The sequence below is a fragment of the Leopardus geoffroyi genome, chromosome D4, assembly GCF_018350155.1.
Source record: "Leopardus geoffroyi isolate Oge1 chromosome D4, O.geoffroyi_Oge1_pat1.0, whole genome shotgun sequence".
Taxonomy (NCBI): Eukaryota; Metazoa; Chordata; class Mammalia; order Carnivora; family Felidae; genus Leopardus; species Leopardus geoffroyi.
This window is the reverse complement of record NC_059342.1, coordinates 48,378,932-48,523,110: the sequence shown is the minus strand read 5'-3', so window position 1 is coordinate 48,523,110 and position 144,179 is coordinate 48,378,932. Positions and strand designations below refer to the sequence as shown.

Sequence of the window (144,179 nt, the reverse complement as noted above, 5' to 3'; positions counted from 1 at the left end):
GAACAGTATCAAACTGTTTAACCATGAAAAAGAGTTTGGCACATGTTGGGTAGATCAAATAGATAGACCATAAGATTGTTTGCATGTATTTATATGTATTCATATGTATTCAGGTTTTAAATTCATAACCATAATCTTATATTCATGTATATAGCATAAATACATGACTATGTTTGCAGAGATATATATGAACCTAAGAGTATGCATGTGCATGTATGATGAACAATTTCAGTGACAGTCATAACTACTACTAAAGTGAGAAATTCGCCAAAGTACCCTGTAAATTGCAATCCAAGACAAATTATAGGCCTATTCCTCTTACTAAAGATGTGTACATTTGAAGTTAAGAAGTAAGTAACAATGGGTACAATGAGTAATTGTGCCCTTATGCATTCCTTCTAATTTATTTTGAATTGGGCATCAGTCATGTAGCTCCGCAAAGTTAGAAATAACCACTTTAGTTTATAGTCAACAAATTTATTCTCAGCAATTTCTATATCCTAGGCATTTGATTACTGAACATTATCACTGACATTAATTAGGGAAACATACAGAGAACTACAGTGTCTTCCCTGCTCCAAAATTATAGCTTGTTCCAGTTCCCATAGAGTTGTAAAATAAGTCACTCAGGTTACATGTGTTCTACACAAATATTAATATTGTGTCTTTGTGAAAACAAATGATAAAGTGAGAAACTTTCACCAATAGATGAAATAAAGATATAGATGATGAACTTCAGTTATTCTAATGAAAAATTTCCAAGATGGCCACTAGGATCATATGTAATTGCTTCCCACTTTTTAAAATTTGTTTTTCTTGGGGCGCCTGGGTGGCGCAGTCGGTTAAGCGTCCGACTTCACCCAGGTCACGATCTCGCGGTCCGTGAGTTCGAGCCCCGTGTTGGGCTCTGGGCTGATGGCTCAGAGCCTGGAGCCTGTTTCCGATTCTGTGTCTCCCTCTCTCGCTGCCCCTCCCCCGTTCATGCTCTGTCTCTCTCTGTCCCAAAAATAAATAAACGTTGAAAAAAAAATAATAAACAAAAAAAATAAAATAAAATAAAATTTGTTTTTCTCTTTTTTCTCATCCTTAACATACACAAATTAGAGAAGGAGAAAAAACACAAATGGACAAAACCCTTTGAAAGAGGACAAATAAAAATGTTAATATCTTTACTATTTTCTTGATTTTTGTTCAAATCCGTATGGAAGCAGGGATGGAAGAAAGCATAGACCAGAAAGAGAAGTCTAGCAAAATCAAATGATATTACTGTACAACAGACACACAAAAAAATGAAGGGTCAGGGCTCAGTGAATACAGGGAGGAGCAAATAGAGCTCAGGTGGAAAGCAGAACCCTGAAACTAGATGACTGGTCATTTCTAGAAGGTGTGTGTTACTACTAGAAATAGTAAAAAAATAGGAAAATGTATTTTTTTTCCAACTATGGAAGATTTCTTTATATTTTTGCTGGGTTTTATGACATCTGCTAGTGGTGGGGAGGTCTTCTAGACCCTTAAGTGTTGAAAGACGTAAGATGCCAAGGTAGCAATCCTAGTGAAAACATCATCATCTTATTATCACTACCACCATTTATAAATTTATTTCACAGATGCTGTCCTAAGGACCTCAATTCTTTCAATTATTCACTGAAGATATTGTTCAATTCTCACATACTATTGTCTTCATTTGATAGCTAAAAAAAAAAAAAATAGGTTCAACAACTCAATGTAGTTCATATACCTAACAAATGGAAGAACCGGTCTGTTAAGGTCTGAATTCAAAAGCTCAGCTCTTCAACTTTACGATAGCATCCTTTTACTTGACATTTTTAGGAGTATGGCCAGGTAACATCTGTACGCATATACATAAAATGTGTTCCTCCATCAGGTCAAAATAGTAAGGTTATATTTGGTGCTATCTCCATGACCATGGCCCTTAAAACAGAGGTCCAACCTAAGGGTTCACATTGGTAAGGTTCCACTAAAGTACACTGGTTTTTGGAAGAAATGTGCTACATTTTTCAAAGCTTTAAGCAAAACAAGCAAAGCATACTTTAGGCAAAGCATACTTTTATCCAAATTAGAGTTGCCCAGACTAAAACACCAAATTTTTGTTTTCAGATACAGTTTAATCAACTAGATATAATAATATTGTTGGACTCATGGTGATGAAAAATAATAAGGGACTAAGACATTACGGTGCCTACAGTTCTTTGATTAATAAAAATTGGAAGCAACCTTGCCTTAATCCTTTCGTTTTTTAGATATTAAGCACCCAGCCTCCAACCTGACCAAGCTTATAGAAGAAAAATTCATAAAATTTGATCTCTAGGGAAATAATCAAAAGACATCATGTTTTAAACTGACTCATTCACTTATTCTTTCCACGAAAATGTACTGAGTGTCATTCACACATTATGAACTGATTTCATCTCTGAAAAAATAAAGCAGTGAATGAGACAAAGTCTGTGTTTTCATGGAGCTTGTAATACACAAATACTAAACACCATATAATGTCAGGTAGATATAAGTGTTACAGGAAAAAAAATAGAGTAGAACAAGTTATAGAGAGTAACAGAGCTTGTGATTTGGATACAATGGTCAGTGAAGGATTTGTGGAAGAGGGGGTCTTTGAACAGAGACACAAAGAAAGTGGCAAGCAAGCCCTCTACATATCCTAGATAAGAGTGTTTTAGACAGAGGGAATACCAACTTCAAAGTCATTGAGGCAGGAGTATTTTTGGCTTTCCAGAGTTAAAGTCAAAGTCTAATGAAAGAGATAACTAATAAAAGAGATAAAGGGACAGCAAGAGCAGAGACACTCATGTTAGGCCTTATGTGGTGATAGAAACCCAAGGGATGATCTTAAGCAAGAAGTGACATGATTAGCTCTACATTTTGCAGAATCACTATGTCTCTTGGGTTGAGCACTGAGTGTGGAAACAGGAAGGCCACTGCAATACTATTGCAGTAGTTCAACAGAGAGACCACAGTGCGTGGACAAACTGTGGGGAAGGTAACTGTCATAATGGTGAGAAGTGTGCAGATTTGTCACTTTTTTTTTTTTTTTGAGAGAGAGAGAGAGACAGTGTGAGTTGAGGAGGGCCAGAGGGAGAGAGGGGAGGGAGAGAGTCAGAGAGAGAGAGGATTTTAAGCAGGCTTCACACTCAGAGCAGAGCCCAATGTTGGGTTCAATCCCATGACCCTCGGCTCATGACCTAAGCCAAAATCAAGAGTTGGACATTCAACCCACTGAGCCACCCAAGTGTCCCCTCAACATATTTTAAAGACATAGCCTGAGGGGCGCCTGGGTGGCGTAGTCGGTTAAGCGTCCGACTTCAGCCAGGTCACGATCTCGCAGTCCGTGAGTTCGAGCCCCGCATCAGGCTCTGGGCTGATGGCTCAGAGCCTGGAGCCTGTTTCCGATTCTGTGTCTCCCTCTCTCTCTGCCCCTCCCCCGTTCATGCTCTGTCTCTCTCTGTCCCAAAAATAAATAAACGTTGAAAAAAAAAAAAAAAAAAAAAAAAAAAGACATAGCCTGAGAAATGGGATATAACATATGCGAGAAAGAAGAGAAATGATAATGCCAAAGTTTTTGACAGTAGCAACTGGAAGAATGGAGCTACCTTTTACTGAAGTACAAGAGAGAGAGGAGGAGCAGGTGTTGACAAGTTTGGAGACCACAAACTTAAAATGGCGCTCTTCTGACATGTCACATAAGTAAAACAATTCCTCAGAAAGATGATGTTATTGAGCAACTTATCTAACTATAAAACAAGGGAATAATTGTAATAGTAATAGCAATAAAATATTTGTTGACTGCTTAATAGTTCTAATAATACTAATAACAAAAATAAGTTTCTAACATTCATATCCATAATAATTAATTAGCATTAATAATGACCTACATGTACACAGGCCTTCACTATTGAGTCAGAGATTATACATATACTATTTTGCTACTTGCTTTCATCACAATTTGCTGAGGTGGACACATATTATTATTGTCCCTATTTTCCAAATGACCCGATGAGATCAATTCACTTCATAAAAATAATACAAAATGATTTTTCTAATTTCTAGACGAAGCTCTTTTCACCCTATCATGTTGCCCCCTATATACAAGCAGTTGAATCTTCCTTATTTTATGCCATGGAGTAGATCCTCTATGTTCCTATAAGCTTCCATTACAATGACCACATTAACACTCTTCAGTATTGGCTGGTTAAGTTTTTAAGCTGTTCAAAGTTAAAGAATTAAATTTCTATATTACAAATATCTCTCAGAGCATCCCACATTATACTGGTGAGATCAATTGTGTTGAAGAAATATTTGTTTCAAAGCAAAGACTGGAAGAGGGATGAAGGCGAAAAATACAATACTGGGGAATATTATAATAATATATAATAAATAACCTCATAAGGAATAAGAAGATGCCATGTTAAAGAAGTACATTTGTATCCTTATTTTTACATCTACACATGAATCGATAAAACACTAAATTCACATTTTTGGCAGATCTTCTATATCCTCAGTTATGCTGAATGTAGTGGTCCCAGTTGTTTTAGTCACATTTAAAGTTTTAATTAGTTTTCATCGTTTATTCTGGCATAGCATATTCTTTTGAGGACAGGCTATGGTATGTGGAACTGTTGTTACTTTTCCAGGCAATGTAACGATGAATTCACAGTGACGATAGTGACAATGGAGTGCCAAAGAGGAGTAAATAAAACTCTTCTTAGTGGCATAAAAGAAATGTCATCCAGCATGAAAATGTTCAAAATGTATCCAGAAAAACATTATAGAGCAGTCAGTGTGCTTCACTGCAAGCAAAGGAAAAATAAATTCTAGTTAACTAAGCAGCAAGACTATTTTTGCCCAAATACTGGAGAGTTCCAGTAAATCAAAGACAAACCAGTAAACCAGGCTCGTAATTCAGACAGGAACCAAGATAATCTAAGAAGCTATGAATATAACCATAGGGAGAGTCTGGCTATGGGAAAGATGTTTTGGGGTCTGCCACTATTAAATATCATGTCTAATATGTTGCTGGAATCTCAACTCCAACATCACCTTCACCATTCCCAGTGGGCACTGGACTGTGCATATTAAAACCTGGGTAAATGCCAAAGGTCCCAAGAGGAGCCATCCAATTGACCAAGTCTTAATCATCTGCCTTCTGACCAAGCAGCCTTAACATTCCCCTCAGTATGACTCAAACTTTAGACAGGTTTCTTCCAGACTGTAGTCCTCTGACATCCCTTTTCTTAGAGCATTTACTTAAGAAAACTTGCAATTGTAAATTCTTTCTCCATCCCTTTGAGATGTAAATCTCCTTTCAGCCTCTTGCCAGTTCCACAACTCAGAAATGTCTTTTTCAAGGACCTGAGAGCCATCCCTTTGAAATGTAATCATCAAAGAAGATAGCACCCCCATCTCCCAGTCTCTGTGGAAAGGTAGAAATTTAATTTTGATGAGATAAGTGCCAATTAGCAAACACAAATGGTCTAATTATGTTTGCTAATTGGCCCACCTCCCCTGTAACATTCTCCAGTACTTTTCCACTGGCTCATTCCAGCATTTAAAAACATCTCTACCTTTCATTTCAAGAAACTTGAATTTAATCTTTTTCCTTTATTTTAATAGTTTTGAATAAAATCATCCTTGTCTATTTAACTTGTCTGGTCCAATTTTTCTTTGATGCACTCAAACTTCTCTAAGTCTGAAAGAACAAATATCTGACCTTATACAATTTGTATCGGTAGAGACAGAATCCCACCTCTCAAGATGAAGACTACAAATAATTTCCCAAACACAAGAAGATGTTTATGCTGGACTAATGTCCACTATTTCCCTACAGTATAATGTCTAAAAAAGATTCTTCTCTATTACACATATTGAATACTCTTAGGCTCATAAAAAATTATCTTTAAGATTATTTCACCGTTAGAGTAAATTTCTTTTTTTTTAATGTTTATTTATTTTTGAAAGAAAGAGAGAATGCGCTGCCATGACGGGGAGGGGCAGAGAGAAAGAGGGACAGAGGATCCAAAGAGAGCTCAGTGATAACAGCAGCGAGCCCAATGCAGGGCTTCTCTAATTCAGGAACCATGACATCAAATGACCTGAGTTGAAGTTGGGTGGTCAACTGACTGAGACACCCAGGCACCCCAGTAGATTTCTTGAAGATCCTTGTCATTAGCTAGACTCCAAGACCTGAACTTTACTGCTCGCCTGCTTGTACCAACAAATCTATGTCTCACATTTTTCCTTAAGCTCTTCTTTCCAGTTCATCTCTTAAATCAGGCAAAAGACCCAAGGGGCATAGCATCTGTGATGAAAACTGAAACTAGTCCTCAAACAATGACAACTGCGCAAAGAGTTCCTGCCAGCCTAAACAAACCAGTTTGAACTTAACCCCTGACTCACACCTGTGCAGATGAACCACAGAGGGATTTAAGCCGTGACAGTTACCTTTACCTCATTATAATACTAAAATCCTGGCCCAAGGAGGAACACAAGCTTCATTTACATAACACATTGTAAGCATGCAGCACCTTAGGCCAGCCTCTACCTAAACCTACAAGACTCCTCTATCTAAATATTCATCCTAATTCTAAATAAAAGAAACTATCCACTCTTCTGTAGGTAGTCAGGGCTTTGGAAGTTATCCCCCATGATCTCCTTATTTACTGCAAATAAAGTTTACTCTGTGGTACAATTTTACCTGGTGTTTCTCTCTTTGACTTATCAACATGCAAATTCAAGTTTAAGTTCCTTGATTCAGTTACAGGTTCTGTGACAGCACACAGCTTCTAAAACTATGTTGGCTAGCTTGAGTTCATTTGTATGGTTGGGAGGGGTGTCTCCTATCACAATCATAATTAACATTTGCTAAGTGTTTGTCAGGCACTCAGAATTTTTTAAAATGAACAGTTTTAAAGTTTAAAACTTATTAAAATGTTATTTCCTCAAGCCTAAAAATCAACCATGAAAGGAAAACCCATCAATTACCAGCACCTCACAGGTTGCAAATTGACTCCACATCTACACTTGTAGTCTGCATTCTAATGCAGAAATAATTCAAACATCTAAACTAAAATTACAATGTACATCAAAACAGTGTATGGATTTGAACTGGGGTCTGTGTAACTCCCAAACCCTCACTTTGGCTACAGTACTAAAACTTCTCTTGAAAACAATAACAAGTAAACAGCCACCTATTAGGACTGCAGTGTTTTCCCTTCCTAGGGAGTTTTAGTGGTTATCTTTCTTACTCTAAAGAAAGGAACACAGATAATATTCCTGGCTGAATACGTTTCTTAGCCCAAATTTAGTTCAATGCATACAGCTCACGTATAAGAAGGCTTTGAATGAGAAATATACTGCAAGCAATCTTTTCTCCAAGAAATATAGCTTTTCGTGACCCAACAACTCTACCTTTTTACAGCCAGACCCTTTAATATAGCTGTCTATGCTGCCTGTCTCTTCTGTTTTGAAATCCTTTGAGCCATCCCCTTTTGAACTCACTCCAATTACAATTTGTTAATACCACTCCAACCAAAATCACTATTCACAACACCAAATTTTAATCATTCATTTGATCTTTTGAGGATATTTACTAAACTTCCATTTTTCTTGATTTGTGGACAGTTTTTCCTCAACTGGTTCTCATCTCTCTGACTTCCACCTTTTGGGGTTCTTTTGCTGGTTACTTCTCACTTTCCTGAATTCTAAATTAAGTGAATATCTCAGGGTTTAGTTTTTTGTTATCTTCTAACCTTTATTTACATTACTTTAATTCCATCCCACCCAAGTCCTCTGAATATTATCTAAATTCTGATAACCCTTCCATTGGCTTGTAGTCCAGCCCTCTTCACTAAACTCTCGATTTATATATTCAAATGCCTACCCAACATCTCCATGTCAAGGCAGATGAAGTTGGATACAATTAAAAATAGACACTATTTTCAAAAAGATATAAAAATGTGTATTACTTCAATATTTATGCATGAATTAGCTCTTACCCAATCTGCCAATGATCGTGCCTAATCTCAATTAGTCTTAGTGTCTTCTTTCTCATTGTGCTAAACAGTTACATGCACTATGGTGTAAAGAGGTTAAAGTCAAAGCCTTTCCATTCATCCCCATGTTATGAGCCACCAAGTGGCTAATTTATGTGTTTTTTTTTTTTCATTTTCATATCTTTGTTAAGGAGGATTCTGAGAAGTATTTCATAGTGTTAAAATAATGACCTGTGAAACACAACAGTGGATGTAATTGTAGTAAAAAAAAAAAAAAGTATAGAAATGTACTTATCCATTTAAGAAATTGATCTTGAAGTGATTTGTGGCTAGATTTGAAGTAAATTTGATTTATCTACTTCATGTATTTTTCTTTCAGATTGCACAACCAGGCAGCATTTGAAATAATTCCTCATACCATGGTTGTCTTCCATTTTCTGGTCCCTCGAGAAATACCAGTAGTCAAGTCATATATTGGTTTGATGAGGGTTTTTATCTTTATTAAAAACTACATGAAAGAGCCTGAATTCTTAATATGCTGCATAACAATTCTAGTGTACCTATTTCCATTCTTGTCATAATTTTTTTTTTTTTTTTAATTTGGAACTCTACTCCTGTCTTTAAAAAAAACAAAAACAAAAGGCATAGCAGAGCTAACTTGTGGATGATTATTTGGAAAACTATTAGAAAATAAATATAGCAAAAAAAAAACAAGTGTTTTTGGTAATTAATTTTTCAGTTCTGGCATAACAATAGAATTTATTAGCTATCAGGATATCTGGGTCACTTAGTCAATTAAGTGTCTGACTCACAGTTTCGGCTCACGTCATAATCTCGTGTTCTCATGAGTTGGAGCCCCACATTGGGCTCTGTGCTGACAGTGTGGAGACTGCTTGGGATTCTCTCTCTCTCTCTCTCTCTCTCTCTCTCTCTCTCTCTCTCTTTCTCTCTCTCTCTCTCTCTTCCCCTCTCCCTCCCTCTCTCTCTCTCTTTTCTCTCTCTCTCTGCCCCTCCCCTACTCATGTTGTCTATCTCTCAAAATAAATAAACTTAAAAATTAAAAAAAAAGAATTTATTAGCTAGCAAATCATTACAGAAAGCATTATACAACTTTGATTTTGTGAATTAAAAGAATCTTACCCAATGATCATTCATAGCTCTCAAAATCTTCCAGATACCCAGTCTCCAAATCCCTCATTTCCTAGGGTTAGAATGCTAGACTCTGACCTTTGGACTAAGTCTGACCCCAGAATGTGGAACCCACTTGTCAGGGGGGACTCAAGGAACTTCATTTCAATACACAGGAGATTTGGGATCAACATTGTTTTCTGATAATCCCATAGGGAACCAGAATTTTAGACCTAAGGGCAAAATATTTTTCTCCCATATTCCTGTGACCAAAATTCTGATTTTGCTTAAATTCTGGTAACCGGATTTCTATTTTGTTCCCTTATGTTTGAGCTCAGTCTTAATAATCTGTTTGCTAAGTTCTGCTTTCTATTACTGAAGTTCCTCAGTGCCTTTCCCAATCCCTCTCTTTTCACCAAGGTATTGAGCTTTAAGCCCCAATTCAGGCAAAAACTTATTATCTGCAGATTTCCCAGACCGTAAGTACCTTTTTGCCTACCTAACTGGGTCATAATCAATTTATCTGATTAAAAACGATGACTGTTTTTACAATGACTGTGCCAGGGTTTTGTGTGATTTAGGCAGCTTGATCCTGTGCTCCAAGAACCTTCATGAAAGTAATTCAATATTGGGTCAGAGTTCTTTAAAGAGGTTAACAGTGCTCACTTCGTGCCATAATAAGTGATTAGCAGAAAGTGCCATAGCATAATGAATAGACCGTGAACATAGTATAAGAATCCAAACCTAGCTGTCAGGTCAAGTACTTCACAGCCTTTGTGAGAGGTGATACTGGAAGAGATTTTTTTCCCCATGCTTGTTTACTGAAGAGTGCCAGGTCATGATACAGCTGAGTATTTTAAATACCTTCATAGAGACTCCCAACTAAAGTTTTCAGGTAACAACTGTCCTAGAATCCATAGCATTTTTGAACACACACCAAAAAAACAATACATAATTTAAATTTAAAAGCATTTTTATTACGTCCACAGTGCAAACAGTTCAACTTTTGTGGAGGCCAGTTTTCTCAATATTCTGTCTCAAAAAACTGTTCATAATAAAAACAAAATTTTAAGTGGAGCCAATGACAGGGACGCCTGGGTGGCTCAGTCAGTTAAGCTTCCAACTTTGGCCCAGGTCATGATCTTGCAGTCATGATCTTGCAGTCCATGAGTTCGAGCCTCATGTTGGGCTCTGTGTTGATAACTCAGAGCCTGGAGCCTACTTTGGATTCTGTGTCTCCCTCTCTCTCTGTCCCTTCCCTGCTCATTATCTCTCTCTCTCTCTCTCTCTCTCTCAAAATAAATAAAGATTAAAAAAAATTTTAAAGAGGAGCCAATGAGAGAGGACCCAAATAGGCAAAATTACAAATCAAAGAGGAAAAATAACAACCAACACCACACAGATACAAATAATTCTAAGAGAGTATTATGAAAAATTATATGATAACAATATGGACAGCCTAGAAGAAATGGATAAGTTCCTAGAAACATATAATCTACCAAACCTAAAGCAGGCAAAAATAGAAAATTTGAACTGACCAATTACCGGTGATGAAATTGAATAAGTAATTAAAAAAAAAAACCTCCCAACAAAAAAAAAGTCCAAGACCAGATGGTTTCACAGGTGAATTCTATAAAATATTTAAAGAAGACTTAATACCTAGTCTTCTCAAACTATTCCAAAAATTAGAAGAGAAAGTAAAGCTTCCAAATTCATTCTATGAGGCCAGTATCACCCTGACACCAAGACCAGATAAAGAAACCACATACACAAAAAGAACTACAAGCCATTATCTCTGATGAGCATAGTTTGAAATATCCTCAACAAAACACTAGCAAACTGAATCCAACAATACATTTAAGTAATCATTGACCAAAATCAAGTGATATTGATTCCCAGGATGTAAGGGTGATTCCATATTCACAAATCATTCAACATGACACAACACATTCATAAGAAAAAGGATAAAAACCCTATGATCATTTCAATAGATGCAGAAAAAGGATTTGACAAATTACCACATCCTTTCATGATGAAAACCTTCAACCAGGTAGATCTAGAGGGAACATATTTCAACATAATAAAGGCCGTATATGAAAAACCCACAGTGAACATCATATATAATAAAGGAAAAATTTTCCCCTCAGCTCAAGAATAGGACATGGATGTCCACTCTCACTACTTTTATTAAAATTTGTACTCGAAGTCCTCATCACAGCAATCAGACAACAAAAAGAAATAAAAGATATCCAAATTGGTAAGGAAGAAATAAACCATTCACTATTTGCAGATGACATGATACTAAGTATAGAAAACCCAAAAGACTCCACCAAAAACTACAAGAACTGATAAATGAATTTAATAAAGTCGCAGGATACAAAATCGATGTGCAGAAATTGATTGCATTCCTATACGCTATTAATGAAGCAGCAGAAGGAGAAATTAGGAGAAGAGTCCCATTTACGATTACATCAAAAATAATGAAACACCTAGGAATAAACTTCTTAACCAAAAAGGTGAAAGAAACATCTCTGAAAACTGCAGAACATTGATGAAAGAAACTGAAGATGACACAAAGAAATGGGAATATAGCCCATGATCATTGATTGGAAAAACAAATACTGTCAAAATGTCCATCCTACCAAAACAATCCATATGTTTAAAGTAATCCCTATCAAAATACCAATAGCATTTTTCACAGAACTACAAGAAACAATCCTAAAATTTGTATGGAACCACAAAAGAACCCAAATAGCCAAAGAAATCTTGAGAAAGAAAAACAAAACTGGAGGTATCACAATTCCAGAATTCAAGGTCTATTACAAATCTCTAGTAATCAGAATAGTATGGTACTAGGACAAAATCAGATACATAGATCAATGCAACAGAATAGAGAACCCAGAAATAAACCTATGATTACATGGTCAATTAATCTTCCAAAAAGGAGGAAAACATATGCAATAATAAAAATATAGTCTTTTTAACAAACGATGATGGGAAAATGAGACAGTTAGATGCAAAAGAATGAAACTCGACCACTTTCTTCCACCATACACAAACTCAAATGGATTAAAGATCTAAATGTGAGACCTGAAACCATAAAACTTTTAGAGGAGAACACAAGCAGTAATTTCTCTGATACTGGCCATAGAAACATTTTTCTAGGTATGTCTCCTGAGGCAAGGGAAATGAAAGCAAATATAAACTATTGGGACTACATCAAAATAAAAAGCTTCTGCAGAGCATAGGAAATCATCAACAAAACTTAAGGCAACTGATGGAATGGGAGAAGATATTCACAAACGACATATTTGATAAAGAGTTAGTATCCAAAATATATAAAGAACTTATGTGACAACACCAAAAACTCAAAATAATCCAATTTTAAAATGGGCAGAAGACATGAACAGACATTTCTTCAAAGAAGACATACAAATGGCCAACAGACACATGAAAAGGAGCTCAACATCACTCATCATCAGGGAAATGCAAATTAGAACCACTATGAAAGATCATCTTTTAGCTGTCAGAAAGGGTAAAATCAAAAATACAGGAAAAAATAAGAGCTGGCAAGGATGTGGAAAGAAACGAACTTTGGTGCACTGTTGGTGGGAATGTAAATTGGTGCAGCCACTGTGGAAATCCTTATGGAGGTTCCTCAAAGGTAGAACTACCTATGATCCAGTATTGCACTATTGGATATTTACCCAAAAAGTACAAAAACACTAATTTGAAGGAATACATGTACCCCTAAGTTTAATGCAGTATTATTTACAATAGCCTAATTATGGATAGATGTCCATCAATGGATGGATAAAGATGTGGTATACATACACAACAGAATATTATTCAGTCATGAAAAAAGAATGAAGTCTTGCCATTTGCAACAACATGTACGGAGCTAAAGAGTATGATGCTAAGCAAAATAAGTCAGAGAAAGACAAATATCTTTTGATTTAACTCACATGTGGAATTTAAAAAACAAAACATTAGCAAAGAAAAAAAGAGAGAGAGAGAGACAAACTAAGAAACAGAATCTTAACTATTAGAACAAACAGATAGTGACCAGAGGGGAGGGGAGTGGGAGGATGGGTGAGGTAGGTGAAGGGGATTAGAGAGGAAACTTACCATGATGAGCTCTGTGTAATGTACGGCATTGGAAAAACAAACAAACAAAATTTTGGATAATGTTATGGCAATAAAAGAGACACTCTTCCAAGAAAGGAATGAGAAGTACTTTATATTTGGAGCATTTCTATCATTAAAATTTTACTTACAAATGAAAGAGCTAGAAGGTCCTTTAAGAGACTGTGCTATCAAGACCATCTTCATGGCATGGTTACAATACTTCAACTAGCTGTAATTGGTACTCATTCCCCCCCAAATTTGTTAATAACAGTATGTGAAAATCTAGATTCCTGCCCTCAAAAAATCTTTCTCTTTCAGTTTTCTTTCATTTTCAAATCTCTCCATGATCTACCAAGTCACCTTTTACTTCTTCCTTTCCCTCATTTTCCCACCTCTTTCAAGTTTTCTCCATTGCACCCTTCAATGTACTGCAGAGAGAATTCATCTCTGACACAAGAGTAAAACACTCTCCAAATGATTCTAAAAATGTATTAATATATGACCTTCCAAGGTGCTAGAAAGACACTGGTTTCCAGAAATATCTGGCCATACTTCATGGATATAATTCATGAGAAACAACTCGAGACTCAAATAAGAGAATGTGAACTAATGGTTCATTGTTACAGATCTGAACACACGTAAATCAATAATCTCGAGATGAACAGAGTATGGAAAAATAGGCAGGTAAAGGCACTTTGGAAAACACATAAATGCAAAGTCAGTAAGATGTACTACAGTTGAGATCAAACTCAAAGAGATGAGAAGAGCCACAGGTGAGAAGCTAGATTCTGAGATCTCTCCTCTTTACATGCCATATTGTAATGTGTCTACTGTGCATAGAGTGAAGCCAATTGTACAAACTCAAATCAGAATTTTCTAAAACTAAAAGCCCTAACTTTCCAAACAAGTCATTTATTTGTTAATCCAAATTAAATACCAACATTTCTTTGCCATCATTTTATGGAAGGTAGCCAAAGGTCTATCATTATCTATCTTCCACCTTAAACACTCCTCTAAATTCCCATAGTTCCACGTATAAGAGGTTAAAATAGGTATGAAGAAGTTAAACTGCATATAAGCTGAGCCTGTTATGCTGTGAAAGAAATACAATTTTATTAAATCTCTACATATATTCTCCTGTAAGGTAATGATTGACTAATTTCTAATCAGTGAAATTTGACCTCAGTGTATCTTTGATCACACTTGTTGACCTCCAAATGTCAACATGAGATTTTCTTCTTCCTGACCCAAACTAAGAGGATTTGGTCTTCTTGACCTACATTCAGGTCTGATACTGGTCTAATAATTAGACTCAGAGTTCTTTTATTTTACCTATTAATCTTGAATTTTCCTCAATTGTGATTAATCCTATGACAGTTCTTCAGTATAAATTATATACTGACATATATAAATTATATATATATATTCCAGTCAGAACAATGAACATAAATGTTTTTACTGATTTAAACCAAAGGAGTATTTGCAAATATTTTGATAGAATGAAATATTTCATTTCTCACCAATGTACCAGAGCTAAAATAAAAAGTGTAGGACATGGGTGATGCTTTCATGAATATAGAGAGATTACATATAAAACTACATAACTTTTCTATAGTTTAATGTCTTACCATAGCCAATTACTTTATAATGCATATGATATAAAAGAGAAAACACTGCAACCTGAGATTCAACGCAATCTCTTTTCACATGAGAGTTGAAGAAATATTTGCAAAGACAACTCACAGTTTAGGCAAAAAGCTGCATTTTTCTCAAAAGGTTCATTTCCTCATTCAAAAAGATTTTCATGGAAAGAGAGCTATGATGGTGAGACTTTCCCACTTTAATTACATTTTAGTCTTTATCACACTGTATTTTCATTAAAAAGTGGCATTTACTGATTTTGAGATATTTCTTTTTTTTTTTTTTTTTTTTTTTTTTGCACTATGACTTGAACTTTTAGAAATTATGAGGGCTTCTAACTTATCTAGGATATTCTGCACCAGTGAAGGCAACGGATATGTGTTTCCTTAGGAACCATTCCCATTATAAAATCTATTACTAAATACTTCTGTATTTGCTTCTTTATTTGATCAAATTATTGAATCTTTTCCTTTTAATCACTTGGAACAATTTCCCATTGTAGGATTTTTCTATCAGTCTCCATTGAAAGTGCTACATCTGCTGGCTTTATATTTGCTATTCCACAAGAGTGTCAAAAGCAATCCAAAGGCCAGCGAATGATGAAGTCCACTGTGTGTAGTTATGAGCTCTTCATTTTCCATCCTGCCAAGTCTCTGCTTAGTTGTTTTGCATTCTCTTACTGTCTTCCTAGTATTTTCAGTTTTATTTCAGTTTATTCCTCTATGGATCTTTTTTAAAGAGTTAGGTATTAAATTAAATGTTTTATATTTCATTCCACATATAGTTCATCTCATTTTTTAGCTGTCCTTTCACATTTTAAGCTTCATTTTAAATATATATACGTACATATATGTACGTATATATATTTAACCAGATCTAACTAGAGCTAGATCAGCAATTCGAAATGTTTTATTTTTGTAAAGTACTTTTAAATGTTTTAATTATTGTTTGTATTTTTTAACTTTTTTTCTCAGAATAAAGTCCTACTTTAAGCTCTCCTTTTATAAAATGTGAAAATTGAGTTGGTAGTTTGTGAGACTTTTGCACTAGGTAACCTCACCTCTATGGAGATAACATTAAAGCCATGATAATGCCCTGTTCATTTCATTCCATTCCTACTTGCTCTTTAAAAGCGTCAAACTCTCTAATAAATCTTCCAAAAAATTCTAGTCCTCTCAAGTGAATTACTTTAGGTTGATTTGTGAAGAGGTCTTTTTGGCTACCATGTGTCATCTCACACAAATAGTCCAGAACACTGCTGACCTATTGGCTGATATTTCATAAATAACCCAATACTAATTTAGATTCAGCTTAAAATTTCAAGTTGAGGTCACTTGGAAATAATAAATAAGTGAAATAATCTGTGTGTTTTTCAAAGAGAGTGTGGTAATTTCAGATCCATTTCCAGAATTATGTTTAACATTGCCTCTTTTAGACTGGTGGGAAAATATCTACACAAAGAGGCAATAAATTTCTTAAGGTCCTGTCTCTAAAAGATAAATATTTTATAAAATCACTTCCACTGATTTGCCTGGGAAGATTCCCATTAGCGCAAACATCAAGCTGTGTTGTGATAGTTTGCTCCTTCATTTAATAGCGCTAAATATACATTCTACCCCCAATGACTACTGAGCCAAAGCACAGACCAGTCAAAATCAGCAAGGCATTCAAAATAAGATCATGTAAGCAGATTCATCCTAAATTGGGCATAAAATTATTACATTTTAGGAATATTAGATACTGCTAAAGCATCCTTTGGGAATGAGAGTGGACACCAAAGACCAAAACATATATGTTGATGGTTATTTTGTTTTTAGAATCTTGATTTTCAGCTCAATTTATTCCTTCACATCATATAAAGCTTGATTTCCTAGGGGAGTTGGCAATCACTAGACTGCCAAATAATATTCCTTAATAAGCCTTGGCATTTGTGTTTCTAAATATAGCATGTATAAATAAATGTTCACCCTTTCAAGGAAAATCTAAGATTTTTTTTTTAATTCAGACTGTCTATAAAACTGTCCAGAGAATGTGTGAATTTTATTGTTTTGTATTTTTCTTACCTTTTCAAGTTTTTATTTAAACGTCAGTTAACATACAGTGTAATATTAGTTTCAGGTGTATAATATAGTGATTCAACACTTCCATACAATACCCGGTACTCATCACAACAAGTGTACTCCTTAGTCCCCAACACCTATTTAACTCATCCACCCACCCATTTAGCCTCTTGTAACCATCAGTTTGTTCTCTACAGTTAGTAAGCTCAATTTCATTGTTCTGGATGAAAGTCCTCTGAAGATTTAATAAATTACACCAAACAAACAAAAAAGAGTTCAGACTCTCATTTTTTTTCAGACTCTCATTTTTAAGTGTGGAACATTCTTTGTTTCCTATGGAAAGTAAGAGGATGAGATATTATCCTAATTGTACAGTGGCCTTCACTTTCTTATAATAGTCTGAATCTGTATTGAAAATCCAGAAAGACTGATTGTCTCTCTTTTTCAAACCTTCCTAAAAAAAAAATTCAAATTTGTTTTTGTAGGCTGGGCTTAGAGTTGAAGCTAAATGGCCTATAAATATTGCTGTCTTGGTTTTATGGGAGTATAGGCTGTCCAGAAACAATGGTTTTCTAGCCATCAATTTATAGGCTCTTGAATTGGAAGGGATAGCCTACATTCTTTTGATATATGATGAACCTGAGGTCCTAAAACAACAGGTACTTCTGCTAGGACCTTGGCAGGGCAATATGGAAAAGTGAGTTTAAGTTCTGTCTTCACTCAATTCTGTTAGATTTTGGGAGGCTGTCATATCTATTGGCATTAGTTTTCCTTCATTTATAAAATGATTAAAAAATGAAGGAAAACTGAGGCTAATAAATATTAAGTAGCCTCCTTCTTTAGTGTTATTTTAATAAAATGTAAGTTAAAACTTATATAAGCAACTCATTATACAATATATTTTAAAACGCTATTATTGATTTCTGTGTTCCAAGCATGGATATTATGAGAATTGAGTGATGAATTATTTTCTCCCTATGCCCTCAAAACTAAATATCCAACAATATACTCACCATCTCTATGCAAATTCCCTGAAAGAAGCTCTTCTACAATGCGAGCCAAAAAGAGCATAGAGATTTCCCTTTAGGGGGAAAATACAGATCCTACCCAGTAACCCAAATTTCAATAGAAGATAATTCAAGCTTTTAATTTCTCAAGCCAGAAACTACAGCAGAGATCTGTTGGGTTGACCTCTTGAATATCTCTATAATTGGTACCATTTCTCTCTTTACAGCCATGATCCTATGTACATCAACTGCATTTATTACTTGAATTACTATCCCAATCACTAATAGGTATTCCTATCCCCAGTTTTGCCCATTTTAACCCATTCTATAAAATGTGGCCTGTATGTGCTTTTTAAAATGCAAATCTGATGGCTTCACTCACCTGCTTGAAATGGTAAAATGGGTCATTTTCTTTAAATAAAATCCAATAGATAATAGTTACATAATGGTATGGACTTAATGTTTGTGTGCCTCCCTCACCAAATTCACATGTTGAAGCCCTAACCCCTAATGTGATAGTATTAGAAGGCAGGGTCTTTTGGAGGGAAAGGGAATTAGATTCAAATGAGGTCATTAGTGTAGAGCCCCCATTATAACATTAGTATCCTTAGAAGAAGACTAAGAACATTAGAGCTTCCTCTGTCTGCCTTGCGAGGACACAGAGAGAAGACAGCAGTCCACAAACCACAAAGAGGGCTCTGACCAGGATCTCAATCTGCAAATCTTGATAATGGATCTCCTCACTCCAGAATTGTGACAAATAAATGTCTACTGCTTAAGCCATGTAGTGTGTGGTCTATTGTTAAAGCAGCCCTTGATAACCAAGACAGTAAACGGCACCACGACGTGGACCTGTTGTAATGAATACCTAAAAATGTCAATGTGGTTTTGGAGCTAGGTAATGGGTAGAGGCTGGAAGAGTGCTGTCTGAACATCCCCTCACCCCAAGCCATGAGTGCAAAGAAGCATTCCAACATCAAGTAAATTGACATGTAAGAGATCAAATTAGCCCTGAAGTCACAAGTAAACTGCATACATCAATGAATCAGATTTCATAGCATCTACCCCTCCTAAAGTACTTCTCAAATTCCATCCATGGCCTCATGGGGAGTACCTTATGTCCAGTTGACTAAGAAAGAAATATTTTGGGCTCAGTTTTGTGGACAAACTGCATGATATGTGGGAACTCTGCACAGCTACAGCACCATAATCTCAGTCTTGGGTGACCTAGGAGGACAATGGAGAAAGGAAATGCTCCCATAGAATAGAACTTCAAGCAGAGTACTTGGTTTTTCATTTTTTACCTGAAAAGAGAGAAGACCAAAGGCACAGATCTTCATTGATTTATAGGTGGTGGCTAAAGTTAAGCTGGATGTTTGGGGATTGGGAATGAACATGATTGGAAGTTGGTGACAAAAAGGCCATACGTTGCCCACACAGATTACTAACACCTCCTTCTAAGTGGTCTTCCTATTTCCAGTTTCATCGTGCTCTAATCCAGTGTCTAAAAATTAGCCTGAAAAGGCTTTTAAAATCTTTATCTGATTCTTTCACTGCACTGCTTGAAATACTAAAAAACACTTCCCATTTCTTTTAAATTCCAAACTGTTTAACATATTGTAACCACTTACTATCTGACTCCAGTTTCTCTCTCCAGTCTTACGTATTATTACTTTCCATGGGGCAGAGCAGGGGGGCTGGGGAACCATAGTCTCCACTTATTCATGATTTTCCTTTCTTCCTGGAATTCCCTTTATACATACCATCTTTAAATCATTTAAATACAAGTTTAGACGTGATTTCTTCTGGGAAGATCTTTTGACCCATCTTCCCATCTTCAGATAGTTACCCTTTTTACATGTATTTATAGTATAGACTATGTTTCTATATAAATCTTCCAGGGGCAGCTCAACACTGTACCCAGAACCATTCAAGTCTGATTCATACTTCAGATTCTAGGCTCAGTTCTGCAAGCAATAAAAAAAGGACAGAGATATTTATCCCTATAGTCACTTCTCCCTGTTTCTTCTGCCTACAATTAACTTTTTTCCAGAACAACTCAGAATAGTAGTGACAATTTTTTTCCAGAGTAGACTGCTACAAAGTAAGCCTCATTATTTGGTTCTAACAAGGTAATCATTAAACAGTCCAACATCAGAACATTTCGCAAAAGTGAGTAAATTATGGGAATCTACCGTCACCTTATTGCAGATACATACTCCATTTATAAGCGCATGTGTGCATGTGAGTATATATTATAGATATCATAAAATTCTAAAGCTGAAATAGACCTCAAAATACACTTAGATCTATTCTTAACTTCAACAAAATGCCTTCCAAGTGATTGTGCATTTATGCCTTAACACCCCCAATCACTGAAAGCTCAATACCTCACCAGGACAATTCATTCCTATATTAATTATTTCTGACACAGAAGAATCAATTGCATATCAAGACAAAATTTCTCTCCCTATAGTTTTAACCTAGTTTTATTCAGTAAAGCCTGTATTTCCCAAGTTTAATCCCTCTTACAAGAGTACTTTCAATATTTAAGGGCAATAATACAAGTTCCCAAAATATCAGCTCTCTCTTTTAAATATGTGTCTTCATATTGCACATAAAAAACAATATTGTTGCTTTGTATAAGTAAAGGAAGGGGGGAAGGGAGAAGGAGAGGCTGTAGGGAGGAAGAAAGAGAGATATGAAATAAGAGAGATGGATATTTATTTGAAAGAGGAGGTTAGACTATGTATGAAAAAAAAGTCTAAGGTATTCTTTGTTTAAATCATCCCAATAAAAAGACATTATGGCCTATACAATTAATGATGCAGAAATTTTCCTTGAGAAGTTTGTTAAATAAATAGCTACATATAAACTGGAAATCATTTACTTTTCTCAGAAATAAAAAAAAAAAAACATTTTCAGATGAACAAATCTCTTTATATAAGTAATTTTTTTTTACCATTGGTTTTGGTTTTCTTCTATAATTTCCTTTACAAGCAACTGCTATTAAATCTCCTTGACATGCAACACTGGCAAAATTTAGAAAAGTAAAATCCAACAGCTTTTGGATATGTTCACCTTTCATTTTTGGAATTTGTTTGGGTGACTAAGGCAGGCAGATGCTTCTTTACATCATGTAAAGACTGAAGCAGATTTCAAGCTCAGTGCAAATGGCCCTGCATATTCATCATACTCCCTATTTATAAATGGCAAAGGCAACAGTGATCATGTTGATTAGCAATAGGCATCTGGTACTCAGGATCATTAAGAGGTTGTGAGAATGTTCTAGGTGTCCTTGAGTCAAGAAAAGTAAGAGATGGTTAAAACAGACATAAACTGTCTATCAACAAAAAAATTCAGCATTCACTTTCATCTTACTCTCCTCCCATATACATTTATCAGAGGTGATATAAATCAGTGCATTCACTATGAAGTAACCAATGGTTGTTAACCTATTTTGGCAATATTATCATGAAACAAATGCTCCCCTGTTGTCAGATCAGCCAATGAAAGCTTAGCATGATTCATATAGATTACTGTGCTATGATGTCAAATGGTGATGTCCAAAGAGCAAGCCATGGAAGTAATCACCATCAAAACACATATTTCTGGCATCCCAATCAGACAGTGGGTCTACATAGATACTCTCCGTAACTTTCATACTACAACTAGATAAGGAACCAAGAATGGATACCATTACTGCTTACTCCAGAAGTCTTGGTTTATCATCAAGAAACCTTTCCAAGATTATTTAAATGGAGGGAGATCTCAAGGAAAACTAAAGTGTTCTTTTATTTGAGAAAAACAAGAAATGCCGTGCATAAAAGTGACCAAATCCACCATGGAATATAGACACGTAAATGGAGGGGATTTGTGATGGAACCGGTATCCAGATACGAGACTTCGCTCTTATGCATCCACTTTTGAAAGTTAGTAACTAAGACCAGAGCTGAATCAGTTTTGAATGTTTTTACAGTTGTTGGTCATAGAGAAAACACAATCAGGTTAATTAGGTACCCTGAGAAGAGTGAATACTCCTCTTACAGCCACTACTCCAAACACTGACCATTTATGATGCAGTCTTTTAAAGAGAAAGATATATATGCCTCCACTTTATCAAAAAATTATAAATTATAACTTTCCCTGCTTCTAATTTGATGAAATAGAGAGAAGATGTTTCTCCACTTATTAATGAAACTAAAAGTAGTATAAATACATAGAATGGGTGAAAAAGATCTGTAGGCCAAAGTCAGCTCTTTTCAGAGAATCTCAGGCTAGAGCATAATTTCAGGGGTCTGGCAGCTCTGTTTCTCTCCGCCCATATTAAATTTTGGTGACCCACTTAAACAGTTACCTAATTCTGATATTGACTCCAAACTCCATTTCATCTCTCATGTTCTCAATACCCTGAAGATATTCATTTCCTTTACATTCCATGAAAATGTGAAGAATTATGTTATTGCATATGCCAAGCACTGTGCATACATGGTTTTATATCATCTTCACAACATCCCTGTGAGACAGGTATCATCAACCCTTTTTCCATAGTAAGAACAAAAACTCAGAGATATTAAATAACTTATTATCTTACAAATTGTAAACAGTAGGGCCTGGATCCAAACATGGTACAGTAACATGTTTGTTTGTGTTTTCAACACAAAGATGAAAATATTTGCTCTATGTCCCTTTATGGGAAAATTTTGCTTACTCTTGATATAAGATATATACCTTGGACCCGGTAAAAAAAAAAAAAAAAAAGTAGGTCTTTGGTACTTTCAACTTTGTGGGGCAGATGATCTTTGTGACCATTACCAAAATTGTTGTTACAGCATAAAAGCAGCCATAAACAAATGAATATGGCTATGTTTCTTTAAAACAGAATTTATAAGAATTATCAGTGGGCCAGAGTTGGCCTATGGGATGTAGTTTCATGAATCTTGTCTCATACTATTTCATAAAATGTTCAACTTGATAAACAATCAGCCAAAAATTATTTCATACAATAGAGTTTTCGTACAGAACACTATGTGTGTTTTATTCAGAACATACTCTACATAACTGATATAAGAGTTTTCATTCATAATATCATATAAGCATGGTCAACATCTGGAGTCAGCCTGAAGGTCTCAATGCCTTTTGTAGAACCAAGTCTCAAACGTAAGTCAGAAACCCACACTCTTAGTATAGATGGGATCATATGGCAGAAGCCATCCTGAGTGTATCTGAGAATAGTCTGGGAAGCATTAACAGGCTTTCTCTTTAATGGTATATCCACGCCTCCTTATCTATTACAGCATGCTCTCTTAAAATTAAACTTCTATATATTAAAAAGTCAAAATAGGATAAGTAACATGATAGCATTTGGTCTATGCTAAGAGAGAAAGAGAAATGCATGGATTATATATATAGATATTTTGAAGAAAGAAAATATGTGGCTACTAACAGTTGAATAAAAAAATTCATTTAAGAATTTTTTTTAATGTTTTTAATGTTTTTAAATTTATTTTTGAGACAGAGAGAGACAGAGTATGAGCAGGGGAGGGGTAGAAAAGAGAGTGAGACACAGAATCCGAAGCAGGCTCCAGGCTCTGAGCTGTCAGCACAGAGCCCGATGCGGGGCTCAAACCCATGGACTGTGAGATCATGACCTGAGCCACAGTCGGACGCTCAACCGACTGAGCCACCCAGGCGCCCCAAGAATTTAAGAATTCTTAGGATACATTCCTCATGATTGTGTAAAGTCTTATATATGTGTGCGTGTGTGTGTGTGTGTGTCTATGTGTATGCATGTGCGTGTCTGTATGCAATCCCACAGAAAGTTTCCATTGTTCTTCTCTTTCTTTCATGTTTTTACACCATTCTGTTAAGATTTTTGACACACTGTTACCTAATGAAACATGACATGTTTAATTAACTGTTTAATATTATTCTTCCATGATAGATTAGAAAATCCACGAAGGTAGGACCCGTATTTTTCTTGTTCCTGTTATGTTCTAAGACACAAGTACAATGTCTGAGGCATAGTATCCACTTAATAAATAATTGCTGACATAATAAATTGAATGATCTGTTTTTATTTAGATGAAGCATAAATAAGAAAAACTATGCCCCAAACACCTTTTTACACAAATAATCTGCAATGAGTAACATCTGCAACAAATTTATGATCTCATTTCATTTTTGAGACTAATTTTTTACATTTTTTTTTCCTGGAGGGGCTGATAATCCATCCTTACAGGCATGCAGCAGAGAAGAAAGAATGCATTCATCTGGATCCTGCACTTTGTCAAATTGGAGAATCAGTCTTCAGCTGCTGTCAGCTTAGATGGTTGAACCGAAACTGCTCAATTAAGCCTCTGATGGAGTATCAAGTAGATTGCCACTTTGGGCTACTGGATCGATAATAATAATTCCTTGTATTTGTATAGCAAGCACTTACACTTCCAAAAAGTACTTTCACATTTATTGTCTAACTTTATCCTTACAAGAACGGGGTCAAATGTAAGAGTCAGATTACCTTTTCCGTTTTACAAATGAGGACAGTTCACAACCAGCAACGGTAACTGGCACCGTCAGCAGAGAAAGAACCAAGTACAAGACCCTAGGTTTCTTACATCTGAGGTAACTGCTTTGTTCACTAGATAATCCTGCCCCATGACATAATCACCTTCTATGATGGACATGTAGCTTTATTCAAGTGTAGTAACAGAACCACATTAACCATTTATCTACCAGTTCTAAGAAGACAAAAATGATGAGGATCAAGCACAGTTCTTTAATGACCTGCTAATGATCAGAGAAAGCATTGCAGGGGAGACAGTGTGGTGCAGTGCAACGATTATAGGCCCTGAGGCCAGACAAATGTGGTTTCTATTCCCAGCATTGGGACATATCAAGTTCCCAGACACATCTGAAAAGAAGCCTATAAGGTATGGCTACTAGGTTTGTTTTGTTTAGATTGGAGGATTAAATGTGATCATGTGTGAGGGAGTAGGCATGTCAGCAGAATTTTTATTTATCTTGTCTAAGATTACTAGATGCCTTCCCAATGTCCACTGGTCTCTTCCATATCATCCATCTCAATAAAAAAATCCAATTTGATATTGGTGGCATTTTATTCAATAAAACTCTTGTTTCCCAGAATCCAGATAAATAAGGAGTAAGTGACCTGGCTTTGACCAATGACAAGTAAAAGCAAGTTGTCTGGTAGGATTTATATGGCTGAGAGACACAGCATATGCCTTTTTTCTGTGCCCTGCCACTTCCTGACCAGCATCTGAACATAAAGGTGGAGCAGACACCTGTGACCACAAGGGGGCATAACTACATCCTAAGGATGGCTGACGGGATTTTACAAAGACTCTGAGACCCTGATTGCATCATGGAGCCACAGCTACCCCTAAACACCCTACGTTCAAATCTTCATCCTGTGACAGAAAATAAAGATACTAATTGTTTAAGTCACTCTTTGGGGGAATATCTGTCACAGCCACACAAAATGTTCATGTGATATAACTAATTTCCTTTTAGTCAATTTTTAAAGGATTTCATAATCCAAATGGCATGGCACTAACTGGTATAAATTTTTTTAAATAAAAATAAATAGATAATATGTTGATGTGCTCTGGGTCAGCTACTATACTAAGAACATGACTTAGTAACAAAATTCATTACAGATGAAGTCAGAGATCAAATTCAGGTAGCTGTATCAGACCCAGAGCATGAGCTTTCCCCATGATTTAGGGTTCAGTATAGTATAAGTTGTGTTTTTTTTTACTTGCCAGCTACATACATCATCAGACACATATCTGAGTGCTTGATGTGATGCTCCATAACTAAATCCTTACAACACCTCTATGAGATATGGGTGACTATTATTACATTTTTCAGATGAGGAAAGCAAATTTTAGAGATGATGAGAATTTTATGAAGAGATGAAGAGAAGAATTTCAGAGATGATGAACTTCCCAGGAGAGCACATCTAGGGAGGAACCGAGTTATAGAGACTCAAATGCAGCAGAATTTGATTCTAAATCCACATTTCTAATGACTATAATATGCTGCCTATCCACCTACAGAATGTCAATGTCCCAATTTCTGCTAAGAGAAATTTGAGTACCCAAAGCAGAAAACTTTTTCGAGAAAGTCTAGAAGTTTGTTTGTACTAGTTGGAGAAGAGACCACGCCACATCAAGTTTTCACTTTTATTCAAAGCTGTGTTTTAGGGGGTTCCATGCTGACTAAATCCATAAAATACAATATATTCTTCCATTAAGTCACTAATAATGTGACAGATTTCATACAGCTTAAGGAGTCAAAGACATTCCTCAGCATATTCTGAGTAGTGTTCTTGGAGGCTGATATCTACATTTGTCGAAAAATCCCATTGTTAACCTTTCAACCCCTAGGGATAGAGATAAATCAGTCTCCACTGCCTAGTAGAAAATTATCAGATTTCTTGTTTCATTTTCAAAAAGTTCTGTCATGTAAAGCCAGACAGCAGCATTTCTGTTTTCTTCCCCCTAGCATCTGGAATACCCATGATCTAGGATATATTTCTGTGGATTTGGAGCCTAAAATGTCACCACATGCTGCTGCTAATAATAACACATAATAATAACTGCTGTGAAAGTTCTTTAGCTGTCAGCTCTATTTTTATTTCATTTAAAAAATAATAATTTCAATGTCCATTGCTGTACTTGAGTTCATTTACAAATCAAAAACATATTTCGCATTAAAAAAAAAAAAAGAAAAAAAAAACAACATCCAGTTCATTCAAATCTTAAGCCGCAGGCAAAGGAATTGCCTAGGCTGCTAGCAAAGAAAGGTGGTGATTTTATAAGTGGCTAGGAATTGAACTAGAGCACCAAAATAGTTAAACAGGTTCCATTTATAGAATCAAAGAAGTGGATTATCTTTGAATTTTTCTGGTTCAACTTACATCTATTGTATTAATATTTCCTACTTCATGACCCCACACAAAATGCACAAAATATGCCCCATGAAATGATTCTTTACCCTGGTATTTCCTTTTATGGGATATTTATTCTGAGCCACTCAATTCCATTTTAAGAGTCTGAACGTCAATGGCAAGGTGTTCCTGTCTGTTTTGTTCCTGTTTATGTTCAGAGTAAGCTGTCCTCCCTGAAGCTTTTACTCAGTAGCTCTGATTCTGAGCTCTACGACCAAGAGATTCTTGAACACATCATGTTCCAATCATTTAAGATGGCAAGCATTTAAGTCCCAAGACTTTTTGTGACGTGAAACATCTAGATATAAAATTTTATTTTCTCTTTTAGGTTAAAAATTCCTTAATTTTTTATTCCTGGTACAGCTACCACAATTTACAGGACAATGAGATGTCATGAAAAGATGTAACAAAAAGAAAAAGGAAAAGCTACATCAGGAACGCACATCTAATTGACACCACACTGCACTAGTTCATAGTTGCACTTTTTGCAGAATGTGGCTAGGACAGCCCTGGACAAGAAGGGATTCCTGGTTAAGGTACAGCCACTTCTCTGAGTATGTGGATCATTGTTTCTCCTGTGGCAGATTTCTACAGTTCCTCTAATGCACTGGGGACGACTATCTCCAAGTCACCAGCAGCTTTCCTGACAACTCTTAACTCTTTCTCCTGCTGAGAACTGTAACACTTTTCTTCTGAGTTTTTTTTTTGCTGGTTTGTTTGTATGTTTGAAGAACCTTCTGCAACCATAGCCACCATTTCCACCACCAGACCCCTAACCACCACCACAGGGACTGCGGGAGCTTCTTCTCCGCAACTGCCCCCCCTTCACAAGTCCATAATTGGACTGCTGTTGTCTACTATAATTCCCCAAAGCATTATAGTTCCCACCACCACCGTAGTTACCTCCAAATTCTCCTCCTTCGTTGCCATCGCTATATCCTCTGCCCACCGCCACCATATCTGCCACCTTGGTTTCCATATCCTGGTCCACCCCCATCATAGCCTTCTCTACTACTGTAACCAAGACCACTGCCATAGTTGCCACCACCACCTCCTCCGTAACTACCTCTCCTGCCACCACCTCCACCACCATAGTCTCCTCTTCCACCAAAGTCACCACCACCTCCAAAGTGGTCTCCATGACCCCTAAAGTTGCCAGATCCACGTCCTCGACCTCTTTGCGATTCAGCCGACTACATTTCTTATTTAGAAAGGGCCTTTTTTACTTCACGATGATGCTCATTAACAGGGTGGTATTTCTAAATGACAATTTTATCCATGGTATCATGATCATCAAACATTACAACAGCAAATTCTCTCTTTTTTCCACTCTGCCTGGCTTCTGTAACTTCTACAGTTTCACTACTTGCTATATGTTTTCAAAGTAGTCTCTCAAAATATATTGTTCTGTATCTTCTTTAATCCCACCAACAAAAATTTTCTTCACTGTTAGATAGATACCAGGTTTTACAGAGTCCTCTCTAGAAACAGTTATCTTTGGTTCCACTACATGTCCAACAACCTTGTGTGGCCCAGCACACATTGCTGTGTCCACCTCCTCCACACAAGAGTAAATCACAAAACCAAAATCCCTAGGGTGTCTGGGTTGTTCAGTTGGGTAAGCATCTGACTCTTGATTTTGGCTCAGGTCATGAGGTCGAGCTCCTCATTAGGCTCTGCACTGGCAGCACAGAGCCTGTTTGGAATTCTCTCTCCCTCTCTCTCACAAAATAAATAAATAAACATTTTTTTAAAAATGGAGTATCCTCCTCTTTATAAAAAATAAGAAACAAAAAAAGCAAAAAAAAAAGTCTGGAACATTTTTGGGGGGTGGGGGGTCTCATCACCACACAATCTCTAAGTGTGTCCCATTTTCAAAATATTCTCTCCAGCTATCATGTGTAGCTCAAGTCACCAGCAAAGAGTTTTTCAACTGCTCCCGTTTCTTTGGATCATGGCCCTCCCTTCCCCACCTACAGCAGTGATGCCTAAAGTTGGGCTGGGGTGACCTTACCTCCATTTTGAGATCACCTATATATAAAGTTTTAAATAACTCTACAACATCTAAGATAGAACTTACTCAGTTGACTTTATAGAAAAGAACCCATGTTCAAAACTAGCAGAATCCTAGATGTGGTCTAAGGACATACATAACACTAAAGTGAAAGGGACAATAATCTTTCCCATGAAACCTTTCCATAAAAATGATGTGAGGATGGTCCAGATTCCTTCAACACCCTTGTTTTCAACAGCAATCATCACATAAATGCTCCATCTAATCTGACAGTATAGTAGGTGTCCTCCACCCCTGTGCCACACCCACCCCCACTTTAACCCTATCCCTCTTCCTTACTTCTTGTCTCTTCCCTGGAGTTGCAATCAGTAGACCACTACTACCCACCTTTGGCATCAGCCCTTTCCTTTATGGAATACTCTTAACTAACCTTCCTTCAAATAACAGCTCATTCACTACTTCCCTAACCACCCAAGTCAAATATCATGTTATAAAACCTCAAAAGGCCATAGATCTCTGCATCCACAACTTGTAAAAGGCATCAAGCAGTGTGATTTTACATTTATTCAATAACCATCTGCCTATCCTTTTAGATTATAACTGCCAAGGGGAAGACAGACTGGTTCTGGTTTTGCTTATGTGTATCTTCAGCACTGGGCTCAAATCTTGGTTCACAGTGGATGATCAGTAAATGTTTGTTGAATTAAAGACTGGATGAGTAAAAGAAAAAAGAAATAAATATAATTTTTGGAGAGAGAAAGCAGATAGATTAGTGGCAATAGTTTTAGTACAATAAATGGACTGAACCCTAACTGCCTGTGTATGTATGTGCACATATACACCTGTATGTCTGCATATGTTCATGAATTAAAAGGAGGTGGCAGAATGAGAATGTAGATAAGCAATAAGAAATAGGCTGAATCTCAGTGCATCAGCCAGTATCTGGAGTGGAGAGATCAGTAGAATCTCTGAATTAGATGCTCTTAGGTTCTTGATCTCCTCCATGGTACAAGCAGTGAGGCTACTGTCCTTCCTCCATCCCTGGAGAAAGTGGAGGTTTTATTCTCTGAAGAGTTGAACCAAAGTCCAAATTTAGAGACATGAGGCAGTATTGGTAGTGACAATTAGGATGGATGTAACATGAAATGAAGAGAGAGAGATAAAATGAATATCTGTGACACTGCCAGCACCTCTTGTAGAGTATATGCTATTAGGATTTTGCCACTTGGGTTGGAAATTAGAATATTCCTGTGTTCAGTCCTCGGAGAAGAAATTAGGTGGGATTGTATGTGTAGGTGATTGAATGGGCAAAGGACTATAGAGACTAGAGGGGAGAAAGGAAGAGGAAGCAAGGGAGCCTTTAGGCCACTTGTAGGTGAGGGAGAGAGAAGGGGATGGAGAGGAGGAGGAGGAGGAGGAGGAGGAGGAGGAGAACAAGGAAGAGAAGGAGAAAGAACAGGAAGAGGGGAAGAGGAGAAGGAACATGAAAAGGAGGAGGAGTATGAAGAAGAAAAGGATGGAGGAGGAGGAAAAGGAAGAGGAAGAAGAGGAGGGAGAAGGAGGAGGAGGGGGGAGGAAAAAGGGAGGAAGGGAAGAAAAAGGTGATGATTATCTGGCACCCAGAATTAAATCAAATACCACTTACATATTTTTATTGATACAAAGAGTGCCTTCCAAGAGCTTGCACAAAACTCAACATACATCTTTTGTTCCATCTCTTTATACTGAACTGTGGGAACATCCGTGTATTTTAAAATTAAATATTATTTTTCATTTCCATTTTCTGAAATCAGATACTGAGTCCTCCATGTTTTGTTCACCCCTTATTGGGTCTTCTACACATACATTTACCAAATCCCTGACATTCAGGTAACTCTGAACAGCTTGTAAGAAAAAAAAAAAAAAAACAAAGACTGGTTTTGAGAAGAGCTATTTTATTTTTAAATGTCTATTTATTTATTTATTTATTTATCTATTTAATTTAGAGAGAGAAGGAAACAAGCAGAGAGAGAAAGGGAGACAGAGAATCCCAAGCAGGCTTCTCATTGCCAGCACAGAGCCTGATGTGGGGCTTGAACCCATAAACTGTGAAACCATGACCTGAGCCGAAATCAAGAGTTGGACGCTTAACTGCTTAACTGAGCCACCCAGGCGCCCCTAGAGAAGTGCTATTTTAGGTGATGGCTGAAAGAGCTATGCTTCAAATGTGTAAGTGCCTGCAGAGTAAAGTGAATAACCTTTCTGTCAGTCTGCTCTTAAGCAAGAGAGAGAAAGATGCCATTTATGTAGAGGATGTGAATATATATTTTTTAAATCTAAATTTATTCCTACAGCATCCTCCCAGGGTAACACTAGTTATTAAATCTCTGGTTACATTTGCAATTGAGCAAGCCTTGAAATGAATGAGCCCAAGGATCAGGAATTATAACTCCTTTCATTCTGAAAATGTAATTGCCTCCAGTGTGCCATGCTCTTCACACTTGAACTGTACGTGGAGCATCTACTGGGTGTGTGTCAAACTTTTAGCTTAATATTGTTGCATTCATTTTTACTATCGATACATGTTTCTATTCGTAGCCGTTTGCCAAAGTTTAAATTATAGCTGAATCAATCTTTCACATCACATATTTCACAAAATATTTCTATCATAAAGTCATCAAGGTGATGCTAAATGTGTCTGGGAGGAGGGATGGGTGGACTGGGAGGAGGTGTGTGTGTGAGAAAATCCTATCTTCTACATTCTCTGTCCAGAAGTTTCTATCACAGCAATATTAAAGGTAACAAAATATTTCAAAACTTGTTTTGGATTCTTCACTGTTGCCTCTCTGTTTGACTAACACTAGAATATAAGCCCTGAACACCAAAATCAATGCCCCACATGTAAGAAAACTTGTTTAATAAAATATTTCAAAAATAGTATCTCTTAAGAATGTATCACTTCTCAACATGGGAACCCTTGTTCCTTATGAATTTTAGACAATGTTTTATTTTTGTTGTTTAATAGAAATTTAGAGCTTCCCATATTGGAAAGTCTGATAGCAATTCTTACTTCCCTACTCTCTGTCCTCTGTCTTCCTCCATGGTCCAGTCCAGAGTTGGTTATATTTTTTTTATTTCTTCATCATTTTTCCACATGCCACTTTGTTATCTTCTTAACCACTGACTAGAAAGGGAAAGCTGTTGCCATCTCACTCTTTTTCTGAGACACCTAGAAATATGAAAATCCTATCATATGCACCTTTTCTTTTTTGATGAAAATTTTCAGTAGACTCTATTAGGATGACAGGAGTCCTTAATAGGTTTCAAAGAAAAAAAATGTTATGTGTCATCAGCTAAGGAGTATGACTGCGTAGTGTGCATGCTACTGGAGAGAAAGCATATTGGGTGGCTCACTTAATACTGCTAATTTCTAAGTTTACCAACTCCTCTCTCCATGCCTCAAAAAATGGTGTGAAGGAAAAACATCTAAATACATGTTCCAAATTAAATCCATAGTTTGTATGTGAAGAAACAAAAAAGCAAAATATGTGAATTTTCTCAAGGTTTTACCAGAAAAAAAAATATTTGTTAACATCAGTGGAGACAGAAATCTTGATTATTTCCAACATTGACATTGGGTAGCATACATCAATACAGAAGATGAGAAATTTTTTTAACTTTCCACAATCCATACATGATAAATACTTTGAATAGCTACATAAATATCTATTAAGCAAATGCATAATATTTAACTATTATGTACTTTTCTCATTGTTAAATTTGCTTTCCTCATAGCTCAGAAATTTTGGTGAAATTCTAAAGGACACTAAGGGTATTATATTCCAATATGGTAGCAGCCAGTAGAAGAGGGGGGAAAAATGAAGAAAAAAAAAAAAGCAAAACCAAATATAATTCTAAACAATGTAGTTGATAAGTTTTTCTTTGAAAATAAGAAAAGGTATTATGTTATAGTTTTTTGGCTTTTATTAGCATTAAATTTCAACAAATATTTTAAAGCTCCTATTGTGTTACCAAGAAACAAGAGCAAAACATTTCTATTTAGAAAAATATGTATGTAAGTCCTGGCTAGCCAGTTTGAAATAAATTTTAAAAACGACCTTTTCTTTGGTTGGTTCAGTATACATTCTAATCAAAAGAGCTATTCATTTATCTTCAAAATCTCAATTTGGAATCCTTATTCTGAATTTATTTCTTCAATTAGTTTGATGCTGAGGGTCATGAGGATTTCATCCCCCACACACACCCAAAGTTGGTTCCTTTTAGTTTTTGTGAGCCTACATTAAAAAAACCAAAAAAACAAAACAAAAAACTAAAACAAAAGACTCAAAATTCAGTCAAGTTGTTTCCCATCTTAGTCATGTGCCTCCAAGTTTTGGTTGGAGAAAGGTCCCCTGTCACCCTGGGTAGAAGAGAAATGTTCTTATCTAAGTTAACTCTGAGTTTACATTTTATAGACGGGCACCACTGTAGACCATAGGCCAGTTATCATAAAATGGCAAAACAGGAAAAAAAAAAAAAAAGTCTGACCTTCATTAGACAGGAGAATCCTTACTATATTTATAGAGAATTTGTCATGACATCCATGTTTCTAGACAATGGAGGATATATTCAGCCATATTTCACCCTGACAAACTCATCATGAAAATTTATCCAGAACTTGGAAACAGGAAAAGAGATTAATGGGAATATTTTGAATATAGTATTGGGAGTAGCTCACCCTTTCTGAGGACTATCTGATTTTCTAGGGGGTATAGCTTTGTTTGATCACAAATGTAATAATCAGAATATTTCACAACTGTAAAGTATTAGGGATGAATTTTTACAAAACTGATAGTCATGCATATGATTCTTGTCTAAGAGAGTTGCAAATGATTCTTCAACAATAGCAATTCAAATGGTTTCTGGTCAGGAGGAAAAGTAATCCAAAGGTTACTGTTTTTTTCATCTAGTAGACATAAACCAATTTTCAGTCATGGACTAATTAGCAAATTTATCTCTACATTTCTTTAACTGAAAAACTATAAAAATCCCAATTTCTCAAATTTTTCTTCAAACCAGGTTTATTATCTTGCTGGTTCTTTCATTAGAGTTGAGTAAAAATTGACATATTCAGTTTATATTGTTATGAGAGTCATGTTTTTAAGTTTTTGAAAATTATACTTTAATACTCTAGCAAAAGTCTTCAGCTAATAAAATAGCCCTCCAGTGATGAGAGCAGAACAAAAGGCAGATCACAGGAACACAGAATAAGCTGGCAGGCAAATAGAAAATACTCAAATTAGAAAGCAAGTTAAAAAAAGGTACAGAATTCAATAGGACGTGAGGGAATCCAGTGTCTTAGGGCAATGCAAGAGTCCTGGAGCACCATGTCACCAAAATGGTGAGTAAGACAGGCTTCTCACAGAGGACACTGACCAAGAGCAGCAAGGTAGCTTACTATCTACCTGCAAGTGATGTTTCAAAAACAGACATAAAAAAAGAAGAGCATGACGAGGAACGTAAAAGAATTATTTGAAAGTAAATGTGAATTATTCCCAGGAAATAGCATATTAAGAGTTGGAAAGCACTGGCTGCTGTGTTGTAAAGAACTGAGTTCTAATCCTAGGCTCATTTACCAGATTGTTTTACAAAATTTAGGCAATATATTTAAATCCTCTATGCCTGCATTTATTCCCAAAGAGAGGATAATGACACTGCCTGCTTCTTAGATTTGAGATATGAAATTTGAAAGTGCACATAGCATTTAGCACAGTGTCATGCACATACTAAAATAACTTGATAAATGCTAGCCCTTATTATTTTTCATGACTTGGGAAAATTTTGGACAGCAATAATCTACAGGGCATTGAAGAAGCCATCACACTTCCATTATTAATTGTACATAGAGTCTGGTGGATCCTGGAGATAATTGTGTTGCTTGAATGCTAAGATAGATATAAATGCTGGATACTTAGTCTGCCCTGAATAAGGGTATTCAATAAAGAGTAATTATGATCCAGATACGAGACTGCAATGCTCTAATGCAATCCAGGCTGGACAAGAATCGTGTGAGACATATATTAAAGCAGATCTAGAAAAATCTAGCCAGGTCAAAAGAAGTAAAATTGAGTAAGACCAAAAGTGAAGTATTCAGGTTGATTAAGGATACCTCCTCTACCCTTCATAAATTGTAACCTTATATCTCAATCTTTTTAAATATTAAACTTTATGACCTACAGGTGTCAGGTTCACTGTACAAGAAGAAATGTGTCTTGTTATCATGCCACTATATGTTCATGCTTTTAAAATTTTTTTAAAGATTTTCAAGTAATCTCTATACCCCACATGGGGCTCACACTCATGACCCTGAGATCAAGAGTCACACACTCCACCTAGTGAGTCAGCCAGGTGCCTCGCATTCGTTTATTTCTAATTGTTAATACTGTCCTTCAAAGATACCATTCTCCATATAACCTGCTCTTGCAGTGGGAAGGTCCATGAAAAGAACCCATTTCAGAGAGGTGTGAGATCAACTGGGGGTGGGGGTCACATAACTGCCAATCTTGTTATCATTGCAATAGGGCTGCAGAATCGAGCTGCCTGTTCTCACCATACATTCCCTCATTTTATAGATCATAAAATGGCAATGTTGGAAGGGCCACATCTATCCCTCTCATCTCAGCCAAAATCTAAGCTCAGGAACAACAGAAGATCAACTGTTTCTTTGTAACAGAATGAGATTTAGGATAAAAGAAACGGTAAAATCCTCTGAAGATTCTTCCTCTTGGCCTGACATCATTAGAATGCTCTAAGTCCGTATTGTGCCAAAAACTCAGCTCCACAAAATATACATATTTGAGAACAGCGCACCAAAGAAATACAACACACAACTCACTGTTGCTCTTTAGTCCTCTCTCTGTTCATAACCAGAGGAAACACCCAGAATCTTAGCTTGGATCCTCTTCCTAATCTCTTCCTTATTCTGCTTCAGAGAAAGCAGGAAAAAAAAAAAACAAACAAAAAAAAACACAACATGTTAATCTTGGAGTTACATGGGTTTTAGGCTGAGCAAAGAATTGCCCTCCATTGTAGCCAATGCACTGAGTCTATAATAATCAACATTCCTGTAAACCAAGTGGCATGACAGGATCTGCATGAAACAAAAGGAGAATTTCTATGGAATAATCTAAGGGATATCCTTCCACAGTCTTTTAGCTTACTTAGAGGAATATAAAACATTCCCCTGTCTTTCTCATTTTTGAATATTTCTAAGTGTCTTTAATATTTTAGATACATCCTATTTTCCAATATTCTCTTCTTTAGGTATTTTAAATATTTGTATGTTAAGAGGAGAGCAAAAAGGTTACTGAGTATGTGTGTGGAAAAATAAAGAGATGTATAACGATTATGAAACAAACTCATTTCACCCTTAATAGTAGAAACTCTCAAAGGATATAATAAAAGTCATAGGTTGTAATCCACACTGAATAACACATTTGGAAAACCAGCAATTGTGATATCAGTAACATTTAAAGGATATACATAAGCAAATCAAACTTTCACAAGAAAGAAAATTAATAACCATAAAATTAAACTGGTAGGAGAAATTACCCTGAATTTGGTGACTATTTTTAAAAAGATTCTCCACTTTATTTAAATATGTTCCTTCCCTTCCTGACAGTAAAGGGAGGAAGGACTAAAATAATCTAATTTAAAAAATGTTCCTATTCTCAAAGGGTTGACTTTGGAGTAACTTTCAGAATACACTTTTTAATAGATAAATAAATCCCCCAAATATAACTGACCAGGAAAAGAGACATAATATGCTTTCTTGCCATTTAACTACATCATATTTTTGACTATCAGTTCTGAAAGTATTACAATTGAGTAAAAATATTTGAGTATATTGTTCACACAAAGCCATCCTTGCACACCGCTTAAACAGCAACATTCTCTGATGTTAGCAAGTAGATAAGGTTTTCTTTTGCTCTCTTAATGTACCTATTGAGTTTCCTTTACAGGGTAAAAAGAAAAAAAAAAAACAAACACGGATTCAAGGGGGTGGGGAGACTAATATCCAGACAGCAGCTGCAGAAGATAATGGATGGGCTAACTTTTTTCATTTTTAATCACATGGACTAGATAAATAATTTAAAAACCTTAAATATATAATGCTCTCAAAGAAGGGAAATGGACCAGGTTCCCAAAGATATTGACTTCCAAAGTGCTATATGGAGTGGCAAAGTATTAAATTTTTAAATATTCTGATCCTAATCTTTACATTACGGACTATCTGTGTATTGATTGGAGCAGTGTGTTTTCTTTCTTCTACCGAAGGCCATTTACAGATATCACTGGCTGTCATTCTGGGAAATGCATTATTGCACCATTATTATCTCCTCACATAATCAGAGTAAGTTTTTTTTTTTTTTTTAATACATAAAGCTTGCTATATGGTTCTAATTTTCATAAAGCAAAGTTTCCTGTATACTCATTTTTCATTAGAGTTCATTAAGTATTTGGAGGTCGGTTCAACTCTGAATCTGAAGAGTGAAACTGGAAATCTGTTATTTATAAAACTTCTTTAAGAGTATAATGCAATATCTGTTAACTTTTATAAGGACAGAGCAATGACTCTAAATCATTAGATCAGCTCCTAAATGAAAAAGAGATGAGCAAATTTGTCACAAGCACTCTCTCTCTGCGGTGCTATTAGAAAGTGAGGATTTACTGTGAAAGCATTTATTGATTCACATGATAAACAGTGCATACACATATGCCTTCAATTACCCAGAAACTTCATTCTTTAAGAAAGATTCCAATTAATGTACCTCTGACTGTTTATAGTGTTGATGACCACATCAGGTGTAAGCCTCCTCTGCCAGGCCTACCAAGAGCAAAGTCAATTGATCCACTCCTGTTTTTACCTTTGCAGCAAATACAGGCACCATGGAAAATGTCACGAAAAGGCTGATCACATAATCATCAATGTAAAATAGTAGCATTACTTCATCCTTGGCTAGTACTAAAATAAGTGGTGTTTCAGGGATTATCAACCTTTCAACATGCTAAAAAATAGTAATAATTCAAGGAAAAGAAACAAAAGGGAGAAGAGCAACTTTTGGACTATTAGGCACATTGAAATACATCCATAAACTGTGTTTAGGGCTAGAAAGATCACAAGATTCTATTTTTGAAACAGATTGGTCTTTTATTAAACCATATCATTATCAACCAAGATATTCCTCTTCCCTGTGCCAGTCCTGACTCTAGCCTCCTCCTATCTTTAATTCTGCCTCTTAGCTCTCAGCATTATTATTATCCTTGTTCTTTACTAGGTAATATGCAGCCCCCCAGCTCCATGTAATTGTTCATGATGGTATTCACCGTAGTTTCAAGGTCATGTTTACTTCTGTCATTCTTTTATTATTGTCTGCCTCACTCACTAGACCGTAAGCTCAATGAGGTCACCTCCCCCACCTCCTCCTACCTCACCCTCCCTTGTCATTGAGTCTCAGGAACTAAGCACAGCACTTGACAAGAGTCAAATAAATCTTGTTGGGGAAATCAACAAATGAAGGAATTAGTAAAGAAATGAAACCGTGAATCTCAAAGACAGATAATGAACAATTAAATTTTTCTGCAGGTCTTATCAAGATAGAATAACATGGGGCGCCTGGGTGGCGCAGTCGGTTAAGCGTCCGACTTCAGCCAGGTCACGATCTCGCGATCCGTGAGTTCGAGCCCCGCGTCAGGCTCTGGGTTGATGGCTTAGAGCCTGGAGCCTGTTTCCGATTCTGTGTCTCCCTCTCGCTCTGACCCTCCCCTGTTCATGCTCTGTCTCTCTCTGTCCCAAAAATAAATAAACATTGAAAAAAAAAATTAAAAAAAAAATAAATAAAAAGATAGAATAACATAACAGCTCAGATGAACCTCAACTCTTGGCTAGTCTGTAATTTTACACATTGGGAAACTGAGACCTAGAAGTCTTAAACAAACGGACAGTGGCAAAAATTCCTTCCACATCTCCCTAAGCATTGCTACCAGTTTATTATTTAAGAAATTCACATTTTACAACAAAAGGATTTATTAATTATTGCCATAAACATTATGTGCACAGTGTCCTCAATTACTCAAAAGGACTTCATTATTTAAGAAGTTCTCCAATTAAGGGGCGCCTGGGTGGCTCAGTCAGTTAAACGTCTGACTTCAGCTCAGGTCATGATCTCACAGTCCGCGAATTCAAGCCCTGCATCAGGCTCTGTGCTGACAGCTCAGAGCCTGGGGCCTGCTTTGTATTCTGTGTCACCCTCTCTCTCTGCCCCTCCCCTGCTCATGCTCTGTCTCTGTCTCAAAAATAAATAAAAACATTAAAAAAAATAAAAAAAGAAAAAAAGAAGTGCTCCAATTAAGACATCTCCCGAATGGTTATAAGTGTTGATAAGATGAGATGTAAACACATTCTACCTTAAAGTGTGCATACAAAGTAGTGGTAAACATGCTTTTAATACTGTCTAATTTTTATCTGATGCAAATAAACTTGTTTGTTCATTGAAGCCCTAAATGCCTGAAAGTTGTATAATCTTTGCAATCTTCTTTCCTATATGCCACTATGACACTTAAAAAAGAACAGAGCACCCCGCTGACAGATCTAAAAATTCCATATATTTTAATATATTCTGCTACCTGATGATGTGCCATCTGATACATTTTAAATAAATGTTTCATCTTCTCTCTCTGCTAGGAGGTGATTTTACCCTGAAGGGCACCGTTTTATGAATTCAATAGCAAATACTACAGTAGGCCTAGAAGGGGCCTTGGGGGCTTTTCTTGATCTATTCTTGAATCTTCAAACAGGAGGATATCTTAACCATTACATAAACAAGTATTGGCCCCTGTGCTGACACCGTAATGAATTCAGGACAGAACTAATGAGAAGTAAGCAGTGAACGCTAAAGTCTAATCATCTCTAACTCTTTACCTCAGTTCCCTTCATTCTGATTTTGCTGTGGATGCTGAGTACGACAGAATGCTAACACACAGGTTGAGCTGATTTAGAGATACAGGGAGTGATATAAAGACATATGAAAAGTTGTGATAGGAGCCTGGCAGTTCAGCGACTGCCCTTTACCTGGGGAAGAGCAGAATGCTTGCAGGCCTTCTGTGGAAGTCATTGCCTACTCCAGTATTCAAGCTTCAGAATTAAAAAACAGAGAGATACCAGTGACATACAGACATCAGCTGAATGCCTAATCAGAATCTCATATTGCATTGTAAGGCCATTTCCCTGTCTGTTCTTTATCTGCATTTCCTGAATATTTTAATGTCTATATTGATTTCTCTAATTTATGTGATGTTGCATCAAACTGTGACAATGCATTTTAAGGCATTTCAGGCTATCTGCTTATTTATTTTGGCTCTTTCTTTTTTATATAATTCTTAGTTTAAGAAAAACTACATAAATCCTGTCTCAGCTACAGACATCTTAATGATACAGCTCAGCATTACATAATTTTTTCTACTATTAAACAAATATTTTAAAAAATTCTTCATCCAAATGTTAATTCAGTTCCCTCTCCCTGTATTTGACTATAAACCTGGGGAACATGAAAGAATTTCCTTATTGTCCACACTAAAAACAAACAAAAAACAAACAAAAAACTTCACACCTCTGTAAGTGGACCAAGTTAGCTACGTGAGCTGGTCCTTGCTGGCTACTTGGCAGATAAATTAAAATGAAAATAAAGTCATAAGTATATTATAAAATATAACCGGGGCTGGCTACATGATTTGTGATGTCCATTACAAAATGAAAACATGGGTCCTTTTATTCAAAAATTACAAATTTCCAGATAGTAGGGGCCAACTATTAAACCAAGCATGGGACCCTTAGGTCACTGTGTGATGGCATAGCTCGCATACCCATGTAGCTGGCCCAAAATATAACTATCATTTTATTCTAATTACTAAGAATGATTTCATTAATACATGTTCTTTGAAGCAGCAGGGTATTAATGACTCTAAAGGAAGTTCTTCTTTTGGTTGATATCTGTTTGATATTTAAACTTTTCAGATGATGCAAGCGGCTTTAAGATATGTGATCACTAGACTGATTAATTGAAATGGGCACAAGCAGAAAAAAAAAACTTTTCATAAATAATACGTTTACGTTACTTCTCAGAGAAAGCAACAAAAATACTGGAGAAGTTTTTTAAGGCTTCACCGCATTTAGAGATGTTTCACACTGATAGACTAAGAATGTTCAAACAATTAGTAGATGATAATAGTATAAATTAAGCTTTAATCTGAACCTTAGTAACGAATTTCATGAGCGCTAAGGTGTTGCTTTGAAAATCGTGTGTTGTTAACTGTCGGGTGGAAGCCAGTGGCTGAGGGAGGGGGGCAGTTAGGTTACACAGAAAAGTTGGAAGTGACATGCCAAAGCATACTTAAAAGTGGCGTTTCTCCCCCCGCCCGCCCCAGCTCTGTTCTTGCTGGGCTATTTTGTGTTTTACAATTAAATGAGAATTTTGAGGCTAGGAGATTGGTTGCTTAATTAAACATAACAATGATTTGATGATATTGAATGATATGGCCCTTTGTCTCCCGTTTAATGGTGACATTAATGAACCTACACCACAAATCAAACAGTGGCAGACTTCAGAAGGGAACAAGTGTTATTTCCAAAGTTAAAATTATGTCCCAGATTTTTCCTGAAAGCAGGATCTCAAGTAAAGTCATACAATTATTACAATAATACAGACCACTGAGCAACTTAGAATAACAATGAAGAGTGAAGTGTCTCAGAACTCTGGCAGGTCTGGTCTTAAAGCCTGTTAATTCATTTAGGATTCTGAAAAAAATAATTGTACATGATAGATTTGACTCTCGATCAGCATTTCAGAAACAAACACAAGGGAAGATGCCTTCTTGGCTCTAAAGGAGTCCATGGGTATGGAACAAGTATAGAACATGCCCAGGAGAAGGGCCGAATCAATTTATTTAATCTATTTCTGGAAAAACCATGTTTGGAGATGTGGGAAGAGGAAAGGAGACTTATGAATTCTGACTCCTGGAAACCAGTGAAAATGGTCAGAAGTAATTGTATCTAATGGAAGTTAAAAAAAAATATCAGGGCTCCATCTTCAAAATTGTAAACTTATGCTAATCAGAAGATCCATTTCTTAATTACTGCCCTCTTTCAACTTACTTATCTGACCAAGAAACTAAAGTTAAATTTATCAATAATGTTCACCCACCTAATTGCTTGTGTTGCCCAAGGTTACTGTACTTGGGAAGGAGCATTTTAATTAAAAAAACAAAAACAGAAACAAAAACTAATTCATTCAAATAAGATATAAGATTGTATAAGCACCAGATTTTTGCATTCGAAGCTGTTGGTTATCTTTCATCTAAGAAGTATGAGATTCTTTAACGAAGCTTCTCTTTGAACACAATTTTCCTGAGCCATTATTTTTCCTTTACAAGAGCAACCCTGTGTTGGCAGATAACTCTCCACTGGACTCCCACATTTTTGCACACCTTGCAAATGAAGACCTTGATTTTCTATGTTCCAGATTATCTTGTAAAGGATATTTGTAGAGCAGTGAATGGCCTTGGAAGATAGAAACAATGTCTTCCTTCAGAAGACAGGTCAGGTTTCCTTACAGCCTTCAGACCAAGGCATGCTTGCCCCCATTTGTTAACCCAAGTTTCCTCTGTTATACAACACAACTCATGCATATGCAGACATCACTCAGTCCTCTTTGTGTCACCCTTTGGGAAATAAGACTAAGAGAACCAGCACAAGACAATATGCTGATACTTTCTCCACTGCTATTATTTTGAGTCATATAGGCCTTTGACCCTGACTAAATAATCTTGTGGCTCCTGCCGATATCCATGAAACAGTGTGTGCAAGGCTAACTTGTTAACTTGGAAGTAGGGTCCATTTATCTCTCAGGCTACCATAAAAAAAAAAAAAAAAAAAAAAACAAGACTTAGGAGCTTAAACGACATAAATACATTTTCTCACAGTTCTGGAAGTCAGAAGTCTAAGATCAGGATGCCAGGGGGATTGGTTTCGGTGAAGCCTCTCTCCTTGGCTTCCAGACAGTCACTTTCTTGCTATGTCTTTCCATGGCTTTACTCTGTCCATGTGCACTTTTGGTATCTCTTCCTCTTCTTCTAGGGATACGAGTCTTATTGAATTATAGCCCTACCCTGATGACCCCATTTAGCTTTAATTAGCTCCTCAGAGTCCCTGCCTCCTAATACAGTCACATTAGGGGGACAGGGCTTCAACATATGAAGCGGGGGCCAGGGGCACAATTCAGTTTAACATTTCATCATTCTTGACACCATGTGAGTATTTCAAAACATCCTGGTATTGTTTGATACTTCCCTCCATTTGCATTAGGTATGTTCATGACGTGTGTTCTATAGATAATTTATATATTGACAGTGATTCCACCACACTAGAGACTGTTGCATCAAAACTATTTTGGAAAGTGGCAATGATAAATTACAAATTAAATAATTACAGTAAAATGACACATTAGTCTTAATTTTATCAACAATTCAAATTAATTACAATGTTTACACGGAGAGTCACAACCCACATGTCATGATTAAGATATATGATGTACCTTCCTCTACTCTATGGATCTTACTAGTTACAATATTTATAATTTGAATTCTTGGGGGGGGGTCTTTAGAAGAATCATAGAGACGAAATGTAGGGAATCACTGATATTGAGGCTGAGATTATATAATTTTCACAAGTTCATGTAAGAATGCACTAGTAAGTTTCTAAATTAAAACTTCATATACTGTTCACTAGTTTAGCAATTTATTCATTAAACCACTCACTACTGGATACAATAATCTCCTGCCAACATTAGATCAATTCCCCAACTGTAATAGAAACAGTCTTAGGACTTAAATGGATAGCATAACTTTCAATGGTTACTATTACTGTGTGCTGACTGAAAGATCCAGCCCAACCCACATTCTGCCTCTCTCAACTTGCTTTAGCCATTTTATTCCTCTACCTCCAGCTTCTTTGTATTCTAGGGCCTTTGTATTTGCTGTTAACTCCGCCTCAAATGCTTTTCTCTGGGCTGTTCGGTGCTTGCCTTTCACTAGTCACTTTTAATCCAAGTCATCTTCTCAGAAAAGGTTCATTTGATCAACCCATCTAAAACATACTTCTCTAAAGCAATGACCCTTTATCCTAATTACCTTTTATCTATCACTCATCATATCTTGATCATTTTAATCTGTGATTACCTTATTTGTGTATTTGTTGGCTGATTTATTAACTTTCTTGTTAAGGTCAGGAAACTTGTGCACTCTTATATAACTAGGACACTGTTATAAATAGGACCATGTATTTCTTGGCATGTATTTCTTGAATAAATGAATGAATGTTTTCATTAAATCCTAACAACCACCTTCAAATACGTATTGATACTCTTTATTTTTAGATAAAGAAAATGAGATTCAAAGAAGTAAGCTGTTCAAGGTCACGTAAACAGTAAATGCCAGAGGAGTAGTTAAAAGCCGTATCAGATTAAGCTTTAGAGGCTTCAGAGTTAACTTCTATGCTTTCAAAAGCTTCCCTCCTTCTGTAAATCAGAACTCAGCTCCTTTTCTTGTTCCCTAGAAAGAATCCACTTTCATCTCGTACCAGTATTGAAAACTCGCTCAATCCAATAGCAAACTTTTTCTCACACGTCCTGGAGCAAACTCACTAAAAATTCTCACAGGCTATTGTCTCCTTTCTTCTTCACTTGATAAAATGTCTCCTCCTCCACCTCCTCCACCCCCATTGTTTCTATTGTTTAAAATTACTATTATTATTATTATTATTATTATTATTATTATTATTATTACTATTATTCACAGTAATTTGGACCTTTCATGCTTCTCCCTCCAAATTGACACAAATATCCACTGCAGCAATCAGCAAGGAACACTCCTAACATCAGGTTTTCTTCTCCTGATTCAAATCCATGTGAGGATTGTAACGAAAAAAAACTATGTTTTCCTTCAGGTATGTCTTGCCTTGGTACCTTAAACCTCACTTTAAGTAAATTAAAGCTCTTCATCGTAGTATTCCCTTTCCAGAGAATGTTGACTGAAAAGACAGAAGAGAAAAGGAGTGCTACTTTGGATAAGTCCATAAATATAAAAGCCAAGGGCAATACAAAGTTTGATGAGGTAATATCTTCTCTATCCATGATAGAAATTCTAGATATACTGGGAGGTTTTATGCTGAATATATCCTAGAGTCTGCATATTTTTGACATTTAAATGGCACAATCAGGCTTTTAACGAAATAGTTTAATATGGGCCCCAGGAAAAGGCACAGTACTCGATGATCACACTATAGATGACTCCACAATACTTTCTCTTGGATAGTGTACGTTACACATTTTGCCCTTGTTTTTCACTACCCAAAGAAGAGTGCCCATTGTGTGGCTGAAGCTATTTTGAATTAATAGTCGCGGTTCTGAATCTTGCCTCCACATAGAAACACTACAAAGTAAGATGCGTTTTAGAGAAAATGAAACTCATAAGAAAAAAAAAACAAGACCAACAAAATGGTACATATATTTATAACTGCACAACCAGGCTTATGGCATATAATGCATTACAGTTTCACAAACAATCGATACAAATTATTGGATATAAAATTACTTTTTGATGACCACTGTGAAAATACAAGCTGTTCAAGTCATTCCTCACACTATTATTGATTTTACTCTACTTTTTCTATTGCATTTTTAAAGCACTTGATGTCAATTTTTAAGTCTCTAGTCTATAGTGAAATACTAAGCAAATTCATGTAGACTGTTTTTTTTAAGGGATATCAAGGAAGAGGGGATTCTTGAGAAAACTTTTGCTTTGAATTTCTCATTCCAACAAGGATCTTTTTTTTTAGATACAAAAAAGTCTTCAAGTCCTATTTCCAACAAACAGTTGAGATTATCCCAACATTTTAAGACTAGCAGTAATTTCATTTTATCATTTTTTCGATAGATTTTTACTATTGGGTAGCACTTGCTGACTGAATGGCCCCCATGAAGATGATACTGTTATCTGTCAAATGTGAAATCACACCTAATTGTCAAGCAGACAATGCAGAATTTTCTTTATCTTAAACTCTTGTTTAACCATTAGCATTTAATATTAACATAAGATCATTAGAATTAGATGTAGTTGCCTCTGTGAGCAGATTTTGATGACGTTACTAACTTTCCAGAAAGACGTTTTAGGCCAGGTTTCCGGGGAAGCAGATTCTGAAATTGAGATATGCATGCACAAATTTTGTTAGGGCATGGGCCTTGGTTCAAACATCTGGGAAGGAGTGAAAGACACAGGACTGGACCAAGGGATAATTTGTTATGGCGATACAGTAGCGACCTCAAATGAGCCCAAGTGATTGTTCCGAAGCTCAGAAGACTCTTTGGACATGGTTCAAATTTAGGAATGGGAGAGCCCATGAAGTTGTATCACGGCATAAACCACTCTTTAGAGGCAGGCCAACACAGGAAACAGGGGAGTATGACCTCAGGTAAGGCAGCTCCTTTCAGCCCAAGCCAATTTTCCAGAATGACAGGGGAAGGAATGAGTGCTTCCATCCTGAAAGTATGTAGATACTGTTCTTCAGTATGCACTGTAAGTAGTATAGGGGTATTTTTGAATCAAGAGACCTTGCTGCCTAGAATTATCTACATATGAGAGCTTGCCAACTTCCCAACAACTCATATCTTGCCTCTCTCCTGATGCCCACTGCTTTGACCGCAATTTCTCCTTAGCTTTCTCACTCTGCCCATTCTCTCCCCCACCCCGAGTTTTTGTTTCTATATGAACTTCTGTTTGTTTTTCTACCTATTTCAGCATTACAATTTGATTCCCACAGATCCAGTAAAACTAAATAACCAATCAAGAGAAACAGTGCTTGTTGAACTTTGTACTTGGGTAACACCAAAAGAATTTTCAAAATTACCACGGGCCCTTACACATTTTTAGACTGATTATATTATCTACTTTCTTTATAGCCTGCCTGCCTTCCTATCTTCTTTCCTTCCTTCCTTCCCTCCCTTTCATTCTATCTTTTTCTTTGGTCATGAATTAATCCAAGACACTCAAAGCTGTGTTAGATGCCTCTCTTCGTGTCCTTCAGCACCCTGTATGTTCTTCTGTCATGGCTCTTATCACACACCTTGTAATTATGTCTCTGTACCCCATGTCAAATGTCAAGGTCTCTCAAGTTAAGGGCCATCTAATCTATTCACTGTTATTCACCCAGCAACTAGCACACTGCCTGGTAAATAGCTCAAGCATCACAAAATATTTACTGACCAAATTGAATCATGAAATTAAGAAAGGTTGCACATGAGAGGACACAAACTTTACTTTTAAGGGGCATGTGGGAAATGAACGGGAAGAGAAGAGGGAGGAAGGAATTTCTGGGCTTCATTTTTTGAAAGATGAGTATAGGCCTATTTCTCCAGAAATACATCCTAAACCAACCACAGTATTAGCAGAACAATATCAAGTCATGATTGCCTGACAAATTTAAAGAACTTATCATTACCGACAAAATATAAAGATTACATCCATTTATCCCATTCTCCTTACTCCCTGAAGTGGTGAACTTTCAAATGAGGGAATCAAGTTTGGCTTCTGAGAGTTAAAACCCAATAGATCAGGGTGGTGATTAGCAAACCCAGTACTAACTGAGCACTCTCTCTGTTACAACTCAGCTTGTTTCAGACATTTAGAGCACTTAACCCTGTGGTTAAAAAAAGAAATCTAAATTTGCTACATCATTTGGGTTGTGTCTATAAAATGTAAATACATCCGGTTGATTGAAGCGTCCAGATGTTTTAGTGTGATATAAAGATATCCTTGGACTACCAAGTACTTCACAGTAATAATTGTACTTTAAATAGCTGATAGAATTATTTTATTGTTGACAGCTCTTGAACCTAATTTGGGTGGAATATTGTTTTCTTGGTATAAAACTATCTGCAGATTCATTTTTCTTGCAGAATACAATAAAATACACTCATGCCTCCAGCTGCTTCTTATTGAAACTCTGTTTGTAAGGTCTACAGATATAAAACTTTCATATACACCCTGGCTATGAGGCTACCAGATGTCTTTTTTTATCTCTGCCACTGACCAGTTGAGCGACCCTGAACAAATCATTCTATGACTCTGGCCTCAGTTCTTTCACCTATAAAATTCAGACACTGGTGAGGTGATCACCAAGGCCCTTTCAGCTCTAATATTCCATGACCTCATAATTTTAAACCCCATCTAAAAAGAGGTATTGTGACATTCTTAACTGAGCAAAACATTTACTTGTGGCATAGATTTTGATTCTCCCAAAGATGAAGGAAGGCGCCACTGGTCCGCTTTTAACCTCCTCTGGGCCTCTGCAGCACAACATAATCTGTTCTAGGGCATACAGACTTTGCTTCTCATCCTCAGTAGCTTCCTAAATTTGATTAAGTTAAAGGTAAATAGGGAATTATCATTCATATCCTTTATTCTTTCCTATGTGCCTCTCCTTACCCATTTTAATTCCAGCATACATCATTTTCTTATAAGCATAATTGGTAAGCAAGAATATTGTCACTCAAAGACACCTATCTCAGCTATCATGATGGCAACAATAATAACTGCTAGCATTTATGAAGCACAGATTATGAGTCAGATACTGGTAATATAACAACCCTGTGAAATATAAATTATCATCTCCATTTTTACTGATGAACAGTCTAAGTCCCAGAGGAACATGTAAATGCTGCTAAGTAACAGGTCAGAATGAGAAACTATTTGGAGACTTTTAATGTCTCTATAAGACTGTTTCTAAAGGGAGAGCAGAATATAGGGTTAATGAACAAGAGTTTTTCTGCATAAACTTCATTCAAAGCTCATTTGGCTCTGTAGTAGAAGTCAAGAGTAGAATCCAGCAAGAAACAAAATCTTCCTATGAACAAACTACTTCTTTGTTATTGTCCACATACGTTTTGCTAGTGCTCTGCCTTTGTATCAGTGACACTACATCTATTATTTATGGTGTTAACACCTCTTCCTACTTGGAACAGCAAGAGAAAAAAGGGGAAGAGGATCACGGAATGTAGGAGTTGCAGCATTACTATCAATAAAGTGGCCATAAAATTTCATCGTGAATCACTAGCAACCATTTTAAGAATGTAGCTTAATTTTCTAAAGCAAAATGTATTGATGTATCCAAAAGTGTACCATCACTTTTGTGTACTTCCTTTTGTGTACTTCTTTACAGTAGTTTATTTTAGAATGAAGCTCATTTATAGTAAAGCAATGTGTGGGAGTCTGCATTTGGTAGGAATCTCAAAACAAGGCATCAAAGGGGGTGACAAGGAATGGACTGGTTCTAGATTAGGTTCTATTATATATATATATATATATATATATATATTATATAATATATTATATATATATATATATTATATAATATATTATATATATATATATTATATATATTATATAATATATATATATATTAGGTTCTATTATATATAATAGACTGGTTCTATTATTATTATAATAATAAAGTATTATTAAAGTTAATGGTAACAGAGCACTGAGCCAGTCCTCAGGTAAGGTCAGCAAACCTTTTTTATTGGAATATTATTTGTCTGACTTCTGGAGGAGAAAGTGAAACATATCTATGTGAGGAAAGCACAACTTTGTTTTCATGAAATCTCTCTACTGAAAGAGAATCAGGGACAAGACGAAGGCTGATTTCTTAGTAAGCCTCTACTTAAGTGGGAAAAATGAAAAAGATTTATCACACATTACAGACAGACTTGAGGACTATCCTTTATTTTTGCAAGATTCTTTAAGTCACAGGTTACTTTTCTTTCAAGTATCCTTTTCTGATGACATACTAAGATTTTCTGTATGTTTTTATCTGGTTTGAGGACAAGTTCTGAATAGAGTCTATGATATCTTCATAGATCACTTTTGACTGAACACAGTTTAGCACAATCAATCAAGTCAAACAAGTCACTTGGCCATAGAGTAAGTCTGTGTGGTAAGAATAACCAGTTCTTGATATGGACAATTCTGGAGGTTTAGTCCACAAAATACAATTGACTAAGACCATCTTGAGATCATGGCTACAATAATCAGTGAAAGCCAGTTATTACATAGAAGTTAAAGTGAACATGGAATTTTGGTATGATGGCCTTTATACCACATTTTATGATTAATATTTTGGCTCAGCCATTTTGTAACCTTGTATATGCTGATGTATCAAAAAATTGTTGAACTTCCCTCTTTTTTTTTGTAATGAACTTAATAATGTTCAGAATATATGAGGTATAGTGTCAGTATAAGGAAATTGTTCTGTGAAAAGATCCCAAAAGGTTAATAACGGAGTAAAGCTTGAGGTAACAGCTAGATGAGATTGTCAGGGATGGACAGAGAGCATCTTATGCACATCACTGCACCATGAAAAAAAAACACAGGGGATTAGACACTTAGAGATCTATAACCATTCAGACTATGCCAAACAAGTCCCAATAAAATACACCAATTCAAGGTAAAGAATGATCTCTGGAATCAGAAGGTATGTTTAAGTCCTATGCCTACTGGTTTTAATATGTGAGATTTTACATAAGTCACATAAGCTCTCTAAACTTCAGTTTCCTCATCTGAAAAATAGAATAATATCTACCTTGAAAGGGGAACTTATTTTAAGGATTAAACATGGTATTGTAAAGCATAAAGCATGATGACTGGCATCAAGCAAATCCCCAATTAAAGTACATATTCGATGGGAGATGTATAATAAATAGCTCCAATGACATGATTATCTTGCATTACTGAAAAAAAGAATGTAACGCTATGACAGGATCCCTTCTAAGATTACACTACAACTGGGAGGAATCAAGAAGGGGTAACATAGGGGCGCCTGGATGGCTCAGTCGGTTGAGCATCCAACTTCCACTCAGGTCATGATCTCGCGGTTCGTGAGTTCGAGCCCCACGTCGGGCTCTGTGCTGACAGCTCAGAGCCTGGAGCCTACTTCAGATTCTGTGTCCCCCTCTCTCTTGGCCCCACACCTGTTTGTGCTCTGTCTCTTTCAAAAATGGATAAACATAAAAAAAAAAGAAGGGGAAACATTTGGTCAGTTGGACTGTTATAGAATGGCTCTATACTAATCAATTTGTTTGCCTAGATTATGCTGGAAATACTGATGTAATATGGAAAATTCATTTGGGGGGGTCAAAATCTGAAATCTAAGCCATGGAAGAATTTTTATGATGATAGTGGTAGCAGTGATAATAGTGGTGGTAATGATGAGACTTATGATAATAGTACCTTTTATTTATTAACTACTTACTATGTTCCGGTTCTTTTTCTAAATGTATGATGTGAATTAGCTCATTAATCATCACAAGAAACCGAAGTGTGAGATATCAAAATCATTCCTTATCTACATACGAGGAAAGCAAAGTTCTGAGAAGTTTCGTTACTTTTTCAAGTTCTCACGGCTAGGAAGTGTTAGAATTAGCACTTAAACCCATTAGTTCGGTAACAGAGCTTACATTCTGAAAGATGACACATGTGCTGCCTCCTAGAATCATCCTCAAGTCATCTGCTCTTTATCCTTTTCCATCATCTACATATTTAACCATAAACAAATCTTGATAGTTTTAATTTGTATTTTCAGCTGAAATCTGAGGTTACTGTGGTATACAAGACTTCTGAAATTGCCTCCTATCAATAGCCTGACCTCTTTTCTTGTTTCCTAAAAGAAAAATGTTCATAACTAACATCATAACTAATAATTAGTTATCAAGGTCAGTTAGAGGAAGAAGAATCTCCTCTCAGGCAAACTCCAGTCAGAAATTTCACTATAAACTTAGATATGACACTGATCAAAGTTTTATTAAGGAATGCTTGGGTTGAGGAAGTGTAATCAAATGAAGATAATTATTCCTTTGAAAGCATTGTTTTCTTCTAACCTCTTCTCCATCATTCTTAATTGACTACTTTATTCTACATACTCTTCCTTGATTCTGTCAAGATTATACCTAAGGAAAGAAAACATTAGAGATTAAGAGGTACAGTGACACATAACTGGTATGGTTCTAATTTGTTATTAGAGCCTTCTTGATGTCAATAGACAGCTGCCATCACTTTACTCTAGTGGAACATTTTTATCCTTCAGGAGAGATCTTCTACTGAAGTTCCCTCAGTGCAGAGCACACTCTCTTCTCCGAATGGCCATGTATGATTCTTCTTTAGGCTCAAGATTGTAATGTTCCACCACTCTTTGGAGTACTCTTTGCCCTTTCAAACAGTTATCTTTAGCAAAGTTCATTCTAGGATAGCCTAAGCTTAGATGCCTTTTGCGTGGTCCAAATTTGGTATAAGTGGAGCTTTCCCTTGATAAAATTTCCATAATGTGTCTTTAGTCCACCAGAGAGGTGCTCTTTTTAACAGTTAAAAAATATCAATGACTATGTCTTTCAAACTTAGAAGCATTTCAGAAGTTCTATAATTTACCTCCTCAAGGTCAAACATAGCTTGAGGTGAAGTGGATGCAACCTCTTCCAACTAAACCATCGTGAGAACCCAAAATAAACACAGCATAAAAATAAATCTCCTTCAAAAGGCTCTTCTCAACTGGCTTCTTCAGCCTCCTCCTTGTATGGCCTTTAGTTATCTCTATGTGTAGTGGACTAAGTTGCCAAAGGGAAGAAACTGTGTATTATGCACAATGTGGACAAGGTTCTTCTAAACCAGTAAGCAAACTATGCATTAGGAAGATATAAAAGATGCAACCATGGTCACTTGCTATTTTACATGAATTTAGCTGGGTCTATAAACTCTAATCTCAATGCCTACTCCCAGTGGAGTTCAGCCTTATCACTTAGTCCCTGTTTTTGACCTTCTCTACTAAATTTTCACTAACATAAATTCCATCTCCCCACTTGCTTTCTTGATTTGGGGAAAAAAAAAAAAACATATGTTCAAAAGAATATAGATTCAGAGTTTAACAATTTGGTGATATCATTCTTTCTTTGGAAAAGTTACTCTACTTCTCTTAGATTTAGAACCTATCGATTGAAGCCTACAATGCTGATATTCTCTCTCTAGATTCTAGTTGCCCTTTTCTCTAACTCCATTTCAGGTATTTTTCTCAAGTCAAAAGCAAAAATATTACAGGATACCAACACAATTATTCTTACATGCCCAAACTTCAGTATTAAGAGTCTCAAAAGGGGGCGCCTGGGTGGCGCAGTCGGTTGAGCGTCCGACTTCAGCCAGGTCATGATCTCGCGGTCTGTGAGTTCGAGCCCCGCATCAGGCTCTGGGCTGATGGCTCAGAGCCTGGAGCCTGTTTCCGATTCTGTGTCTCCCTCTCTCTCTGCCCCTCCCCCATTCATGCTCTGTCTCTCTCTGTCCCCCCCCCAAAAAATAAATAAATAAACGTTGAAAAAAAAAAAAAAAGAGTCTCAAAAGGGGCCAGAAATGACAGCAGTTTTAGATGATAGAATATATGTGTTATCCAAAATTATAAAAAATTGACTCATGGCCATCAACAATATAAAGCGGTGGAACCTAGAAACAAACAAAAGAGAAAACATTCACATAATTTTGACTGCCCACCTATTACTTAACTAACTTCTTGAATGAAAATCTTCTTTGAAAATACCAAAACACCATTTCTATAAATGTCCATTTCAGTGACATTACATTAAAATGTAGCATGCATTTTATTCCAAGTTGAAATTTATTTACCATCTTGCAGATAAATACTTTGCATAGAAATATTGGAGGCACTAAATTTTACTTGTTAAACTACATACTCTAAATAATTTTTTTAATTTATATAAATAAAGCAATATGCAATTGGCGTTGAGACTTCATTTTGTATTTATCAACAACCATACATCTCTCTGAGATTTCATTAGTGTTGTTACTTATAGTCACAGATTACTGAACCAAGCAAATAACTGAAAGGCATGCCTTTTCATTTAGCTAGCTAGAGCATTTACTTTAATATAAGCCCACCTCCTTTACTTCTATAAAGTGCAAAGATCCTTCTTTCCTGCTTTTTGCTACCTGTTTCATTTCATACAGAGGTTTCATGTTTGCATCCTAATTTTCTAACCTTGAGTGCTGGGGTCTTCCATATATTTAATGAAGTTGGCTAATAAATCTCAGTTCTCCTCGAGTAAGCAATCCTGCTGCAGACTCAGCTCTCTCTCCCTTGACTTTCCTGGAGCCCAAATAAGATTTGTGCTCTGACAGGGTGAGCATTTACTTTATCAGAAAGCATATTAGGGTGGGCATGTCTCAGCATAATGGGCACCAGAATCAGAGAGGATGACTAATTTGTTCTGCTATTAAGCGGATAATAAAATGATTTAGGCATGTAGATATGAAACAGCCAGCACTTTAGGAATTATATGTAGCATATTTCATCCTAAATCTGACCAAGTCCAAGAATCTTTTATGTATTAAGTGACATTTACAGGAAAGGCAAGGCTTTATCCAGAACTTAGAAATGTTTACCTAAGATGAGTTAAGAAGATACTAAGAATTATTTAAAGGTAGTGTCAGTTATATGCATTTCGTAAATTTTGTTTTATACTAGCCTAGCTTTAGTCAATTTCTTCCATGCTTAAAGGTATTTAAAAATAGCACAATGTCAGGGAACCTATGTAATATAAGCAATTTAAGAATATTTATTAGAATTCTATTTTAAATAGTAACTTACTGATCACCAAGATAATTATTAATGTGTAGGCATGTATGTGGGTTTATATATACACAGCAAATACTAACTATCCCTAAATATCTGGCTTCCAGTTATGAGACATATAGCCTGTGCTAGGACTGTAAATTGGTGCAATCTCTTGAAATAATTTGAAAATATATATCAAGGGCCGTAAAATAGCAAACATTTTTTGAAGAGGCAATTCTGTTTTGGAAGTCCAAGTAAATACCCTGAAAAATCATCAATGACCTTTTGGCTAAGATGTTCATCACAGCATAATTTATAGTTAGAATTCTGAAAATATTCAAAATATTTAACAAAGGAAGCATAATTAAATTTAGCTTTTATAATATCATGCTATCATTAACAATTTTATTTTCAAAGCTTTAATTGCATACAGAAAAATACATACACTAGCTAAATGAAAAGTCAGATAAGTTGTAGATATGTATGTTTTGTGTATATATATATATACACACGCATGTATATATACATACATGTATATGTATATATATATATGTGTGTATGTGTGTGTGTGTGTGTGTGTATCCTATGGAAGCAATATGAAAACCAATCTTTTAAAAATGATTACTTTGTTTATATCTGGATGAGAAAGCTTTATTCTCTTCTTTAAAGATTTTAGTATTTTATAAGTTATGATGAAAATGTGTCTCTTTTGCAATTAAAAAAAAACAGTAAAAATAACAATTATGTGGGTTAATTATAATGGACAAAAACACTTTACTAATCATATTAAATCAAAATATTTACTAATACTTTCAAAAACCTTTCTGAAAAATGACCAGTTATGCAAACAAGTCATAATTCTAGAAAAATGGTTTGAAAATTGTAATAATTTTCGAGACATAACAAAATCTAATTTAGTCCTTTTGCTACTTATAAGAATTTTTATAAAGAGCTAACATTTAATGTTTCAAGAACAAAATAGGTATACTTTTAAAGCTTTCCATGATTTTTTTTTCTTTAGTTTTCAGATGTTCGTTACTGTGAATGTAATCATCATCTTTGTGTATTAAGTATGGTGGTTTCAAAGCAGTCAGCAGGGTCAAAAAGGAATCAACATTCATTCATAGCCCTTTTGTGAATAATAACTGCAGAAGAAGTAAAATCATGACTTTTGTACAAATATATACATTTCATAATTTTTTAATTTTATTTAAATCAAATTTAGTTAACATAATGTTATATGGTAGCCTAATTTTTTATTTTTTTCATTTTATTTAAAGACTTTTGTACAAATATAAAAAGAACCATGTCAAATATTTTCTTCAACTTATTAATTAATAAGAGAAGTAATAGCCTGTTAAGACTGGTTCAAATGAGAATTTGACTTGGGGATTAATATTCTGTCCTGGACAGAACTCATTTTAATTTCTATGGTCAGGAATCATGTGCAGTGTGATTATTTTTCCACAGCTTACCCTCTAATGCCCAAATAGTTTAAAATAGACTAGACAACAGAAATTCATTCAAAGAATTCAATAATACCCTATAGTCCCTTTGGCCATTTTCAAGTCCTCAACAATTCTTCCCAACAGTCTCAAGTGTTATTTCTCATTAATTTAGGTGAGAACATTAAATTTTTCAGATAACCAAAAAAAAAATGCACTTTATATAGAACCAACATTTATATTCCCCACATAGGTATTTGGGTTCCATCTTCCATAGATCATATACCTGTTCATCACAAGCCTGTCTCCAGGTTCCTGCCTCCAACTTTTTCCCTTCTCTGTAGTTCAAAGTATATTGCACCTGATTTAAATAATTGCCGGAGGAATTTGCAGAATCCTCCATAAGGGTCTAAAATAAAAGCATAGATTGTGTGTATGGAACCAAGTAAGACCCCAAATAGCCAAAGCAATTCTGAAAAGGAACAAAACTGGAAGTCTCACAATCCCAGATAACAAAACATATGATAGGGCACTAGTAATCAAAACAGTATGATAGTGACCCCAAAACAGACACATAGATCAATGGAACAGAATGGAAGATAGAAATAAACCCACATCTATACAGTCAATTAGTCTATGAACAAGGAAACCAGAATCTACAATGGGGAAAAGACAGTCCTTTCAATAAATGGTGCTGCTAATACTGGACAGCTACATGCAGAAGAATGAAAATGGACTACTTTCTAACACCGTTAACAAAAATAAACTCCAAATGGATTAAAGACCTAAACGTGAAACCTAAAACCATAAATCTTAGAAGAGAACACAGACAGTAATTTCTCTGACATCAGCCACAGCAGCATTTTTTTTTTTTTCTAGGTATATCTCCACAGGCAAGAGAAATAAAAACAAAAATAAACTATTGGGACTATATCAAAATAGAAAGCTTTTGCACAAGGGAAGAAAACTATTAAGAAAACAAAAGCCTACTGAAGAGGAGAAGATGCTTGCAAATGATATATCTGATAAGGGGTTAACGTCCAAAATATATAAGGAACTTGTATTACTCAAAACCAAACAAAAACAAAAACAAAACACCAAAAATACAAAAAACAAACAAACAAACAAAAAACCCACCAACCAACCACACAAAAAACCTGATTTGAAAATGGGCAGAGGACCTGAATAGACATTTTTCCAGAGAAGACACACAAATGGCCAACAGACACATGAAAAGATGCTCAACATCACTCGTCATCAGGGAAATGCACATCAAAACCACAATGAGCTATCACCTCACACCTGTCTGAATGGCCAAAACCAAAAACACAAGAAACAACAAGAGTTGATGAGGATGTGGAGGAAAACAAACACTGAGCACTGTTTATGGGAATGTAAAGTGGTGCAGCCACTATGGAAAAAAAAGTATGGAGTTTTCTCAAAAACTTAAAAATAGAAATACCATACGATCTAATAATTCCACTATTGGGTATTTACCGAGACAAAACACTAAACTGAAAACATATATGCACCCCCATGATTAGTGCAGCAATATTTACAATAACCAAGACACTGAAGCAACCTAAGTGTCCATCAATAGAGGAATGGATAAAGAAGATATGGTATATATATGGGAATGTCACACAACGGAATATTGCACAGCCATAAAAAAGAATGAGATGTGCCAGTTGCGACAACATGGATGGACCTGAAAGGTATTATGCTAAGTGAAATAAATCAGACTGAGAAAGAAAAATACCATACGATTCCACTCATAAATGGAATCTAAAAAAATGCGTAAATAAACAAAAGGCAGAAAGAGAGCGATACACAGAACAAAGTCATGGTTGCCAGAGGTGGCGGGGAGGAAGTTGGAAAAAATGGGTGAGGGGAGGAGGGAGATATAGGCCTCTAGTTATGGACTAAGTCATGAGAATAAAAAACAGAGCATAAGGAATACAAGATATTGCAATAGTAATGTAATGGGACAGATGGGAGCTATACTTATGGTGCAGGCAGCATAATGTATAAACTTGTCAAATCACTGCATTGTACACCTGAAAGTAATGTAATGTTGTGCATCAACTATACTCAAATGAAAATTTAAAAAAAAGCATAATATAAGAAGAATAAAATCACTTGATTCATGCACACTCACCGCCCCCCCCACACACACACACACACAAACAGCACAAATTGTGGTTCTGAGGGTATCTGTTATAGTGGTTGGCATATCGTACATGCCAAATAAACATTTGGGGTATGAAAAACAGAAGACCCTTTCTATGAGGATACCTTGATCCTTTAGGGGATAGTGTAGAATTGGAAACTGAGAATAAAGTTCTTTACCTTAGTTGGTGAGGATAATACTATTCCAAGACCCTATTCAATTGTTGCAAAAGGTGCCACTTAGAAAAGAGAAAGGATACTCTAATATGAAGGAGAACCAAAGAAGAGGAAACTTATTTCAAGTAAACTTATTTTTTTTTTACCAAAAAAAATCTTGTTATAGGACAAGTTCCCACTAAATCCAACCTTTCCCATTTAAGCTCTGAACAATTAAGAGGAACTTTCTCAAAAAGCGGCCACTAGAAATAATATAGCATGGGAGGTTGACGAGGGAGCTGGTTAAAGTGTGTACCTCACTCTGTGAGGTAACAATATCTAGAATGAGAGGGGTGCCTAGGTGGCTCAATCCCTTAAGCGTCTGACTTTTGATTTTTCCCTCAAATCATGATCTCATGGTTCCTGAATTCGAAGCCTGCTTTGGTCTGCGCTGACAGTGTGGAGCCTGATGTGGGATTCTCTCTCTCCTCCTCTCTCTGCCCCTCTCCCTCTCTCTCTCTCTCTCTCTCTCAAAATAAATTAACATTTTTTAAAAAGGAATGTCATTTAAAAAGGAATGACAGAAAGTGCTAGAAGAAACACCTTCCTTGTCTTCGGGAGCAGAAAGAGCTGTGGTGCACTGTTAGTGAATGTGTGGTCAACGTAGAACAGAGATAGGGCTCATTAGTGTAACATCAAACAGCATTACTATAATAGTGGTCATTAATAGTGATATGAGTATATTACCATACCAGGAGTAAGGGAGATCAGCAGCAAAACCAGCAGTATTGATACTGAGAAACCATGGAAAAGTGGTCTATTTCTTCTTCCACGCATTCCAAACAAAATTGTGAATACAAACGTGGACATGTGGAAGATTCTGGTCTACAGTGAAGCAACCAGTCAAGTGTTTTCTAATGGTATGGATCCTAGTCAAAAATCTCTATGATTAGGCCCAAATTCTAATTTTCCCAGTGTGTAGGAGTATCTAAGGATATAAGAGCTATGAGCATCTTCTTAGATGCTCTCCCTGGCCTACTCAGTTAAAATGACTGGACATAAGGATTTATGGTGACAAGAGCAAAAACGCACAGCAAACCAAGGCAGCTGGGCCACAGATGCTTTACAGACAGTTGCCTGAGAGCCTTAAATGCTTATGGTGGTTTCTATCCCAACAGAAAACTAGCCTTCATCCCAGGGTCACTAAGCCTCTAAAGCTGTAGGAGAAGGAAATCAGACTGGAACCCTAGAAAACTGCTCATTAAAATCAAATCATGTTAATAGTGCGTGAATAAATTCATGTGTTGACTGTTGAGTGCTTCAAATGCCAACTCGTATTCTCTTATTTTCATGGAGACATTTTGAATTTCCAGTGGCTATGGTTACACGCTCTCCCTGCATTAACTGCCTAACACTAGCTTCTTTCACCTTACATTTAAAAAACATACACTGGTAAAGAACTATAAACCAGGATCATTTTTATTATCCACCAGATGTTGTGGCAAAAAATATCCGTCTGAAATACTTGCTAATATCATCAGCTTTGTTCCCCCTTGAGCACACATAAGCTGCTTCTCCACAGAGTAAAATCGCTGCTAAATACAAAGACTGCTTAACATTATAGGATTTTCACAAATTCCCAATAAATTGAAAATCACAATGTTATCTTTCAGTAGGAATATGCATCATTTCCTAAACATACATGTACAAAGCCAATCAAATCAATCCTAGTATGTTTGATATTTTTAAATCCAGTACTTAACAAATCTCTTCAAATATCCTTTCAAAATCCTTTAAATTTATCATTAGGAAATGCCAGTTCAGCAATTGTCTTCTAATCATGCCACTATCTTTAGGGTCCTCCAGGAAATTCTTGGCAAAACTCCGTATATCATGACTTGCCTCATGCATCTAACCCTGTATGCTCTCTCACTGTGAATCCATACTGCTTCTTTCATACTTAAAAAAACAAAACAAACAAAGAAATAAAACCCCCCAAAAAACTGCATTAACAGATCTTAGAGGAAGTGGAGTGACCAATCTCATCCTGTTCTGACATACATTCTGTTTTCTCAGCACTGCTCTATAAAGGATTTACTAACATGCCTTTGTTTATAGATGGCCTTAGAATAGTTCTGTAAGTCACTTCACTCTAATAACAGTTCTTGTGAGTACATTTTTAGAGTTCTTAATGAATTTTGAGGAAGAAAGAGGGGGAATAAGAGAGGTAGGAAAGGAAAAGAGAAAATAAAGAACTCATTTCCTCTTTTTATGTCCACAGAAGCCAAAACACCAATAGCATTATTTTTTCAAAACTCCCAACACGCAGCACAGATGTGGCCAGAAGGCTTATTTTGGTTACCATGAGTAATGGTGCGATGAACATTCATGTATAAGTTTTTGTGTGGCTATACATCTTCATTTTTTGGGGGTACATGCCTAGGAATAGAATTGCTGTCATAAAGCAACTCGGTGTTTAACGTTTTGAGGAACAGCTGGACTGTTTTCCAAAGTGGTTGTATCATTTTACGTGCCCATCAGAAATGTATGAGGATTCCAATTTCTTCATATTCTTGCCAACACTTGTTATTATTTATCTTTTTTTATTAAAACTCTTGCGTGGGAAGTTGTATCTCATTATGGTTTTGATTTGCATTTTCCTGGTAGCTGATGATATGGATCCTTTTTTTTTCCTGTGGGCTTATTGGATATTTGTATATCTTCTTTAGGGAAACATCTAGTCAGAAAATTTGACCACTATATAATGGGTTATTAAACTGAAAGTGCTCTTGATACATTTTGGATACAAATCCTTTATCAGATATATGATTTGCAAATATTTTCTCCTATTCTGCAAGTTGGCTTTTCACATTCTTTATGGCACCCTTTGAAGCATAAAGGTTTTAAATTTTGATGTTCAATTTACCAATTTTATTTCTTTGATCGCTTATACTTTTGACGTCATCTCTAAAAAGGCTCTGCCTAATCCAAGGTCATTACTCCTATGGTTTCCTTTGAAAATTTTATAGTTTATCAGTTACATATGATTTTTAAAGTATCAGGTTTTGAAAATACTATTCTTTTCTCCATTCAACTGTCTTGATGACATCCTTGTCAAAAATCAATTGACTGTAAGGCTCTGACAGGAAAATGGTGGAGTAGGAAGCTCCAAAACTCCATCCCACTAATAAAGCAGTGAACAAGCTTGCAAAAACTGTCAAAATCAATTTTTTTTCCAAACTCTAGAATCACATCCAATGCCTTGGAGAGGTGCGCACTCACCTTATGATGGCAGTGGTTTCAGTGTCTCTTTGACTATCCCATTTTCAGATTTTTCTGTTAAGCTACCTGCCTCTGTTGCTATCACAGGGAACTCTGAGCCTCCACTGAGTGATGGCTGATTACTCTGGTTATTTTCTGACAATACCTTGGAGCATAAATTGCTCTATAGTCTGATCCTATTAAATTTGTGTCTCTATCAAATTTGTTTGAGGCCATTCTTAGAGGTTTGTTCCTATGCCAGGAGGGCTCTTCCTACCTTATTTTATCCTGGTTCTCTCTGGTAAACTTTTAGCTCAACTAAGGGTTACTTAATTGCTCTTATGGAGTAACTTTCCTCTTAACTCCTTAGTACCCAAATCCCCGTTGTTGTTGTTGTTGTTTTTCAACGAAGCTCTTAAACTTGAACCTCCTCACACTCTCTTCCAAATAATGTCAGTTCCATTAGGAAAAACTTCATAGGTCTCTGTTCTTAAGGCTGTCTCTGTCCTTTTGTCAAAACCTCTGCCACTGTTCCTGAGCTAGAGACAGGAAGTATGGTCTGCTTCTCTTGTAGTGATACCTCTTTTCTATCTGCATGGCATGGAGTAATGGCAGTAGCGTTTAGTCCCCTCCACTTGATTCTCCAGATGCAGAAACTCCACCCTACAAATGAGCTTGGGAGTAGGTGATTGCCATCTTAGCGTTTTTGGCAGTGGCCCCTAGCACAGGACTTACACCTGCAAGTGAAAGTTGAGTGAAGGAAGAGAGCCCCACACCTCTCAGCAGCTTCTCTCTGGAATAGAGCTTCTGAAGCATGCAACTGTGAGAATGTACAAAGTGTCAGCAGTCTACCTTTCATAGGGAGATTCCACAGTCCTCAACTTAGAATTAGGAAGAGAGGGAATACTGTGTTCTTGACTGCATCCACCAAGGGTGAGCTTCCATTTTGCTGAATTGGGCAGGAGAGGAATGGAGGGTGCTTAGGGAAGGGAGTCCTGGCTCAGCAGCCATAGACTCTCACTGCCTTTATTAATATTTATTTAATTTCCTGGGATAAATGTTTCTTATTTAATGTCCTTTAGACAATTTCCAGAGACTTTAAATTGCTTTTGTAAAAATTTTCACCAACATGGTTATATTAGGGAGAGGGTCCTTGAAGTTTCTCAGACTTCCATTCATGAATATGTGTCCATACAAATGTTTTTTATCTAATTGACTTACAGTAAGTTGGATGTTGACTAATCAATTATGCTTAAACAGAATGTGGAAATCACAGTCAATGTGAAAGGCTATGCTTTTTCCACAGAATAGTAGCACCATTGGAGTTTGAAGCCCCTTAGCCCCTTAACCCATTCATTCATTTGACCATTTTTTTTTTTTCTGAAATATCATCTATGAAAGTAATGGGATTTGCATGCTGAAGTGGGATGAATAGAAATGATCATGTCTTTGGGAGAATTTACACTCTGATACTCGAGATAAGAATGGAAACAAATAAAAAGAAGGAAGTGGCTCCAGATAAACAAACAAACAAAAAAAGTATAGTACAGGGAGGAGGAGTTTAGGATTGGTTGGAATCATCTAGAAAATGTCCTGGGCCTGAAAGAATCAGAGGAGTTTGAAAAGAGAATAGAGGAATATGGTAATTATACAGTAAGACTGATTTTTTTAATATAATTTATTGTCAAGTTAGCTAATATACAGTGTATACAACGTGCTCTTAGTTTTGGGGTACATGCTGGTGACTCATCACTTGCATACAACACTGAGTGCTCATCCCAACAGGTGCCCTTCTCAATGCCCATCACCCATTTCCGCCTCTCCCCCAACCCCTACATCAACCCTCAGTTTGTTCTCTGTATTCAAGAGTCTCATATGGTTTGTCTTCCTCTCTGTTTGAAACTATTTTTTCCCCTTCCTTTCCCCTTTGTCAAGTATCTCAAGTTCCACATATGAGTGAAAACATATATCTTTCTTTGACTGACTTATTTCAGTTACCATAATACCCTCCAGTTCCATCCACATTGTTTCAAATGGCAGGATTTCATTCTCATTGCCAAGTAGTATTCCATTGTGTATATAAACCACATCTTCTTTATCCATTCATCAGTTGATGGACATTTAGGCTCTTTCCATAATTTGGCTATTGTTGAAAGTGCTGTTACAAACATTGGGGTACAAGTGCCCCTATGCATCAGCACTCCTGTATCCTTTGGATAAATTCCTAGTAGTGCTATTGCTGGGTCAAAGGGTAGTTCTATTTTTAATTTTTTGAAGAAACTCCACAATGTTTTCCAGAGTGGCTGCACCAGTTTGCATTCCCACCAACAGTGCAAGAGGGTTCCTGTTTCTCCACATCCTCACCAACATTGGTGTTTCCTGAGTTAATTTTAGCCAGTCTATCCTAAGACTGATTTTAAAGAATGATTTTACGTTGTCAATAAAAATGAAGGTTTGAGAGCAATCCCCTTGAGAAAAGGTTTTGTTGAATTAGGTTATTTGACTCCAAACATGCCTGAGAGCTTTCAACCAGGATTGAGGAAATCTGGCAGTTGGGTTTACATATGCTAGTGGCCAATGATGAAAGAAAAGAATGATGTCACCTCCAGGAATAAAGAGTGTAGTTCTGGTAAAAAATTTTGAATGAATAAACCATGAAGTTTAGGCAGGTTAGGGCATCAACTGAAGCCAGAATCAGACACGAATTAGTAGAATGGAATTTGATTGCTGAGTAACAAGAAACCACAACAAAAATATTGCTTAAGGGGCACCTGGATGGTTCAGTCGGTTAAGCACCTGACTCTTGATTTTTGGCTCAGGTCATGATCTCTGGTTCATGGGTTTGAGCCCCATGTGGGACTCTGCACTGACAGCATGGAGCCTGCTTGGGATTCTCTCTCTCACTCTCTGCTCCTCCTCTATTCACTTGCTCTCTTTCTCTCTAAAAATAAATAAATACATATTTTAAAAACTATATTGACTAAGTTCCAAAGAAATGAGGTATATTTTAGGGATGGCAATTAAAAAAAAATAAAAGGAAAAGGAAAAAAGAAAACTCTGGGCACCTCCCATTATTATTTCTTATCCTATAAAGTAGGCATTATTTTAGCTATTATAAAACAGTAATATAAAAGCCTATACTTTTACATGAAAAGACTTGATTAGGTATTTTGGGAATGGGAAAGACAACACTGAATTTTAAATAATGATTAAGCCTAAGTTTTACCATGGTTGTAAGGTAAGTAATGATTACATTCATTGAAATTGAATTTTTGTAAACGCAGTGGCTGCAAAATGAATTGTTAGGAAAATAGGGTAGCTCAGATCTTCTGTAGCTCTGTTCCTCTCTAACCTTGACTATGAACTCAGGTGATTACCAGAGACAACAAAATGGATGAGGATATTATTACAGATAACAAGTCAGAAGTCTGAAAGGAAGACACTGGAGGTTGGCAAGGTTGAGTGGAGTGCATCAATTAACAGTAAAGATTGAGTATAGGGAAGAAATAGAGAAGATGCTAGGATATGGTGATCAGAGAAACGCTAGGGAAAACCACCTAATGGAATAAAGCACAAGATTCAGATTAAAAACATACAAATTCACATCTTGGTTCCATTACCCATTACTACAATCTAACTCAGTAATTTTGCGCATGATAGTAATTTCTCTGAACCTCATTGGTGCTTGGAACTACCCTGTGGAGGATTTGGGAAACTTAATAATATAAATACATGTCAGTTATATTTCTAATAAAGAAATTTCTACATAAGCAGAGTATTTTTGTTATAATAACTGAAAATGTTTGTAATATTTTCCTCAGAAAAAAAAATTTCTTTAAGATTAAATTTGTCCAATTTATCCAATTCATTTTGTCATTTGCCCAAATTAATATATATATATATATATATATATATATATATATATATATATAATAAGCAAAAAAATCTGTTCACTAAAATTGCAGACTTCACCTCCTCACCACCCATTATTCTGATTCAAGACATTTAGAGTTCAGTTCAGGAATGTATTTATTAAGTTCTGGTGTGATTCTGATGTAAGAAGTCTGAGAACCATACCTTGAGAAATATTTCTTAATGCCTTGATTTGGAAATCTAATTGCACATTAGATTCATGTGGAAAACAAAAAAATACTGAAGTCTGGGCCCACATCATAACCTGAGGGTTCTTACTTAAATAGACTGGAGTATGGCTTGGGTATTGGAGTTCCAAAATGTCCCCAAGTGGTTCTAATGGGCAGCCAAGGTTGAGACCCACCTGATTTTTAAAGGATGCTCCTGGAGTCTGTTAATTTTTTTTTTTTCAAAACTTAATAAGGACAGCTTTTCAGTAATATTTAACAATCCTTGGAACTTAGCATTAAACAGTCCTCAAGTTTTTAGAATGATATGGACTGTGGAAAATATAACTCATTTTTACGCTTTAAATAAGAAACTTGCTGAGAAAAGCATCTTTGAACAGTCTTATTTGATATTCCTTCCTTCCTGTAATCATGTCTCTTATGGTTGCAATTTACTATTTTCTCTCATCTATTCATTTTCTATAGTTTCATTCTGTATCCCTCACTTCCTTTACTGTCCCACATGCATTATTTGGCATTAATATTCATTAGTTTAATCCCAAAAGACTCCACTGAACTTCCTCCATTCGCCAATTCTTCCTATTCCCTAGTTTTTACAAGCCTATTGTGGTGGCAGTGGTAAACTGTTTTTAGGCTATTATTTAAGAAAACAAAATAAAAATAACTTTGTTTTTCCAAAATACACTCTTCAGAAATCATCCTCTATCCTCACTCCAACTAGTCAAGTGCAATTTCGAACTTTATAAAACCAATATGAAAAACAGCTCCTGTATTAATAATACCCAACCATGCACAAAGTCAACAACAACTGCATTACTCCAAAAGCTTTCCTCCCAGCAAGTTCAACTCTTTGAAGTTAACAGTTCTACATTGCCAAGTATACACAATCACATAGAATGAGCTGTCATGCTCTCATTGGCACCACCAACCAAATGGTTTGCTTTGGATCCACCTTGTTAACTTTCAAGATTTCCGGCAAATCACAGAAAATGACGAGCTAAGAAGCAAGTGTCTAGGCTCCAACACAAAGGAAATGGTCCAGCCATGTGGTTTTTCATATTTGTGAATCTAGTCATTAGTACCACCTCATTAATAGAAATGCATAACCCCCAAGTTATGAATACATACCCAAACATACATGTACACATAAAATATTCTCTTAAAAGACCATTCTTCTAACCCACAAGTTTTAAAAAGAAATGGCTCCTGCGGTCTCTAAGTTTCCACTAATGTCATTTCAACCATTCTGACTAACGTGTATAAGAATAGTTTTGAATTGAGCTTTTAAAAAAACCAGTGAGCCCATTTTTTTGGTAAATGGTTATATTTTTATGCATACAGGTGTATTATCAATTAAGAAATTAATTTGCTTTAGGGCACCTAGGTGGCTCAGTCGGTTGTACGTCCGACTTCGGCTCAGGTCATGATCTAGTGGTTCTTGAGTTCTAGCCCTACATCAGGCTCTTTGCTGACAGCTCGGAGCCCAGAACCTGCTTCAAATGCTGTGTTTCCCTCTCTCTCTGACCCTCCCCCGCTTGTGCTCTTTCTCTGTCTCTCAAAAATGGATAAATGTAAGAAAAAAATTTTTAAAGAAATTTGCTTCTAAAAAACTCTAACAGTATCAACAAAAATCTGAACTGATGTTTTCTGCAGCTAATTGAATAAATGATCATTTCTTAAAATGTTTTTTTTTTAATTTAAATTCCAGTTAGTTAACATACAGTGTTATATTAGTTTGAGGTGTACAATATAGTGATTCAACACTTCCCTACAATACCTGGTGCTCATCACAGTAAGTACACTCCTTAATCCCCATCACCTATTTCACCCCTCCTCTCACCCATCTCCCCTCTGGTGACCATCCGTTTGTTCCCTATAGTTAAGATTCTGTTTCTTGGTTTGCCACTCTCTCTTTTTGTTCCTTTTGCTTGCTTGTTTTGTTTCTTAAATTCAACTTATGAGTGAAAATCATATGATATTTGCCTTTCTCTGACATATTTTGCCTAGTGTAATACTCTAGTTCCATCCATATTGTTGCAAATGGCACAATTTCATTCTTTTTTAACTGAGTATTATTCCATTGTATATACATACCACATCTTATCTGTTCATCAGTCAATGGATAATTGGAAAACAAAGTATAATAAAGATTAAAAATACAGTCCAAACTACCTACAATTCTATATTATCATATAGAAAAATATGTTATTGTCTAAAGAAAAAAATTCATTCTTTGTTCCTACCGATTCCACATTCTTAACAATATGAATTATACTGGGAGGAATACTGGCAATAAAAAATGATTTTATACATAATTGCAAATATTTATATATAATATATAAAATATCTATCACTGTATATTTAGATTTTCTATGTATTTGTAATATATATTTATAAAAATATAAAATTTTCACTTAGAATTATTTATTTTTATTGAATTATCTTTCTAGGAACACCAAGCATGGTCTTTTAAGATTCTGTACTTTTATAAAAATAATGTATTAAAATTACTTCTAAGTTAAATTTCAGTAATACCTATATGGCCATTTCATTTATTTTAATTCTAATCAACAATGATTAATGAGAATAGTTATGAAGATCAATCTGAAGATCAGATTACTGAAGTCATTTCTAATCATTTTTATAACATTTTTATAACTTAATTACAGATGAGAGGCAAAAATCTTTATTTAAAAAAAATTTTTTTAAGTTTGTTTTGAGAGAGACAGAGATAGGGTGAGCAGGAGAGGGGCAGAGAGAGAGAGGGAGACAGAGAGAATTCCAAGCAGTCTCCACACTGTCAGTGCATAGCCTGACGTTGGGTTTGAATCCACAAAACCATGAGATCATGACGCAAACCAAAACCAAGAGCTGGTCACTTAACCAAATGAGCCACCTATGCATCCGAGCAACAAAATCTTTAAGCAAATGAGGAGAGCAGGGTTAACACAAAAACAGCTTTTTTCCCCCCTAATTCTAGAATTTATGATTTTATCACTTATTTGTAAGTAATCAAGATTTTTGCAATATCACACCAACCATTAACGGTGAATCTACTGTGCTTTTTTGTTGTTGTTCTGATTTGTTTTGTTTTCTTGTATGGCATTTGACTATTGAGTGATCATGGTCTATTGTGTGAAGACAGTGAAGTAGGCATGTAGTTTATGATGTTAAGTAACAGACCCAGACGGCTTCTTGTTAAAATTTAGTAATTACGAAAAATTCACATACACAGTCAATTTTATGCATATTAAGATAATCTGATCATGTAGTTTAATCTTGCCTTCAAAAAACAAATTCATGATTCTAGATACTAAAGTCTCTCATCTTGATTGAGTTCAGCATCCTGATAATTTTCTGAACAGTGACTCTGTTGGTTATCATACCACTGGTCAGAATGCTGTTAGTGAGTAAAGACAATCCAATAATTTACATTTGCTTTCTATTTTATGTCTGCTTATACTGTACCAATCTTATTTTAAAAATGCATACAAGTAGAGGAGCCTGGGTGGCTCAGTCGGTGTCCGACTTCAGCTCAAGTCATGATCTCAAGGTTTGTGAGTTCGAGCCCCACGTCAGGCTTTGTACTGACAGCCCTGAGCCTGGAGCCTGATTCAGATTCTGTGTCTCCTTCTCTCTCTGCCCCTCCCCCACTTGTGCTCTATATGTGTCTCTCAAAAGTAAACATTAAAAAAAAATTTTTAAATGCATACAACTACAATTACTACTGATGTTTTAAAAGTGTTGCTTATTGGGGCGCCTGGGTGGCGCAGTCGGTTAAGCGTCCGACTTCAGCCAGGTCACGATCTCGCTGTCCTTGAGTTCGAGCCCCGCGTCGGGCTCTGGGCTGATGGCTCAGAGCCTGGAGCCTGTTTCCGATTCTGTGTCTCCCTCTCTCTCTGCCCCTCCCCCGTTCATGCTCTGTCTCTCTCTGTCCCAAAAATAAATAAACGTTGAAAAAAAAAAATTTAAATAAAAAAAAAAAAGTGTTGCTTATCTTCCCACTAATGAACATAGTGATCTAACTTGCAATAGATTTATGAATGTATATTAAGCAATACCTTGTTATAATGATCGTCTTCTCATATATAATTTTTGAATTACTGAATGATTTATTGCAAAATCTTGTAAGAAGGTATATGGATTCTTAACCACATGATCATAAAGTAAGGAAAAAGTTAAAATGAAGAAAACTTTTAGACATTAAATAAATCTTTTGAAGGATTCACATTAGACCTCCCATATGGTTGGAAAACATGAAAAGATTTAGTGGTTCATTTTCCTATGACATACAATATACATAGTCAATAAATCACCTGGAAATTGAATCCATGTATATGTAAGACCAACATTTGCATGAATATTTTCAGCCAAGGTTCCCCAATTCATTTTCAAAATATCATAAAGGGATAAAAAATGGTCTAATGTAGCTTTAGAGCATATATTTACTACACGGTAAAAATGATTATGATGTATTAATGTTGAGTATAAAGAAATAATACTAACTTTAGTTACAGAATATAGAATCATGTTTACTTGAACAAATACAATCTTAATCATGGACACTTAAAATTATTAAAGAAAAAAGGTACAAAATTATTTGAACTATTGACTTCTTTTATAATTATAGAGAATAATGGAAATAAAATATATAAATTATAATGTTTGGTCCTGCAAGATGCATTTTATTCCCCGTAAGAGAAAATCCAGCCTGGACTGTCTTACACACAAGAAGAAATTCACTGACTTATGAAACTGAAGAGTCAAAAAGCAGCCTTGCTTCAGAGGCGAATTCTGGGTTAAACACCATCAGAGTATCCATTTCATGATTTTGTTTGTTCTGTGTCACCTTCAGTCTCAAGCTGATTGACACCATGGTGGCAAGATAGCAATAGAAATTTCAAGGCTCACATCATCACAGCACTAGGCACATTCAAATCAAGAATCTTGAGTTTATTCTGTTCTGAGTTTAACAAGCTGAAATCAGTCATTGCTCTCATGGACTGTGCTCAGCTCAGAATTATGCTGGTCTAGGTTAGGTCCTCCTTCCAGAACCAGAGGGACCAGAAAGATGGGCTATGCTTCTACGCAATACAATTAGACATGAGGATAAACTAAAATAATGATTTATATATGTTTTATTGCCACACAACAAAATCTCAAGTAAAAGGAAACAACATAGACATGTTTTTCTTACAGGTTGCCTACTCACTCTTCCAACACTGAATATACTGTAAGATTTATTATTCAAAGATTTAAATGCAAAAGTATCACAAGTGTAAGTTTAGATATGTATCTCTTTTCTTTCTTTCCTTCTTTTTTTGTCATTTTGATCTGACAAGTATAATCTTTCTCAGTTTAGGAAATTGTAGTTGATTATTTCATTTACTACTTCGCCTGCACCTGCTCTGTTCTCAGTTTACATACAGCTGCCTCCATGCCTTTATCTTTTTTATTTATTGTATCCATCTCTTCATCATCTCTTCCATTTTGAGAGAATTTCTTGAGCAAATGTTTTCTTTTTTAACACTTAGTATTCTATAATATCATAATAATTGTTAGCAACTTCATTTTAAAAATTTAACAACTCTCTGTCTTAACTGAAAGTAGCCTCTACACGGTTCACGATGTCTCCTTTACTTGGACTCCATATCCTTTGAAATCTTACATAAATTGTAAATAATTATACATGCGTTCAAGGAGGTATGTGTGTCATTTTTAAAAATCATACAAAATGGCCTCTGCCTTTTTGGTACAGTTATATATGAATACATGGAGATATTCATGTTTCCACTACTGAGGTCAAGTTCCCAAACCATTGTATCACTCCAGGAAACTTCTTCCTGTTACTCCTTTATAGTCATCCTCCTCCAATCACTACTCCCAGCTCTACTCAACTGTTTACATCACTACAGTACTGTCTTCTCTAGAATGGAAGCATTAAGTATGCAAACTTTTGAGATTGGCATTTATCATTCTGAAGAAAGATCAGGAGATCCATCCATATTGTTGCATGTGTATCAATAGTTTGCTCCTTTTTATCGTATGGATGTGCTGCAGTTTATCCATTCACCTGCTGAAGGTAATTCCATTTTTGGCAAGTTCCCATTAGGCGGTTTTATACAAAGCTGTTGAATACTGCTGTAATACCAAATACTGCTACCTACATCATGTGTAAGTGTGATGTGTAAGTTTTAATTTCCCTTGGGTAAATATACAGGAGTGAGATTGCTGAGTCCTTCTGTGGGAGATCAGGGGGGAGAAACTACTGTGTACCTGAAAGCATGTCGCTTTAACGCCAACAAAAGAGTTATGTTTGCCCCATATTTTCATCTGCCTTTAGTATTGCATTTTTTTTCATTTTATCCATTCTAAAAGGTGTGCAGTGGTATCTCATTATGGTTTTCATTTGCTTTTTTCTAATGGCTAATCATGTCACCTTTTCATGTACTTACATGCCATCTTTATATACTCTCTCATGAAGTGCCCAACTTTTTAACCACTTTTGTGTTTTGTTGTTGAGATTTAAGAGTTTTGGTATTCTGAAATTATAGCCTTTTGCTGAATTTTTGATTTGCAAATACACTGCCCAGTCTGTAACTTGCTTTTTCATTTCCTTAATAGTGCCTTTCACAGAGAAAAAACTTAAATTTGATGATACCCAGTTATTTTTTCCTTTTATGGATTGTAATTTTGTTGTAATACCTAAAAACTCTGCCTAACATCAGATTTTTTTTCTCCAATATGTCCTTCTAAATGTTTTATAAGTTTTATGTTTTACTTTTATATCTGATCCATTTCAAGTAAATTTGTGTATAACATCAAATGTTTAGGTTCAGTTGTTTTTTTTTTTTTTTTAACTTTCTCTTTCCTTTTTTATTTTACACAAGGATGACCAATTGTTTCAACACCATCTCTCCTTTTTCCATGGGATTTTTTCAGCAACTTTGTCAAAGATCAAATGGCTGTATATGTGTGAATGTGTTACTAGATTCTATTCTTTTCTCCAGATCTATGTGTCTATACCTTTACCAAAACACTTTATCATTGTATATTAAAACTGTGTAGTATGAGCCCTCCTACTTGACGTTTCATTTATTTTTTCATTTCTTTGCACTTAGATACAATTTTAAGAATCATTTTGTCTGTATCTACAAAATCTCTGTTGGGTTTTTGTTGATATTGCATTAAATCTATTTATCAATTCAGGGAGAATTAACATTTTAATGTTTATTTATTTTTGAGAGAATGCATGAGTTGGGGAGGGGCAGAGAATGAGGGGGACAGAGGATCCGAAGAGGGCTCTTTGATGACGGCAGAAAGCAAAATGCAGGGCTTAAACTCATGAGCCATGAGGTTATGACCTGAGCTGAAGTAGGACGTTCAACTGACTGAGCCACTCAGGCACCAGAAGACTTAACATTTTTTATGTTGAGTCTTCCAATCTCAGAAACTAAGTCTTCCCATTTCATTAGGTCTTCCTTTATAGCTTTTATCAGCATTTCGTAGTCTTTAGCAGAGACATCCCGAAATTTTATTAAATTTATACTCAAATATTTAATTTTTGTTGGTGCTATTATAAACAGTATTGTATTTTTAACTCGTTTCCCAGTTTTTTGTTGCTATTATATAGAAATTCGTGTGTTGACTTGTATCTTCTAAATTTGAAAAATTCACTTATTAGCTCTGGGAATTTTGGTATTTTCAGTCTTTTTTTTTTTTTTTAATTTTAGATTCCTTACGCTTTTCTACACACTGTGTTGTCTATGAATAGGTATAGTTTTATTTCTTCCCCTTCTATTACATATGCCTTTAAATGAAAATGTTTTCTTCCTTCACTGCCTTGACTAAATTTTCTAGCATTGGCGAAGTGAGAATGGGTATTAGCGCCTTATTTCCAATCTTAGGGGAGAGAACTTCATATATATGGTTTTAACAATTTTCATTGCCCTCTCGGTTTTGTAGTTTTACTTCCTTTAAGGTGTTTATGGGATGATGAACACTCTGACTTCTCACATAACCCCCTTCCTTTAGGGAATTTAATGAATTTATCTGTTTGTTATCCTGAGAGAACAAGATTGCTGCCTGAGGTCACGGGGGCCCATGTAAAAAATTTTAGTCCCAGACAAATGCTAGGAGGGAAAAGGTATGTCTTCCTATGGAGGTTACGCTGCTGTTTATTGCTATGGCAGACCGAAATTAGCACAAGGCAGGCCCAGTTATCTAAGTTGACTCACAATAAGTGTTTGATCCCAGTGTCCCAAACAAGATAGCCACTGGAAAGATACTAGGAAGAACTATGTCAAATTTGACCCACACTTTTTATAACTATATTAGAATATATATCAAAAACTACAAGAGACATTTCCTTTGGTATCTTAGCAGGGACTGAAATTCAAGTAGAGTATTTATATGAAAATTAAGAAACAAAACAAAGAAAAAAAAGACCAAAAGTAATGACAAAAAAAGAGACCAAAAACAAACAAGCCAACAACACTGAGACTCTTAAATACAGAGAACAAACTGGTGGTTGCCAGAGGGGAAGGATGGGCAGGGGGGATGGGTGAAAAAGGAAAGGAGGTTAACAGTACACTTAGAAGGATGAACACTGAGAAATGTATAGAATTGATGAATCATTATATTGCACCCTGAAACTATTATAACACTATATGTTATTTCTACCTCATTTAATATAAAAAGAGAGCTATGCTATTTTGTAAAAATATTTAGATTGAGTGTACACCATTAATGATCCGGTGAAAGTAAAATTGATTTTCCTCATTGAAGATTCTTTATACTTAGACAAAACAAGTTATAACATCTATACACAGAGAGGTTTATTTTTCCTTTTCATTTGGTGGTACATAAACTTTTTTTCTTTATAAGTTCAAGGAAGTGGGTTGAAACTTAATTCTCCTACAAATTATATGCTCAATAGTTTTAGAAGATCCCTGTATAATTCATAGCTGGACAAGGCCATGGGGAAATTATTAATTTGTGCTATTTTTCTTCAATGGTCAGCTTATCACTGGTCAATTAATATTTACAGAGGTCTTACAAGAAATAAGAAAGATACACTGAGAATTTCTTTAGTATTTCTCCTGAATCTTGGAGGCACTATATATTTATATTTCATATATTTGATCATATATTTGTTACCAGTATACACTTTAAAATACTTATTTCTTAAAATAGACAAAATGGCAACTGATTTTTATAACCATGTGTTAAGTACATAAAGTTGATTATCCAATTCTCCTTAGCTTTATGTATATTTCATAATTTTCACCATAAAATTATAATGTTCATGAAATCTCATAATCCTTAGAAAATCTTTCTATAAATATGAGATTTTTAAAAATTCTAAGATCCTTGTGTAACTGAAAAAATAAAATGACCTAAGAAATAATTAAGGCCTCATACAAACCAAAATCGAAATTAAGAAACTTCTATGTACCCTGAAAGATCTGGCTTAAAAATGAGACAGATGGAATATCGTCCCACAGAAGAATAAGGTAAAGTATAATAAGATTGGTATTAAAAAAAATAATTAAAATAGTGAGCCAAATAATATTTTTAAATATAAGCAATATAGGAGTTGCAGTATCTTAAAGCCAGTTATTTTATAATTCTATGGCATTCATTTCCCTTATAAAGTTGTTTTTGTATATTGAATAGTAAGGCCTAAGCTAATTGACTTAAAATGGCTAAATTGTATTTTTCCTTCATAAAAAGAGCTAATTACTGAACGATCTATTATACTATTTGTCAAATTTCACTTTTAACTAACCACTTTATTGGCATAATTCAGAGTAACTACCAATTTGCTTATAAGGGGATAGGGCATACTAATTGGTGATCAACCTCCAAATAACCAGTCGAATGGACAATACAGATCACTGTCTATGCTTAGAGTAACTGCCTGGTAATAACAATTAAAATGAATTGAATACTTGATCTGAGCCAGGAGCTCAACTACATGACAGGGGCAAAAATTCCATTTAATCCTCACCACAAAGCTATAAGTAGTACTACCATTATCCTTCATTACATAAATGAAGAAACCATGGTTTAGTTATCTTGCCTTCCGTGTAGTTTTAGAAGCTTACGTATGTTTAAATATGGAAATCAAAGTACAGAAGACTGACAAATGAATGTAATGATAGTTTAACACTTACTGGTAAAAACACTAACATTTTCTCATTCCTAAATTATACTGTAATCTTTGAAAGCATCATAGTAAAAATGAAAACCCTAAGGAAGTTATTAAAAATTTAGCACTCTCTGCTCATGTGGGAGTATAGATTCCACTTTCTGAAGAGATTATTATAGATATGCCTGGAATAAAATGCAGATATCACACAGAGTGGGCTGGATATCTCAGCTGGATTTCCCTAAAACTTATTACCTCAAAAATTTAAATACAAGAATAAATGTATACCCAAGCAAATGCACGACTCTAAAGGAACATCTTAATGCAAGTTAGCAGATTTACGAAAGTAAATAAGTAGCTGGATATGGAAAGTCAAACAGAGATGTGCGTGAGGTGGTGGAAAGAGGAATATAAAAGAATGGAGCAAGGATAAGTAACAAAGCTGGAAAAGGACAGGATTTATGTGGAAAATGCTAACGCCACTCATTCAAAAGAAAACAGATTTCTTTCCATTTGAAATTATGTTTTATATGCAAGAATTGATCATCACTAATTACCCCCCAAACCTACTTTCATTCAAAACCTATTTTGAGGGGCACCTGGGTGGTTCAGTTGGCTATGCGTCTGACTCCTGATTTTGACTCAGGTCATGATCTCATGGTTAGTGAGTTCGAGCCCCACATGGGGCTCTGGGCTGATAGCATGGAGCCTGCTTGGGATTCTCTCTCTCCCCCTCTGTCTCTGTTCCTCCCCAGACTGTGCTCACTCTCCCTCTCAAAATAAATTAATAAACTTAAAAAAAAACAATTTGATTTAAGAAATTCTATGCAGCTAAGAGTATGCCATACCTGGCCCTCTTTTTAACCACAGTTTTTTTCTAGAATTCTAATTCAGAGAATAATTTCAAAGATAAATATTAATGACACAAATCAATGACCTAAGAATAGCAACATAAGTGATGATGTGCACTTATATAACATCTTTTTATTAAACTATTTTCACTTTCATTATTTCACTTCCTATGGTTATTTATTAGTTCAGAAAGGATTACATAGAAATCATGCAAATATTCCAATCAGTAACTACACTACAATCTAAGTTCCTTTGGTATCTGGAAATGTGTATTTTAGCTCTGCATTTTCTTTTCTAGCACAGTGCCTGACACCAGAACCACTCTGAGACCTAGGCAAGAGGGGATGTGGATCTGAGCCCAGGGCTTTGGAGGAACTCTGGTCCTCACCTCCCCAGCTGTGCTCCCTTCTACACATGAGTCAGAGTCACTAGTGTAAACAGGATTTACTCACTTGAGCCCACATTCTCCAGCTGCTGCTTGGGGTTTCCTGGTCTCCCCACTTCCTCAGCAAGTGGCTTAGAACCCCCAACTGAAGCCTGAGTGAGCCCTTTCCTCGGTCTTCCTTTCCAGAGAGAAATGCAAAGCCAGAGTGGGTATCCCTAGGTGTCCCTCATCTTGTCAGACCCAGGGCAGAGCAAGAAAACATAAGGCGGGCTGCAGACTAGGCCAGGTTGCTCCCAAGTACTAGCGTAGGATTTAGAAGTGTCCAAAAACTCTAAATTGGAAGTAGGTCTTCCGTGAAGTTCAGAGGGTACGTGTTATGTGCTTGTTAGGCACAATTATACTCGTTTCATAGAGATAGTAACAAAATTAATGAAAACAGAAGTGAACTATCAGTCCCTGTTTTAATTAGAATGGACAGTAAGAACATCCCTGAAATCTCAGAGGCTTAATACTTGCTCCGCGGGGCCCGAGTCCAACAGGGGTCGCCAGGAGCAGCAAATTCCTGTTATTTGCAGGACCCGTGGCAAGACTATAAATGGAGCTCACATACTTTCTATGTAAATATTCAGAAATATAAATTAAGATAATAAATAGTCGACAGTGTTTCTTCCCATCTTGATAAACTTTCATAATAATAAAATTGAAAACTACAGGTAAATGCAGAGTTTTATTTGACAAGGCTGGTCTAAACATTTAAGAAAATTTATCATTATTCTCGTCTGGGGGATTTACTGATGAGCCTGTGATGTTTGTACGAGAAATACAATAAAATATAAATATAATAAAGTCATATGTTGATTGATAAGAGCCTGCATTTTAGTAAAATCACTAATACTGACATTACTATCAAGAATTTCACATAATTTCACATTTTTACCTAATTAGGTGAAATTTTTGTGTAATTGTCAATATTAATTTATGTCTTAGTTTTTTTTTCTTAGTTTTAAAGAAAATTTACCCAGCTGAGAGAATGGCAACTCGAAACATTAAAAATTTAAAGCAATTTCAGATCAAGAATTTTACATAGAATATCCAAACATTATAGAACATATATAAATTATTCCCAGAAAATATTAAAAATATTTTAATGTTACCAATAAAAAATCACTATCAATTATATTATTGTTTTTACTGACTCTTGAATAAATCTAGTGTGTGCAAATAGTACGCCTTAGGTTTTCTTCCCCATCTTTTGATGCTGAAGTATAAAAAAAAAACTGAAAATAGCAGTATATCATGGAATTTATTTAAAAGGTCCTCTCAATTTAAACTATACCTGCAATCTACAGTGGACAGAAATAGAATTATGATTTTTAATGTCTTTTCCTGGATATTCTAATTATACAAACCTTTTTGTTCATGGTTATAATTTCCTTATATAAAATAAATATCCTATTTTATATTTTATATTAAATGTTTTCATTTAAGAAGTTTCTTTAAAATTTATGTGTATAAGCATTTATTCCTTTCAAAAGTGAAATAACGAAACTTTTTTTTTTTTACTGTTGTTTGAAAGGTGTTAACAGTAGCATTAATTATAAGTAACAATTCATACCAAGTAAGTATATACAGTGCAAATTAAAAATTCTGTTTTTCTGTCAAATAACAGGATTTCGTGTTTTAAATTCTTTTTCTGTTTTCTTAGTTCTTCTAGTTTATAACGTCTAATATAAATCTATTCTGAAACCATCATGTCTCTTAGTAAAAATTTAAATAATGCTTTATAATAAGGCATAAAAGTCTTAAAATTGGGGTGGGGGGAACTGTGTCTTATAAATTCTTTTCTTCACCATCCTTATTATCTCCATAGACTTGTCCTTGACAATCTCTCAAATCAATACTTCAAATAAAAATTTTTTTTGGTGTTCGTGTTAGTCTAAGCCTATACTTTAAAAACAAGTGTGAAACCAATAAAGTACTCATTAATTTTGACTTTTTTGTTTAATGCTTATTTAATTATAAGGGTGGTAAAAAAAAATTTCCAAAGCATTTTTTTTTTTTTTTTTTTTACCTCTGGCACATTATAGCTGCAAGATTTCTGTCTTTAGTACAATCCAGTTAAAGTAGGTCTTATTTACTTTTTATTTTATGTATAGTTTCTTTTCTTACTTTATTACCTATTAAATTAGTAAGTTTATTTTGAATGTGTCACATTTGATAGTGATTATTATTTCTATTTTTTATATGTCAAGTTACTAAATCATATCTATAAATTTGAAATGCTTTGCTGTGAGCACCATGAATGTAAAAAGATTTTCGGTGAATACTAAGCACACAACATCATTCTATCAAAAAATTACGCTCAAGTCCTGCCATTATTTACTTGTCTTTACTTATTGCATATTGTTTGCTACTTATTCAGTCTTTTTTTTTCAGATCCTGTAGTTAATTGCATGAGTCCTTTATTCTGTACAAGAAATAGTATTACACTTTGCACACTACCTCTATCCCTATAAAAACACAAATCAATAAATAATATGAACTTTTTAATATTGCAAAATGTTCTTTAGCTCTCCAGAAAAACTACTGCCAATTTTGTGCTGATTCATAAGTAGCTCGAGAATCTTGAAGAAACAGAAATACAGAAGAAAAAAACCCGAGAAATGGATACATATCAATACTGGAAAATGATACTTCGGAATGCAATCTTAAGGAAGAGGCACGTTGAAGCATTCTTCTCCAACATAGCATAGCAGTATAAATTACAACCTACATGATATTTTAGTGCAGTTGTCTTTTGTTTTGAGGACATGGAACAAATGAGGCAAAGCAGCATTCTACTAGTACCTGAGTACTGTTAGCTTCAGTAGTAGAAAATGTAGGCTCTGGATGCAATTCTGTCATTATGAGTGTTGGATCCTTAATGATGGAAGTGTCCCAGATGTTATTTAATCAATTTCTTTTGTATTTCTAATATCTAGGGCATCCTAGTGCTTGCTTTATTGACCCACATATCATTTAGAATTGTGTTTCCAAGTATCTGGAAAATTTCCTACTGACTTCTACTTTAATTCCACTGTAGTCAAAGAAAATACTTCCTACAACTTGAATCCTTTTGAATTCATTGATTCTTGTTTTATAGGCCAGAATATGTTCTGTCTTAGCAGATGTTCCATGTGATCTTGCAAAGAATGTATATTCTGTTACATTTGGCTGAAGTGGTCTATAAATATCAATGAGATCAAGTTACTACTTGATAGTGTTCTTCGAATATTCCATTCTCTTACTGATTTTGTAATTATTTTCTCAATTATTGGCAGCAGAATGTTAAAGCTTTCAACCTAAACTGTGGATTTGTCTACTTCTCCTTAAAACTTTCTTTTTTTTTTTTTTTGATAAATATACTGAAAGCTCTGTTATCAAATTAATAAAGGTTTACCATTATTTCCTATTGATGAACTAAACTTTTTTGCTCCTGTTGAATATGCTTATCTTGGTAATATTCTTTTTGGTAATATTCTTTGTTGCAAAATGTACGTTGCATAGGGCTTCAAAACTTTTTAATTAGCGTTAGCATTGTATATATCCTTGTCCATCATTTTACTTGTAATCCATTGAAGTCTTCATTTAGAGTGTTTCTTATAGTCAGGGTGCAGTTGTCTTGCTTTTTATCCACTCTCACAACAATCTGTATTTCAATTTAATTCCCTGTTGCATTTAATGTGATTATGGATATATTTTGATTTGTTTCTATTTTCCTTACTCCATGTTTTATATTTGTCGCTTTTTTTTGTTGATCCCTTTTCCCTTTTTTTTCGATTCTTGTATGATTCCATACCATCTATTTTGTTAGCTAATTGGTGTACATTTCTTTTTTTAACTTACCCCGGTCCACATTTAAGCTATAGTGTACCACTTTACTTACATTTCTCCCCTCCCAACATTTATGCTTGAATTGCCATTCAATATGTGACATATACCTATGTAATAAATCCACAATATGTTTCTATTATTTTCTGTTTAAATAGTTATCTCTTAAGGGGTTTTAAATAAGCAAAAAAAAAAAAAAAGACTTTGTTTTGGCTTTGTAATACAAAACAATAAAGAATAAAATAAACCTAGTCACCTACAGGAATGACATATTTGCATGACAAAGCAGTAAGTCTATTTTTGAAACTGAGTTAACTTTTAATTATTAAAATAAAGTTCTGAGGCTTCTGGGTGGCTCATTCAGTTGAGCGTCCAACTCTTGTTTTCGGCTCAGGTTATAATCCTAGGTTTATGGGATACAGCCCTGTGTTGGGCTGAGCACTGAGTGTGTAGGCTACTTGGCCTTCTCTTTCTCTATCTCTGTCCCTTTCCCCATTCACGCTCTAAATTAAAAAAGAAAAAAAAAATCCTGTGTTTCCCTCTTTTTCTGCCCTTCCCCTACTCTCACTCTGTCTCTCTCTCTCAAAAATAAACATTCAATATTTTTAATTAAAAAAATCTTTTTTAAAAAAATAAAAAAATAAAATTCATTTTTTGCTTCCTGGAATCAGAATTTCCTGCATATTAATATTTTCATAAAATTTCACATTTCCATTTATCTCTGATTTTCAATAGCTTGATCCCCTAAATTTATGCTTTTATTTTCAAGCTGTCAAAAGGTCACACCTCCAGATTTAATATTTAATTTTCTTCAACAGCTTTTCTAAATTTGATAAGTATGCAAACTGGAAAAAGAAGAATTCATCCATATGCTCTAAATTTATTTGTGTGATTATGCTCTAATTTTAATTGTGTGAATCGGTTAGTTAATACAGATTTTCCATTCATTTATTTTGATGTTTCCTGCCAGATTCTCAGTAACTCTGAAATCGTTAACACACCCGGGTCAAGAACATAATACGGGATAAACTACTTATTTTCGAAAAACTGCAACAAAGATTTGTTGTCACCATTCCAGATACACATTTCATTTTTAAATGGCTATCATACAGTACAAATTTTAACTCAAGATAAGTGAAGTCTCAACTCAGCTACAGTTACAGCTTTGAGGAAATAAAAAAAAAAAATTTTTTTATTTCAATTCCTTCTAGACAATATAAAGATTTATTTAATGATCTCAATAAATTAAGATGTCAAATTATTCTTTATAGCCAGAAGCCAAGCCTCTATCAGAAAATGTTAAAACTTTGAACTACAAAAAGTACGTATTAATATAACCTATTTTCTAAAATAAGAAAAAAAGATAACAAAACCCCAAAGTAAGGTATTACCAACAAAGGATGCAGAATTTTAAAATTTGTTTAAAAAAAACCTTTTTTTAAAAAATTTTAATTACAGTATAGTTAACATACAGTGTTGTATTAATTTCAGATATAAAACATGATGATTCAACAATTCTATACATTCCTCAGTACTAATTGTGATAACTGTACTCTTTACTCCCCCTCTGCCTATTTCACCCGTCCCTCCACCCATCTCCCTTCTGGTAACCACTAGCTTGTTCTCTATAGGTAATAGTCTGGTTTTCGGTCTCTTCTATCTTGTTCATTTGTTGTTGTTTTTTTTTCCCTCAAATTCCACATATGTGTGAAATTATATGCTATTTGTCTTTCTCAGACAGACTTATTTCCCTTAGCATTACACCCTCTAGCTCTATCCATGCTATTGTAAATGGCAAGATTTCATTCTTAATGGCTGAGTAATATTCCATTGTACATATATACCACTTCTCTTCTTTGTCCATTCATCTATCAACAGACACTTGGGATGCTTCCATAGTTTGGCTATTGTAAATAATACTGCAATAAACATAGGGGCTCCTATGTCTTTTTGAATTAATGTTTTTTTTATTCTTTGGGAACACAAAGGATTGGAATTACTGGATCATATGGTAATTCTGTTAATTCTTTGAGAAACCTTCATTTTGTTTTCCACAGTAGCTACATTCATTTACATTCCCATCAACAGTTCCTGAGTTTTTTCCTCTACATCTTTGCCAAAAAATTTTAAAATTTGTATATCACAGTGATGTATGTGTGTATTTATATACTTATATGTGCATTATATAATTTTCTGAATTTTTTTGTTTGAGGTAAAATATAAAAAAACAGAAAAACACTGTTTTATGTTAAGAAAAATATTGTTGGGCATCCAAAAAAAAAGTATTCTCATCATAAAGCCCTCTGCTCTTTTAGACTCATCATCAGGAGATTGAAGGTTTCCTTTTTTGAAAATTTACCTTTGCTTTAGAGAAACACTTCTTTTGTTATAGGATATGGAATATTAATCATCTGGGTCTCATGATAATTAAAATACTCATCAAAAATAATTAAAAGTTCAGGGCACCTAGGTGGCTCAGTCGGTTAAGCGTCCGACTTTGGCTCAGGTCATGATCTCAGCTAATGATCTCGTAGTTTGTGAGTTCAGGCCCTGTGTCTGGCTCTGTGCTGACAGCTCAGAGCTTGGAACCTGCTCCGATTCTGTGTCTCCCCCTTACTCTGCCATCCCCTGCTTGCACTCTCTCTCTCAAAAAAATAAATTAAAAACATTAAAAAAAATTTTTAAGTTCAATAGCAGCAACCTAACTGCTAAAGTAGATCCTACCCCATAAGAGAAGGTATGGGATAGTTGAGCCAGAGGAAGTGGGTTGTACTTCTTCCATTCAACCTCCAAGTCACACAGAGAAAAGTACATATACTCTGGTGAGTATGCTCAGCTCTCAGTATGATTCCCTAAGTAGCCATCCCCAGGGTCCCAGTAATGCTCTTTGGGTCAAACTATATTCCCACCCAATTTGTTCCTTGATTCCACCTAAAATTTTAGGTATCCCAGCTCACAGTGTTTCTAGGATTATATTCTGTAACTGTGGCTAAAAGGAAAGTCTTGTTTGTTATGGATGCAAGTGTTTAATGGTTAACCCTTGCAGAGACTTAGCTATGGGAGAAGATGTACTGATTTTCCAACACTTTTCAAACAGGGTATTTTGAGACACTACCACTGCACGATTTTGTAATGAGAAATAAAAATACTGTGATACACTTGTCTAGGACTACAGTTTTATGCAACATATTTACACATTTTCATTCACTTTATCTTGGAAACAGGAACATGAGGTTGAAAGGAAACAATTCGCTTTTTTTTCTTATTTTGCAAAAGAGTAACCTATAATGTAGAGAGGTTAAAGAGTTTAGTTGAGCACAATTCACAAAAGAACTTGAATATGAAAATTTTGGCTCACTGACAGAGGTGCAGATGATACAATGTAGAAAATACAGGACAGGTGGTGTTGCTGAGCTCTTAGAAGCAAAGTGGGTCCAGATACCATAAATAAGTAGCAAGGTTTGAGTGATACCCATGGAAGCCTGATCCACAGAGATCTATGAAGATAATTTTCAGAACTCCGTGCTCTTAAGGGCAAGATTGATGTGCAACCAGTAAGGTACTGCTCATTCCATACAACCAAAAGAAATCAAGGACAGGCAGTCAAGAGAGGAAGGCAGCAATCCCAATACATATACAATCCTTGAGAAGTTTCTGGACCTGCACCAGAACCCACTGATTAAAGTAGAGGACAGTCCACACAACGAACAACACTACAGCACCTCAGCAGAGATCCACATTCCTTTTCCGGAAGCACCTATGGCCATTTACTTGCTTGAACATACACTCAGTAAAGGGGAATAGACAGGCATTCGGAAGGAGTACATACCTAATTCGAGGAAACTTGGAAAGGCAATCTTAGTTCCTCTTCACCCTGGGGAATCATAACTACATGTTTCAACCGTGTTGCAATTCAACTCTCTTCACCTAGATCTACCCAATCTCTTATTTCTGTGGGCACCTCCCAGTAAAATTCCCACATGCAAGTCTGTTTCCCAGGGAATTCCACTTAAGACAGATGTTAAACTTAGGCATCATTTGAATAAATTAGCTAAAATACCAAAGAGCTACTGTTTGTATTTATCAGATTGGCAAGGTTAAAAGATTCATCTGATCCAGTGTTGTTAAGGATATGAAAACAGCCATTCAGAAATTTAAGGAGCATTTAAATTGACACTGACTTCTAGGGGCCGTTTAGAAAAATATATTCAAAGTCCATAAGCATGGATTATAGCAATTCTTCTTTTAGAAAGAGAAAATTATGAAAAAGTGTGCAGATATTATATATGCAAGTTTGTCACTCCAGCATTGGTCATGACAATATGTTGAAATTCTTTAGGAAAAAAATTCAAGTTTTCTTATATCCATATGCTTATATTATATAGCAAGGATTACACAGCTACATGATATATGTGTATATAGATATTTGTATGTCTATTAAAACAGCATAAGCATATCTGAAGTAATTGCTAAAATATTAAGTATTTGGCAAAATAAGTAAAAATATTTGGATAAATTCCTATGAATCCGAGTATAATGAAGAGAACAATAGTATTTTATGCATGTTATAGGATCATTTCAGGTTTATAGCATGATTTCAGGTTTATGTGTTCTTAATGAAAATTAAGAATAAAGTTATTTTATTATTATTTTTTAAAAAAAGAAAATGATGACCAATTTGGGGTATTTGTTTTAGACTCTTCGATCTAGGTGGTCAATTTAAAAATTCACCGTAAATTGTCTTATGTGATATAATTTCTTAGCTCTCATTCGAACAGATGAGAAAAGCATGGTGTATATAAGTACCTTATTCTTAGAACAATAAATTAAAATGTTTCTTCTACTGTGTCTTCATCTAATATTTTACCTCCAGATTAGATTTTATAAGTTACAGATAACATAAGAAGTACCAAATGAGACTCATTTCTCCTTTTTCACAACCTTTCCCTTGTTTTACTCTTCTCCCTTTAATTTTCTTCTTTTCAGTTTTTTTTCTTCAATTTCAATTTGGACTTTTGCCTATCATTACCAGATCAAAGCTCTTACACTGATAAAATGAGATAATTACCACAGCATAGTGGCTGTTACATAGCAATATAGTAATATATATTAATCATGTGGATTATTAGCAATCACTGGAATTGTTTAACCTGGTTGATGGGAAATAGGATGATCTTTTTGTCAGTAAAGTTTCCACGTTTCTGTCCAATAATTCTCTCTGAAATAGAAGTGCAATACAGGGGCTTGATGTTCTCAGAATAATGCGCTCTTAAATCTTCCTGGCACTAACAGCATAAGTACTTACTATAAAAACCCAAGTCCCTGCCCACAGCAGTCCAGCAAGAAAATTGCTTATTGTATATATCCTTTGTGTATGTTGCTTGCCATGACAGACGGCAACAAGAAAGAAAGGGAGTTTCAACTACATCAAATTACAGCAGATATTGATAGAGTAGAAGACACACACGTAGTTGGGGTGATGAAGAAAAAAAAATCCCTCAGCATTTTCACAAGGAAATCTACCCTCAGTCAGACAAGCAGAGGGAGAACAGGAGCCCCCAGAGGTTTTGAGGCCAGAGAAGAGATGGATAGTTTAAAGAGAAAAGTGAAGTGACATAAGAAATCAAAGAATATTTTACCCGCAGAAAGAAAATCAATGAAAATGATGAACTGCTATTCAAAGGAAATAAACTGATTATTCCAGATTCCACAAGAAGGGAGGTGCTGCAGGCAATCCATCAGGATGAGCAGGATGTTGGAAGGTGAGGGAGGAAGCCTGCATGTGATAGTCTATCCTTCATATTCTAGCCCCAGAATGAAAATATTAGATGTGGGAAACACAATTTACAATGAATTCCCTTAGTGCAATAAGGCCCACTGGCATGTATATATTTTCTAAAATTCTTTTCTATGTTTTTCCTTTTATACTTCCTAAATGAGATTCCCCAAAAATATTAAAGACACAATAATGTGCACATGAAAAACAATAAACAATAAAATGAATCTTCACGTACTTACCAAGCAACTTAAATAGGACTTTATCCCTATCTTACAAGCTCTGTGGATTTTCCTCATCATGTCCCCCCGCCTTCTTTACCCCAGCAGAAGATAACCACCCCTCTGATTTCTGATGTAATCATGTATTTGGTTTTGTTTATAGCTGTCAACTGTGTATGTATATATACACACACATACACACAACATATCAATTTTTTTTGAGAGACAGACAGAGTGTGAGCAGGGGAGGGACAGACAGAGAGAGGGAGACAGCGAATCTGAAACAGGCTCCAGGCTCGGAGTGGTCACCACAGAGCCCGATACAAGGCTCAAACCCATAAACTGTGAGATCATGACCCGAGCTGAAGTCAGACACTCAACTGACTGAGCCACCAAGGTGCCCCGTTCTCTTTTTAATGTTATTATAAATGTAATTAACTGTCCATTTACTTACTAGTTTCATTTAGTTTTATGGTTTTGAGATCTACACACGTTTACTGTATAAGTATATTGTAGGATAGACCAATTATTCATTCAGTTGATTGTTGAAAGGTGGTTGGGTTGTTTGCACTGTTGCTATTATCAACAATGACATCATCTATCACAGGGACCTAGAGTATGTATATGTTCAAATATATTTCACAATAAAATTGGTTTTTTTACAGACATTTTTATTGATTTTGGACCCCACAGCACTGTATCAGAATTCCCTTTTTCTCCATCCTTAACAAGATTTGATATTGTTCTATTTTCAAATTTTTGTCACTTAAGCATTCCCTGCTGTTTTCATTTATACTTGCCTGATTATTATCAAGTTTTAACATTTTCTCATTAGCGTATTCAGTATTTATATTTGCTCTTCTGTAGACTTCTTGTTCATGACTTTTGCTACTATTTTGGTGGGATGTTTCCCTTTTAGTAACCGTTTTGAACAAGTCTTTCATATATTCTGGATACTAAAACCTGATCAGCCCTAAGTTGCTATAACTTCTTGAGATTGTAACTTTTTTTAATGTTTATTTATTTTTGAGACAGAGACAGAGCATGAACAGGGGAGGGGCAGAGAGAGAGGGAGACACAGAATCCGAAACAGGCTCCAGGCTCCGACCTATCAGCACAGAGCCCGACTCAGGGCTCGAACCCACGAACCGTGAGATCATGACCTGAGCCGAAGAGGGACGCTTAACCAACTGAGCCACCCAGGCGCCCCTTGAGACTGTAACTTCTTACTCTTTTCTGATATTATTATATACACAGGTATTATTAAACTTATCAAATGTTTCCTATATGATTTGTATTTGCTCACCTTATTTTTAAAAGAAATTAAAAAAAAACACTTATACCACAAGCTAAAAATAAGATATTCTCCAATATTAACTTCTAAAAGTTTTAGATTTTTTCCTTTCCTACCATATTAAAGTGGTGATGTTTGCACAACACTGTGAATATAATTAATGCCACTGATAGTATGTTTAAAGATGGCTAAATTTTGTTATGTATATCTTACTAAAATAATACATAAAATATCTATAGAAAGATTCATTCGCTGCTTGAAGAGGTCCAAAATTCTTCATTCTTTTTCAAAGAGCCTAAATCAAAATTTCGAAACAAGTAACAAAGAAGATTAATGCCAATTTTTGAGGTGGATAGGATTTTTATCAATTTCTTTTTGGAGATAGACTTTACTTTCAGTCAGCTTCACTAATATTGGTATTCACGGGGAGAAATGTGGGTTTAAATGAATATTTAAAAGTTTTTCCCTAAACTTTTCATAAAACTACTCCAGTTTAAGGAAGATCTCCCAACATGAACTTGGTTGACAAGTATCACAGCTACAAGTCCAGAGCAGATTTTGTTTCCATTCTATACAAGAAATACACACATTTGACAGATTCATGGTCTGTCACTGTTGATGGTAGGAGAAGAACGCAGTATTGACTCATTGTCTAGTTTGGGCAAGATACACTGACTCCTTTACCAAAACCATCTTACTTAATCCTCGTGACAGCATTTTAGAGGTGAGAAACCTAAGGCTTCGAGGTTAAATATCTCATTAATAAAGCAGAAATTAGAACTCAAGCTTGCCTTACTCAAAACAAAAAACAAACAAACAAACCAACAAAAAACCCTGGGTGCTCTTATCTCAGAAACACCTGTAAACGTGAGAAGGGTAATTGGCATTTGTTAAACAGGCCAGGTGCTTCACTACTCTTACTTCATATTCACAACCATTATACTAAGAAGCTGGTATTAGTCAAATTAAAGAGATGAAAAAAAAAACAAGGTTCTGTAAGTTACTTGTCCATGTGTATGTCAATGACACAATTTAAATTATTCTTTGTCTGGCTTTAAATCCTGTGCATTCCTTCCCTATATTCCCACAAAACTATTTGGTATGATAATGTATTGAGATATTCATTTTTCTTGTTTTTTTTTTTTTTTCCTTGTATGGCATATGTCTCACCACTGAGTCTTTTTATAGTCAAATCTTTTTCTTCTTCTTGCCTTAGGAATGCAATTCTTAAAGTGAGAACACTGAACCAGCTGCATTAGCTTCATCTAGGACCTTTCTAGAAATGCAAATTCTCAACCCCCACCTAACGTCAAAAAACTGGTGGTAGGGCCCAGCAATCTGTGTTTTATCAAATTCTCAAGTGATTCGGATACACGCCCACGCTTGTGGGACCACTGATGTAGGGGAAAGTTCATTGTGGGCTATAGCAAAGAGAATTTACTTCTAAACAAACTGCCCTCCTGATTTTCAATTTCTAGAAGTCTGGGCTTCTTGCTAGAATAGAAACAGTCTCAATGCTAGGAAATGCATGAAGTTCTGAAGTTCTGCTCACTATGGAAATCCATGACTCTTTGCCCCTGAGAGAAGTGGAGAATCCCTTTTTGGTGCATGTTTACTATAATAATTTAACGTCCCTTCCCAGGCTCCACAAAGATTACCCAATGTATCAGAGAAGTAGGACAGCTACTAGACTTTAGACACCCATATAGGCTTGGCCAGTGCTGTTATCCTGAGCAATCTGCCCAAATGTAAAAGATCATAATGTAGGGGGTCAGGGAGATTCCTTAAGAATGAAACGTAACGGCATTGAAAATGATGGTAGGATTCATTGGAATTAAACAAAGTAATCCAAGGTGAAAAAAGTTTACACGTACTGTAAAACAAATTCTACAAAGTACCCTGAAAGACACAAAATCTCAATACATTATAAGGCGAATGCTTACAAACAGCATATTTGTGTCTCCCTGTAATTCTTATGTTGAAATCTAACCTACAATGGATGGTATTAACAGGTGTGGACCTTGGGAGGTAATTAAATTTAGATAAGGCCAGGGCACAGAGACCCCCTGATAGTATTAATGCCCTCAGAAGAAGAGGAAGAGAGTAGGGCTCATAATCTCCGCTATATGAAAATTTAAGAAGATACCCTGTTGCAAACCAGGATTAGTGCTCCCACCAACACTAGCTCTGCCAGAATCTTGATCTTGAACTTCCCAGTCTCCAAAAACTCTGACAAATTGTTTTTTAAGCCCCCTCTCGATGGAACTCTGTTATAGCAGACTGAAGTGAATAGGACAATTTTTAAAATGGCCTCTGCATCTTTCCTCTTACATGCAAATACACTTTTGCAGAAATGAGAAGGAACATAATGCTTCTTCCTTTCTTTAGTTAAAAAAATTAGCTAGCACTCCTAGTTAAATTATGAATACAGAAAATATCATCTACAGAAAGCAAAGTGAAGATCTACTCTTTTAGTTACATACATATTCATTTATTTTAGAAGGAATAAAAAAATAAAAAAAGTATTCAACTTTGAAAAGCTTATAGATTGGTTGCTGCTTTTTGAAAGAAACCCCAGCATTTCAGGATTATGTTCAGAAAATGTCTTAGATCTGAAAGTACCTTGCATGTGCAGAATTAAAAAACCTAGATCATTTGTTGTATTTCTTTCCATGAGATAGGTTTTAGGCACATATTTTATAGAGTAGGTATCTGGGATGAAAAGAACCTCTGAGTTTTGTCCAATACTGTAACTTTGGTAAGTATCACACTTGCTGTCCATTCAATTTAATTTCCCAATTAATAATAGCAATAATCAAAATATAACTAAATTTTTTTAGCACTTTCTATGTGTCAGGCATTATTTTCAGTGTTTTACATTTATTAGCAGACTTAATCCTTAATCCTTCTTTGTTACTGATATCACATATTTCTGAAGTTTAAAAGTGCACATAAATAATATTTAAGAATTGCCGTTTCTACATTCCTAAGTGAATTATTTACTTGTTTCTTCAACCTACAACACGTATATGTTGAAGGCTAGGAAGTAATTAAGAACTCAAAATTAGATATGAAACAAACTTAGATATAAATTTAGAACTTTAGAAATAAGCATTAAACTACTTTGAGCATAACTTAAATGTAAGTAAAAATATTCACATTTTCAGCCACTATGAGAATCACGAGAGAGCTGACAAAAAATGTAAGATTCAGGGTTCCCAAGTCTCCAGTTATCAGACGTGGCCTTGTTTATAGCAAAGACCCTAACCCACTGATCCTATGTATTTGGTGACTATGATTTACAGACATAATTACTATGTTTTCTAAAACCAAAGGTTGAGGAAACTGGTAGAGTAAATAATTTCCTTTTCTGATTTGTTGGTTTCCTTGTATTTAATGGATAAGAATACAATGATAGGTATAACCTAATTATTTGATTTCTTAAGCAAAATCTCCTAAGTTATTCTAAAAACTAGAGGTGTATAGTTAATGTGATTATAAATCATGTTAATGAAACACAGTAACTTGGAATAAATCTTTGATTTTATTAACTTTGCTGCAATCATTAAAACTCACACTATAAAAGGAAATTTGGGTGTGGGGGTGGGGGGAGGAGCCAGATGGGGTGGTGTTATTTGATCATTACAGAGTTTGTTAGGCAAGATGAAAAAAGTTCTAGAGATTAGTTGCACACCAATATGAATGTAGTTAACACTACTTAATTGTGCACTTACAAATGGTTAAGATGGGAAATTTTATGTTATGTGTATTTGACCACCATTTATTTAAAGGAGCAAAATAAAATAGAAAGGAAAAATTTACCTTTTTCCTACCATGCTAGTAGGAGCTAAAATCTTTACCCAAGTGTCTATAAGCAAACATGAAAGAGGAGGATAGAAGTGGGGAAATTAAATCAACATTTGTTGACTATTCACAGCTAGCTATTTTAAGTATTATTAGCTTCTCATTTTTAAATATAAATTTAAAGTCAATATAACATGTGTTCAATCTAATGTTAACCAGGAAGTGTTACAATTGACATGCAAACATAATTTTGGAAGGATCCAAGCTCTCACTCTTATACTAGAGTACTTTTCAAAATATCACACCAAATGCAACTCTATCAGACCAAGAAAGGATTATACTGAGTAGGTGCTCAAAAAGAAAATAATGAGTATCACCTAGTTGAGAATTCAATGAACTTCAAATAGCATCGATCTTACTGACACTAATTACAATTCTCATGAAGTTAAAATCTATCAAGAGCTTAGATATATAAGCAGCCTCCCTTTATACTCCAGGTTAGCAATTTAATGCAGTTAATCTAATAAAAATATATCCCTACATCAAGAGGTAAAAAACTCATCATCACAAATTTAAACCTTCATGTTAGTGTTTGACAGTAACTGAGATGATAGGTTTAAAATCAAAGATTAGTCTTCTCTGGGATGGCTGGTTGCATCTCAACGCTAGACAGAGCATGGACTGGACTTGGGTCCCCTTGCTTCTGACAGGGAAACCCAGTGTTCCCAGATAATGGAAACCCTATGCCTTTTGAGTAGCATATCTTGTAGGAATTCCTGACTCTATGAGGAGACCAGCAAAGACCTAACAAAACCAATCTGCATCAAGGTGGACCCCAGTGCTACCGTTTCACCCACATTTTCCCCTCATTATAATACTAAAAATTACACCGAGGGGTGGAGATTTAACATGCTAATTAGATATGCAATGCATGAAAAAGCATGTTCTATCCACTGTACTGTGTGCCCAACTTTCTGTGCCTCTCCCCTCCTCTGCATGATTAGACATCACTCCTTTTGCATCTTTACATCTTTGAAAACTTTCCCTGGTCTTTGGTCAAAGTGCCTGCCTGAAGAACCTTTTTTTTGTGTGTTGTCTCCCTTGTGCTGAAGCATAAGTCCCAATAAAAGCCTTGCCTCGAACTCCCATCTGACCTCTAGTCATTTTCTGTTGTTTAGAGAGCCCAAGAAGCCAAATGGATAACATAAGTGCATTTAGCATTGTAAGAGTAGAGACAACTGTGATAATACTTGCAATGGACTAAAATAAGAACAAAAATATAAAGTAAGGATTACATATGTGTATGTGTGTGTGTGTGTGTATATATATATATATATATATATATATATATACACACACACACACACACACACACACACATACATACATACATACATGGCGCCATGTTCCTTGTATAGCTGAATCAAAGCCTGGCCAGAGAGAAGGACTGCAGTGACCTCTATCTTTTAATGTTTTCCATGGGGAGAACAGTGAATAGTAAGGCAACCTCGAATTGAGGTAAAATTGCAATGGAGAAGCCAGTCTTTATCCTGTCTCAGAATGGAGCTAAAGGAGTAGAAATGTGACTGATAAAGTAAAGAGTTAACTTGCTCATGGAAACCAGTAAGCTCTGATGCTCTGATAAATTTTCCTGAAACAGTGACTTCCACTTGTACTGTGCCTGAATGACCATGGGCTGAGTGTTAAGAGTAGAAGTATTCAGCTGAGTGACATCATTGTTTCTACATTATGTAACTCCGGTCACCAGTTACAGTACTGATGCTTGCAAATTACCTCAGTGTAAAAAAAAATTATCAGGCTCTAGGCTATTTGAATAATTCAAGCCCACAAACATCTTACTTAACTAGCGAAGGTGAGTTTGCAGCTGGTAAGCTGGCATTATGCACCCATAACAGTATTTACTGCACGTGAACCTCAAGGAAGAATGTCCTCAAGGAACATTTCTTTCTTGGGAAGAATGACCTATGAGCTGTGATACGCCAGACTTTCTCACATTCTCATGGGAAAAGAACTTCCTAATGACAATGAAGAATCCCTTCTAAAAAACTTTTTGGATTATGAATACATGTATTCTAGCCATAAAGTTGCATGTTACACACACACACACACACACACACACACGTATATTTATATCAAAACTTATTAAAACCGCATATGAAAAATACTGTTGATACAAATAGTTACATATGATTTCGATAACACTGAAGTTAATCTAACAGTAGTTAAAATTAAAAATCAAGACTAGCAGAAATAAGGCCACAATTTTAAACAAAACTGAGTATAAATTCATGAAATGCCTTTGAAATTTAACATAGCACTCAAGCCCACCACAGAAATGTGTTCTGGAAAAGGGGAAAACCATATATTTAGGAATGTGTTTGTGTGCATGTTTGTTTAGAAAATTTCAGAAAATATGAATTTCTATATGTGGATTTATACTGGGGTATAGAGTGTCCGCTTATTAATAAATTAGCAACAATAAATGCACTTACTTGTGTTACTTAAGATTCCAGAAAAAAACACAAGACACTCAAAATAGATGGTGAAAGAGAGTATGCTGAAGAAACTGTTTTTGAAAATGTGGTGGGGGGTGGGCGTGGAACTAGGTAAAATAGCCTTGAAGCTAGCAATGACAGAAGACCAGATACCAGGGCCCACCAGGACCTACAGGTACAGGAGGGAAAATACCCAGAGGAATTATCCATATTGGTAGAGAAAAAGAGCGGAAACAGAGTCAATGACAAATTGCAGCCTGGGCAAGGAGGGAGTCAGGGGAAACACACCATGACTTCTCCATCCTTCCTCTCTCCTACCTTTGATGTGCTTCCCAGTCGCCAGCTGAAAGCCAGATGGCAACGGAGCCCTGCTGGAGTGGTCCATAGGGTTCGGCTCCTCAGGCACCAAGCAGGGTGAAAATGGCAGATTATGAAACTGGAGGGGAAAAAAGACAATGCTCAGCACAATTTATATAGGGCTTTGTAGATTTTCAACAACCATTCACACAAATCTATTTAACTCAAATAGCCTTGAAAGAGAAGTAGAGAGAAAGAAATGTGAAGTTCAAGATTTTGAGTTTCCCAACACTGCCCATTTAATGTGTAATAGAGCCAATAATTAAGCTGTCTTCTAATTCCATCCCCAGAATTTTTCAGGCTAGTTGGGAACGATGTTAGAAAATCTAAATAGCTTAAAGAAATGCTATGGAACCCTTTCTCTTCTCTAATGCTGGGTTTTAAAAATAGTAATGTAGAAATGAAGTATGTAATGTGAATATGGGGTTCAAATAAACCTTCACTAGCCATGTGTCCATTTTTACAGCAGCCTCGAAGAGTCACAGAGTCTCTGGGAGTCCTGCACCAATCCTCTGAGAGAACCATTACTGAAGTGCATGTTGGAACATATGGTAAAGAATACAGCAAAAAATCTAAGACCCTAAAACCCTCCACAAGGAAATAACTTGAGCTCCACTAGAATGGCAAAACCTACATTTTGTTCTGTTAATGAGAAGTGACTGAAGAAATTTATAGGAGATCTCAAAACCAGAAAATAAGCCCTCTGTTTGTTCAGAGCGAGGATTCTAGCTATCCTTTTATAAGACTTGTGCCCTTACAAGGTCTAGAAAGGTCCTCAATTCAAAAGAAGTCATACTACTTAGAGAAAGGTGGTAAAATTAACAGATCACTGTGAATCGAAACAGTAGGTACTGTTAAATTAGGCTGTGCTGTGTGTCTTTAGAGCAGCATTTAGAGGAAGAAATGGTAAATGCAGAAAGGTAACATAGCTCAAATTAAACAGGCCCTTCAAAAAAGTTCTGATTTGTTTTGATGGAGAATGGTGTGTGTGATGTATAGTGTTTTGAGGTGTGCAGTTGAGGCACAAAGTGTGAGGAGCTTGAGGCCCATCAACAAAGTTAGAGAGCTGGAATGATATACCAAGGCTAGTTCATAAATAATGGGAAATGAAAATTACCCCCCTCCTCATATATTCTAGAACTGAATCCTAGAGTAAATCTCTTCGGGGACAGTTCTGCAGGCATTTTGCAACCTTAGAAACACTGAGTAGCATATCCATTGCGTTAACTGAGGTAGAGAATTGCTGTTTTTTCACACTAGAAGCTGCATGCCATAAAGATGCTGTATCATTCATATGATTTGTAATAAATCTTTTGTATTCTTTCCTCACAATAATTTATCTGAAATAGAAGCCAACACCTTCCAGGTTACTAAGCCTAGCTATTGAATTAATTCATGAGCTGGACTGAAAAAATGGGCCATTCTTCACCACCAGGATCATGAATATTTTAATGTCTGAATAAAGTTAAAGCAACTCAACTTTGTGGAGATGCCACCAAGAGAAAAATAGAGAATTAGATGCTATAGTGGACACTCTAATTTATTTCAACATAATTGAGATAATAACAAAATTAAACTGATTGTTGCAGGTGAAACCCAACACTAGCTTAAACACCCATAGTTGTTAATTCATGGAAAATTGGAGAATTACTATCCTCTCATGGTTTTGGCCATCCTAAGGAGACACCAAACCTTTCTGTACTGTAGAAAGAGGGGTGTGATTTCATTATGTGTTGAAACTTAACATCTGCACCAATATGCCCATAATTCCACCAATTCAGTAACAAAAATATGTTGTCCACAATTCCCCAGAATAGGCTTCCTTAATCCAAAGGACCAGAACTGGGTGTGTGAAGACATATGTGAATAATCCCAGATAAAACAAGGACTTTTTGAAAAATTTTCTGCCAACCCTAACAACCTGACAACGCAAAACGGAACTGAAGAGTCGGGAGCATAATCTTTTCTCTGTTCTCCAACAACTTTGTCAGCTTATTCTTCCCAAAATCAGAGAGGATAAAAGAAACATCCACAAAAGACTGATGAGATATTTGAAAATATATGTAGTATTTTAATGAACTATTGTTTCTATCATGGTTTTCCTTGATCGGTGGAACAATTGGGCAAGCGTACGTAACCTAACCTATCCTCAACCATACGTAGGCACTCCTCATTTCCAACAAATAGTATCCACAAATCCTCCCCCCTACCACTACCACCACCAGCAGCAGCTCAGTGATTAAGTTAATCATCTAACTCAATGCTTCTCAACACTGGCAGCATACTGGAATTACTGAAGGGAGTTTGAATCAGAATTTCTAGGGGTAGGAATGGACTATCAGCTTTTTTTTTTTTTAAACATCCATGTAGGATTCTAATGTACAGTTAGGACAGAGGACTGTTGCTATCCCGTACAAAGATACTGAAAGTGAACATGAAATTATTTGCATTACTTTCAGGACTTGAAAATCACTGCTTTTAACTAAATTTCCTATCTTCTTTCATTACTAGTACAATGCCCTTCGACTCATAGGTATTTGGTGAGAATTCTTTAATTAAAATGAACATTAAATGAAAACTTTATCATGGTGAGATATCTTCTAATAAATTTTTATTCCTTTATGACCTTAAGCATACTAATTCTTATCACTTATTTACACATTTGTAAAGTGGGGATAATTGTGTTTACTTTCTGGCATTATCCTGCAACAAAATGGGTTAATATATCAGCAAGTATTATAAAATGTTTGCTTATAATAGACGGTATATAGTAGCTATCAACAAATAATCATAAATCGTAATTTTGAATATGTCATTGTAGTCATAATTGCAGTGTTCATAACTTTTGACTTAAAATTTATGCAACAAATATTTATTAAGATTTACCAAGGGTAGGCAATGTCCTGTAGGCTGACATCTAGCAAAACAGACTAAAGTCCCTTTTCTTCATTGAATTTCATTTTCAGGGATACTGATGATAAACTATATAAGAAAAAGGACCAAGGAGGACAAGGGGGTTGGGAGTGGGAAACAGTGGCTTGGTGGGGAAGCAGTAATGTTAGATGGGATAACAAGGGAAGTACTTATTGAGACAGCTGCAATTTGAGTGAATGCCTGAGGGAAGTACGTAAGTAAATATCCCAGGAAGATATTTGGGAGAAGGTATTTCAGAGTAAGGTAACAGTAAGAACATGCCTGGGGTGTTCAGGTAGCAGCGAGGAAGCTATTTTGTCAGTAGTAAAATCAACTAAGAGCAAAGTATCAGGAGGTTAAGATAAGACAATTAATGCAGTTGGAGGTGAGGTGACCTATAAGGCCTTGTGGATTGTGATTTTGCCCCTCTTGTGTACTCTTTCAGGTAAAGTTCTATTTCCTGCCCCCACGTTGCAGTGCAACAATTAAAACAAGTTATGAACAAAGAGTTGTGATCAAAATATGGTATGTAATTCTCGTAGACTAGCAAATATAATTGCCTCAGCATGGTGATAAGCATTTTTGAGATGGTAACTGCTCGGCAGTCCTGCTCCCTGGATGCTTGTGAAGGGCATGACTCACAGCCACCAAAAAACAAAACAAAACAAAACAAAACAAAACAAAACAAAACAAAACAAAACAAACAAAAAAACCCACCCACAGCAGAAGGTAGAAATGAACTTTGGTTGTTTAACTCATTAAGATTCTGAGTTGTTTGTTACTGCCTATGATTTACCCTGACTCAAACACACCTCATACTAAGGACTTCCACTTTTATTGTGAATAAAATGGAAAACTCGTGGAGATGTCTAAGACAGGTATGAAATAATTTGACTTATGCTAGACAGTATCATTCTACCTTGTTGAGAATAAGATAAAAGCCCTAGGCAAGAATAGAAGCTCTTGGGCCAAAGTAACTGTTGAGAATGTGATTGCTTGGTGAAGTGGGGACCACATGCAACTCTTTAATCAGAATAGAGGTGAAGTAACTCACATATCCAGCCTTAGTACCTACATTGCTTCTGCCAGCTTAATTTCTATTCTGTCTTTGGCCCCAGTCGTTAATTGGGATGCTTTCATTTTTGTTTTTCCCTAAGTTCAGTTGCCTATAATTTAATTCTTATGCAAATATTAATTATAAATAAAAATAATTGATCAATTTAGAAATGCAATAATGTATATTCAGGATCTACCATGTGACAGGCAGTAGACATTTAGACAGACACAAAATCTTTTTCCTTGCTCTTGACCCTCCATCTAGTTGGAACCTCTAGAAACATACAATGAGTTGCCCATAATAGTAAAAGTGCCAATTTGGTTTTTTTAAAGAATATCAGTGTTAGAATTCGTTTAGGAAAGAGTTAAATCAGATCATTACTGTTAACTTTATAGAACAGGTACAATGTGAGCTTTCAGGGGGAAGATAAGACTTTCATGAGCAAAGAGTTGGGAAGGCATTTTAGTAACAAAAGCGTAGATATCAGTGAGTCAATCATTTTCAGATAAAATATGTAGACCATTTCTAAAGAAATATAAAGCTTATTAAAAAAAAAAAAGCACATTTGAAGAAAAAAGAAAGCAGCAAATTTTATAAAGGGCCCTGAACAACAGAATAGAGAAAATACAGGCTAGCCAAAGAAAAATTTTTCGGTGGTATTATAGTTTCAACATGACCAAAGGATGTTTATAATTTTAACATGCAAAGATGAAATGGGTCACTTAAAACATGACTGTGACAACATACCTGATTCAACTGTCTATATAATTGTGTCCCTACTTTAAAAACAAACACTAGCTGGACTGTTTCATTACACACTATTTTATCTCAAATCTAAATCCAGGAATTATAGTGAATGCCTAAGGTAATAAAAGAAGATAAAATAAGTTAATATATATTTCCTAGCTAGGGAGAAAAAGAAGAAACAATTGTACTGAGAGCTAACAAAAATAAATTACTTTTTAAAGAAATCTCACAAATAATTCTGCAAGAACATATTATTTATTTTCATAAAAATATTGCTTGCATAAGGAAAGAACTTGCGAATATTTGCTAATATACCACTATCTCAAAGCAAATTTCTGAAGTCTTAGATCAAATCTTATCATTTCCATTGGCATAATGTTCAGTTATAAGTCCAGTCTTCTGTAAAGGTCAAAAGGATTTCTTACAGGAGGAAAAAAAAAATGATAGATTTGATCTGGTAAACAATTATTCAAAGATAAATTAAATTAGAGGATATTCTAGAAAGGAGTTGATAGGACCTAGCAGGGCACAAAGGATGTGCAAAAAGAATGTGCCCTTCGGGATCGGTTACATTGCCATTCTGAAATATAAAATATTATAATTGTGTTAGTGTAGCCATCAATGAAAGGCAATGTGGAATACTGAGATTCTTATCAGCATTCAGGTTTCAGCCTGATCAACGACACTATAGGTTTTTAAATTGCTTATATTTAAGGGTGTTTCATTCTGATCAAAAAGCAATGGGTTTAATTACTTTAAGCATTAAAAAAATGTAGTTACTAATGATAACATTTCAAGCCTCAAGATAAAGAGTGTAACACCAACTAAAGCCTTCTTTAAAAATGGGATGTGATTTCAGGTTCACATATAAGTTCCTTAAAATATGATTATTTTACCATAAAAAGTAAATAATGTTGCTCTGAGAATTCAAAATTTTTATTTTTGGATATGAGTTCCAATTACCAAACATTATTTTAGAAAAAAGAAGGGGCTGAAAAAAAAAAGATACTATGTGTTTATCATCAAAGGCTTCATAGTACAAAGTTATTTGATTCTTCAAAGAAACAGAGGAGATAGACAAGAAGGGTAGGTAAGATAAGAGAATAGAAAACATGGAACAGTGCTGATCATCACAGGACAAAGTCTACTATGATAATTAACCAGATCTCTGGATGGCACAGAGGACATATAAAATGGCTCAAACAAACAAACAAAAAAATCGAGTGCCTTGATTTGTGAATGTTGCTTTGTCAATATTTATAGTTGGCACTTGGTTTAGAATGTCAGAGTTGCTGTTACTTTTATACAATTCATCCAACCCTACTACCTTGTACTCAAATAATCCATACCCTCAGATTGGTGATTTTATTTTCTACTATAAATTCTTACCATAGGCCAGTCTGTCTTCCTCTATCATATACTATCTAGTGGCTTATCTTTATCCTTCTGGGTGAGGGCATCTCACCTACAGAAATGCAGCATCCTTAGGGACTGTGGAGAAGTAAAAGTATGCACCAATCCCCAGAATATATTCGTTCACATTCTATTCACGTCTTGTACAAGTATAGTAAGTTTTCTCTTTCCTCACGTACATTCAAGGGATTGTGTTCAAATTTTCTTCTCTCTTCTACATCAAGTCATAGGATTTATATTAAGCACATAATACGCAGCACAATTTATCTTTTTTAAAAACTTAGACTTCTGTGTTTGCTTGGTTTTCCCCTGCTCTTTCACTAAGTGAGGTAACTGGAGGCCATACACAGCTTTAAGTTCAACTGACTCTTGTACAACAAGAGTTTGAAATGAGTGGGTCAACTAATATGTAGATTTTTTAAAATAAATACAGGATAGCATGTAAATGTATTTTCTCTTATTTTCTTAATAACATTTTTTCTCTAGTTTACCTTATTGTAACAATATAGTATCTAATACATATAAATATGTGTCAATTGACTGTTTACGTTATTGGTAAAACTTCTGGTCAACAGTTGGCTATTTGTAGTTAAGTTTTGGGGGGGCCAAGTTACCCGACGGATTTTGACTGTGCAAGGGACCAACGGCCCCAACCTCCATGTTGTTCAAAGGTAAACTATACGTTGTCAGTGGTAAAACCCTTATTCCACTATTGGTGACCTTAATTTTGAAGCCTGTGTGTGTCATTATAAGTTAGAGGTCAACACACTTTTTCTGTAAAGGGTCATATATTAAATATTTTAAGTTTCCAGGCTACATAGGTCTCTGTCTCATATTCTTCTTTGTTTCCTTTAAGAACACTTTAAACTGTAATAAATATTCTGAGCTTGTAGCCATTGAGAAGTAGATAGTGGGATGGATTTGGCCTTTCAGCAGTTTGACAACTCCTGTTCCACATTATTGAAGCTCACTTAACATAGTTTTCTTCATTTATGTGACTGTGTGAGAATTGAGTGAGATATATAAAAGCCTAGACCTCAGGAAGTGTTTAAAAAGTGTTGGCTATTATTGATGGCAATTTTATCATTAGGATACTTGTAAGTAATAGAGGCAGTTAGAAAAGAATAATGTATTTATTGCCATTTGAAGGATTTGAATCATGATAGACATGCTGATAACAGATATTCTGAGAAAGGATTAGAAGCGCAACATAAGTCTATCGTTTGCCTTAAGTGAAATGCAAATCAAAACCACACGATACCACTTCATACCCACTAGGGCTGCTATGGTAAAAAAGATAACTAATCATAATAACTCTAATAATAAGTGCTGATGAAGATGTAGATAAACTATAAAAGAGCAAATTAAATCTAAAGTCACCAGAAGAAAGAAAATGATAAAGATCAGAGTGAAAAATCAATAAATAGAGAAAAAAGAGAAAGAAATTATATCAAAAACTGGTTGAGAATTTCAAAAATCAATAAACCTCTAGCTGGAATAGTCAGGAAATAAAAAAGATATAAATGATAAAAATGAGAAATGCAAGAGGTGATACCACTGGAGATACTATAGATATTGAAAGGATAATAACAGAATATTATCAACAAGTTTGTGCCAATAATTTAAACACCATAGAGGAAATGAACAAATGCACTGAATTATGAAAACTGCCAGAGTTCACGCAAGAAGAAACAGATCAATTGAAGAACCTCATGTCTTTTTGAAAAGTTTGAATTTGCACTGGAAAACTTCACAAGAAAAAAATATATATTTCAGGCCTACATGGCTTCACTGGTGAATTCTAGCAATTTTTTTGTGTTTGTTTAAGTTTATTTATTTGATAAAGAGCAAGCCTGAGCACATGCACAAGTGGGAGAGGGGCAGAGAGAGAATTCCCAAGCAGGCTCCACACTGTCGACACAGAGCCCCGTGTGGGGTTCAATCTCACGACTGTGAGATCATGACCTGAGCCGAAATCAAAAGTCAGACACTTAACTGGCTGAAGCACCCAGAAGCCCCAAATTCTAGCAAGCTTTTAAGGAAAAAAGTATCAATTCTGTACAGACTCTTTCTGCAAAATTAAGGGAATGGAATAATTCCTGACTCGTTCAATGAGGCAAAACTTATCCTGATACCAAAATCACACAAAGATATTCCAAGAAAGAAAATCACAGGTCAATATCCATGAATAAAGACACAAATATTCCAGATAAAATTCAGCAAACAGAAACCATCAATAAATATATAATTTGCAATTCACCATGTTAAACTAAAATAGAAAAATCATACAATCTTTCCAATAAATGGAGGAAAAAATTTGACATTGTCCAATATCCATTTCAGATAAAAAAAAAAAAAACATCAGAAAACAGGGAGTAGAAATCAAATAAATCTGATAAAGGACAACTATGAAAAAAAAATCTCAGATTATACTTAATGGAAAAAGTTGAACTGCTTTCCCTTTAAGATCAGGAAAAAAACAAGAATGTCCCCTATCCCCACTCTTATGCAACATCATTGTGAACATCCTAGCCAGTGCAACAATGCAAGAAATTTTTAAAAAGTTCAGATTTTAAGGGAAGAATTAGAATTGTCTTTATTCATGGACAATACAACTATATGTCTATATGGAAAATCCAATGGAATCTACAAACAAAAAACTGATCCATAAATGTTATAAAGTCTGTTATATTTCTGTTACTAGTAATAAGCAATTAGAACCATTATTTTCTAAAATACCATGTATAGGAATATGCAGATATAACATATTTAGGAATAAATCTGCCAGACCTGAAAACTTAAAAATATCACTTAGAATTTTTTTCAAGATCTAAATAAATGTAGTAACATCATGAATTCATTAATTGGAAGACTTGGTATTGTTTAGATGTCAGTTCCCCCCAAAATAATCTGTAGCTTAAACAACATATCAAAATACCAGTAATTTTTTGTAGGAATTGACAGGGTTATTATAAAATTTATATGAAAATCAAAGGATCTAGAATAGCTGAAACAACTTTGAAAACAGAACTAAGTTGGAAGACTTAACCTGACCAATTTCAAGATTTATTTTAAAGCTACAAAGGTCAATATAACATGGTTGGCATCAAGACAGACAAACAGATCAATGGAACATAATAGAATCTAGAAATAGACTCACATGTATATGGTCAATTGATTTTTACCCAATTGTAAAGTGCAAGTGTTTGAAATGTTTATCTTTTCAACAAATGCCACTGGAACAGTTGGCTACCTACTTGGGAAAATAATAGCTTTGATCTATAACTCACAAAATACAATAACAAAAAACAAAAAACACAAAAACAAAAAAAAACTCAAAATAGATCATAGTTCAAAATTTAAAATCAAAACTTAAAAAAAAATTTTAAAGAAGACATAGGAGAAAATCTTTGTGATCTACGTCAAAGAATTCTTAAATAGGACTCCTGACCCATGCTCCATCGAAAAATGTTAAAGACCTCAGAAAATGTAATCATATCTGCCCTTCAAGGACATTATTAAAAGAAGGAAAAGACAAGACACAGTAAAAATACTTGCATCATACATCTGATAAAAGGCTTATATCCAGAGTATCTAAAGACTTGCAAAACTCAGTAAGAAAACAAACAACTCAATCTGAAAAATTAGCCACAAACTGATATTTTAGCCTAGGAAACTCAGATTAATTTTGTAGATAAATCTGGATTTGAAACTCAGGTATTAAAACTACTTTTCATACTTGCCTTATGACCTGTTATTATTTTTTTTTTCATTTTTCCCCTACCTGTGCCAGGATAGATAAAAGTTAAAGCCAAACAATGAAATTTTATGATATATTCATTTACTTTATTCTATCTGTAAATGTCCTTAGGTACATATGTTTTCATAAGTTGCTTATGTTTTCTCTTAATATACTATATTTGGGCTCACCATACTAAATGAAAAGATAACATTTATGTGCCTATTGTTTGGTATATGAAAATCAGAGATTTTTAATTCTGAAAGAATTTTATTTAGGAGAGAAGTACATTTCAAGTGGAAAATGGAAAGATAAATTTGAGAACATACAAGGTGTAACACTCGATAGAAGATTATTACTTTGCATATGGATGCATACATCTTCTAGTTTTCACTGGGTATGTCATCATATATGCAGAGGAAAATTATAAATATAACCAAATTATTCTTTCTCCTGAGGAGCCTAGGTTATTCACTGAAAAATAAAATGTCTCTGTATACACATAAACCACTACTTTTGTGTTCCTGTTGTCATCTTCCTTTTCTTTACCAAAGTAATGTTAGGAAAAAGTAACTTTTTGGGGCAAAGGAGATCGAGGTTCATATTTAAGACTTAATCATTTTTAATAAGAGGTAAGATTCTTCATCCGTAAAAGTCTTCTTTACATGTAGCATAGGGATATCAATCCCTAAGGTGTTCACTAAAATTAGTGTATGTAAAGCATCCATGCTCAGTAAATGTTAATATCCCACTTCCACTTGCTGCTTTAATTCTGTTGTTGATGTCTACAATATGTGTGTTGAGAAACCAATATAAAAGAAGTGAAAGCCCAGTAATAGTTATAAAAATCCTTTCTAAAGGTGTTCTTCTTTGTCTTGTTAGTCAGTCAACAATTAGTACTTGAAATGCTAAGGACACCTAATACTCTTTCCAAAGAATTTGACTCCTTCCTTGAGTATTTATTTTTAGCATAGTCATTTGAACCACTCTCAAAGATTTTATGGTAAAAGTGACAAGGGAGGGTGATTTCTAATCATTCAATTATTTGGAAAAAGTAGAAAAGCAAATCGCTCAAATAAAGATATCAATTATTTATGGGGCCCCTGGGTGGCTCAGTCGGTTAAGCGCCCAACTTCAGCTCAGGTCATGATCTCACGGTTCGTGAGTTTGAGCCCCATGTCAGGCTCTGTGTGACAGCTCAGAGCCTGAAGCCTACTTCAGATTTCTCTCTCTCTCTCTCTCTCTCTCTCTCTCTCTCTCTCTCTGCCTCTACACCACTCGTGCTCTGTCTCTGTCAAAAATAAACATTAAAAAAAAGATATAAATTATTTGCAATATGTAAGAAATGGGAGCACTACTAATTAAAAATAACTGATTTCTAAGGGAGCACTACTAATTAAAAATAACTGATTTCTAATCTATCAGGCTTTTGTTGATGTCATTCTATTCACCCTAACCAATATATTTTTAAATATATTTTTAAATAATTTTTTTAAATTATTTTTGTAATAATCTCTACATCAACATGGGGCTCAAATTTATAACCTTAAGACCAGGAGTCGCCTGCTCTACAGACTGAGCCAGTCAGGAGCCCCACCCCAACCAGTATTTTAATTCTGTGCTGGCTCAAGCAAATTAAAATATATAGCGCAGCCTGAAATAAAAATACGGGGAACAGGCTAAGGAAATCAGCATTTTCTACGTTCTCAGGGCCACATCTGAGATGTAACAAATCTTTAAATATATAATCTTTAAAATATATAAATATATTTTATATAAATATATAAATATATAAATTTATTTAAATTTATATAAATTTATATAAATTTATTTAAATTTATACAAATATATTTTATATAAATATATATATAAATCTTTAAATATATAAAAAGATATTATATATTTTATATATTTTATATATTATATATTTTATATAAATATATAAATTTATTTAAATTTATATAAATATATTTTATATAAATATATATATAAATCTTTAAATATATAAAAAGATATTCAACAAGGTAGATGTGTGTATAGATACATAGGAGGAAAAAGAAGGACGAAGGAATGAAGGAAGGAATGCAGGCAGGAAAAGGAAGGAAGGAAGGAGGGAGGGAAGGAAGGGGAGAGGGAAAGAGGAGAGAAAAAAGAAGAAAGGGAGGGAGAGACAAAGAAGAAAAAGTTCCTTTATGTTCTTCACGTAACATCAACCTGGGCCTCATATTGTGAGACTTAGTATTTGGGAATTTTCTGTGTGTCATTATAAAAATCACTTCAAGCTGAGTAAAACTAGGTAACATGTTAGTCCACGTCGTCAGAGTAAAGGTGCTCTTTAAAAACAGCTCTGGAAGATGGTTATTTCTCCTTCTCCCCTCCGTTTACGAACAAGTATGGATTAGCAGACTACACAGTACAGCCTACTTCCAGCTCACTCTCAAGCGCTGTAAACCAGTAACAGTTACCGACAGACTAGCAATTACAGCCTACACAATTCATTACCTCTTTTAACAGGGTTCTTTTGTTTCGTAGCATAAAGGAAAGAGAAACCCTGAATTGATACCCAGTCCTGTGTGGTTAAAGCTATAAATTCTGTAGAATTATGTCCCAAACTACCATTTGGTGCTACTACTTGAGGGCTCTGTTTATTTGTTTGCTGCTCTGTTTTGACTAAGGGAATAAGGAGTCTTCCAGAGAAACAGCTTGCCTGCTTCCCCCTGAAGCCGACTTCATTCTTTGAAACCACAGACTTATTTTTGTTTGGTCATGTTTTAAAAACCATGTCAAATCTGACTTTAAATTTGGAACTAAACATGAATTTTCAGGTCTTTTTTCTTTCTCTTTATTCTTGGAGAAATAAAATGTTCTGTCTCCAAGAAAAATACAAATATAAGAGTCTCTCCCAATATCTAATTTTTAAAACATTTAAATAAATCAATACCATATGGATTTTCTTTCTCTTACAATATATGTTTTAAGAAATCTATAGAAAAAAATGTCTCACATTTTTACCTAAAACAAAATCTGTCAAGAAACATCCTCAGCTGCTCAATACGGTGCATTTACTCTGCTCTCCAGGTGTCCAATAGCTCTTTTTTGCCCTGCTATAAATCATCTATTAAGGATGGTTGACTCTCTACTCCAAATTAGGGGACCTGGCAGCTGTGAGAATAAGGAGCCTAGAACTACCAATTACTTTGTCTGGATAAAGTTTCTGAAATACTACAGAGAGGACACTTGGGGAAAAATCAATAGTTCCTACACTATGGTTTGAAGTTTTGAAAGAATGGAAAAATGCTTTCATCCAGCATGCTTAAGAGTTCATCATAATTTAAACATGATGCAAAGCCAGCGAGGTAGCACTGGAGTGAATCGGCCTTTTGAGAAACGTCTCTAGATAGAGTGGCACTAAGATATCTTCATAAAGTTCATCTATACTCTATTTCTCTGTCAGCAGTGTAGAAAACGACCAAGAATCACACTGGCTCTATTTGTGCACTCTACTTACAGTATTTTTTTCATTGCATCTTCTATTAGTTCAAAAAAAAAAAAAAAGGTAGGAAAACATTTGTCTATACCAGAAAGAGCTACTGTGCATAATTGGGTGGTGGTGGGGGGAGGGGGTTGATGAAAAGTTCAAAAAGTGTCTCATCCTAGCCCTCCCAGCCTTGTTCTACGCTTTACCATGGGCACTAAATGAACCCTAACCTTATTTAAGATTTAAACTAGATAATTCATGAAAATTCCTTAGCACCATGTCTGGTGCACAATGACCATTCACTATCATTAAATGATAGCTACTTTTTATTGTTGTTATTGTTCATTTGTATTGGTTGATTTTTAAAGATTATTCCGGCTACAAAATTGCTCTCTCGTGAAGTGAAATGTATAGAGAGCGCCTAACATCCCACTAAAAGTATCAACATAGTGGTATGATAGAATATTACATTAGGAAAAAAGCAATCAAGAACATCTGGTGCCATGTGGTTATTTTATACCTAAGGCAGCTAAGAATCAGAGGGCTGGAGCTGTTGACGAAGATCCCTCACACATAGTTCAAAACAGGGACGCTCTACATGAAAGTATGGTATGCATGCGTTTTCTTTTGCTTTATGCCACCCAAGGCTGCAGAATGCTAAGAGTCTGGAAGTTTTCCTGGCTCCTCAGAGAGAGAACACCTGGTATTCTGAGCACTCCAATTTGAGGGAACGCAGTGTGTTTTCTTCAATGCTCTCTCACACACACACACACACACACACACACACACACACACACACACACACACGGTAATAACACCAACAAAACCATAGTTCTACCTCATTAGGACCCCTCCAAAGTGGCTGCACTTAAAGTCTGAGAATATCATCTGCTGCCATAGATACATTCTTCAGGAGGGCAGACGGGAGGAGCAGAGCAATTGGTCTTGAACGTATCATAGGTTTCCTCAAGTGCTTCAGATCCTAATTCTGCTCTGCTTTTTGTACCTACTATACTGCGTGTAGCTACATTTTCTGTGTCACAACAGCCTGAGGCAAAATACAAAAGTTAGAATTGTAAAGCAGAATTTATGACCCCAAATACCTCCTCTGTGAGAATTCCCAAGTCTTTCTCATCTGTGGATTAGTCTTCTGGAGCACCTCTTGAAATTCATTTGCCTCCTCTCTTCCTCCAGCTGCTAATTCTTACTGGAAGTTCCATTTCCACTGCTACCACTCAGCAGAAAAAAGTACAGCATCTGCTGGCCATCAGTGGTTCCCTAACACCAGCTACACTCAACTGGGTGAAGTCTCCTCTCAGTGCAGGTGCACTGGTTCCTCGGAACTTTAAGCTTCCTATACCAAAGAGCCCATTAGTGAAAATACAGGAAACTACCAATATCTGGCCATTTATGACAAGTTAAGAATGATTCTACCTAACAGCTTTACTGGCTCTGGGGTTCAGAAGTGAGACCATGGACGCTGGGCCACATTACAATTTGAATGAAGACTTGAGCTCATAAATCACCTGTTCCTCCAGCTCTGACCCATTATGTAAAGAGCCCTTAGTCCCTTCCCTTAGGAAGAATTCTTTCTCAGAATATGGCATGCTTCCCCATATGGGCCACGTGCACCTAATACCCCTAGACGTATTTAAATAAAATCTAATTATAGTTGAAGATTAAGAGTTGTCTTTTGCTACACATAGGATTTCTGTGATGGCTTACTGCACAGAAATGACGGTGTCTGAGCCACTCTTGATACAAGACAGTCAGAATTCAGCCATAACAAATTATTTCCCCCAACATTATCGATGCTACCACCACTACCAAAGGAATATTATCACAAAGGACTGTTTAAATATGTCCCACATTTTAAATCTGGACCTTCCTTACAGACGGAATTCCAACTCACATCTCTCCACTCTGACTCCTCTAAAACCTTCCACCTTTTCTTCTTCTCTTCCCTGGTGTCACTGGCACCTCCCAATTTAGTAAACCCATGAATTTAATTAATGAACTTCTCATTCTTCCTTCCAGATCATTAACAAAGGCATCAAATAAAAACAATCCTAACACCTAAACCTACATCTTCTCACTGGCTACCTCCTTCCCACTGTACACACTCCTGTACATTATCACCAGTAATTTAAAATTCTTTAGTCAAAAGTAGTCATAGCTGGGTCCAATGGTGTAAAGTAAGCCGACAGTAAATGCGTTAGTAAACTTCACATCATTTTGGTCTATCATCCTATGATAAAGTATAAAACTGGAGAAAATATGTCTAATACACAACGACCATAGGTAAATTATAAATCAGTCTCCTCATTAAAAACCTAAGAAAAATTATTGAAGAAAGTCTGTCTTCTAGTCGACCTTTTTTGTTGAATCTTAATCCGGAACTCTGCTTCTCCCCTCCCTTCGGCACCCTGTACTGGCAGACTCTGGTACTTTCTGATTCAAAATTCAGTCCTGGGAAAAGATTTTTTTTTTTTAATTCACTCAAATTTTTCATCCCTACCATGTGCCTGGCACTCTTCAAGGCATTGGACATACAAAAGTGAACTAAAGAGTCAAAATACCTCTAGTAAATAAGCTTATGCTCTAGAAATTAGCTACTAAGTCAACATGTAGTATGCCAGATCTTAGTAAGTCCTACATAGAAAACTAAAGCAGGTTAAGAAATAAATGAAGGCACTGAGAAGGGCACTTGTTGGGATGAGCCCTGAGTGCCGTTACGTAAGCAATGAATCATGGGAATCTACTCCCAAAGCCAAGAGCACACTGGATACACTCTATGTTAGCTATCTTGACAATAAATTATATTTAAAAAAGAAAGAAAGAAAAAATGAAGTGTCAGGTTAAGGAAGGGAAACTGTGATTAGCTATTGTCACTGATACAGTTGACTTTTGGCAGAGTGCCAAAGGAAGTGAGCACATAAGCCACATTGTTACTGGGGAAAAATGCACTCCAGGCTGTGAAAAAGCAAAATCATAGTGGGTTCAGAGCATAGTGGGTTCAAGAAAGGAGATCAATGCAGCAGGAGGGCAGTAAATCAGCAGATGTGTGGGAGGAAACAAAGTCAGAGGGTTTAACAGGAGGCCAGATCACACAGAACTTTCTAAACCTGGTAAAAATTTAGGGTTTTATCCATACTGAGATGGAACTCCATTTTGAGTAAAGGAATAATATTATGTGATTGAAATGTAAAAGGAATACTCTTCATCAGTGTTTCTGTGGCATGTATAGAACAATCACCTTGGAATCCTATAAATATGCAGATTTTGATTCACTGGGTGTGAGTCAAGTCCAAAATTCTCTATTTCTGACAGGCTCCCCAGTCATAGTGATATTGTTGGTCAGTGGGCCATACCTGGAGAGGGAAAGTTCTACAGGTTCTCAAGGGATGGTCCCTAGACCATTAGCATTCAATCACCCAGAAACTTGGTAGAAGTGCAAATTCACTAACTGAATCACAAGCTCTGGGAATGGAGCCCAGCAATCTATATTTTAATAAGACTTTCAGGTAATTCTGTTTTGTGGCGAAGGGTGAGAACCATAATTCTGTGTGATGACTACAAATATACCATAAGGTAGCAAGGGTGGAAACAAGGAGAACCATTAGGAACTGTTGGGATAGGATGAGACAACAGTAGCTTGAGTCAGGACGTTCTAGTGGATGTGACGAGAAGGGACTGAACTGTGGAGGTATTTTGAAGGTACAGCCAACAGGATTTGTGAAGTATAGGAGACAAAGAAATAGAGGGTGATCTTGAGGCTTTTGTTTCAATAATTTGAAGAATGGAATTGCCATTTACAGACCAAAAAGATGGATGGAACAAACCAAATGCAAGAGTCAGGAATATGGTTTTGGACTTCTTAAGTTTGATACGTACTAAGTATATTCAAGTTTGGATGGTGAGTAGGTATTGGAAATATGATTCCCTATGTCAGGGTAAAAGCATAGGCAAGAAATCCAAAATCGACAGCTGTATTTGAAAGTTCATGGCATTATAGCCACTGCAATAAATGAGACCACCTAGGTAGTCAATGCAAAATGAAAAAAGGTCCAAGTACTGTGATCTCTGGAGGTCTGATATACAGAAACCAGCAAAGGAGCCTCACAAAGAGCAACAGACAATGTAAGAGAAACCAGGAAAAATAAATGAGGGCAGCGCCCAAGATGGGAGCTATTCCCCTCTAAGGAAGACAAAAGGTTTGTGACTCAAGGTGGTGTTTTTCAGGTTGTATATTTCAGGTGGAGAGGTATGGGGCTCGGGACAGTGGACAAAGGTCCTGAAGCGATTATCACATAGGTCACTGCATGACTACAGTCAGCATCACCCTCTCTTTTGATCATTTCTTTTAGATGTTATAATTGATGAAGAGGATGAGACCCACTGCTTATAAGTTACATCACCCATTTGAAGGACTTTCAGTCCCAAGCTTCCTTTCAAGGTACTAATGAAGAAACTTAATGTTAGGATATGCCAGGTCAAGAGAGTCATAATTAATATCTTTATATTATACAGATTTACCAGATATACCCTCCCCACTGTATACATGCCCTTCACCATGTGTGAGCTCTCTAGTCATTGACTAGCTCAATAAATATGTTTTTAAATGATGAATTAATGAAATAAAAGGCAAGCCCCCATAAACTCTTTATCTCTGTCCTTAGGAACACATTTTTGTAATAGTTTTTTCCTTCACAACTATATAACTTCTATTTTAAAAATGTTTTAAAATAATAAAGTGATTTCCCATAGATTGTCCCACTTAGCCGTCAAACATCTCTGATATAGCCAGGTAGGTAACATTATCACTACCTGATAGCTAAGAAAAGTAAGTTTCAAGGTCAGACATGTAAGTTAATGAGAAAACTAAGGTTAGAATCTAGGGTCCCTCAGGTCCTAGGCCAGGAAATACCCATACTTGATCATATTCTGCTGGGTTTTTTTCTTTCTTTTTTAATTTCTTATTTTACAAGGATATTTTTTTTTTATTTATTTTGAGAGAGAGAGCATGCAAGCAGGAGAGAGGGAGAGAGAGAGAGAGAGAGAGAGAGAGAGAGAATGGAAATATCCCAAGCAGGCTCTGCACTGTCCATACAGAGCCCAATGTGGGGTTTGAATTCACAAACCACAAGATCATGATCAGAGATGAAGTCAGTTGCCTAACTGGCTGAGCCACCTAGCTGCCGCATACTCTGCTATTTCAAACATGCTCCATGCACAAATGGGAAAACCAAAGCCCAACTCTGATTTCCTCTTAAAGCATCAACAGACCTGATTTTAAATCTGTTCTCATTTTACGACATCATTTTTTCATCAAATGAGTATGATGTGATTTACATTAGAAGCTACAAATTTAAGAAGTAAAATACAACTGTGTTTTTAATATATATATACATGATTATAATTAATTATATCAGAATGGCGGAACTGTTCTAGCCAATTTGTCACCTCACAGGGGTGTTGTAAAGATTAATTAGAATTAATCAGTTGAGTTATTTGGAGGCAAAAGCATTATAAAAGTGCTAAGCATGGTTATTTCTCTTTAAGATCAGTTTGACTTAAAAGAAGTCCTTGATCAGTAAAATATTCTTGAAAAGATTCACTTTACAGATAGTTGTAGTTCTGATTTGTTCTTGAAGAAGACTCCAAGTAGTGATCTCTTTGGTTTTGATCTAATACAATGAAGACAAACAAATTTGATAATAGAAGTACTTGACAGTTTTACTTGACTGAAGAAAATATTTGCATGCTATTTGTTTCAATATTCTCTTTCTTCTACTCCAGTATACAAGCATTTAATTATTATGCTTAGTATTTTTTTCATAATATACCAAAAATGTCAACTGACAAAATCCTGTAAGACAAACAGAATATCTATTCACCAATTAGGCAGCATTTAAAATGATTAAGCGTTTTTCTTAAGTGTGGTTTTGTTAAAACAGCTTTCATTTTAAAATGTCAAAACTTATCAAAAAGCATTTAGCATGACTATAGACGTTCCACCTAGAGATAAGGAAAGTTGCCTTTACATAACACATTTCTTAATTCATGTTGGTACCGTTTAAGACCACTCTATATAAATATTTTCACACATCTTCTCTCCTTTGGCTGACCTCATCTTCAATTTTACCTTACTTATCTGTGAGAATTCATTTTAAACATGTATATGAACAAAAACAGATCCATGTTAGTGACTAAGATACTGACAACAGCAAACTTTGAGGTAAATTTTTATTAGTATCAGGGCTCTAAGAGAATATTCAGTAATTTAAAATATAAATTTTAAAAGTTTAATCCCACTCACACCTGATACGGAAGGCATAATGAATTTCATTGGGTATAGTAAATTAAACAAATTCTAATCGAGAACTTTTCATGAGCAAAGAAGAGTTGTGCATTTCTCTGATGTCAGAAGCCTGGTTCATCCACCAACTCATCATGCTGCATGAGAAACTAATCAATGGTGAGTTAATTTGTTTAGTAGATTTTGAATAAATGGTCTGCTGACTGATACCATTCCTCCTCTGATTCCTTCTAAAAGGCAAAGCAGAGCAGTTTTTGTGGAATATTAAATATATTTTCTAATGTCCTTCTTAAAAAGAAAAAAGCTTAAGAAGGAGATTTCTGGAAAAGGCAGCACCAATAGTGTTTTGTTTTGTTTTTTATATAGAGATAAAATCAATTCTTAAGTTGGAAAAGTTATCTGGTATTTCTTATATATATTTATCAATTCAATCCTTCCTTTTTTTTTCAATCTTTACTTTCTACAGTATTTAAAATCATCCCCTACCATTGCCCTGTTCTAGAACAAAGCAAAGCTCAAAAATTGAAAATCTTGCTTGTGTGTATTAGTTTCTGTTAACTGCTATTACAAAAAAATAGGAAAATACAGTGAAGATTCGCATATAAATGTCACTCTATGGTATGTAATTAATTGATGTAGAACGGGACCGTTTCTCCCCCCACCTTTTTCTTTTTTTTAATATTCCATGTGTAGGAAGCACAAACCAATGGGAAGACTACAGACAGACCATGGAATCATTCAAACCAATAATCAACATTGACTTCTGTTTCCTTCTGATTTTGTACTTTTGAATATTAATGTGCAGAGCTTCAGTTTCTAGGGCTTTAAAGGACAATAACAAAGCTCACAGAGTTGATTTGAAGATTAGTTAATATGTGCAAAGCTCCTACTAAAGCATGGCACTAGGTAGGCACTTAGTACACAATAGTCAGTACTCTTATTATCCTCTTGAAATGGGAAGGGATATGGACTCAAGTTTCACTTAACCCAAAAGCACACAAACCTTTCTCAAACACACCATTTATAGTAAGTGTCACTGATTATTGAATTGAATATAAATACAGAAGTTTCAGACAAAAGTGAATAGGTTAGCAGGAATAGGGAATTACAGTAAATGAAACAAGCAAATGCTTAACAGGAAATGCACTGTTTCCTATAATGTTGTCAGCCTGCTTCAAATAGATCACAGGATTTTTAAGTTCTGGATGAATCATTATTCAACACCTCTTTTCTTGATTAATGTATTTATAACCTTAATGCAGTATTCGTTGGCATGAGTCCACAGAGAAGTTTAAACATCTCCAGACACTAACTTTCTCCAATTCTGCCCATTTCTTTGTGGGACAACTGCAATTTCAGCCTCGTGGATCCCTCACCATATGCTCTATCTAAAATATTTAATATGCAGGTATTTTTTAAATTTACTTGTCGATTTCAAAAACAGGACTTCTGGGAGCAAAATACAGTTTGCATTGTCAGCACCTTGTTCCACTGCTGCATTTAATGAAGTAATTGGATGCCTACCCGTCAAAGATGAAGTCATCTCTAGTCCCATCCCTCTCCCAGGAGCTGTATACAGCATGGTGACTCCAACATCTCTATCTTTTCTGAGGCTTTTTTTTTTTTTTTTTTGGTATGCTCCAGACTTACTTCTACCTTCCACTGGAAAAATCAAGTTGGATGAATTCCAAGTATTTCCCAGCCAACTGTGCAAAAGTGAATTCCTTACCTTTATGCTAACAATTCCTCTCCCTGACTTTCTTTTGTCAAATCATACCACTGTGTAACCAGTCACTTCAGCCAGATCTGGTATATGGTACTCTTTCCTCTGCATGTAATGGTCGCTTAAGCAGATGAATTCCGCATACTACTCTGGGTATCTGTTGAATCTATCCTATTCTGTGGCCTTATTTCAGGTCCTCATCGTCTCTCACCTGGATGATTTCAAGTTCCTCTAATCATTTTCCTCATTATCCTTTCAAATTGGTACAGTAAATCCCTTTATATTATGGCTTTAAGGGCTCCTGGGTGCCTCAGTCGGTTAGGCGTCCGACCCTTGATTTCAGCTCAGGTCATGATCTCAGAGTTCGGAGTTCGAGCCTCATGTTGGTTCTGGGATGGCAGCATGGAACCTGCTTGGGATTGTCTCTCTCTTTCTCTCTCTCTCTGCCCCTTCCCCTCTCGTGCTCTATCTCTCTCAAAATAAATAAATAAACTTAAAAAAAAATGTACTGGGGCTTTGGGTATGTCCTTAAAAAAGTGTTCTCACTGTTTTGAGTGATCCTGTATAAAGGTAAGTTTTCTGACCAAATGACTATGGAGAGAACTTTAGTTAAGTAACTGGGCTTTCTGTTAGGCTTGCCATGGCATTTAACAGGCTAATGTCAATGCTTAAGAGAGTTTTAAGCAAAGAGCTAACATGTGTGTATTTGTGCACACATTTATAATTTAGGGATGGCAGGGAAACTGACAAGATTAAATTCAATGAAACATGCTTTTGAACGTTTTGAAAAATATAGTCTCTACCATACTAATTATACATCATGATGGTCTGACACTGTGTTTTTATTTTTTGCCTTCATCTCTTTATCATAGCATATCATTCTGAAAGTGGCTCTCTAACCCTAGAATGAGATCAAGCCTCCTATGGCTTACCTAGGGTTTTTAAAGTTTTAACAAAATTACCTTCCTTGGAAGCAGATAGCTGCCCCAAAAGAAAGTTTAATTTAATTACACCTAAAATAGGGGGGGAGGTCGGGGTTTAAAGATCCCTGGCTTCCAAAAAGAATTTACAGAAATATTCCTTTAAAATGTAAGCATACTTAAAAATAAGTTGTTTTTTTTTACAGACCTCACTTGAAAAACTAAATGGTAAATGTAAATCTTAAATAATTAAGATCTTCTGTGTACTGAAGATAAACAAAAATAAAGAATTATACCCAACTGCTAACAAAGTGAAGTCAATGTAGAAAAAAAAAAAAAAAGAATTGAGTTCAATGCACAAGTATTCAAACTATGTATACTATGTTAGCAACTGATTTCAAGTATTGAGACAACCTAAAATTTAAATTGCTATTTCCCTGGATTTCCTTAATTTTATTCCAACATCTATTTTGTGAGCACTGAAAAGGAAAGCTGATGAAGTCAGTGGTGCATTTGTAATTCCACCATAAAGCATAGGGAAAATGCCATCTCTCTATGTCCAGAGAGATGTAGCCTTAAATATCTGTCATGCCAGTTCCTAAATTAGTGGACCTTCTTGAGTTCCATTTTCCTTATAACTAAGGAGACCACAATACTAAGTTTACCTGTGCTTAAACCAGACCAAGAAGGAAAAGCACACCAGCACAGTTATTGGTACCTAACAGATGCTCAAAAATGTTCTCCCTCTTTCTCTGAATCTTCTGGTATTTCTATCGTATCAATAAATAAATTAAAGAAAAAAGGGATAGGATAGCAAAAATTCTAAAAACATGTATTTTATAATACTTCCTACATTTCACACTACCCAAAAGCAAGTTAGTCTCTTGCTTAGTGTTGGACATTTTTAAAAAGCCATTCTCATTTTTTTAATAAAAGCAATGACCCACTCTTTTTTAATTATTAGACTGTTTATAAGCTATGTGATTATATTTATGTCTTGAATATAACATTAATCCTACAAGTCTAATCTTGAAGGAGAAAAACTCAATTACCTTTGAAACTATTACATTTGTGCCATAATATTTATTGCAAGGGAAACACTGTATTTGATTTTTCAGAGGAGAAAAAAATTATTTTCCCTCATTCTTAAAACCAATAGTATCAAAGAGAATTAAGGGGACTAAAGTCTGTTATTCTGCTGATCAAAGTAAAAAATGATCAGGTGCTACATAATTAACATTTACCCTATTAACATTAGTTAAAAAAAATTAAACATCAAAACATATTAAACAATTAAGGGCAAAACAACAAAGCAGTTGGCTTAGAAGACACTGAAGTTCATAGTGATTTGGTGGTAAGAACACAGATTTTAGCTGTAGAGAGCGCTGGTCTAATTTCTGGTTCTACCACCCGCTACCTACGAGAGCCGCACTAAGGCTTTCCAGCCGTCGGCTTTCTCAGCTACGAATTGCTGATGAGAAGACATTGCTTTGTAGATGGGAGCCACTTAATTACTATACCCCAAAAAAGAAAGAAAATATGAAATATACCTCTCAATACTTCAATGAAAATAACAATTTTTATGTTTCATTGATTTTTCACATATCCCCCAAATCCATGTTACTACTTAAAACACTTTGGTATTTAGTTCTAAAATACTAAACGTGGTGTTTCCATTCTGTCATTCCCGCATCCCAAAGCCAAGACACTGCTGCCATCTGAGATAATAAGAATCGGGCTCCCTGCCCCTAAGACAAAGTTGACAAGTGGCTTGTTTTCACCCAGCTGGTTAAGTTCAATACTTGACCTTTTTGGCTAGAAATATGATTGACTCCTGGTTTGATATTCCTTGTGTGTGTGGACTCTAACTCTGTCTTCAGGCCTGAGGGAGTCCAGCTATATCATTTTACAGACTGAATAAGAGTAAGACAGGGTCTAGGACTCCCCAGTGAGCCTACTGGCCAATAGTCCAGTTACATATCAGTGCCATCTGCAGGCACAGCTGGCACATGTCCTGCTCATTAACAGGGCTGCATACAGTCTTTCTATGTTGTAAACATACAGTTTGGGACGTGGTTTTTTTTCCCTTTCATCTCTCTTCACTTTTATATCTCTCTTTCAAGGGTAAGAACAACCTCCTAAATAAGTTTTATGTAATATGGTAAATACTATGGTTGTCTTATAGAAGTGATTTTTTTAATTTTTATTTTTTACTCTATTCCTTAAGTTTTTACATTTAAAAATGCTCTTTTAGTATGAAAGTTGCACTTGTATTGCCCGGGTAGTAACCAATTTATAGAGGCAAACATTGTACCTCGCAAATCCTAAGATCATATCAATAGCAAGAGAAATGGCTCCTTCCTGAATACTCCACACGGCACGCTTGCTCTGAGTACTTGTATTTGTGAGGAATCTTCTGTTGATGAAGTAAATATAAATATCCCACCATGTTGTGAAGAACAAGATGACTCTTATGTTTCTTTATGGAAAGTCAGTGCCTTGGTTAGTTGATTAGACAGCTTTCCTTAAGATACAGAGTTTTGTCTTTTCAACTTGATATTCTACATTAAGAAGTGTTTACAATGATGTTTCTTTTGCTTTGCCAAATGCGAAGGTAGAAGATAATTGATTGAGGGGCACCTGGGTGGCTTAGTAAGTTCAGCGTCTGACTCTTGATTTCGGCTCAGGTCATGATCTCACAATTCGTGGGATCAAGCCCTGCTTCGGGCTCTGCACTGGATGTGGAACCCATTTAAGATTCTCTCTCTCGGGGCACCTGGGTGGCGCAGTCAGTTAAGCGTCCGACTTCAGCCAGGTCACGATCTCGCGGTCCGTGGGTTCGAGCCCCGCGTCAGGCTCTGGGCTGATGGCTCAGAGCCTGGAGCCTGTTTCCGATTCTGTGTCTCCCTCTCTCTCTGCCCCTCCCCCGTTCATGCTCTGTCTCTCTCTGTCCCAAAAATAAATAAACGTTGAAAAAAAAAAATTAAAAAAAAAAAAAAAAGATTCTCTCTCTCTCCCTCTTTCTCTCTCTCTCCCTCGGCCCCTTTCCTCTCCTGGTGTGCTCTCTCTCTCTCTCAAAACAAATAAATGAAAATTTTAAAAGAAGATATTTGATTGAAGCCATCAAAAGTTAACTCAATAGAGCTTGTTTTGAAAGAGTGAGAAAAAATTATGTAAAAATGTGTATATATGTAATGTTTGTTTGGAAGCAGGTAATACTGACAATACTTTCAAGGGCTAAAAGTTGCCCAATTTAATGCAAAATATTTCATCTACTGAATGTTTCCATCAACCAACTTAGTATCTTTAGCTTGGTCATCTGTCTCCCTGCCTTGAAAGGCATGACAGGCCCTTTCTCAGACGGAGTTAGCCAAGTGACCCCATTTTGGGGAAGCATAAACATTCGAGGCATCCTGATGTTTTCAAATTCCCTTTGCTAAGGCCCTAATATGAAGCTGCATGTTCTCAGCCTCTTGATCTTGCTTCTTCTGGAAGCATGGAAGGAGCTCTGATACCAAAGGGAGCAGTAAGTCAATGGGGCTTGCATCATTTACTAAAAGCACCAGGTGCCCCTCAGCGTTCTCTCGAGTTTTCATTACTTACTGCAGAATGACATTTACCCATGAGAAAGGGGGCTCCTTTCAAATAAAGAGAGACAACTTGGATTTTCCACTTCCTCAGGCAATGGCTCTCCTCTGTTACGGTGTTTTGGTCATTGTAAAAAGTCAGCTCTGTTTTGTACAACCACCAAGCCTAGGTTAGCAATGCTCCCAACAGTGCTATGTCTCCACTTTTTTTTTCTCAAGTTAAATACTATAATTTGAAATCTCTTAATTTTTTGCCTATTGTATGCAATAGGAGTGACTATAGCTTGCTCATATATACCAAATGGAAGACGAAATGCTCAAAAAATTAAAAAACATACCAAATAGCTATTCAAATCAGTTTTTTCCACACACAAGTACACTGATATATTAAGGGTAGATTTTAGAAAGCTAATGTGTATCCTCTAAATTTCCAATTCTAGAATTTTCTATCATCTATCTCACCATCCCCTTTATTCTAATTATTTCTCCCAGTCACATGCTACCGTAAAAAAACCATTTCCTTTGGAGCATTCCTAACGAATGATAATGATGATATTCCTAAGGGATTATTCCTAAATCACTTCAAATTCTTTGATAAACATCCTTTGATAAACTCTTGACATGCCCTAAATTTCAACATAATATTCTTTATTTGTACACATTTTTCGTTGAAATTAATCGTTTGTAATTTCAGTAAGTTTTGCTTCCTCAAGTCAATTCAGTGTCTCTAGTATGTTTGGATTTTATCATTTATAATGCACTTCAATTTCTTTAACCCATTAGAGAGTGTTCAAAGGAACACTCAGTTCCCAACTCAGGGCACAAACACAAGAGTACTTTGAAGCCAGCCCTTGTTGAACAGAAACACAGGAAAGAGCAGAGATTTGTTAGCTCGTGTCATTTTAAGGAAGAAGTCTTTCTGTGGATGTCCAGCCACATGAGGGAGAAGCACAGTTTCAAACAAGCCAACCTAGCAGGGGATAGTTCACCCCCCTTCCCTGCTGGTCCAGTAGATGGATAACAGGTAAATAACCCAGTGTTACATTTTCCACTGGGATGTCTCCTTGCCATCCATTTTAATTCATATTTGTTATAATAAGAGAGATGGTCACCAGCACATGATAGTACTTTGTTCAAAGACATAGTCGCCACATTGATATCCCAACAAAATCTCACTAGGAGAAGGGGGAGATACCCAGCTGACTATTAGACTGAAGAAAGAAAAAGTCAATCAAGGAATTTTGTAATTTTGGCAAGATTCTTTTCCCTATTAAAACACTTGACAAGATTTTCCTTGTGCCTTTGTCCCAGCAAAGAGAAATTCTGCTTTTTATTTATTTTTATTCTCCAGGATTTTTTGGTGTGTGTTTTTGTTTTTTGTTGTTGTTTGTTTGTTTTTAAGGTTTCTTCTTGCACACCAATGAATTCTTTTCTGGGATAGATAAGACACAATTTTTTTTTTTTACCTACTTTATGGAGTTATTTTTATTCCCACTTAAGTGCTAGGTATCTGAAAGAGACTTTGAAATGAATTCCATTTTCTAACCTCCCAAGGGTGAACATACAAGTTTACCTTCTGTATTTTCTGTAGTAGCGCAGCTGGAACTAGAATTCTTCTCTCTCTTGCCCTCTAGTGCAGCTTGTCAATATAACATTGCTTATCCCTCCTGACTCCTTCAGCAAGTTTACCTATTTGATGCGACTACTGTGCCTTTTGTTAGGGCTCATTATTTATACTCCACATGGCAGACAAGCGCCCAGAAGATAACGAAGTGATATAGGAAAAGAAGAAGGGAGATCGTGCGGAGTCAAGGTGCTGAAAGTTCAGGGGGAGAAAAAATTCTGGTTGAAAAAAAAAATTTTGTGCTACTCTTTGTCCTATAAACACTGCTGCCTACTTAGGAAATAATAAAACCGACACAAATCAAGAAACGTCTGCCTGAGTCCACTTGTAAGGATGAAGAGATAAAGGAGTATAAACTTGCAGGGAAACAAGACTTTATCCCCTCTTTTTGCTCCATGTCCCGCCACACCTACAACAGGCAAATTTCAATTGCAAAGTGTTATTTTTTCCTCTTTATGAGGATTAAACAGCTAATTTGATACACAGCTATTTTAAACAGTGGGGTTTTTTTTTGAATACAGGTAGATAAGTATCACATATTCTTCTGCTTTTCTTTGATTTTGCATGTTATCTCTGTTCTATTTAAAGTCTGCAATCTTCAGCACATTTCCAAAATATATGGGTATTCAATGACAACATGAAGATAGTTTTTATCTGCCTTAAAAGGAAACACCCTATTGTCAACTAGGATGGCACCAGGTCTTTGTGTCATCTACGTTCCAACCTAAGTCATTAATCTATACTAATGACCACATTCCAAATATGAATTAATATGAATAGAATACATGAGCTTATACAATAAATACTATACTCTTAAAACTAATGTTAGTAAAGAAAGTTGTGCTAAAGTAATTATGCTTTTAGCCGTCCACTGCATCATTGATTCTCCATAATCCCTCTCATTTCCTGAAAATAGCTAAGTCGAAAGGTGGTGCAAAACGCAGACCACGGAATGACTAATTCAGGTCAATGAGAGTTTCAATTCTTAACTACTCGGCCAATTTGATCAGGAGACAATAATAATTCAGATGCTTTATGTCTTAAATGACTGGAAATTTTGAGGCATTTCTACTACGTTATATTAAGGGCAGAAGTCATTTCCTTTAGCCTAAGACCCAGGCAAGCATAACAGAAAGGATAGTAAGGCCATTTGGTATAGACACTTCCTAGCTTAAATTCGTGGAATCTGAAGGAGTTCATTTAAATTACAACTTGTCTTTCAAGACAGCAGCTTGACTCTGAGTAATTGAAATCAGGGTTTCTCAATCTAAGCACTATTGAAACTCTGGGCCAAATACTTCATTGTTCGGAAAGACTGTCCTATGCATTGCAAGATATTTGGTAGCACTCTAGGCTCCACATACTAAATTCCAGTAGCACCCTCACTCAACTTGTGACCTCCAAAAATGTCTCCAGATATTAACAAACATCCCTCAGGGCACTGGTGTATTAAAAAAAAAAGAAAAGAAAAGAAAAAGAGAACAAACGAGATCAAAAACCTCCCAAACTTCCCCTGGCTGAGAACCACTGATCTAAACCAGTATTTTCATTTTTTGCTAGTATCAAAAAAAAAAGAACACTGATAAAAGGAGTGAATCTTGAATGAATAGGATAGAGCAATACTACAGTGGGCATTCTGCTTTTATTATCTCTAATCCTCAACATGATCCCATGTGAGGTCTTTATGCTATTTTATAGATAAGCAACCTCGAGTAGGAGAAACTGTTTCAGTATCAAACAAGCAACTGGAAAAGCCAAAATTTCAATCTAAGTCAGATAGATTCCAAAGCCAGTATTTTTCCACTACTGACTTTATAATAGTTAATGCTTATCAATCTTCTACTACCAAACATTATGATGCCCTCCAACTCTCAATAATAAATCAATGCCTAGTATTATCACTGTTATTCTGAACAAGGATCGAATCAATTTGAAATGACATATCCAAAGTCATAAAATAACAGAAAAGTGTAATTATATCCAAATAGATCAACAATTACCCAAGGATTTGAGATATAACATTAATCGAGAGGCACAGAGTGCTTCTTCCTTCACTGATCCCATTCACTGCACTAGTACCCAAATCCAGAAGCTAATGTAGGACATACTTACACTGCAAATAAAATGATCAGCCTAAGAAGCTGAAAATAAAACATGATTCCAACATTTTTATGTAAAAATATTCCATCACCTCTGCTTCATGACCCAGAATTTGTGATGTAAATAATTTACAATAATATAGGTGAGATATCACCTGGTTGTGTGGACCAGAGATAAATTTAGGTTCAAAAATGAGTGGCAAAACCTATAATGAGTTGCAGAGGAGAAAGGTTATCATAAACAAAGAACGGTACATTCAATTCCTGACTTTTTTCTTTGACATTGTCTCCTCCCTATCCCCAGTAAATGACAACATTTGACTGATATTAGTGTACAGGAAACAGCCCTCTTTTTAAGAATAGGCTTTTTTTTATTTTTAGTTGTTGCAATCACATATAATATAAAACAGCATATGCAAATGCACATTTGTTCACTGTATTATGTTATAAACAATTCCTAATAGAAATTTATCTTTATGTAGCAATCACCTTATCTTTTGTATTGGCCCAAGTATTATTATTATTATTATTATTTCACTTATTTATATGCATCAAAGACTTCCTGAGCATCAACTATGCCTTAAGAAATTTGTTAAGTGATCAGGCTTAGAGAACGAGGCCAAGGTTCCCACCCACAAACAAGCTATTGTATCCATTCCAGGCTTTGTCTTTCTCAGATACTTTCTCTGTGTAATTGCCCCCGTCTTCACAGCAACCACAAGTGAGAAAGTCAGGAATAGGATGAGTTATTGTGCAGAGATATATGGTAATGAGTATATTTCCTATCACATTAGCCTCTCTTTCCACTGTATACAGCAAACATCTTTATTTGACTACTGACCCAGAAATAAGGATCTGCTCCCAGAAAATGTCTGATATGAACAGGGACACAGATGACACAAAGGCCAAGTGTCACTATAATTAATACTATGCTTTCATTCTTTTTTCTAAGTCTGATAAAAACAATCTTTATGTTTCTACTGAGCAACTATCCATCTGCACTGACCTGAGGACTGTGGACTATAAATACCCAGGGATGAAGATGACAAACATGAAATCAAAGGAAAGCACATGACCCATCATTCACGTGGGTTTTAGCAATTCTTCCTGCTATATAAACGACTGCTTCTTCAAAACATTGACACACAGGTGACATACGTCTTAAACATGCACATGTATGCGTGCGCACACACACGCACCTTTAATGCAAAGGAGTTTACGGATTTTCATCCCCGTATGGTCTATTATTCAAATCAACTGCAGAACAAGAAAGAGCAGAGTAATTGTTTCTAAATGCCAGGTTTCATTCACTCAGTACATTTGAATTAGTTCGTATTAAATAGGAGGCATGCTAATACACATATCTTAGGATTTCTCACTAAACGGAAAACCTTAGCAATTATGCAGTCTAATTGTTTTGGATAATTTAAGCTATGTGACATGTAGGCACAAATGCTCAAAGGAAATGTTACATGAAACAAACATGACAACAATACCAAAATTGCTCTGAGCATAAGCGGATCCCCCATCTACCTTCTCCCTTTACCCCCAACCCACCATCTGCAAGAAGGGGTGAGCAGAACTCCTAATCTTCAAGGAAGCACTGTCTGAATACTACCGATTCTAGTCCTGATCTCTCACTGTATAAGGAAAGACAGTGATGCTCAGAAAAGTGTTGAGACTTACCCAAGGTCATTCATTAGTTATCGGCAGACCAGGACCTAAATTAACCTCTCTTTAAGTTAGGAATAAGAATAATGTTGATTTATTTGCTCCTCTGTAAGGCTGCTATTGGGAATTACATGTCTACCAGATAACTTAGCAGAATACCTCACATCTCACCAGAGACCAAATGAAAATGGTCAAAATCATGACAAAGTTCCATTTTCCTTCACATCCAAGTTCGTGTGCCCCGGGTCCAGATATACCCTTTTATGTTGTTGCTTCAAAGTGTAAGCACCCAATAGGGGATCCAGGAGCAGTAATAATATCAGAAGGATCCCAAAATATGGCTGCATTTCCTTATGTCATCTCTTACATCTGCTAAAACTTGTCTTATTATTTTAGAGTTGGTTTAACCAACTGACATAAATATCAAAGTTACTCTAACCAGTGATGATACATTACTGCAGAGGAAAAGACATCCACCTAGTGAAAGAAAGGACACATGCCTGTACACACAGAACACACAAACAGCCAACCAAAACACAATTTAAACATACATTCCACACTTTGGAGGTATTTGTTTTAACCCCCTCATTGCTTTTTGATTGCTTATAGGCAAACCTCCAAAACTGAAAATAGATGTGCAGGAAATAAATACGAAATTCACGATACTTGCTACAGCGTTTTCTTAGTGGAAGAGAAAAAAAAATGCCTGCTAGGAGGTTACAATACGACACACTAAAAAATTGGTACGTTACCGATTGTTAATAACAAACTAAGTCGTGGAGTGAGTGAGAATAATTCTTTTTACTGCTACAGGATATTGTGAGTCACTGCCATTGTGCAAAAAAGAAAGCCTTGTGCCTGTGTGTCCGTGTGAAGCTTACATGTTTTTCCAATTAATCAAAGTTCTCTTCTGCAGGTTTATTCAATCAGCAGTTAGATATACATTTTCTTTCCCAAAACTAATGTTAAGCAAAGTGTTTTAAAGCCCTCTGAAAGCATAATTTCTCATTAAAGCTAGGAGATCAAACTCTGACCAAATTCCATACAAGCCAAGAAATATAGCTGTTTTAGACACAGCACTAAACTAGGTAGAGAAACAAAAGCCCAATTGTTTCCTTATACCCAAGAGGAACAAAATATATATGAGAGAAAAAGCAAAAGAAAGAGAGAAAGAGGTGGGGAGAGGGAAAGAGAGGGTGGAAGGGGGAGGGAGAGGAAAAAAAAGGCAATTAAGCTAATGCAAGTTAGGTGTCACAAGGTTATAGATATTTCAAGAGCTGAGCAATTTACCGTCTGGAAAAGGAGAAGAGCTCTTGCATAAAATGTCCCCCAGTTCAGATTTATTATGCTTTTAGTTGTGTTATATGTGATACAATTAGCAGGAGGTGCCAATAAGGCGTTCTCTCAAGGACGTGGTCATCCCGTGCCATCTGTTATTAATTGCATTGTCCTTTCCACATCCAGCTAGAGGGGAAAAAGTTCTCCGAGAAACACCTGCAAATTCTCACTGCACAATGACTAGAATTTAAAAATACTTAAACAAAGAAGGAAGACTAGGTCACATCTCTAAAAACTGCCCACTCTGAGTTGAAAAAGAAAGAAAAATGTCCAACGGATCCTGACGCAATAGAATTCTGTTCCTGGGATGGTTTTTCTGTCATTGGATTCTACCACCTTAACAGCTTTTCAGGTAACATAATACACCACATAAATGAAAATGAGTGGTTAGAACAGTCTCCTAGAAATACAGCCATCCTGTACAGAGTTTAGTGAAGAGCCAGATCTTTAAACAGATTTTTTTTTTATATAAAATCAGAAAACAAAGATAATAAAAACTGGGAGTTTTTGTTTGTGTTTTTAGATATTGGCATTGGGGTGATTCATAGCAGCCTTAAGAATCCAGTTCCGCAAATTAATATCCCTATAAATATGCAAGTACTTTCTCAATTTGGCACCTATTTTCATAGATAGAATGTCAAAAGACGAACCACTGAAGGATGCTATTAAAATATAAATAGCTATTAAAACAATTTAAGCTAATTTCAGAAACACTAACTTACTTTTAACCATCTGTGCTGCCTGTTCTTTTTTTCTGATTTCCACTTGACTTGAATCTTTTGGAGCACGCGACTGCTACAGCCAGTCTTGTTTTCCGTTCTCTTGTTTCAACAGGAATGAATCCTCCCGATGCTACAGGGTGAAGCTCTAAAGCACTTCACTGGCATGTTTGAAAACTATCTTATGACCAGTATTTCAAAATATTTTTCACCAACAGCATTGAAATTCATTAGAGGGGATAAGGTGAGGAAGTATTTTGAAGGGAATGAATGCTTTTTAAATGATACTTTCCCGGAAGAAAAACAGAAAGTGCTATGTAGTATAACTATCTCCAGTTTGCTTGACAGTTAAATTACCCACCTCGTCTTATATAACTAGTTTTATCAAATTCAACTAAATTCTGCTTACTGAGACTTGAGAAAGAAAAACAAAACCTTCCTCAAAAAAATGTCCTAAGTTATGGCTAATACAAAACATAAAAAGAGGGAAACATTTTTTTTTTTTTACATAAGGTTTCAAATACTAAATTAGAAAAGTCCTCCATGTTGGGAACATATTGTTATATTAAAAATCTGCAGTAAAATTAATTTCATGCATCAAAAAATCAAATATTACTAGATTATTTAGAAATTTAGTTATAATTGATTCATTTCATTGAAAGAGCACCAGTATTCTCTGAAACTGCTCACTTTTGTGTGCTGAGCATACTTGTCTCTGAGCATATTGATTATCTTCTCTTATTTATTGGTTCTTTTAGGATATGCTTCACTTTACTCTCAGTGTAAAAAGTATCCTTTGGGCTGAAAGACTTCTCATCATTTATGTCACTATTTTAACTTTTAAAGCATGTGATGTTATATTATTAATTTAAAGATCTGGAATGATCATCTCCCTCCCAATGAATACGACAGGTGTAAAAGCTCCCATTCTCATGACCTACGTTTGAGATAGGTTTAACCAAGCTTCATGCCCAGACTGCTGTATATTGTCATTTTCTTTCAAAAGAAGAATACATCCCTTCCTTATTAAAAAATAAAGAATATCAAAATAAAATATGGCATGATGAACACATTGCTTGAGTCACTAACCACATTAACGCTGTCCAAATAATGACTTTTATTGGCATGAACCCTACGACTATCAATCAAAATATCAAACCACTGAATTTCCTTCCTTTCCTTTTCCTTGCTTTCATACTTGCATCGTGTTGCCTTTCAGCCCTAATATTTCGCTGATAGCAGAACCAATCAAGTAACTTTAGGGTCCCAGAAGTGCATTAGTATAGACTGAATGTGAATCTCTAATTGGAGAAGATTCACATGAAAGCAAAGATCTAATAAATTGTTCTCTTAAGAACCTAGCCTTTATGTCCTTAATTGCTGGGGTACCAAATCTTAGAATGCCCATTGAATAGTTCATCAGAAAAAGATGTATGATTTAGTCAGCACAACTCAGTATGAAATAACAATACGCTATGACTGTCAAAAATGCTAATGCAATCTTAAAGAGTATTCACAAAGGTGGAGCAGACCGTTGACATATGCATATACAATATCTTTGCATTAGCAATTCATGTGTATGACCAGGGAGGTACATGATATGGATTACTTTAAATAGCAATAACAACAACTACTTCATAACTAAGAGTTAAATGAAATGACAATATTTAAAGCCCCACTCTGGATTGAGATTTTATTTGGTACAGGGAAGCCTTAATCAACCATCCAAATTCTACACCAGAGGGAGATTTTTTTTTTTTAACTTTTGGTGAATTTTTAGCCATATCTTTCAAGAATACCAAGGTTTATATCATGGTGTCCAGGAAAAGGCAGAAATTATAGCAGGGAAGTAGAGAGGTGAAAACTCTATTGTTCCTGTCAGGAAAGACAAAGGTTTCAGATGCAACTCTCCCAGCGACGAGATGCAAGTCCTTAGGCTAGTGATAGAAAAAGGCTCTACCTCTGTTTCTAAATAGAAGAAATGACAGTAATGAAAACTGCCGTATGAGGGTTCTGGAAAAAAGCAGAACTAAATCATCTACAGCCTTACTACACCGCCTAACACGTACCGAGTGATAAATTCTTGTTAGCTGGGGTGATAATAAAGTCAGTCACTATTAATAATCCATCTGGGCACAAGTCAGAGCTTTCTGGAGTCTCTATTATGGACTGGCCATGGTATGTGCAAGGAGACATTTAAAAATCAGAATGATTGAGCAATTATTCCAAGAAAATCAAGTCAACTGAGAATAAAAATGAATGTTTTACCCAGATAGAAGTCTAAACAAAACAGTGGTATTTCCTGTACTCCAAGGCATAGTGTTATTAACGGTACAATGTAGACCACCTCTGAAGCTCCAGGGGTTAAAGTTAGCACCAATAGGCAAAAGCTAAATGTACTCTCATTTCATTTTAACTTAAGGAAAATGTTTTGCAGGACAGTATTAATCCATGCACACAAATTAGAGGACTGCCTTAGTAGGTAAGAGACTACACTCAGTAACTTCTAATTCAAAATTTGAATACTTTCCTTGAATCGTATTCTTCCAAAAATGCTGTGGACATTTTCTTCGTTCGTTCATTCATTTATTGAGTGTATACTAAGAAAAGGCCCAAAGCTAGCTAGGAATTATATAAGATCAATACTTCTAATATTAAACATTATTTATTGTGCACTTACTATCAGGTATGTCTAACTAGTACCTCATTAATTATCACAATATCCCTATTTATCAACGTTTAACTTTTTAAAATTTTAGATGGAGACAAAGCAGGGGAGGGGTTGGGGGTGGCGGTAGAGAGAATCTCAAGGAAGTTCCATGCTCAGCACAGAGCCTGACGCAAGGCTCTATCCCATGAGCCTGGGATCACGACCTGACCTCAAGTACAAATCAAGAGTTGTACACTCAAATCACTGAGCCACCCAGGCATCCCATGATATCCATTTTAAAGGTGTGGAATCTTATGTACAACAAGTTTAAGTAGCACTCTTTGCCCAAGCTACATTTTGGCAGAGATATTTTACTGAAACAAACAAAATATCCTTGTCTAAGAGTTGACAGTAATCTGGACGGATCATAACCAAAAAAATACCATTTTTCCTAGCCTCAACCTCCATAGAATGCTCACAGCCAATTTCCATATTCTTCTGATTTAGTTTTGTTTTCCAACTCATCCATAGACAGATGTGTACTACAGAAATATTTTTTGGTGTTAACTGACACTTTTAATATAAAACCATCTTATTTAAAAAACAAGTCGTTTTAGAAAAAAAATCTTCCAAAAAAAAAAAAAAAGAAAAGAAATCTTCCAAGGTGTGATAAAATTCTAGTTTTCTGCCTTATTGCACAGAATGTCTTGATCCTTTTGGTTCATGGCTTCAGGGACTTCATTACAAACATGAAACAAGCAATGTATATTAGACCCTCGGATGTTTCTGAGAAATGTTTCTGAGTTTTCAAGGTTTTGGTGATTTTCAACTTGATTTTTCAGTTGAAGCAAAATGGACGTAAAATGGATTTAATTCAACATGTGTTCATTACACTGTTCTTTGCTTTTCCAGGTGATCTGTTTTCTGAATCTTTGCGGTTATTTCCCTTCACTACTGCCCCTTTTGTTACAATAAGATTATAAAACTTTCTTACTTCCTTTGTATTAGCTGCGTGCAAATTCTACTTTTTCCTTCATCCGCACCCTCCTTAAAACTTGAACCCATATTAAATCCCCTAGCGAACGAGAATAAAAGCAGTTTCTATGCCTGAAAACTTTCAAGAACTTTATGATACTTATTTTATTTTTGGCTTACAGTTTTGATTCACAAATATTCCAGACATTTTGGGGGATAAATCTGTATTTTTACTTTTCCCTCCAAAAACTAAAATGCCCTTTGATGTGGTTTCATGATCAAGATTGGATTTGGTATCTGTAAAAGGGTGACATAAAAATTAACCCTGACTTGGGGCACCTGGGTGGCGCAGTCGGTTAAACGTCCGACTTCAGCCAGGTCACGATCTCGCGGTCCGTGAGTTCGAGCCCCGCGTCAGGCTCTGGGCTGATGGCTCAGAGCCTGGAGCCTGTTTCCGATTCTGTGTCTCCCTCTCTCTCTGCCCCTCCCCCGTTCATGCTCTGTCTCTCTCTGTCCCAAAAAATAAATAAACGTTGAAAAAAAAATTAAAAAAAAAAAATAATTAACCCTGACTTTACATTAGTGCAAGTATCTACATGTGACTTTTTTCAAAAATGGAACATCAACAAATAAAATGCCTCTGTCCCAGATGGAAAGACTGTTTAAGGACAAGGTAAGCACTCACAGAAGAAAAGGAGATCAATCAGTCCATTAACATAGAAGGAGCAAGTGAAATAATGTGCCACAGTGAACGTGCCACAAGGGGACAGAGGGGAAGACCTCCCTGTTAACACAGAACAGAGCAAGCAGCTTGACACCAGAAATACACTGAGATGAACAGAAATGAAATAGATCATGTCCCTATTCCTAACCTTAACCATACACAAAACCCTAATCATAATTCCTTACACAATAACCCCTCATTCTAACCTCGACAGAAATGTCAGCTTCCTGAATTGGAACACTGATTTCCCAAACAGATGTCAGACATTAGCCACTGGCCTTAGCTGCCATCAATATTAATCAGCTAATCTTAACATTAGCACAACATATGCATCTTAAGGTTGAACTTATGCTAGTATTATGTGGAGGACAATTATTAGCAAATTCAAATAATCAGGATAATGTCAGTACATATACTGTTAGAGTATCTTAAAAAAAAACAGATGTCTCTCCTTGTTTTATTCAAGACATTATTGCGCCTTAGAATTGTTATGCTTGGATTTCCCAAATACATGTTAAAAACATGTGAGATATTTCTCTCCCTCCATCAGTAAGACTGGAAACTTCCTTAAGCTACTATCTTTTAGTTTCAAGAGGCTCTTAATTACTAATTTACTAATAGTTATTCTTTGTGTATAGAGATGTAGAAAAACTATAGCAAGAGAGTTTGTATGCATAAAATTCGCTGACCATCTGGGCATTGGTTGTTTTTTTCTATAATTTTGTTAATAGCTATTCAACTATTACACATAATAACTATGCATAAAAGTTGTTCTCAACACTTTTAAATAAAATGACCTTATTTAGGAAAAATCAAATCATTCTGTAGCATAAAAATAGAAATTTTCATATTTCTGGATTTTGCCATCAAAATGGACCAAATTCTGCCTTCCACCTGGTGTAGCTTGTCCCAGTCTACATCAGATGGGTCTGTCAAAACCTCTGAATTTTGTGCCTTTCCTACTCTTCACACACCACCACATAGATCTCCACAGACAATGAAGCATTTACAAGCTCTTTTGTGATGATTGCTGCTAAGGGCAATGATGAACACAGTAAATTATTTCCTCTTCATGATGCAACATGAGTCAGATCCTGGTGCAATTCTCAGACACACCCATTCGTAGCTGGACTAAAGCAACAGTTCTGGTTATTTGGAAGTTCAAAATTAATGGAATCACAGTTACATTCATTCACACAACAAACATGCCTACCGTGTGCCATACGCTGCACTAGGCTATGAGGATACATCATTTATCGGGATAAACAAAGCTTCTGCCCTCAAGGTATTAGTCTATAGACAGAGCACAACTTAAAATTCATGTATCCCTGATATCTACCATTCAGAATGTCAGCTCTACATACTTCAGGATAGGTCTCTATTAGGAATCATGTAAGGAAAATGTAGGTAGGAGGTGTGTGAACAAAGCTTCCATCATGGAAAGCAAAAAAAGAAAGGGTCTAATAGCTCAGATGGAAAAAAATATATATACTAAGAATATGGTAAATTAATGTGTATTATGAGAACTTTTCCAGGCACTGAGGAATGTGATCAAATCAGAACAAGGTTCTGAAATAAAAAGAAGGTCAAATTATAAAGAAAGGGCAGAGTGAGGAGGCTTTGAGGTTCTCTGCAATGGTGAAGTTTTGGGCCTCCCATGGTTTTCACTTATGCTAAAAATGCAGCCTCAATTACCAGAGTGATAATTGAGAATTGGTTTTATCCATAAACATTGCAAGAGTCATTAAGAATGGCCATAGTCACAGGATGGTAGCAATACTAATTTTGGTCCTCTGAATACAGCAAAAGCTAATGGACTATCTGTAGAGTGCGTCACCAACATCTGTGTACTAAGCAGAATTTTTAGAAGTAGACACATCATGGCTGTGGCACTGCTTTAATTCTGTTTCCTTCATATAAAGAATTTAATTTCAAATTAGCGTACATAGATAAGAGGGAACCGTGGGATTCTCCAGGAAATAAGAGAGCATAGGCTTATGTAGCATTATACTGATTCATTAATTATATTCATTTGTAAACATGTATAGTATTTCAACATGTTTTTACCTCCCAAACTAGTAACTTCACCCAGAGGGAATACTCAGGAAGGGTATGATGTCTCTGAAGAACTTTTGCCTGCTCTTATAAATGTTTTGATATATTGAACATATACTAAAAAGCACATATCTATAAAGGTAGATTTTATAAGTCATGCTGGGTTAGATGGACATTAGCCAAAAGGCCTAAATCAAATTAGAATTCCCAAGTTCTTTAAAAGCAATAGAGAATAAAGTAATCTAACTTATTCTGATAAGTGCACATCCATCATGCCAATGTTGTCATAAAAGTGCCAGATTAAAGATGCTAAGAAATTCTCATCTTTTGAGAGGGTCTAGAGAAATATTCAGACCTGTTTCTGCTTTCTACATCCTTTATCAAAGTATTTCAGGATCAACCTGTGTAGGTTTTTCAAGATTGCAAGAATACAGAGTTACCGGACAGATTTGTTCAAATAAAAAATGGCTATCTTCTAAGAATTAGAGCAGACCAGCTTTTACAAAGCCAGGGTGTATGGAAGGTGACTTCTTTTTTTTTTTTTTTTTTTAATTTTTTTTTCAACGTTTATTTATTTTTGGGACAGAGAGAGACAGAGCATGAACGGGGGAGGGGCAGAGAGAGAGGGAGACACAGAATCGGAAACAGGCTCCAGGCTCTGAGCCATCAGCCCAGAGCCCCACGCGGGGCTCGAACTCACGGACCGTGAGATCGTGACCTGGCTGAAGTCGGACGCTTAACCGACTGCGCCACCCAGGCGCCCCAAGAAGGAAGTTGACTTCTTTAATTCACCATGACACATTTAAAAATACCAAGTAAGAAAAATCCGCTTTTGACTTTCTATTTTCTCAGGATAAAGAGAAAGAATCACTTGATAGTACTTACTAGCGGCACAGGAATGTGATCCCGATACCCTAGGAGTAAACAAAGAAGTACGCTCGGGAAAGAATTAAATGTTCACAGGTTTTCAAATCTGGTAATTTGCACTAAGAGACGAATGGTACTGAAGTTTTAAATAGCAACTGTACGTCTGTCTATGCCACCCGGCCAGATCAGAAAAAGAGTCTGACGTCCTTTCCACCTTACTTCTGCATTTCCCGTCATTTTTACTGGACATAGACTCTGTTAAACAGGCATCTAAATATTGCAAAGGTGTTTCTTTTTGAAACAGTCATTCGAGGATTTATTTGACACATATTTACTGAGTACTAGGTACTAGGGCTAGACCATGGGTATGGAAATGTGAATAACAAAGTCACACGTCCACTCTTCATAGAGGTTATAGTCTACTTAGCGCAATGTTTCTATGCCTACATGAATTTATTTCATCTGTCTTCCCAGGCTCCACCAAAGTATGGTAAATTATTATAAACCCAAGGATAGAAAATAAGAGAACAGCAAACAGCAGACAAGTTATTTCTACTGGTTGCAAGGAAGAAAGCATATGGAGAAGTGATAACTGGCTTAAAAAAGCAGAAGAAATAATCATATAAATGCCTAGGAGAAAAGCGAAGCCAAGGGACCCACCTTCTCCCCCTGGAGAATATTGATCTGGAGAGGCTCCAGACCCATTAGCCCAGTTGAGGGCAGATCTTAGAAACAGGGCTGAAAACAAAAATGAGCTTAAAAAGCTACTTTTTAAACTGCAGCCTATTAGTTGGTCTTTTCCTAACCTCCTTTCTGAATCTTGACAGCCAGGTGTAATTCCTTCTTACCAAAACCTGATCCAACCTCACCACACAACCAACACATATCCAAGAGGTGGACTGGAAGACTACTTGACAAGAAAACAAAATGGCCCTTGGAAAACAAAAGGGCAAGAACAGACGCATACTGAAATTTGAGTGCCCCTAATAAAAAGGCTGGCTCAGCAATCTCTCATTCTACCAAATGTGTTTTTTGTTTGTTTGTTTGTTTGTTTGTTTAGGGAAACTAAACTGTTTTTTTTTTTTATGAATCTTATTCACCTCCCTTTAATGTGCAGTATATGCACTTTGACAATAGAAAACTGAGTTATCAAATTTCAAATGCAAACACTGACTTATCAGGTTAAATACGTTTCTTAATCACTAAGTATGTATATATTCTTCCACTTTCCTATTGTCTACTTAAAGTTCTGAGATGCTATCTGCCTTCTGGCATGTTTCTTTTAAGCAGGCTCTGTAGCACAGAAGAGCATCTCAAAGGTCCTATCTTCTCACCCAAGGTAAATAGTCAAGATTTTATTCATCTTTGAAAATGCCGTGCTGGGTCTCATAGAATGGCTAGTGGATTTTGGAATAACTGGAAGGATAATCAACATCACTTGGAAACTATGGACTCAGAAAATTCATTTCATGTCAGCAACTTTGGATGTAGTTTCTGGAAGTTACCATCACATGCCTCCTTTTGGAAAAGGAGTAAAAGTGTAGGTGTCTGTTTTAGTCACCTTAGGCAGGGGCATCTTTGGAACTGAGGAGTCTGTATGTTTGTTTCAGGTAAAGAATGGAATGAGTAAATTAGCACAATCATTCTGAAAGTCATTTTTCTTAAGTGGGTTTAAAAAGTCAGTTCAGCATCGACTACTTAGGTTGGATAAATGCACACTCTGCGACCAATCCTACTCTTCCAAATATATCCAAGAAAAAAAAATCCATACTGAGACATTATGAAAACATTCATAGCAGCATTATTTGTGATAGGTCCAAAACAGAAACAACCTAATGCCCATCAATGTTAAAATAAAGACGTGACAGTATCTTCATACAATGTAATAATGTAATGAAAATGAATTATAGTGCTTCAAAACAAAAAAAAATATCATGTACAATAAATCAGACAAGAGGAAACATTCTAATGATTCCATTTGTATATTCCTTGAAACCAGACAAAACTGTAATAGTATGTGTAGATACAGGCTTTAGTGGTACAATTTTGAGGAAAATCAAGTAACTTCTTTTCACAAAAGTCAGGATAGAGATTACCTTTTAGAGAAGAATGAACAGATAAGGAGAGGCACAATGGAGGCACTAAAGATGTTTTATTTCTTGACTTAGAGTTTCTCCGGCTGTTCACTTAGTGATAATGCATTAATCTATACTTGGGGGGGGCATTTTTCTGTAACTGTGTTATATTTCATACCAAAAAAAATTTGAAAATATAATTCCATATACTTTTTTCTTCTGTTTCATATGAAAATTTTTAAAGTTTAATAAAAATTTATTCATGATTCTTAATGGGAATGCCTGAAGGACTGTATTTCAATCAGAAAAACAAATGAGCATCAACTCTGGTTACTTCTCTGTCATTTTGCGAGGCTTAGTCTCATCAATATATTTTATTCCATTGTGTAACTACCACCAGTGATTGTTTCAAGATGCATGGGTGTACTCATTATGATTCCTCTGAAAGGTAAAAATACCTAAATGATTGCTTCCATGTAAGTCTATGCTACTTTTCCCTTGTTCACAGCATATACAATTGTCAAACAGAGATATTTTTGGACTATATGATGCATCAAACAAGGGCGTAGTAATTTTTTTCATAAAAATATTGCCTTAATATTTAATATTATGGACCACCAATACAATGGTGCTCATTTTGCCTAGAATGAAAAGAACCAAAATCTATTTCTTAAGGGACAGTTAAGAAAATATGTCCTATATTAACTTTCTGATATAGTCATACTACTATTTTTATTCACTTCTAATAAAGGCAAAAATGCCTATGTGTATACATTCTATTAAATATAAAGATGTAGTTTTTTTTAGTCAGGAATATAGATATCAGGTTGTTTTTGTTTTTAATTTCTTACCAGTTAATTTTTTTAATGTTTATTTACTTTTGCGAGACAGAGAGCAAGAGAGAGCACAAGTGGGAGAAGGACAGAGAAAGAGAGAGAGGGAGACACAGAATCTGAAGCAGGCCCCAGGCTCCAAGCTATCAGCACAGAGCCCAATGTGGGGCTCGAACCCACTAACCACAAGATCATGACGTGAGCCGAAGTCAGACCTTTAACTGACACTTAACTGACTGAGCCACCCAGGTGCCCCATCTTAACCATTAATTTTAAATTCCAAAGGGAAAATATATTCAAGCTGTTTTTCAAATACTGACTATAGAAATATAAGTTATTATTAGAGTTATTTCTATATTTCTCAAAGTATTTTAAACATGTTTTAAAAGATGTGACAGGTTTGCAATAAATGTTTTCTTATTAAAATATAATAAGCCCCACCAATAACTGCAAACTTGGTAAAAGTATAGTTTGTCATTGAAAAATATGAACTTAGGCATTTAGAAAGATTACAGACTTAGCATTTAAGTCAACTAATGTAGACAATGACAATAATAACAAACTAAAATGTATTATTCGTATTTAAGTACAGGCTTATAAATGCAGAAAACTGTACCCTTAGGATGAACATGTCTCCAACAATAGGAAATTTCAGGTTAATTTTAAGCCAACCTATAAATAGGCAAATGCTTATATGAAATATGAATTATTGGTGTTTGAATTAATATTTTGCCTCATCAAGGAATGTATTCCTCATCACCACAGATTTTGTTACAATCTATATCTAGTATAAAAAAAAAAAAACCACAATGCATAAAAATGTTTTACTTTGAGCCAGTAATGTAATTATTAAGTACTTAACCAACAGACATTTATGGATGGTAATTATTTCTGTTTAAATACACACAGCCTTTGGTAAATAAACGCACACATGTTTAACTGTATATATAAACTGTAAGCTAAAAATGGTAAGAAGTTTGCCTGATTAAAGTTAATATCCCTAACTAGAAATAATTCATTGAAAATTAACTTTTTTTTTATTAAGTTAGGAATAAAACCCCCAACAAAGTGATGAATATTTTCTTGACTAGAATTATTTTTCTTGGTAATGAGCAGTGTTCTATGAAAATGAGGATTTAATATGTAACCAATTAGCAAAAAAATTAAGCCAATTACCAAACACAATTTTCCATGTTAAACATTAATTAAATTCTGTAGCATTTTTAATAAATGCAATATAGAAAAAGTGAATTAAAAGAAAAATTCAATTTAACCTATTAATCAAAATGGTATTTATCATTTCATATCAATATATTTTTATCAGGAAAGTGTTATATGTGACAAATTACTTATGCATTATTTTAAGGACTAATTTACTATTTGGAATTCTAATCATATTATATGCAGCAGAGAAATGGATGTGTTTTTTTTTTTTTTTTTGTAATTAACGTCTAGTTGACACAGACTAAGTATCATATGGAATAATATGGTAGAAAGGAGAGATTCAAGATCATTCATTCAGGTTAGTGAAAACTATGATAGAATTATAGAAATCAGAGTAAGCACCAAAAATTATGTTTTTGTGACAACGTATATGAATGTAGCCATACACATACGTGTTTATAATATGAATATAGAAAATCACATATACACACAGAAAGTAGCCTATGAAAATAGGTATAAGAAAACTAAGATCAAAATCAGTGGTTCTCAATTCTGACCAATAGAAACAATTCAAAAGTTTAAATGGTATGGGCCTCATCCCAATATTTCTGCTTCAACTGACCTCTAGGAGGGCCTAGTGTATTGGTATGTTTGAGAAGCCCCATCTCGCATTTCCTCATTCACAGAATAGAGCTTTATTCACCGTTCATCAGTTGCTGGTCTCTAGTCCAATACGCTGGAATGTAGGACAGCTTCTCTTTCAGCTGCCCACTCATCAGGGGTTGAGAGAGAAAGGGTATAGGTAACGCAGGCATGAGGATACCCGCTACAGTATGGGAAAAAAAAGTCATTTTACCTATGTGTGAAGTAAATATGTACAAGGAAACATAAGGGAAACACAGACTCGGTTGGTAACAGCTCAAGTAAACGAGAAGAATAAACCTATACACCATGCCTGCTTTTAACGTAAGTAGACAGGTGCCCTGCAAGCAATCCCTACATAGCCTCAGACCCTTCGTGTAGAAAATGGGGCTCAAGTGACTGCGAAGATGATGGCCACCTGAGTATCCCATTGAATATATAATCCTAGTGCAGAGAAAGATAGAAATGTGACCAAGCTGATGACTTTTGACAAGGAGCAAACTGAAGCTCTGTGGCTACACAAGTGCAAAACAAAGTGACTTCTATCAACTTGTTTTTCTACAACTTAATAAATGCGGCATAATAGGAATGAAAGAACAGTATTTTGGAGGAGAGAGGCTTTGATTTGGGGAGCATACACGTTTCATTTTATAGCTCAATGATCTAAATCTTCTGTCGAACCTTAATGTTGTGTATCTGTCAATTTTAATTTAATTCCTAGTACTGAGTTGGCTTTCAGATCTGAACCACTTTTAAAATTAGTAGCTTCTACAAGGAGATGAATGACAACTGTGTTGTTCTTTCATAAAACTAAATTAATATGGAAAATGACTGGTTTCAGTCAAATAAAAAAAATCAAAAACTGGATTGATTTAATACACAATGGGAATGTCAGTGAAGATATTCTTTTAGAAGCTAATCAGCAGCATTCAAATGCCATGCAATACTTTGCTAATTAAAAACTTTAGGGAAAGGAATCAAAATAAGGTAAGATCTACCCATAGTGGGCAGAGGGAGCATTAGAAGTGGGTAGGAGTAGGTGGGGGAAGGGGCTGACTAGAAACCTTTGGATCTGTTAGGACTAAATATGTAAATCCTACTGAAGTGCTAGTGTTTTGGAATAGTAAATAAAGATTTGTTTATTGAATAATAGATAATACATGTACAAAAGAATGACAACTTGAGAACTTAATTTTTGGAATTTAAGAACTAAGTAATTGAGGTAAGAGAGGAGTTGGTCAAGTATTGTCAAGATCACATTGGTAATTTCCTTGAGTGTGAGATAAATACAGAATGGAATTTATTGAAAATTTCAATATATAGGCAGAAATGGGAATGAGTCAATTATAAGCAACAAAAGACCACTTTTTATGTTTTTGTTCTTTGAAACTTTACACTATACTATTTTTCATATCTGTATTTATATGAACCATAAGCTAAGGTATTTACATTAAATATGCCTAGATTTTTCTGAGGCTAGTAAAATTTATTTTATCTTTTATTTGTGTTGAACTTTCTGGATTATGTATTTTTAGATGGCTGTACTTGTTTATATTTTAAGGAAACAAAAATTAATTCAAGTTTGAGTTTCATTTATATTTTTAATAGACATATTTGTAAGTTAGGTGAATTTTTCTCCTGCAGTTAGAGGTAAAATATAGATTTTGGTATTCAAATGTAATTAAGACTAAGACTAAATCTTGTTGATATGTATCTTACCAAAGGAATTAAAACGTTACGCCAATTTGCACTATAGAAATCCTGAGGCACCTACATATGGCATATGATCAGGGAAACACCTTTTAAATAGAACCTGATTTAATTTTCTTTCCAAAAATTTTAATGGAGTTAATTAATGGAGTCTAATTAGGAGCAAATCACTTGCTGAGCAACATACTCTTAGAGCTCTTATTTCAAAAAACTGAGAGAAAAAAATGTAATTGACCACTCTCATCTATATACAAACAGACTTTGAAGACTACGGCCAGCCAGTGGCTTATTGGGTAGGTATTATTTGTCTGCAAGTTTATCCTGTCAACAAATTATCACCAGGACAGGAAAGCCAGGTTAATCTAGTGAGGAATTAAGTATAGCAGGCAAATGACTTGCTGGTGTAGAACGATGGCTTTCGCTATCCCAAAGTCATGAGCATATTATCCTCTAATACCTTCTAAAAGATTTAAATTTAAAAACTACCTGGATTTTGTACTTGGTACTGGATTTCACTATTTTTATGTAGAAATGCCAGTGCCCTACATACTTTTATTAAAAAGATTAACCTTCCCCCACTGTTTAGCAGTGCCAACTTTCTAACTAAATATCCTCAAAAATATGGGTTTTTCACTGGACTTTTATTTCTTTTGATCTATTTTCCAGTTCCTGTGACAATATCAGTGTCTTAATTACAGTAATAATACAGTAAGTTAACAGCTGATAGAACAAGTCCTTCCTACCTATTCTTCTATTATCTGTGCTATTGGGGGACCTTTTATTTCCATGTAAATCTTATAATCATCACTACCTCCCACCCCTCACCCCCCCCCAAAAAAAAACTATTAGGATTTGGATTGGGATAATTCAGACCTTTTCAATACTGAACCTTCTGATCTATGAATATGCATTTTCTTCTATTTATTTAGGCCTTCTTTTAATTTTTTTAATGTTTATTTTTGAAAGAGCATGCACACGCACAATATGGGAAAGGGCAGAGAGAGAGGGAGACACAGCATCCAAAGCAGGCCCCAGGCTCAGAGCTGTTAGCACAGAGCCCAACGTGGGATTTGAACCCACTAAGTGAGAGAGGTGAAGTCGGACACCCAACCAACTGAGCTACCCAGGAGCCCCTATTTAGGCCTTCTTGATACTATTTTTACAGTTTTCTGTATAGAAGACTTACATAGGTTTCCCTGTATTTATTCCAGTATTTTTCACATTATTTATGCAATTAAAATGATTCCTTTTTCTTTCCTTTTCCAAATTCTTACTGTTACCATCCGGAAATATGCTTGCTAAACTCACTTGTTAATTCTAATTGTTTAGATTCTTTGGGGTTTTCTCTGTACATAATCATATTAGCTGCAAATGATTACAATTTCATAGTTTCCTTCCTAATATCTGCATTTTTTTTCTTTTTTGCATCTTAATACACTATGTAGACTTCCAAGTAATGTCAAGTAAGACAGGAGACAGTGGACATGTGCTCAGATCCAAAAAGAAAAGCTTTTAATAATTCTTCATTACCATGTAATTTGCTGAAGATTTTTGGAGATACCCTTTATCAGATTAAGGAAATTTCTTTTTATTTTAGTTTACTAATAGTTTCCTTTTAATGAATGAATATTGACTTTATTGAAAGCTATTTTTCTGTGTCTTTTTAGCAGGTTGTGTGATATTTCTCCTTAATTCTGTCAATGTGTTGAGTTCTAATTTTCTTCAGAAAAATTTGTTTCAGGGTTTATGATTGAGCTGTACTTAATTATATTATCTGACTTCACTGTCAAGTTTATGCTGATCTCATAAAACAGGTTGAAAAGTGTTCCATCTTTTAGTAAAATTCATCCACTTGATATAAGTTTGTGTATTTGTGTAAGTGCATAAAGGTAATGGTATATTAAAGTTCATCAGAAATTATTTAGATTTTGCATTTTTATGTTAGTTTTTACAATTTTAGTTCACTAAAAATTTGTTCATTTCTTATCAGTTTTCATAAAGTTGCTAATAGTATCTTCTTGCTACCTTTCTAGTGTCCTGATCTGTAGTAATGTT

General features: G+C 35.5%; 1 pseudogene; it reads right to left on the bottom strand.

Moving 5' to 3' along the window:
• Positions 1–27,587: 27,587 nt before the first annotated feature.
• Positions 27,588–118,877, bottom strand: LOC123592714 (annotated as a pseudogene).
• Between the last annotated feature and the right edge of the window lie 25,302 nt (positions 118,878–144,179).